Source organism: Hevea brasiliensis, chromosome 13 (genome assembly GCF_030052815.1).
Source record: "Hevea brasiliensis isolate MT/VB/25A 57/8 chromosome 13, ASM3005281v1, whole genome shotgun sequence".
NCBI lineage: Eukaryota > Viridiplantae > Streptophyta > Magnoliopsida > Malpighiales > Euphorbiaceae > Hevea > Hevea brasiliensis.
The window spans coordinates 79,972,698-80,105,430 of NC_079505.1; the positions used below are offsets into that span (position 1 = coordinate 79,972,698).

The 132,733-nt window shown below is 34.0% G+C and overlaps 8 protein-coding genes across 16 annotated transcripts; 2 read left to right on the top strand and 6 right to left on the bottom strand.

Annotated features, from left to right (window-relative positions):
- Positions 1 to 10,769: 10,769 nt before the first annotated feature.
- LOC110636246 (DNAJ protein JJJ1 homolog) lies at positions 10,770 to 13,875 on the top strand. The gene is made up of 3 exons (XM_058132394.1): positions 10,770 to 12,589; positions 13,248 to 13,306; positions 13,439 to 13,875. Exons 1-3 carry the CDS (start codon positions 10,883 to 10,885, stop codon positions 13,494 to 13,496), a joined length of 1,824 nt encoding a protein of 607 aa, XP_057988377.1. The 5' UTR covers positions 10,770 to 10,882; the 3' UTR covers positions 13,497 to 13,875.
- Positions 13,876 to 13,881: 6 nt separating this feature from the next.
- LOC110636244 (histone deacetylase 5) lies at positions 13,882 to 20,628 on the bottom strand. 3 transcript variants are annotated; one of them, XM_058132393.1, is made up of 15 exons: positions 20,351 to 20,439; positions 20,125 to 20,182; positions 19,547 to 19,748; positions 18,965 to 19,111; positions 18,682 to 18,794; positions 17,770 to 17,981; positions 16,889 to 16,953; positions 16,400 to 16,570; positions 16,184 to 16,267; positions 15,465 to 15,597; positions 15,246 to 15,367; positions 14,899 to 15,092; positions 14,576 to 14,705; positions 14,409 to 14,473; positions 13,882 to 14,302 (listed from the first exon to the last, which is right to left on the bottom strand). In XM_058132393.1, the coding sequence occupies exons 2-15, from the start codon at positions 20,145 to 20,147 to the stop codon at positions 14,140 to 14,142; spliced, it is 1,824 nt and encodes a 607-aa protein (XP_057988376.1). In that variant the 5' UTR covers positions 20,148 to 20,182; positions 20,351 to 20,439; the 3' UTR covers positions 13,882 to 14,139. The 3 variants fall into 3 exon arrangements, with proteins under 3 accessions (XP_057988376.1, XP_021641565.2, XP_057988375.1); XM_021785873.2 differs by lacking the exon at positions 20,125 to 20,182 and having other exon boundaries at positions 20,351 to 20,628; XM_058132392.1 differs by lacking the exon at positions 19,547 to 19,748 and having other exon boundaries at positions 20,351 to 20,628.
- A 654-nt stretch (positions 20,629 to 21,282) lies between these two features.
- Positions 21,283 to 36,181, bottom strand: LOC110636243 (uncharacterized). Of its 4 annotated transcripts, none has more exons than XM_058132397.1 (8): positions 36,024 to 36,181; positions 34,197 to 34,282; positions 33,210 to 33,664; positions 30,651 to 30,926; positions 25,917 to 26,040; positions 25,454 to 25,687; positions 25,256 to 25,380; positions 21,283 to 22,569 (listed from the first exon to the last, which is right to left on the bottom strand). In XM_058132397.1, exons 1-8 carry the CDS (start codon positions 36,048 to 36,050, stop codon positions 21,596 to 21,598), a joined length of 2,301 nt encoding a protein of 766 aa, XP_057988380.1. In that variant the 5' UTR covers positions 36,051 to 36,181; the 3' UTR covers positions 21,283 to 21,595. The 4 variants fall into 4 exon arrangements, with proteins under 4 accessions (XP_057988380.1, XP_057988381.1, XP_057988379.1 ...); XM_058132398.1 differs by lacking the exon at positions 36,024 to 36,181 and adding an exon at positions 35,145 to 35,361; XM_058132396.1 differs by lacking the exon at positions 36,024 to 36,181 and adding an exon at positions 34,698 to 35,093.
- Positions 36,182 to 41,891: 5,710 nt separating this feature from the next.
- Positions 41,892 to 46,494, bottom strand: LOC110636256 (PLASMODESMATA CALLOSE-BINDING PROTEIN 3). Its single transcript, XM_021785902.2, has 4 exons — positions 46,276 to 46,494; positions 45,535 to 45,771; positions 45,114 to 45,147; positions 41,892 to 42,501 (listed from the first exon to the last, which is right to left on the bottom strand). Exons 1-4 carry the CDS (start codon positions 46,325 to 46,327, stop codon positions 42,204 to 42,206), a joined length of 621 nt encoding a protein of 206 aa, XP_021641594.1. The 5' UTR covers positions 46,328 to 46,494; the 3' UTR covers positions 41,892 to 42,203.
- A 7,515-nt stretch (positions 46,495 to 54,009) lies between these two features.
- On the top strand, positions 54,010 to 97,508 carry LOC110636254 (DExH-box ATP-dependent RNA helicase DExH14). 4 transcript variants are annotated; one of them, XM_058132400.1, is made up of 49 exons: positions 54,015 to 54,258; positions 54,910 to 54,971; positions 55,062 to 55,233; positions 55,912 to 56,359; positions 56,464 to 56,529; positions 61,729 to 61,833; positions 61,942 to 62,244; positions 63,761 to 63,877; positions 64,604 to 64,663; positions 65,824 to 65,895; positions 65,996 to 66,112; positions 66,208 to 66,369; positions 66,699 to 66,764; positions 66,855 to 67,007; positions 67,093 to 67,176; positions 68,308 to 68,382; positions 68,487 to 68,618; positions 68,694 to 68,759; positions 69,271 to 69,336; positions 69,430 to 69,552; positions 70,822 to 70,971; positions 72,223 to 72,435; positions 72,757 to 72,912; positions 73,000 to 73,224; positions 73,299 to 73,400; positions 73,495 to 73,575; positions 73,690 to 73,770; positions 74,416 to 74,619; positions 74,780 to 74,896; positions 74,998 to 75,120; positions 75,583 to 75,672; positions 75,783 to 75,908; positions 76,032 to 76,094; positions 77,347 to 77,435; positions 78,770 to 78,860; positions 86,233 to 86,382; positions 86,463 to 86,654; positions 86,747 to 86,812; positions 88,130 to 88,285; positions 88,379 to 88,522; positions 90,011 to 90,078; positions 90,454 to 90,619; positions 90,710 to 90,772; positions 92,133 to 92,228; positions 92,343 to 92,510; positions 94,971 to 95,141; positions 96,165 to 96,314; positions 96,377 to 96,508; positions 97,045 to 97,508. In XM_058132400.1, exons 1-49 carry the CDS (start codon positions 54,149 to 54,151, stop codon positions 97,144 to 97,146), a joined length of 6,294 nt encoding a protein of 2,097 aa, XP_057988383.1. In that variant the 5' UTR covers positions 54,015 to 54,148; the 3' UTR covers positions 97,147 to 97,508. The 4 variants fall into 4 exon arrangements, with proteins under 4 accessions (XP_057988386.1, XP_057988384.1, XP_057988383.1 ...); XM_058132401.1 differs by lacking the exons at positions 74,780 to 74,896; positions 74,998 to 75,120 and having other exon boundaries at positions 54,014 to 54,258; XM_058132402.1 differs by lacking the exons at positions 54,015 to 54,258; positions 55,062 to 55,233 and having other exon boundaries at positions 54,911 to 54,971.
- A 1,010-nt stretch (positions 97,509 to 98,518) lies between these two features.
- LOC110636257 (flavonoid 3'-monooxygenase) lies at positions 98,519 to 100,560 on the bottom strand. Its single transcript, XM_021785903.2, has 3 exons — positions 100,073 to 100,560; positions 99,449 to 99,898; positions 98,519 to 99,367 (listed from the first exon to the last, which is right to left on the bottom strand). Exons 1-3 carry the CDS (start codon positions 100,553 to 100,555, stop codon positions 98,723 to 98,725), a joined length of 1,578 nt encoding a protein of 525 aa, XP_021641595.2. The 5' UTR covers positions 100,556 to 100,560; the 3' UTR covers positions 98,519 to 98,722.
- A 6,748-nt stretch (positions 100,561 to 107,308) lies between these two features.
- On the bottom strand, positions 107,309 to 112,007 carry LOC110636234 (chaperone protein ClpB1). The gene is made up of 7 exons (XM_021785851.2): positions 111,713 to 112,007; positions 109,750 to 110,928; positions 109,421 to 109,602; positions 108,658 to 109,280; positions 108,293 to 108,572; positions 107,977 to 108,174; positions 107,309 to 107,888 (listed from the first exon to the last, which is right to left on the bottom strand). Exons 2-7 carry the CDS (start codon positions 110,897 to 110,899, stop codon positions 107,589 to 107,591), a joined length of 2,733 nt encoding a protein of 910 aa, XP_021641543.1. The 5' UTR covers positions 110,900 to 110,928; positions 111,713 to 112,007; the 3' UTR covers positions 107,309 to 107,588.
- A 1,107-nt stretch (positions 112,008 to 113,114) lies between these two features.
- LOC110636251 (protein LEO1 homolog) lies at positions 113,115 to 119,775 on the bottom strand. The gene is made up of 11 exons (XM_021785883.2): positions 119,425 to 119,775; positions 118,467 to 118,819; positions 118,177 to 118,312; positions 117,888 to 118,070; positions 117,242 to 117,418; positions 116,636 to 116,767; positions 115,270 to 115,449; positions 115,050 to 115,181; positions 114,628 to 114,732; positions 114,292 to 114,543; positions 113,115 to 113,381 (listed from the first exon to the last, which is right to left on the bottom strand). Exons 1-11 carry the CDS (start codon positions 119,536 to 119,538, stop codon positions 113,247 to 113,249), a joined length of 1,899 nt encoding a protein of 632 aa, XP_021641575.1. The 5' UTR covers positions 119,539 to 119,775; the 3' UTR covers positions 113,115 to 113,246.
- Between the last annotated feature and the right edge of the window lie 12,958 nt (positions 119,776 to 132,733).

Below are 132,733 nucleotides of genomic sequence, written 5' to 3' on the forward strand. Positions count from 1 at the left end.
ATTTTAATCCTAGTCTTGTAACAATTTAATTTTTTTTTTCTGTTTAAATAATAATTTGGGATTTTTTAAAATTAAATATAGGGAAATAAAATAAAAACCTTAAAAATTATAATATTGAGGAGAACATGCCTAGCATGGACATAGAATTAAGATGGCCATAATCAATAAATTTTCTCTAAAAGCAGGATAGGTTCTATTCATTAAAAGATCTAACTCTATAACCAACACACATAGAATTAAGATGGCCATAATCAATAACCTGACCATCAAATTATAATTATGAGTAGGGCGGTAGCTCTTACCAAGAACATGTAGCAAGAACTACTCAGCTTATTAAAAATGGAAAAGCAACACGGAAATAACTACAAAAACAAAGATGTGCAGATTGTGGTCGCACTAAATAAAAAGAAGAGACGAGGGAAATATTTAATCAGCAAGAAACACTTAAACTCATGGACTGATACAGCGGATAAAAGAGTAATCTAACAGTGAAATAGAACATAGAGAATCATATAAATTAAAAAAAAAAAATACAATTTTTTTACAGCTAAAGAAGCAGAATTCTGGTTCTTGAAAGCAAGGAGACATAAGGGAAGAAAATGCAAAGAACTGGTCACAATGGGTTTCTGATTCCCATCCCAACCATCCTTGGTGTCATTTTCTTTTCATTTTCCCTCTTGTTTCTCGCTACTCAAAACGCTACGGATCTAACACTACCTTATCTCACCTTCCGTGCAAATAATGAGGTGAGAGACCTACCCACTTTACAAAATCACACTCAAAATAAAGTCGATTCTGTTAAACCCCGGTTTTGGAAGCAAATCACTCGATAATGGTTCAATTGGCGGTGAGGTGCCATACACCGCAAATAATCACACTCAAAATATGCAATTCTAATAAAGATCATGCATTGAAGCCAAATCAAACCACAATTTCAGCTCCAATAAGTACTCACCGCAAATCGAGTGCAAATTCATCCACGACATGCCTCACCGTGTCGCAAATCGAATCCACAATCGCCCCGAACTCGCTCTCTTCCGTGAAAGGAAATTCTGGGAAGCAAGAGAAAGGAGTTGCAGTGAAGAACGAAGCATCAAATAACACTGCTTCTCTATTAAATAAACAGAGTAATGGGTCCAAACAGAAGAATATAACTAATTCAGAGGCGTCAGGCAAGCAGGGGATCGAGAGCTTGTTGAATTGTGATTAATCAAAGACCAAAAACTGGATCGGAAGATGAAACACCCGAAACCAAATCAAGAAAAACAAACCTGACTGTTTCCAACTAAAAAAATTGTGATTTTTGCCCTAGTTTCCTTCATATATGATGAGATAACATTACATATCAACTAAAAGAAACAAAATGACCATCAAATTAAATGGCAAACCTTAAGAGCAGATCCCACTCGTGCTTCAATCCACCGAATTGAGGAGATTTGTTCTAGAGAGCAAAGAAAGCTATTTGGGTATTTGGGAGAACAAGCATCGGCAACTGAGTGATATTAGATGAGAGTTTTTTTTTTCTTAAATAAATAAATGGCAATTAGAAACTGACTAAAATCGGTTTCTAATCCAAGAGTTTTTTGAAACCGAAAATATTCGGTTTCTAAATATACATAAGTATACATAAACTTTTGAAACCGCACAAATCGGTTTCTAATTATAACAAAATAAATTAGAAACCGATAAAACTCGGTTTCTAATTCCTTTTAAAATTTTAATAAATAAAATAAATAATAGATTAATTTTGAAACCAAAATTAATCGGTTTCAAAATATAAATAGAAGAATTAGAAACCGATATGAATCAGTTTCTAATTTGATTAAATTTGAAATCGAAAATAATTGATTTCTAAATAAAATTAAATAACACTTTAATTTTTGAAACCGAAAATAATCAGTTTCTAAAATTAACTAAAGAATTAGAAACCGATGTGAATCGGTTCCTAATTTGACTTTAAATTTAATCGATTAGTTTGAAACCAAAATAATCGGTTTCTAAATATTACTGGAAATAGAAACCGATAAAAATCGGTTTCTAAGTTGACTTTAAATATATTAAATAAAATACACAATTAGATAAATTTTGAAACAGAAAAATATCGGTTTCTAAATTTCAAAAAGAAAATTAGAAACCGATAAAAATCGATTTCTATTTTGACATTAAAATTCATAAAAAAGTAGAAATAATATTAATTTTGAAACCAACAAAATCGGTTTCTAAATATACCTAATAGAAATAGAAACCGAAACAAATCGGTTTCTAAATTAACTTTAAAATTTATTAAATAAAATATACAATAAATAAATTTTGAAACTGAAAGTTATCGGTTTCTACAATAAACTAGAAATCGAAAATAATCGGTTTTTATTTTCACTTTAAAATTTAATAAATAGAATAGAAATTATATTAATTTTGAAACCGATAAAAATCGGTTTCTAAATATAAATAGAAAATATATTCATTGTGGAAACCGAATTCAATCGGTTTCTAAATTAAATTCAATGAATTAGAAACCGACGTTATTTGGTTTCTAATATGACCTAATACAATAGAACTAATTTTGAGCCTCCAAATTAGAAACAAAAATATGTCAGTTTTAGATTTCGGTTTCTAATCGGTTTCTAAACTGATGCTAATTTAGCATTTTGAAACCGATGTTTTTCTGTTTCAAATTTCGGTTTCAAATCCGTTTCTAATCGGTTTTTGATAAATTTAACTAGTTCTACTCAATTTCCGTTGCAAAAGCCGTTTTAAATTATAAACCGATATAAATCCGTTTCTAAAGTCGGTTTCTGTTCCGATATTTTCTTGTAGTGATTATTGACAGCCATAATTTTTTTATACACCGAGTGATAATGCTTTTGTGATTCTGGGAACTCACCTCTAGCATGTCCACAGATGTATTTTTTCCCTTGAATTTCTTCAATAAGGACAGTACCCCAGTGGGTGTCACTGGCATCAGTTTGGAGCGTGCGATACCCTGTACTAGGATTCTCAAGTGGTGGCAGATTTGAAGCCACTGCTTTAAGAGTCTTGACTGCCTCTGTTTGTTCTTTTCCCCAAGGAGGTGCAGTCTTCCAAAGCATCATTGAAAGTTTGCAGGTGTGAGTGGCGACATGAGGAATAAACTTTCTGATGTAATTGAAAATGCCTAGGAAATGCTGTATCTGTTTTATCGACAAGTCTTTGTCTAGGAACTTTAGCAATTCTTTTGCAATATGTAGCCCTGGTTGATACTTTACATCTTTGAATCGCATTCCAAGGAAATCAATATCAGATTGTACCAAAGAACTTTTCTTTTCAGACAGCATTATGCTATAACAGTCCACTATGGATTGAAAAGTGGTCAAAAGTGCTTTATGAGTCGTGACATCTTTTGAGAACAGAAGGATGTCATCAATATAAATGAGGGCACTGTGGAGTATGGGCTCAAATATTTTTGTCATGGCTTTTTGAAAAATATAAGGTGCTGTCTTTAGGCCAAAAGGGAGAACAATCCATTGGTATTAGCTGTGGGAATGCATAATGCAGTTTTGGGCCTATCCGTAGGTTCGATACCCAATTGCCAAAAACTAGCCTTGAGATCAAACTTTGAAAAGATGTGGGCTTCATGAAGTTGGGTAAATAGGGCTTCAGGTTTGGGTAGTGGGAATTTGTCATCTTGTAAGAAATGGTTAAGAGGCTTATAGTCAATTACGAGCCTCTTCTTGCCCCTCAATTTTTCAGATCGTTTTTCTACATTAAAGGCTTGGCAAGCCCATGGAAAAGATGTGGGTTCTATTACGCCTTGTTGAAGTAACTGTTTACATTCCTCTTAACCCAAAGCCAGATCTGCTGGATTCATTCCCGGGTGTGATGCCTTGGTGGGATTTATGTCTTCATTCAACTTAAATGGTAGATGGACAAAGAACTCCGGGTTTCTCCATAAGGGGTGATGATGATGGAACTGTGCAAGAGAATCTGCACAATACTTCAAGAGATGTTTTTTGTGTTCTTGAAATTCCATTGAGGCATCTGCTAAGGAATACAGTTTAGAAACAGAAGTGAAAGGTTGGAAGTGTCTTTTGTATTTCAATCCCTTTGGCAGAATCTTCAAATGTTTTGCTTGTTGGTACAAATCAAACCCAATCAGCAAGTCTTTATCAGGGAGATCTGATCCAATGATCTTAGTCCAAAGGATGCAGGTGGGAAAGAACTGAATACCAATGGGTTGTTTGATAATTAGGCTAGTTTTAAAAATGTTTCCATCAGCTACTTTGAAATACTCTGTGTATGGGACCCAATATTCTGGAGGGAGTATGGCTGGATTCATCATACTCTTATGGGCTCCAGTGTCAAGAAACCCAATAACATTTATGGGCCGCTCATATTTACTGAGCAGGACATGCAATAGGACCAGAGGGATAGGGATAGTTTTTGGGCTGTAGGTAGGATGAGAGGACTGGATGTTTTGAGTCAGGTAAAATGGGTAATAGGCTTTAGAGTCAGATTTTGAGCTCTCTGAGGATGGAGACTGGGTTTGGTCAAAATCAGTATCATCTTCTCCAAGGGCGAAGATAGTTTCTGAGTCAGGTTCATCTTGTTATGAAAATAAGGATTCAAGGTCATCATGCTCCAGAGAGATATGAGAAACTTTTTGAATGTACTGTAGAAGCTTAACAGCCTTATTTGGATTCTTTAGACAATTTTTTACATAATGCCCACGATTTCCACAAATATAACAGTGATCAGATGTTTTTGTGCCCATTCTTCTTTTCATGAAATATCGAACTGGCTTCTTCCCCTTTCGATGTTTGAAAGGAGGCTTGGATCCCGAAGAACCGGAATACCTTTTATAATGATCTTTCTTCCTAGACTTACATTCACAATTCTTTTCTTTGCATTTGATGGCAAGGTGGGACTTCTGGTAGACATTCTTCAGTGTCTTACTATTGTTAACAATGTCTTTGAACAATTTCTATTGCTCGCACATTTTTTCCAAATAAGCTAGTGTCATCTAGTGTATTTCTCCAATGGTTATGGCATTCATAGCCTTGCGGATGGCAGCAATGCTATGATGTAGCTCTGGTTGTAATGCTTTTGGGAGAGAAGCAATATAAGTATGCCACAGGTTTATATCATTGTAACCATTCAGTAGATAGTAGCTCTCGACCATACGCTGGTAATGCTTTTCTATGTCTGCTCTCTTTAAGGAACAACAACACATGTCAAAGAATTTTTGATGTAATAGCTTGTTATATAAAGAGGCATCTCCGAGAAATTCAGTGAAGATGGCATTGATTGCTTGCAGGATAGTTAAATGACAGAATTGAGCTTTGTGATATTCTCCAAGGGAGGCGAACCAATCTTGAAGAGTACCAATGGCTCGAGAAATAAATTCCCTGAGAACAACATGGGAATCAGCCCCTTCCCATAGCTTCTGGACATCCAGCCAGGCTTTGAATTCTACAAGGCAATCTATCCATTTGGATGGAGGTATGTCATCTAATGTGAACCATGGGCCTGAGCTGGGCTTAGACTAATGTTGGGTATTTGGAAGTCTGAAATCCAGTATTGGATCATCTTCAGGTATCTCTACATGTGGATCTTGGGCCTGGGGAGGCCCTGTAGGGCCTGTAGTGCCGCTGGTAGAATCCGTGGTCGGAGAAGGACCACTATGAGATGAGGTTGGTTGCTATGGGGGATCAGCCATGAGTAGCATTGTAACATCCATTTTTCCAGATTCACTATCATCATTGGAAAAATTATCTTCATTATGGGAAGAATCATCTTCCGAGTTAGAAGGAGCAGATATCACGTGCTGAGGTGGTGGTTCAGGATGCATCTTTTCTTTGCCCTTGTTAATTTTTCTTTTGGTGGCTTAGGATTCATCAGAAGAGAATAAACTACTAGGCTCATATTTGGAGGGTGCTGGAGGAGGTATTGGTCTATGGAATAAGGAAGATGGGTTATAAGTTGCAGGAGTAGGATCATAAGAGTAGTTGAAAGGAACAAAAGGAGAGTAGGCAGGTTCAGGTGTTACAAGGAAATGATTTTGTGATTTTGGGGCAGAGAAAGGGCTGTAAGAAGCAGGTGCTTAGGTTAGCCTGTGAAGGTCTGCTTCAACCTGAGCCAATTGTTTCTTTAGTTTTATGATCTCAGCTTCCTTTTGGGTAAACTCCATACCAAATATCCTTTGTTGTATCAAGGACTTAAGATCATTGTCAAGCTGTACAATCTTCCCCTGTAATTCTCTGTACATATTCTGGGCAAATGCCGTAAAGGAATCCACCTTTTGATCCATATGTTGAGTTTTCGTAAGAACCTGATCAATTTTAGAATCAATCCATTGTAGTGTTTTATTCTGAACCGCTGCGTTCTTTGTTTGCCAGTTTAGAACCTCTTCAGCTTGAGTGATTGGGTTTGTCTGGCCTTCAGCATCAACTTTAGTTGAGTGGATAAAGGTTCTTGTAGAGATCTTGGTTTGCTGATCCGTTTGCTGGGCTAGCGGGGGAAACTCCACTTCATAGGAGACAGGAGAAAACATCATGCATGACTGTACTAGAGGCAATGCAGGAGGTGGAGTTGGAGGAGGAGGACAACAAGGTCATCCTTCTTTTAGGATGATCTCCAGGGCAAGTTCATAAATTGGAAGAGGCTTCTTTTGCTTAGTTTGTTCATGGATGCCTATCCATGGACCATTATCAAGATAATATTCTCTGAGAATTTGAGGAGATTTGCAAGAAGCTCTGGAGCGCTTGGTAAGTTGCTTCCAAGTTGCTTCACAAATTAAATATTAGTGCCGTTGATAGGTTTTGAAACTTCCACATTGAAAAATCGTTAGTGTATAGAGTCATCTTATCACATTTGTGTATGTAGAAAAATAAATTTTCAATTAATTATTAACCAATTGTATATATTTTTTAAACTGTAAATTTTAAAAATCAATGTAAAAGAACTATTATAAAAAGTTTATATGAGATTAATATAACATTAAAGAGGTGTTTTATACAAGAATAACAAGGGATAATAATTACCCTCGTAACTTTTAACCCCTCATTTAAGTTAAATTTTTACATCATTAATATTTATGTATTTTTTAATGATTAAATGTTAATATTAGATATCTATATTAATAATTAGCATTTTTAAGGATTAAAACTTATAAGTGTAATATTTAAACTCTTTATTTTTTTAACCTTTTATCAGACTCACCACACACACACACATATATATATATGATGTGAATTTTTAATATATCAAAATAAATAAGTAAATTTTATAAATGAGTTTTATAAAATAAAAATAATATTTTATAAAATCTCTCTTTTATTATTATTTATAAGTAAATTTTATAAATGAGTTTTATAAAATAAAAAAAATATTTTATAAAATCTCTCTTTTATTATTATTTTTTTTCTCTTTCTTTCTATATATATATATATACACACATTATTACTCTTATATCATCCTCTAAAACTCTATCATTTTCTCCTTATATGCTAATACTTGTTTGTTTTCATCAGAATATGGTGGAAATTTATTAATAAACATCCTTACAGCATGATGAAAAAAACACAACATTCATGATCTAAAAAAACAAATAAATTGGCTTGAAAGAGACTCAATTTAGGACATCAGGAGGCCCAAGCCCAAAAGCCAATAAACCATAGCCTAGAATAAGTCTCTAACAAAAAATTATATTATATAATAGTGATTTTATATAAGATAATATTAATTATAAATAATAATAAATTATTATCTTATTATTGATATTTATTAATATTAATTAGCTAAATTTCTTTATTTAAAATCAAATTAGTTAACTCATACATTTTAATTTTATTAATAAATCATCATTTCATCAGAAAAAAATATATTATTTTATTATTAATAAAATGACTTTATTACCTTTTCATCTATATCTCTAGTTTTCTGATCCTATTGTTTCTCTTTGTTTTCTACTCTTCCTTGCCCTCTCATGATGTTCCCTCCCTGGCTCCCTCCCCATTTATATCTTCACTTGTTTTTCGCTTTATGCCCTCTCTCTCTCTCTCTCTCTCTCTCTCTCTATGGGAGTGTAGAAGAAACTGTTTAAATCTACGAAACCGATGAACCCATTTAAATCCAACCCAAATTTTATGATTTTTCTTTGAGTTTCATTGGTTATGGATTGAAAATTATATAAGTTATATGTGTTTAAATTTGGATATAAAATGCAGAACTCGAAAAATGTGATTTCTTGTAATAAATTTATAATTTCGGTTTTACTGATTTGCAAACTAGATATGTTGGTTTGATTTGACAATTTACAGATAATCCAACCGACTCGATGCATGAGCACCGTCCATCATCTCTCTTAGCTTTTCCATAATATTAAAATCCTTAATAAATCCATAATTCGCAAATTCAAAACTAAAATCCAAACAATCTCATTCAAAATCAAAAAATTTATAATCTGCAAATCAAAAATTAAAATCGTAACGATTCCATCCAAAATTAACAAATCCATATTAAAAAATTCAAAACTATAATCAAAATAACATTTCGTTCACATATTCTTCGATTGGCTTTCTATGGGTGTTGTGCTTCCAGTGATTTCATCATTTCCTGTCTTTCTTTACAAATTATTCATTGCTTTAGAAATGGATTGCTTTAATATGCATGCAGCTAAAGATCACAATAATGGATGAGTGCGTATATCAAGCAGGGGAGGCTTTGCAACGACACTCCCCTTATGTTCATGTTTTTATTATAACTACTTATTTTTCGCATATTCTAATCCGTCAAACCCATGAAGAATGTCGTATTCACCCACCTATATATGACGACCAACAATACGGTCACATTAATCGCAGTTAATATCCTAGACATCAAATTACTTATTTTGATAGGATAGGCTTAGGCCACCCATTTTATGAGCCACCAGTTCATGGGTTATCATTTTAAGTGTTAGGTCTCTTAATATGGAGTTAATTTTGATACCAATTGATATAAATCGTTGAGCATCACAAGTGAATGAGAATTATGTAAAAAATATCGGCTTGCAAGAGAAATATGCCTAGTGACTTGTTAACGTCACACTAAAATTATTTTTTAACGATATAAGATCAAAATTTTACTTGAATTTCAAGAAATGAAGATAAGATAAAAAAAAAAAAAGAAATTAATTTTCCTAAATTACATTTCTCAACTTTTTGACTTCAACCCAAAATATTTCAGAATTTGAAAGAAATGGTAAAATTGGAATAAAATTCAATTTGTCTATTTTAAATGTTTAATTTAATTTATTTTTAACTTTTAGTTGTATCCAATTTAGCTTAATGTGAAACTCACTCATCACTTGGTGTGTGAGTTATTTTTTTAAAATATTTTTAATGTTAATTAATTAGTTAATTAATTATTAATGTTAATTAAATAATTCTAATTAGTTAATTTTTTATATTTGACTTTTTAAAATTAAAAAGATGGAAAAATAATATTTTATATTTTAATTTTATTTGATTATAATTTTCTAATTTTAATTAAAAATATGAAAATATAAAATAATTAAATATAAATAATATTTTTAATTTAAATAATTTAAAATTAATTAAAATAATAATTTTTAATTTTAATTAATTATATGAAAATAAAAATATTTTTTATTATTTTTAAATTTAATTAAGTATAATTTTTATAATTTTTATTTTTAATTAACTATATGAAAATATAAAAACAATATTTAATAATATTAAATAATAAAAATAATATTTTTGATATTTAATTCAATTCATTATAAAAAATAAAAAAATTAAGAAATTTGTGCCTGCAAATCAATTAAGGTAGATTGGGTCAATTTAAACTTAAATCAGAACTAGAAGGAATAAATTAAACTAAAGTTAAAAATAGATTAAATTAAACATTATCAATAAGTAAAAAGGCAAATTAAAATTTATTCCAAATATAATTTGTATTAAGATACTTAATACTCTCAATTTTCTAAAAGCCTCTCTTTCTTAATTGTGAGTGATAATAGTCATTTTTCATATTTTCTTTTATGAGATAAATTGTAATTCTCTCATTTTCTAATAATATATCCAAACAATATGAAATAAATCAAATTCCTATTATTTTCTTCTCCCCTTATTTTTCTTTTTAATTTCTTTCCATTTCCCCCTGCTCAATCAAGCATCTAAACAAAGGGTTAGGTTTGAGAGGCAATGATGCAGAAGAGAAAAAGGAGAAATTGTATAGTGCATGGAGTGCATGTAAATTTAGTGCTCCTTCGCATACATAAAAATAGATTCTCCATGAAATAATGGGATGAATCTATTTTTATACCGAGTATGCGTGTATTAATGTTTTCAATAAAAGAGAGCAAATATGATGATGGGAAAGAAAAATAGCAATGGTAGTTAATAAAGATGTATATAAATTATAAATTAAGGTAAATTTGTAATTATATTTATTAATAAAAGATATTTATAATATTCTATTTTATTTTATATTTTTAATTAAAAATTTATTTTTTCGACGAAAGAGTAAATTTGTTGATAACTCAAAATATAAGAATTTATTAATTTATTATAAAAATAAAAAATTATCTAATCTTTGTTGATAGGGTACTCGCACGCATAACCAGTAAAAATAATAGACTGCTCTAAGTAATATTGATAAAAAACTATCTAATTAATTTTGATAAATTTCATACATGAAATAATTATTTAACCTATTATATATATATATATATATATATATATATATATATATATATATATATATATAATAATTAACATTTTACATTTCTTCTGTCGCCGTAACGGTGAGACTTTATTAATTAGTCTAGTAACCAAACAGATCTTTTGTTCAGCTCTTCTTCGACCCTAATTACCAAAGGCCGCAAGAACCGTCTTCTATAATGGCGTCGGAGAAGCGATGCCACTACGAGGTCCTTGGACTCTCTCGGGAGTGCACAGCAGAGGAAATTCGCTCTGCATACAAGAAACTAGCTCTCCAGCGCCACCCCGACAAGCTCATCCAATCCGGCTTGAGCCAAGCTGAAGCCACCGCTCAATTTCAGGAGCTTGCTTACGCTTACGAGGTTCTCTCCGACCCTAAGGAACGCGCCTGGTACGATTCTCACCGCTCTCAGATCCTCTTCTCCGATCCTAATTCCGCCAACTCGGTCCCTGGATCTGTCATCCCTAATTTATTTTCCTTCTTCTCTAACACGGTCTATTCGGGTTATACGGATACAGGCAAAGGGTTTTATAAGGTGTATTCGGATGTTTTTAACAAAATTTACGCGAATGAGGTCAGTTTTTGTAAGAAATTAGGATTGAGGTTGGATAGTCTGAGGGAGGCGCCGGTGATGGGGAATTTGGGGAGTCCGTATGGGCAGGTTACAGCGTTTTATAATTACTGGTTAGGGTTTTTTACGGTAATGGATTTTTGTTGGGTGGATCAATACGATGTAATGGCCGGGCCGAATCGGAAATCAAGGAGGGTGATGGAGGAAGAGAACAAGAAGTTGAGGAAAAAGGCCAGGAGGGAGTATAATGAGACGGTGAGGGGATTGGCGGAATTTGTGAAGAAGAGGGATAAAAGAGTGATTGATATGATGGTGAAGAAAAATGCGGAGTTGGAGAAAAAGAAAGAGGAGGAGAGGGAGAGGAAGAAGATGTTGGAGAGAGAGAAAATGGAGAGAGCTAGAGCATATGAGGAGCCGGAGTGGGCAAGACTGAATGAAGAGGATGTGGAGGAAGTGGAGGTGTTTGAGGAGGAAGGAAAGGGTAAGACGGGGAATGGAGGGAAAGAGTTGTATTGCGTGGTGTGTGGAAAAAAGTTTAAGAGTGAGAAGCAATGGAAGAATCATGAGCAGTCGAAGAAGCATAAGGAGAAGGTGGCTGAGTTCAGGGAGTCATTTGGGGATGATGAAGAAGAGACACTAGAAGATTTTGAGGAGGATGAACAAGGAAACAATGAAGAAATGGTTAACAATGTTGATGAGGTAGATGGGAGGTTTAGAGAGGGTTTCAGGATAAGGGAGGAAGAGAATGGGGTTGAGAATGCAGAATTGAGAGATGAGGAAGATGGGTTCTTTGATGTTGAGGACGGTGATGAGGTGGAAGGATTTGATATGGCAGATGGGAATGTTGATGATGATGAGGTTGAGGATGAGGATGGTGATGGGGAAATGAGTGTACTTGAAGCAATGGTAACTGGGCACAAGAGTAGGAAAAGTCGGGGTTCAAGGCATGTGAGTGAGAATTTTCCAATGGAAATTCGTGCCGAAGATGTGAATGAGTTGGAAGTTATGGAATATAACAACCTGAAAAGTAGGAGGAGGAGAGGCAAGAAAGAGAGGGGTAAGAATGACTACGGAGTTTCTGAGAAGGGTGATTTTGAGGAAAGAAGTCCAGATGGTGAAATTAATGGGCATGATGACAGGCAAACGAAGGAGTCCCCTTCTCATTTATTTGTAGAAGATGAGAATGCTGGTAAAGACAACGATAATGCGAGGAAGAATCATAAGAATTCATATCATCCTGTCAACAATAAAGGGGCCACAAAGAAGGAATCAAATAACAAAACGAAAAACTTGTCCAAAGGAAAGAAAGGAAAGGTATATTACTTTTTACTTAGCCTCTCTATGTCCTTGCGCAGAAGTTTTATATATGTCCATGCAGATATTAGTCCAAGATAACACTCCAAGGCTCCAGCATTATAGATGGGATAAACTTTGGTTATGCCACTGTATTTGTAGTTCGTCTGTGAATTCTCATATACTTATATCTCTTTATGGTTCAGTTTTTAGTGGTTTTTGAACAGTCTCTGTGTGTGTGGTTCCAGATACCCTGTTACATAGCTGGAGAAGGAAAAAAAAAAGGGTGGCGGGGGTTGTGTGGGGTTGCTGGGGGGGTGGGGGTTGGTTTGGGGGGGGGGGGGGGGGGGTTGCGCCGCGGGGCGTGTTGGGGCAGGCGGGGGCTGTTTGGGGGGTATGATTTAGCTTGGGAAACTGTTATATTCCATATTTGCAAGAAAGGAAATAGGAAAGGAAAATGCTATCTAGAAGGTGTTTGCTTCAGCTACCTTCTTGTTGACATTCATTGGTTTTTCCAACAGGACACAGTAATCTTTATTCACCTATCAAGATGCTAGCTAGTGATAATATTTCAATTCCAAATGTCTACAGATTCTTATCTTTAGATTGTGAACCTTGTCCTGTGTGTAATTGCGTGAATTACCTGTGTGTAATTGTGTGAACTATCTTTCTAACGCAGGCAGCAGCAAATAATTCTGGCAATGCATGTGAGAAATGTGGAGAGGAATTTGAATCAAGGTCAGCATGGTGCTTCATTCTAATTTGCTAATATGCTTTTCAATTTATTACTTTGTTTCTTCTTCTTCTCTAATTTTCAGCTCATGTTTTTTTAGAAAAAAGAAATCTCATCGTATTCATTTACCATGGCAGGAATAAATTACATAAGCATTTGACCGACACAGGTCATGCTTCACTGAAATTCAGATGATTTTTTTTATTAGTATTTTTTTTGTGCGGGTGCGTGGGGGATTGGAAGAGGAGGTGTGCTAAGAGTTCATTATAAGAAAGCAAAATAACAAGATACTTCAAGACGCACATACCAGGCAGTCTGTCAAAGGTGTGAGCTGAAATAGCTGCTGTTTTGGCAGTGCTTGTTTTTAGGTGCGAAGTTGATAAGAGTGCTGTTGCAAATTGCAACTTACATGTCAATTTTGAATGGTGACTAAAGCGTCTACAATTGAATTCTTTCCAGAATTTAAGAAATGTTACTTCTGAGAGTTGTACTGAAGTCTGTTGCATTTTTTAAAATTTATTTTAAGTAGGGGTTTGAGGTTGTATTTATAAATAAATAAATATATTTTTAATCACCATGCTTGATCACAGATTTTAGCTATACTTTCTTTCGAAAACTGCGCGATAAAGACAGTAGATGAGTAGTCTTACGTTTGTGGTTTACCAGTTTACATTTGAATTCATTGCTGCACCCTCAGTACTACCCTAACTAGAAAGTGTTACATGATGAATCAAATTGCCACAGCATCATGGTTCCTCGATTCCTGAAGATCTCTGAATGTACAACCAAAGCTACTAGGAACATTCACGAGAAGAATGTGAAAGCCAGATATGTGCAATCATAGTGGTTTAGAAGCAGCTTTTATATAGGCACTGGCTTCCTCTTCTGAAAGCTGTCCTCCTTCCACCAGGCCTTGTATTAAGGTGTTGGCATATTCGTTGCAAGGGGCACACAAGGGAAGTTTCTTCGATTTGAAGCTCTCAACATCTGAAAGTGAGCAGCTGAATAATCACAAAAATATCAAAACTGGTTAGAAAGAGAGAGATTATATATATATATATATATATATATATATATATGGAAAAGGAAAGAGCATTTTATGCATACGTAATAGTCAGTATAGGAATATCTTTCTCCTTTCCCAGGTACACTACATTATGGTACCACTGCTTCTGCATGAAAACAAAAATAGCACCCGTATATAATAAGTGAAAAAAGCTTGGAATTTATGATAATAAATCAAACAGATATGCCTCTCACAGCCCTTAACGTACCTTAAAAACCTCCAAAGAAACAGAACCTTGGTTTGTGACGGACTGTAGATCTGCCAAATCAAACGCTGGAGAATCCATCTCATTACTTGAAACATTTTCTTGAAACAAAACATCATTGAATTGTTCCAGCCTGTTAAAGATAAAAAAGGCCAAGGATCATTTGATGAATTCAGTGTTGATGAGTAAACTTCAAAGCCAGTTAGTGTCACGTTTATGTTTGGAGCTTTTTATTGTTCTATTCTACTACAGAAATGATGTTAAAAAAAATATTAAATGGAAGGCATTTTGTTTAGAAATGAGAGCAATCACAAGAAATAGCATACGTTATTTGGTACATGCACATGTAAGTGTTTTCATCAACACTACTTTCAGGATGAAGGAAAGCAACCCCTCCACTTCCCCATGTACGTGTGGATTCATGGCCAAAGAACAATCTGTGGGAGAAAGTTTTCCACAAAATCTCTTTTGGAGGGTTTTTATCCATTGAACCAGAGCATCGCTTCCCCATACCATCCACCTGCAAGCCATTTCTTAATATTACAAAAATTCCAAAAAACAATAAAGAAGAGTAATTGGCATCTTATGATTACATTAAGAGCTTAGATGTTAATAAACCTAGCCTGCCTGCCTGCCTGCCTATAGGATAACAGTTTGATAATTAGTATATTACCTGACCACCTTGAATATAGCAAAGGAACCTTCTTTTCCACATATTCAATCCAAAAGTGGCATGCCAAATATCCGTCTTTGAAAGCTCTGATCTCCAGGGAACAGACTTTGCGGCCGCTTGATCTGCTTACAGTATGGAGTTGTATAATCAAACAATATTAGAGAATAATTTTCTGAAGTTTGGCAACTTTTGACTGTTATGGTAGTGTTATTCCTTTACCATGACTATCTTCGACTTTCAGCTTTGAAAGAGGTTCAGTGATCTCCTGAACAACTGCCACCATATTATCTGACACAATATTTGGAGTTTTGTCAACCTCATCTTCAGAATCAGAGCTTGAAATCAAAAGATGCTGGAATGCAAAATTTCAATCTTAGTGCTGTATTTGTTTACAGAGAATGGCATCATATGTGAAGGACAAAAACATAGCTGAAGTTGGAGGCAAGATAAAATTAAGTCAAAATTCTTTTTCTTCAAAGCTCAGTCAACACCCATATCTAGTAACCAGTAATGTTTCCGCAATCATAGCACATTAAGCTTTGGCATTTATAAATTAAAAAAAAAAAAAAAATCATTGCCAGTGTCATTTATAACCATGCTTAACGATTTGTGGAGTACTGATAAGGTGACCAATTTTAAATCTGAGTGTGCCTGTGGATATAAATTCAAAGATTTTCAGTGGAAAAACCAATTAGAAAATTACAAGGGTAATATTCATGTAAAGCAAATCTCTCTCTCTCTCTCTCTCTCTCTCTCTCTCTCTCTCTCTCATACACAAAGAAATATATAATTCAGGGTAGGTTTAGTATTATACTTTGTTGATGTGTGTTTACTGTGTGCATGATTCCTTTTCAAATCTGTTTGCCCATAAATTGACTACTGTCACATTTTTTATGAGACAAAGACATGATTATATATCTGTAAAGAAAAGGACTCACCGGAGGAGGGGCTTTGTGACTGGTTAACTTCAAGGGTATTTCATCTGCAAGTGTAGGCCAGTAAGCACTTAATTTCTTGCGAACCTGGGAAACAGATAATGCATGACTAAGCAAAACCAAAAGTATTTTGCTATGCATTGCATATGATCAACAAGGAACCAATAACACAAAAAAGTGGACAACATAGCAAAGAATGTAAGAACAAATGTATTTTACCGCTTGTATCACACGCCATGTGGACTCAAATGGATAGGCCTCTGAAGATCCAGCAATAGGCTTGCTTTCAAGCAAAACTTCCATGCAAGCAAGGAATGAATTTGCTACGGAGTCAAGATTGTAACCCCCTTCTAATGCCAACACAATCTTACCATGGGCAAAATCCATCAACTGAAAGGAAGGGGAAAAAAGAATACATAAGAAATAAGAAAGAGTAAACATTCTGCTAATAGTTCTTGAAAGGATTAAAAGGTAAAACCGTAAAAGATGCTAAACAAGTCCAAAGTCACTGACCAACTCAACTTTAAAAGGCAACTCAAGAAAAAGGAGATCAAATAACAAAGTTGGAAATAAAATTTTCAGATCATGCCTTTTAAGCAAGATGCCACTTGTATGTTACTAATACAAGTCAACAACCCTCTGTCTCGCAGTGAAGATGACAACATTATGAGAATACCACACAAAATAAATATTCAATTGAATGCAAACCTTTTTCAACAATACTGAATATCCATATGGCGTAACACGACAACCACCAAGAGGATCACCAACAGCTGTTACAAGAATTATAACAGGAAAATTTACTCTAGTAGAAACGAATGTAAATTGTAAAATGCAATATTTCTTAACAAATAGTGTAAATTACAAGATTAGCATGTCACATGCAGATAGAGGCACCCAATGTATCCTGCAATGTGTTGCCTTGTGGAACTGGCTATTTTCAAGAGATATTGTTATTTAAAGCATCTTCAAAACATAATTGTTATTGTTATTGTTATTGTTATTGTTTTCAGGCACACATTTTAGCTTACTTTGGTGTTGTCCATTAAGTCCAGAATATTTGGAAAGAGTAACAAGTTAGATCCAAGCCCATAAATAAAAAGATAAATTTCCTCTCCTTTTCCCACTAGTTCACTGTTTCTGCAATCTTCATGTTCAGACACTATCTGGGATTAATTGCTCATTTGGGATGACTAAATTTTTGAACGAACTCCTAAAATGAGTTATGATATGAGTTACATATGTATCAACACTATTAATCCTTTTTTTTTTCAAATGAATAATAGAGTTGGTGTGAAAATTCTCAATGAAATCATTTCTTTCCCAACTGCTTGTAATAGAAGCCCTATTGCGTTGAAGTAGCTTGTTCGAATTCTTTTTGTATCATCATGATTCAACGCAAGTGGCTCCAAAATGCATATTGAGGTGAAAGTAAAAAAGTAAAACTAGGAATATGTATATTTGTGCATTAAATATATTTGCATGACCACATGCTTGACAAGGCTACTGTGTCCAATGAAATGCATACAGAGCAGAAACGAAACATCTAGGACACAGTCATAAACCTCCATAAACAGGGAGCATCAAACCTGCATCAAACCCTGCAGACACTATAATCATGTCAGGATCAAATTCCTTGGCAACAGGGATCAAGATTTGGTCCCAAACAGCAAGATAGTCTGCATCTCCGCATCTTCCATGCTCCCAAGGAACATTTATGTTGTATCCTGCACCCGGCCCTTGCCCAATCATAGTATACAAACCATCATCATTAGCAGGGTAAAAGCTCCCAAACTCATGCCTGTAGAAATTTACAATTGCTAGTTCAAATAATAATAATAATATTAAATTTACAACTCTACCAATCACCATAACTAGGAACCAGTGATCAAGTTATTCAGTATGAACTTACATTAAGAAAAAAAAAACTATGAACTCAAAGCATCCGTAAAAAGAAGAAAATAGATAATGGTTATTAAAAATACAATGTAAAAAAAGTTTAACATATTACATAATCAATAAATTGTCAAATTTCATATTCATATTTCATAATATATTACATGTTTTAAGCTTTAAAATCAAAAGCATTCCTCTAATAACACAAAATGTTAAAGCAAAAAACCATAAAACACATAATATAATTTAAAATTCTAGATGCATTGTTCAATTTTATTCATTCTGTTATCAATCTCAAAATCCTAATTTTCTAGTCATCGTGTGAATTTCAAAAGGTGAAAACAAATCAGGTAAGCTTTTCTCTTTCTCAATTTATTTTTTTTAATTTCTCGCCTTGGGGTGCCTGGTGACACCTCACTTGGAGGCTTCCCATGCGAGATGCCTAGATTTCACCTCGCCCAAGCGCCTCTTGACAACACTGATAACTGATTAAAAAAAAAAAAAAGAAAACAAAACTTAGTTTAAGGATTATATTTACAACATTTTGGGATGTAAAGAAGGTAGCCTCAAGTGACTACACAAAAGAAGTAGAATTCCAACTGTACCTGTGAACAGAGAAGAACAGAACACGAGGGTCCTTCCAAAACATCTTTTGAGTACCATTACCATGATGAACATCCCAGTCAACAATCAGAATCTTCTTAATACCCAGTTCTGGCTGTAACATAGAAATAACAGTTAATGAGATGACACTTAACTAAAAGTTAAAAACAAAAATCAAATTCAAAAAGTATTTTGCTAAATTTATATTAAGGGATGAAAATTTTAAAATTACATGCATAAACATACACACAAGAGCATATATATAAAAGAAACCAAGCTCCTTACTCTTTCATCTAATAGAAAACTCGTTGCAACAGCTACGTTATTGAATAGACAAAATCCCATTGCCTCATCATGTTCAGCATGATGCCCAGGAGGCCTAACAATAGCAGCAGCAGAATGCAATTCCCCTTTGGCTACTCTCTCAGCGACCTAGTTGAAAACACATGTATGATTAGATTTGTAAATGTGAAACAAAATTTTTACTAAAATAATTGTGATAGATCTACTATAGTAATTGTACTCCTTGACTTTATCCAGTAAAACCCGCATCATTTATAAACAATCCTGTTGAAAATTGATTTGAAAATTTGATGGAAAAAAAAAAAAGAGAAGTAAATTCACCAAGATTTCCACATGATACCCATCAACCAAGAAAGCTTTGAAATTTAAAGGCATCAAAACCCATCAAGTCCACTTATATTTTCTCATTAAATTAAATGTCTTACAGCTAACGTATCACAGTTGAAAATAATGTCAACAAAATCCCTGAAGTAATGGCATTAAGATATAGGTAGATCATCTAAAAATAGGACAGAATACTAAAAATTAAGCGCAAGTATCCATAAAGTAGCCTACGCACAATACCTCTATGACAGAACCAGCAGCAATGTAGGCAGCTTCTGATGATCCTTCATTAAAATATATGGAATTCAATTTTGCAGCAATTCTATTTCTTCGAGAATCAAATTGTTTGGAGCTTATATTTCTAATCAAATTAACATGATTCTTGGAGTGAACAGCTAGTAGATATTTATCTTCTGCTTCTTTGGCATTCAAAACAACACATCTGAAAGATTCAAAGCCACGTCTACCACATTAAACATAGCATTCAAATAAGCGGGGAGATAAAGAGGAAGGGGTTTAACTCAAAAAAAAAAAAAAAAAGAGCACAATCTAGGCACAAACAAGATCACGACACACGAACATTTGCATTTGAAATAGTTCAACTAGATTGAACTTTAAGGGATGAAATTAATCATATTTACAAATTAAGCAAAAGAGTACTAGTCAAACTGAAAAGAAGAAAAAAATCCAAATAAATGTGACCAATTACAAAATTTAATGAGAAACAGCTAACAGCTCACTACCATTTAAAGCATTTAAACACCGAAATTTTAAAAGATCCAACCTTCTAATCACAGAAATTTTAACTCACAACTCACCGATAATAATACATAACAAGCATGAAACTTCAAACAAAAAATGAGCCAAAATTCAGCTCTACAAAAAAAAAAAAGCTCAAATTACGCCACATAGGCAAAAGAAGAAATAGAGTTCACACAGCTAAAACCTAACAACTTCAACTTTCCTTCATTTTCTCAGCAGCCAAACAATCAGCAGAGTGAAAAAAGTATAACTTCGCAAGAGAAAAATTAAAGAAGATATAACCTTTGAGGAATGTTATTGGCAACGAGCTTGTTCCAAATGGTCTTGATGCGGTTGGGATTCTCAGGATGATAATCATCATCAGGAGTGTTATGCTTACACATCCGCTCATCGTACAGTAACCCCACGCGCCGTTGAATGGTCATGCTATCACCAGATTCTGACTCCTCCATGCTCTCGATCTCGAGTCGCAGTGGTCGAGGGAGAGTGGGAAACGCAACCGGAATGAAGGTACCTTCTTGCAGTGATCTTTTTTATTGGTAGAATTTTTTTTTTTTTGTCTTTTCAGCCTTTTTTTTTTTCTTTTTTCTGTTACTGGCTTTTCGATGGAGGGTTTAGGAGGGAAGATTCTTTCACGCTTTGTTTGGAGAATGTTGAAAAAAAAATGTTACCCTTTTTTTTACTGTAATTAAAAAAATAATAAAAAAATAGATTAACAATATATTTTATAAATTAATTTTTTATTTTATATTAATAAATTTAGTTTGTAGACTAAAAATTTTACATTGCTTAAATATTAAATCTGACTTAACGTATATCTTAAGTGAACACTTTTAACTCACAAGGTCCAAGTCTTTTTGAGGAGAGTAAAGGGCATATAAAGTTAAAATTTTATATCACTCAAATATCTGATGTGTTATCACTTATATACTAATTGAGCACTGTTAATTTACAAATCAGCTTTTAAGTTAAGTCAAAGGCTAAAGTGATTTTAGTTCTTGGACTACTCAAGCATTCTGTGCCCATGGGCCCAAACCTGAGAGTCTGCTAATGGTTGAGCCTTCAGTTCCTAGTTTGTTTTTTTCACCCTTTCCCAGGCATGCAGATTGCATATGCCGCACTCACCAGGTAAGGCTCCAGCATGATGAGCAAATATAGCAGAGGAAGATAACCAATTGAATGCAAATAGGATATTACAGATGCAAGCGAGGAAGTTAACCACAACAACAACTATTTCATTGCAGCTAAACAAGAACGTAGCATGATCTTACATTAGCAATTTCAACAAAGGGCATCAAAGGCTGGTTTCCCATAGTTTTGATGCTGTTAGTGCTACTTAACCTTAGTAATATTTTCATATTACCTGAACCTTCAGAACCGTCTCAATGAGCAAATTTACAAATATGTTATGTACTTTTGAACATGTCAGCAAGCAGTATTTACAAAAACATCCGGTAATTTCAGAGCCATGTCAAGAGCAAAATCTAACATACAAGTGTTAGCTGTGCATAGGAGGGCTAAGTCCGACTAAGCCTGATGAGAGGGGTAAGGACTCCTCATAGAATCCTTCTGCAATATAGGAACCAAATTACCAGGTGGGCTCTCAAAAATTGTCAATCCCAACGGATGGTCTTCAAAATGAGTGGCTAACCAATTAGCACACAAGTTTGCTTCCCTACGAACCTGAAGAATTTTGCAATCCCAATCACGCTTGATTAGATTCATGCAGCAGTCAATTAGAGCCCTATTAGGATCCAGAGTAGCGGTGGCTCTCTTCAGATACTCTTCCACCTCCACCAGGATTTTCCTAAATCCTCTATTCCAGGCTATCAGTAAGCCCTGAAATAAAGCACACAACTCTGCTCCTGAACTTGTTTGACTATGCAAGTTGAGAGTATAGCCAACAACCCATTTGCCAGATTCATTTCGTATAATTCCACTTGCTCCAGCAACGCCTGAACTTCCCTTAGACTTCCCAGCCACGTTCAACTTGACCCAATTTGTTGGGGGAGGGCTCCAGCATGCTGCTCTGTATGTTTCAACTGGTAACTTGGTACTCAATTTGCGACTGAAATTCAGTTGATCAAATCCAAATTTGTGTGCTTCAATTTTGGACTCCATTGGACGAAACTGAGAATATCCATCTCCTTTCGCCCCCCGAGGACCAAAGTTTCCCATTTGGGGTTCCTCTATATATCTGGCCTTAAATGACAGGTTTCTCAATTTACGCCTTGACAGGTCTTCTAAACCAGGGGGAATAATTTCAACCTCATCTGCAGTATCAGATAACTTCCCCGCTGAGCTTTGCAAGTGGTACAGTTCTTTTGTAACAACCATATCAACTCTCCCTAAAGCCTGTCCACCTTCCATTTCAATTTCCATATCATCTGTCTCACAGCATTCCATGCTGGCAAAATGGGGCTCCAGAGGAATTTTATGACTTTTTGCATGACGAAAAACTCCCCATAAGAACTGTTCTGTGCTTGACTTTTCAATAACACCTGTAAACAAAAAAGTTCACATCATCTCCACAAAGAAATTGAGAAAAACATGTGCAAATTACATGCATATTCAACTGTAAATACAATCATATATATATCATAAAAACAATGCCAGTAAAATTATGGTATCAGATCTAGGAAGGCAGGTGTTGAGCCAAAAAAATGTTTTTTGGGGGCCCCAAGGGATAACAATTGGTCAGACATCCAACTAAACTCTATTAGAATAGGTTAGGTAGTATATAATCAAGTTTGGAATTCGTATTTAGAAAATAATACTGGTGTTTAGTTTGAATTTTTTAATGTTGAGTACACATTACTGAATCCTATTTATATAAATAATTAATTATATATATTTATAAATTTTTTTATATATTATTTTTAAATAAATTAAATCTAAATATTTCATAGAATTATTAAATTTTAATATACAAATTATTGTTAAAAATATATTTTATATAGATTATTAATTCAAACATATAAAATTAAAGAATTATTTGAGTAATAAAAATTGAATTTGAGACTACTTGAATATTAAAAATAACAATCTGGTTCAAGTTTGGGTATAATAATTTTGCGAGCATCTTATCCATTACCAATTCTAGAGCCAATGTTATATATAAAATTAATTTGAAAATTAATTAATTATACTTATTATTTATATTTTTTGAAGGAGTCAATATTATATATCCAAAAAATGACATAATAGGGCATAATTAAGTTAGAAAATTTGTTATGAGGCATATTACAAAAATTATTAAATATATAATGAGAAACAAAGGATTCTAATATTTCACATTATCATAATAAAATAATAAAAATCATTGAGCCAATTGGTCTTTTATTTTTAAATTTATTTAATTGATTCTATAATTCACGTGGGATACATTCTTTTCAATTTGCTTTGTAAAAGGGTATGAATTTATGTTTATTAGTTTGATTTAAAAGATAATTACGTTAATTAAAATTAATAAAAATATTTTTTAGTATAAAATTTCAATTAAAAATAAATATAAAATATATTTTCTTTTTAAATATAAAGTTTAATCAATGGACTAAAAATGCCAAATGTTTACTTTAAATCGTAATTATATCTAAATCCTTTATTTATTAATTAAATAAAACTTTAATTACTATATTGTAATTTACCGTTAACTTTTCAAATTCAATATCACGCATTTGGATATAATTGTGACAAATATGAAAGATTTGGCTATTTCATACAAAATTAGAAGTTTTGTATACAACCATGATTTGACGTAAATGTTTGGCATTTTTAGTCAAATATGCCTAATTAAAATAAAATAATTTTTCATGAGTATACACACACACACACACACACACATAAATGAAGGGTTGGGGAGCCATGGCTCCCACTTGCCCCTTTCCCCTCCGCCCCTTTGGTGCCTTCCCATAATCAGATCTGCAGTGAGAAAATATAGAATAATGTTCTCTATTCTAAACTTGAATTGATTTAAGACATTTTCGTTTAACCGCTAGATATAACCGATAATTGATAACGGTTGCTTTTAGATGATTTATGTAAAATGTTTGGTAAAACTATATCTAATTATTGTTGTTCATATGTAAAATGACTAATAAAGGTATATATCATATAATTTATTTTATTATATTAAAATAAATATATCGTAAATGATATTGTAATATACATATAATTATTAAATTATTATATCATATCATTTATTTTATTATTAAAATAAACACATAATTACTTATTTATTATATTATATCTTTTATTATATTATTGAAATTGATATATAAAAATAAATAATTTAAAGAAAACGCAATTATGAAATAATACGAAAATCTCATATATATATATATATACATACATACACACACACACACACATGTTACTGAAGACATGAAAGAAACATAAAGATTATAAAAGAAAGAAAGTATAAAAATAGATAAAGTATGATGTTGGCTTTGGTTTGAAACTCTAAATCATGTTTTGTCATTATATTTGAGAGAGAATAACCCCATAAATGAGTTTGAATCATAGTCATTAAAAATATAGAGCTGATCTAAAAGGCAGCGGATAGACATCCTATCAGCTATCAGTTGCCTTTTTAATTGATTTACCAAACAAATGAATTTAGCTGTTTAGATAGCTATCAATTGTATCCAACAGTTAAACCAAATACCCCCTTAGTGTTGGATTTTCATGTTTAATCTACTCTTCCATCTATACAAAAATCAGTCATTTATAGAAATGACTAGATAAAACGAGAGCCAAAGGAAACATTCTAAGCTTTAATAAGTTTTTGTCTTTTTTAGATAGAAGAAGACCTTGGGAAAATAGAAACACAATCAGGATAAGATAGTCTCCTCTTAATGTATACAAGAAGTAAACCTAAAAATATTGCACTCTCCAATTGTTTTCTAGTGATGTTCTTTCAAAAGAACCTATAGCAGAAAACAATAAAGAAGCTATGAGAAAAGTTCTGCGACTGCAAATGATCTTGGGCTGTTACATTGATCTCTCAAATGTGTTCAAAAGATTCTTTGATAGGATGATCTTTCCATTTGCTGGGTGACCAACCTAGAAGTTAATTACAAAATAGTATGATCTATAACTACTAACTTTTACCATTTACACCATATTATAATAGCAACGGTTGATTAAATATCGACAAGAAAAAAACTCATAAATCTCATAACTCACCTTGCAAGTTTCTATGAAGCAGTTTTGATGTGAATACAATCAACTCCACATCATTAATGCAACTTCTTATTACAGAATTTTGGATTTCCATAAGCTTGAACAGACTAGCACAGTTATCTTTGGATCTACAACAAGAATTCTACAATTTAAACTACATACTTTTAAAAGAATAAGATATAAACCAAGAAAAACAGATACCTCTCAGTAATAGCTGAAGGGAGAAAATAAAGTGCAATGTCATGACAATCTGGATAATCATTCTGGAATAGATCTTCCCAAACATGATGCCGTGGAAGCAGCTCAACTTGAAGGATTGTAGGCATTGTTTGTGACAAGTTATAGGCTTTACGATTTACTATGCATGGAGGCTGAGCCTGGAACCCACCATAAAATTTACCAGGCTTGGTAGTATCAAAAAACTTGAAGCCTCCCCTTAAGAAAAGACAAGGAAATTGAGTTAGTGAAGATGTTCTTGATATCTGCCGTTTAAATTGACAGCTTACTCCAAAGTGTGTTACCACTACACAAATTGAAGAACTTTTGAGTGCATATTCAAGGAGGATGGGCTCTTTTAGTGCATGTTTAAACTTTAAACAAAGTAAACATTCTAACATGAGAAGGAACAGGTTTTATGTGTTTCCACAAAAGGAGTGGTTATTACTTCCAAGTAGCTCTCAGAGCAGGGAAATAGGAATGATGCAGGCTAAGTTTAGGCAGCAGACTTGTTGAACCTCTTACTTCAGCATCAGACTTCTTAAATTCAGCAACAGGACAAGAGTCACTGCCTGTAAAAAGGGGGGGGAAAACATTTCAGTGATTAGTAAAAAAATAAATTATGAACAGTAAAGGTCCCAATGACAAATTAATTTTCATTGCATCAGCTGATAGTCAGATACCGTCATTTTATCATGTTCACTTTAACCACTGATTGCCAAAATGGCAAATAATAAAGCAAGTAAATTTTATCAGTCTATATACTTCAAAATAACACACGACTCAGAGAAAGTCTACAGATACAGAAAACAACAGAAACTAGAACCTGAAGGCTTAAAGAGGTTAGTTTACAACAAAAGAAAGTGCCTTTCCTGAACCATATGTAGATAGAGAAGAACTTGATGGTGGAGGAATGCAAGATGCTTTCTTTGTAACATTCTTTATATCCAAATATAAGGTTTCAACTTCTTTAGCAGGTATAAGGGCATTCATTTTCTCACGAAAATGACTCTCTGTGGGAGCAGCAAGAGGAATTTCTTCTTAAAACAAAAATTAAAATTAGATGCATCACAACTGAAACAAGCTAAAAAATGCAAGACATTATCATACATGAAAAGGAAAACAAATGCATCGCAGCATCGGCTTTTTTATTCAAACACATTATGCAACTCAGTAAATTTCATCGATTGATACTCAACTCAACTAAGCCTTTATCCCAAAAATTTCATCCATTGATACCTCAAATTAAATTGTGATCATTTAAAACTCAAATGGACTCAACTCAAACTGATACGAGTGACCAAGTTAACCAATAAAGTCATATTATGAGGTACCGGAACTTAGTATTATGTTATGGTAATAAGCGGAATAGGAACTGTGAGAATATATGGGAGGAAAATGTTGTATAAACAGGACGGCATTGTAACTAATTGGGTCAGCCAAGAATTCAATAATACAAGAATTACTTCTCTCTCTATAATTCTCTCTTTCTCTCTACTTCTCATCCCTATTTCTTCTATTCTCTCATCTCCTTCCTTCTACTTCTCATCTCTATTTCTTCTTTTCTCTCAGAGCCCTTTGATCAATGGGCAACAACAAGAATGTTTCATTAATAGCAGGTCAGTGATAGTCTCCCAAATACCAGGTTTCTTTCTATTATTATCTTCCTCTTTTTTTTCTTTCCTTTCCTCTCTTTATTCTCTCTAATCCGACTATGTTCTTCTATCTCTTTCCCTAATTCTTTATCAATTTCTTCTCAATATCTTCTATTCTAGATCTGTAACCATAGAATTAGAGTTTCTTTTTCTTCTTCTTTTTCTTCTTCCTTCCTATTTGAGATTTCTTTTCCTTCTTTACCAAAAATTTCTACTCTTTCTTTCCTTTTTGTTTCTTGCTCTGTTTCTTCCTCTCGACAGAACCCTATTCTTTTCTTCATCCTTTCTTCTTGAAATTCCAAGAATTACTTGACATAAAATCTCTTCTTCCTTTAATTTTTCTATTTCTCATCCTCTTTTTATCTCTTCTTCTACTTATTTCTTTAGTTTCTCTCTAGTCCTCTTCCCAATTCTTCTTTCTTGATCCTTTAGGGTTCCAAATTTAGATAAATACTCTAGCGTTTCCCTTTCCCTTAATTCCTTCCATTTCTAGCTCTAAAACTCTATTTTAGGTTCTAGAAATAATTCTTTGGTTCAAACCCTATTCTTGAAAATCTTGACTCTTACTCACTGTTCTTTCCTTGTTCTTGTATTTTCTTACCATGGAAGAGCAATCTTGGGACAAAAGTTAAGGGATTTGGAAAAGGGCATTTGTGAACTTGTTGATAGGACATTTAAAAGATACAAGGAGAGGTTGGATAAAATATGAGAGAAGTGGGAGATATCATTTCAAGAGAAAATGGAGAAATTTGAATTAGAGGAGCAAGTGGCCATTAATGACATGGACATAGCAGAAGAGGACCATAATATAGAAAAGTTTGATGTGCGAATGTTGAACTTAGATGAAGAACAAGTGGAAATTCATGCTTCACTTGCTACTGAGGAGGAAAATTCAGAAGTGGCTTGAAGCCAAAAAGTGGGTGTTAAGGCTCATATCCTTAACCTGAATTTGGAATCAGTAAGTCATGATATTCCAGAAAAGCCATCCATTATAATTTCCATTAGTGATACGGTAGATTATATATCGTTTAAGCTAGTGAATTCAGAAGAACAATAGGGAGATATTGTTTTGATTCCTGAAAAGGTGCCAAAAATTGATCAAGTAAATTGATCAAGTTTTAATCATTTCTGGGCCTTACTTTTGCTACATATGGTCCTTTCCAAGCACATGGCATAACCTGGATGAGTCAAGGGTAATTAAGGTTGACGAAGAGGTTGATTTTAAATTTCATTGCTATAATTTAGAGTGGGTTTCCTATGAGATTGTTCTTCTCAAACAAGATGAGTATGAGAAATGGCAAAGAAACAAAATGAAATTGAAATTCTATCATGGAGGGAGAATGTATAATGGCTGATTGTAACAAAGTATGTGCAAAACATTCCAATACATCAACATTCCAATGGGAAAAGCAATCTTATTTAGATAAAATGCTTCTTGCCAATTCAATCCCAGCATTCAAGTGTAGCTCCACTATAGCATTCAAAATGCTTACATAGAAGATTTTTCTTTTATTCATGGAACCTTTTCATTCTTGAGGACAAGCATGATAAGAAGCGGGGAATGTTATGATAATAAGCGGAAAAGGAATTGTGAGAATGTATGGGAAGAAAATGTTGTATAAATAGAGTAGCATTGTAACTAATGGGTCAGCCAAGAATTCAATAATATAAAATTTACTTCTCTCACTATAATTATCTCTTTCTCTCTACTTCTCATTCCTATTTCTTCTATTCTCTCATCTCCTTCCTTCTACTTCTCATCCATATTTCTTCTTTTCTCTCATCTCCTTTCTTCTTATTATCTAAGGCAGAACCTCAACTCAGGGATTCTGTAATGTATTACTTCAGCACTATGGACTGATAATTTTAGCTTAATTAAAAAGTTTAATCCAACTACTACAATTGGGTGATGCATATATTGCAGTCCTTCAGCACATCAACGTAAAACATCCTCAACCCTACCTTCAACTGTTCTTCATAGATGACAAGCCAGTCTATAGGTATTTGGTTGTTCACCCTTCTGCTCAATCCACACTTCCAGAGTTTGAATAATCCCTTCAGTATGTGATAGGCAGTAGCAACTGTTTCAAAGTCGTCCGAGTTCAGAGTCAAGCAGATGCCTGTAACACTCACTCATTCTTTCTTCACCTCCTCTTGAGGAATCTGAGATGTTGCAGCTACCATCTCCACCACTGCTAGTTCTTTCCTCAGTTTGGGGAGGTAAAGATGGAGTTTTCTCAGAAGAGGCTAGCGAAAACATCACCAGATTTTGGGGCTTGCTAATTGTCGTCTAATTCACTCTTTTTTTCTCACGAAATCCAACCTAATAGAAATGTAGAAATAGATAATGCAAAATAAAGAAATTTGGGTCCAATGGGATTTCTTACTTTGAAGAGTCTTTGAAGGGGAAAGATGGTAGAACTCACAAGGGTGAAAGGAATGAAGCAAACATAGAAAATGAGTAAAAGTGGTGCAAATGCCTTAGCTAAGAGATACTTACAACCTCAAGTCCGATGTCTCGCATTTCAAAATTCAAAAGACGTGCCTCAAAGACCGAAAGGTAAAAAAACATTTGGGTCCTCTTGGGTGGACAATTGTTACAGGCGTGTTAGCCTAATAGATGCCAACCTTTCTCAAGATCCAGGCTCTGACACACTGTTAGGACTCTGACAATCGACACCATCCCTGTCACCAAACCTAAAAATTCGAATTTGGAGAGGACAAATGATATGAATGTCTCAAAAAATCTAAGTACTTGATTTAGTAACTTTCACTTTTGGATACTCATGTCCCCAAACCATATCTATGGTTTGGACCATGTGGATGATTTAGTTGTGATTGATTTGGGCATTTGTTTAGCTCCACAAAGCATGTCACAGCCACTCTAAGATTAGCCCAATAAGATGCTAGAGTCCTTATCAAATACAACTTTATCCATTACATAAGATTATCCTAGCCTTTTGGGATTCTGTGTCCTGCTCCTAATGGAATTCCATCAGGTGGGATTCCATCCCACGCACACTTCTAACAGCTTTAGAGGTTTCTCTAGTCCTATTTAAGGAGCTGGAATCTCCATAACCAAGTATGTTATTCTCTATTCACCATTCTAGTTTATCACGGATAACTCCCAAGTCTTTATTACTGACTTAAGCATTAGAGTGGTTGCTCAAGCCAACAATTCAGCTTATTACTCTTGTTTTGTAGATCCATACCCGTAGTAAGATACCACAACAACATTACATATCAAACCATTTTTTATTATTCCTAATAAAGTAAGTTTGCAACTTTATTGAATTTCGTTTGCAACTAGTGAAACAAACACTTAGCAAATTAAGTTAACAAATGAAACTTTTGGACAATTCAAAGTGTTAGAAGAAGACAGTCTATTTTTCTTTCTTCACATGAGAAAATGTCCCATAAAAGAATTTGCATGCATTTTTCAAGTCTATTTTGGATTTTTACAGAAAATCTCTAAGACATCTCACAGAATAAAAGTATAATGGATCATAAAAACTTTAAATCCATACCCATAATTGAAGTATCATGTGTTGATGTTGAAGATGTCCCTAGCTGTTTGTCCACAACTTCCTGTGCATTTGCATTGCAAGTGTTGACTTCTTTAGCAATCACACTACTATTGCAATCTCTTACTTCTTTGGCAAGTAAATTGGCATTGCAAGTTTTGACTTCTTCACCAGGCTTGATGGAAGTTATTTTTTGCTCTAGGCAACTACTTTCCTTCACTGGTCTAATGGTAGCCTTGCAACTATGTTCCTTCATAGGAATGGTGGTAGGCTTTTGTTCTAGGACACCACAAAGAAGAGCAAACATTAGCAATTATAAAAAAGAAGTTGATATAGCTGCTTGCAAGTGACACAAAGATATAATCCTGTATATGCTCATGCAAATAAATTAATCAAGTTATTGTTCCTCTGTGTGTGTGTGTGTGTGTGTGTGTGTGTGTGTGTGTGTGAACTGAAATTTACCATATGTAAATTTGACTCATGCATAAAAATTTAAACTCAAGTAACATCAGTGTTATTAAGGTGAAAGGCGATAGGGTATCCCATGGCCTTAGGTGAGATGTGAGGCGAGAGCTTTTTTGAAGTGAGGCGCCATAGCCTCTCTCTCTCTATATATAGATACACACACTTGACTCATGCATAAAAATTTAAACTCAAGTAACATCAGTGTTATTAAGGCGAAAGGCGATGGGGTATCCCATGGCCTTAGGTGAGATGTGAGGCGAGAGCTTTTTTGAAGTGAGGCGCCATAGCCTCTCTCTCTATATATATAGATACACACACTTTTAGGGTAATTATTACACAAAATCATTTAACTTTATGAGTGATTTAGTGATTTTATAAAAATTACTAAATATTAATTTCTTTCATAAAATTCACTGAACTTCAATTTCATTTCATAAAAGATATTGTGACCAGAAATTAAAGATTTTCAGGTTAAACTGCTGACCTGTCAACTATTTTACAAATAAAATTACCTAAATAGTGGTTGCTAGTGGGGAAGAAATGCAGAAAGGGAAGAGGTTTGACGGCAAGGAGGGTAACTGGATACGTTTTATGCATTCTATTTTCTTTTCTTTTTAAGAAACTAATAAAATAAGGTAATTTTATTTGTAAAATAGTTGACAAGTCAGGTTAACTTGAAAACTTTTAATTTTTTATAATAGTGACTTTTATGAAATTAAATTGAAGATTAGTAAGTTTTATGAAAGAAATTAAAGTTTAATGACTTTTATGAAAATGTTTATAAAGTTGAGTGACGGCTTATGATATTTACCTCACACTTTTAGCATAAAAATATCATACTTTTAACTTGTTTAATAAGCAAAAAAGCATATTAAAAAAAATATATTATTTGCAGTGCATTATATGTAATATAAGAGAGATAGAAAGCAAAAAAATAATAAGGTTATAGAAAGGAAATGAAATTTAAAGAAAGATTAATTAACTCCACTTTATTAGGGTTTAAAGCAAGTGTTTGATGAAAAAGACATTGAGAATTGTTTCATAGATAGGATTAATATAAGACAAGAAAATTTACATATATGGAAAGTTATTCTAGCTTAATCAGCTGCTATATTACAGCCAAAAATGGATAATGCCAAAAATTTATAGCTAGCCTAAATTAGTGTGATTGCCTAAGTCTTAGGAGAGGATTAAGCTATCAATTCAAACTTGAGGGAATCCTTGACTCCTTGATTGGTGGAGAGTAAATATTGTTTATAATGGTTGGAGAACTAAATTGTAGAAGAGAAAAATAACTCTCATTTATTTCAAAGTAGATTTACATACACATACATACACAGACACACACACACAATTTTCTGGTATAATTGCGCTATTCTAAACTAATTAGGAATCCTTTACTAATTAGGGATTCTTTTCTAATTAGGAATACACATATAGATATGTATTGACTTTCTATAACATAAATAAATCCTAAAAAATAAAAAAAAATAAAAATAAACCTTACTTTGAAAGAGGCACGCCTTGCCTTGCCTAGCGCCTCAGCAAGAGAGGCACTCGCCTCTTGGAACAAGGGCGCACCTCGCCCGGCACCTTTTGGTGCTTTAATGACACTAAGTAACATACCTTTTATTTTGTTTTCCTCAATTCTATTGGTGTCGAATAGTTGAATACTCAATTGAGCAAAGAAGTAAGACAAGTGTGTGAGTGACATCAAATATCAAGTCTAGCATGGTAGGAATAAAAAATTGCTATCAATAACACACCTCATCAAACAAATGTTTTCAGCTCTGCTCTTTCAAATGATATTTTATCTGAAAAATCATACAAGTGTTCAGCTAACTTTGTCCATTATTTAAGTTATTTCTCGCATTTGCTAGAGTGACAACATTGTTTTCCAGCAGATAATAGCAAAAGAGCATCCTACAACTGGCGATATGGCTAGAAATAATCAAGCCAGGATAAGACAAAACATGTATCCAATCATCGGCCTCTCAAGAGACATGAAGGTCCTACTTGAGTGAAAGAACTGGTCAACTTGCTTACTAAAGAAGACACATTACTCTCGACAATTGAAATTGCTAAAACTGTTATCACCTTTTGATATTATGGGTCCCTGTTGACCAGTTAGTGAATCGATTTGGATTCTGCCATGTCCAGGAGGCTTCATAAGACCTGAAGAGATAATTCTTGGGTTCGGGTTTAACTTTACAGGAGAGAATTTTGGAGTAACAGAAGAACTAGGTCTGTATCCCAAATTACTCTTTAAAGAAGATGTCCTTTTAGCAGCTCCCGATGATAGTCTAATTACTTCTTCAGTGGGAAGAAATTTCACTTTGCCAGTTTCTACAGGCTTTTGCCTTTTAGAATGTCTATGCCTTCCTAAATCATCATAAAATTTAGTGGATCCTCCCTGTGTCACCATATCATTGTTGACTATATTGGAGGAGTCCTGGAAATTATCCTTTCCACCACATCTGCCTTTTTCTGTTATACAGTCTTCACAAATCCAAACTTCAGGCACTTCTTGGTCAAAGACCTGCTTGCAATAACTGAAGAGGATAACTGGCATTTTTAGAATAGAAATATGGTTTCACATAATGGGCATGACAGTATATAGCAGAATCAACCAAATTTAAGATGCCTTATCATTTAAGCACCAAAAAAAAAAAGAAGATAATTGAACCAAGCTTCTCTTTTTTTTTTTCTTTTTTTTTTGTTGGGTGGGTGGGGGGGGGGGGGGTCTGTAACAAAAGAAAAATTAAAAAAAAAAAAAAAAATATATATATATATATATATATATAGAGAGAGAGAGAGAGAGAGAGAGAGAGAGAGAGAGAGACATTACAAATTTTGTCTATAAAATAAAAATAAGCAATATGTTCCAACATTTAAACATATGTAAATAACAGCAAGATCAGGACATTAATTAATAGAAAAACATTACTAAGACCACGGAGCAAATGAACCAAACCTACATATTTAATATACTTATCAGTAAGATGCTTCTCTGTTGAATATGCATGCAGGCATATATACACAAACGAACACATTAAGAAGCATTAAGGGAGGAGGTCCTCTTACACATGTTCACGGGCTACTCCACAATTAATACAAGTTACAATCAGTTCTCCATAACCAAGAGCACCACATATGTCACAAGGTTTCTCCTGTGAAGTACAAAGAACAAAAAAATATCAAATGAGAATTTCAATTCCAATACCATTGAACAAAAACAACTAATTAAAATTGGGTGAAGATGCATCAGATTACTTACTCCGTCCACTTTTATCTCATTTTGTCATTTTAGAAAATAAAGGAGTATTAATTATTTTGTTCCAATTTTTTGCTTATCTCTGCTAACACAATAACTATTTATACAATTTCTTAAATCTCATTTTAACACCTCCTCTCTCTTAATTAAGTGAAATAAAAAATCATTTCGTCAAATTAAAGAAATATTTTATTATAATTTAAATAATTTAATTGACCGGTAAAAATGGAGGGAGGAAGTATCTAACTTTGAATGGCTAACTGCCCACAGATCAGAAACATACAATGCTATCACTACAAAAGGCATTGGACCTTTAAAAAATTGTTGATGGTTTCTTTTTTTTTTTCCCCCTCCAAAAAGAAAGCAAAAGAAGGTCCCACAGGCATCTCAATTCCCATTTTTTGGGGCTTTTGATCTCTACATAACCAAAAAATTTGAGATAAATGAAACAAAATACCCAAACTTCAAATTGCTCACAAATTAGCCATACAAACATACATTCACCAGAAGATACAAAATGACACACCCAAAGCCAAAGACGCACAAAAACATAAACTAATTTCCAAATTTAAAGAAAATATTTTAATGTAAAATCAATAAATGATGCAGATTGATAATGAATGCATCGTCAGTTCAAGAGTGGGGCTGTAAAAGGACAACAACAATAACAACAATAACATTGAAAGAGAAAAAAAACAATTAGGGGCAGGGAAAGAAAATGAAGTTAGGGCTTGCTCATTGGCATTTACGATTTTTACCAGTTGGGTCTCCATTTGAGAGGATTCTTTAGTATTTTTCTTTTGTTTTATTAATTCTTTGTGCTGTGGTGGTCTTCCTGGGGAGCGAGAACCAGTGGGGAAAAACAAAGGAAGAACGTAACTGACGAGTGGAGAGCACAGAGACAGACGAAGAGATGGGTCAAAGGACGTTGAATTTTTTGTTGACCCCTCCCTTCTCTCTTTCTATGCGAGAGTTGTAACAGTAATGTTCACTGATTGGTCATCATTAATGTCTTCATCCAGTGTGGGCCTTCCTATTGTTTTTGTTTTGAGCATCGCAATGACTAGGCTTAGTGCTAACCCTTGGATTGGATTGAAATGGAGAGAAGGAATGAGGAAAGAAACAAACGAGAAAATTGAAGAGAAAAGGAGAGAAAAAAATGAAAATTTTAATTTAAAATATTTTTTTAATTAGTGAAAAATTAAAAATTATTATTAAAATATTTAAATATCTTTCAATCAAATATCATCCTATAAAATTATATTTTTCACATATTTTAATAATTTATAAAAAAAATAAAAATATTTTTTTTTTCTTCCTTTCATTTCCAAACAAAAAGGTAAAAGTTGTATACACAGCTATTGAAAAATTTGAGACCCGTGATTTCATTTCACAAAACCCACGTTCGCCCAGACCAATAACAGTGAAATGAAGCACAAACTATGAAAACGAATTCATCACCATGGAATGAGACCCATCATTTCTTTTAGCAAATCCCACGTTTGCCTAAACCAATAACAGCGAATGAAAACAAAATTCATAACCATTGAATCGCAAATTGATGATAAAAGCAAAGTGAAGTACGCTATCCAAGTATAATGTGAAAACCCCAAGCAAGTGAAGAAGTGGGTGCTTACATAATCGGCAAGGTTGTTGAACCCCATTGCTTTGTGCTTCTATCAGTCTTTCATCCAAAAATTGCTTGAACCGCACGCTATCCAAATAAGCATTACAGAGCGAATTCAGAACCGGGAAAGGGAAAGAAGGAATGCTTCTCGAGCTTTGGGCCTCCGGTGTGAAAGTTGGGCTGGTTCTATATATGTTTATTTATTTATTGATTTATTTTTACTGCTTCCTTAATTTTGAGATAGACGACTCTTCTAATTATAAATAGTAAAAGAAAACGTTAATGCGAGTTATTTCAGTTTATAAGATTCCATTTGGCGCTTCCATTAGTTGAAAATACAAGTATTTTTCGAGCTCGCACATACGTAGACGATGTGTATGTGTATGTAATTTATATGAATTAATATATTTTGATAAAATTATTATAATTTTATCAATAAATATATTATATCTCTAAATTTACATATGTATGTCTATTTTTGAAAAAAAAAAAGCTCTATTGTAACATCTTATTAAAGTTGGTGATATTTCCCCGATCCATAAAATTATTTTAAGAGTAAATATAAAAAAATTACTCTGTGATTTTTTATAATTTTTAAGCAAAATTATGAATTTAAATTTGTGCTCACCTAAACGCCATTAAAAGTTTGTTATAAATTATAATTTGATCTCTGAAATGTAAGAATATCAATAAATTAATTTTTGTATTTTTAAAATATATCTTCTTAATTTTTAAAATTTTAATAAATATATATAGTAGTCTCACCGTTTAATTTTTTATCTAATTTTAATATGAAATAATTTAGTATTCGATATTTTTTTATTAACAAAATATTCCTTAAATTTAATTTATTATTTTATTTATAATAAAATAATATTATAAATTTATAATATAAATTTTATTATAAAATGGTCAATGTATTTTATAATATTCATTATTTTAATTATAATATTATCATTTTAATTTATCAATATTCTAGGCATGTTATATATTTAAATTACAACGATTTAATTGGAAAATTTATTATTATATTATTTTATAATTAACAAAAAAAATAAAAATAATAATTTGAACAGTTTCACGTTCATATATCTTTATGTAGAAACTAATTTATAGACTTATTAAAATGTCAATGACTAAATATATAAATTTTAAAATATAAAAAATTAAAAATTAATCTATAAGTTTTATTAAATTTTAAGAGCTAAATTGTAATAAGCTATAACAGCATCGAAGTAATTTTCTCTTTTTATTAATAAATTAATTTTAAGACCCTATCTAACAAATGCGTGAAATTATAGGATAATTTTTTTCTTAATTATAATTTGATAAAAGATAAACCATTATGAACCCTATAATTTGGGGAAAAAAATCTAGAAGCACATGAAATTTACAATTTTTTAAATACTAGCCTCAAGTTATCATATGCTTTTTTTCCATTTAGAACCATTAGTTTTAAGTCCTAAAAATTAAGTGTTATATAAATTTAATATCTTCTTAAAAACCCACTCAATAATTTATTTCGTTAATTATAGATGGAATTTTTTTTTCCGGTCGAAAAAGCAATTGATATGATTTACACATAATTCATCAGCTCATTTAAGCATAATTAAAAAAGAAAAATGCAAAAATCTTACTAGAAATATTTTATTAAATTTATTTTAAATAAATAAATAGATTTTTATATAAATACTCTTTTATTTTTAAATACAGCTGCAGTAATGTTTATTTAAAAAAATAAATGCAGTAATGAGATATGGTTTATATTATGAATATTTTTTTTTAATTTAATAATATTAACATCGCTTTTTAATATTTGAGACATTTTAAATTTAAATTTAAATCAAGAAAATGCATAGATAACGTTCATACTTTTTCTCTTTTATTATTTTTTTCTTTAGCAAAAACCAACGAGAATGACACTAAACGGACAAGGCCGAAGCCACGAGTACATAAGAGCTGAATTTATCAGCAAGATGGTGGTGGAGAAAATCCTCCATCCAGATGAGCTCATTATGCCCGCTATTACGAGCTTCTTTAGCTAGCAAATGAGCCAACATATTGACAGTTCTAGGAATAAACATAGAGGGACCAAGATCAAGTTGAAAAGCTAATTGCAGCACATCAATAACACAACTGGCGTGATAAGGGGACACTCTAGGACCATGCTGGGGAGCAGTAATCGTTGTCTTGGCATCGCTCACAATCTCTAACCTGGAAAAACCCGCTTCTGCAGCAATTTGAGTGCCAGATTCGATAGCCTTAGAAGCGAGAGGTGGATTGACGCATCTGTCGTCACATTTCCATGGTGGTCACGACCGGGCACACTAGCGTCAGTATTCAACTTAAAATTTGATGCCAAATGGAAAGACCAACCTTGATGTCGTTGAACTGTCTACGGGGAAGGAGGGAAATCAGTGCCACCATTTGCATATTGCTATTCATTCCACAGCTGCATTCCCCTGGTGATAACCATGTGTACATCAAAGAAACATCATTAAAACCATCTCATTGAGAGCAGACCAAATTGCCAGGCTTTCATGATAAACAACTCGATAAACTCCCCTGGTTGGCAATAGTCATATCTTTGGCGGAATATTAAACTTCCATAAATTTTTCCAAGGCCAATGGTGCGCATAAGAATGAGGAATTATTAGGTGCACCCGGTGCACATATACCTTCTCTTACAATCATATGGGATCCATTCTTATATAATAGAGATGACTCATTTTCTGTGAAAGAGAAAATACTATTTTTTAGTACACTAGGGTGCACCTAATAATTAGCCCATAAGAAGATGCAGAAGCTTCTTGTCCTTGAATCTGTTTGTCGCGAAGCCAATGGTGTTCTGATCTCTGCACGTAAATTCAGAGGTAGATGGCGCGTAGATGTAATTAAGATACCCTCTAGCATCCTTTATTATTTTGAGTAGAATTAAAATATTATTTTTTTTATTTATATTGTTTATAGTACAAATTAGGCAAGCCGCAACACCGTACAATCAAATGTCAAATTATTTACGCTTATTATATATTTTAGTGATTTAAATTTTTTTATATATAATTGCTTTGTTATTTTTTTATTTGATATAATATTATTATAATATATTAATTTTTTATAATTAATTAAATTTAATCTCTATTATCGTGAAACTAAATTAATATGATTTTATTTTACTTTTTATATTAAAGTTGATTTTTATTTTTTTTATTTTTTTATATAAAATTGGATTATATTTTTTGTAAAAATATCCTCTTTGTTTCTATTATTTATGTAATTTATGATTTCTTTAGTTTTATCATTTATATATATTTATATAATTTAAACTTATACCACTATCTTATAGTGGTATTGGTAATGCAAATATTATGCTTTTTTATATAATATATCAAATATAATTACTTCTAAGAATATCTATCCTTAAACTTATAATTAAAAAAAATTAAGATAGTAAATTTAGAATTTATAAATAAAAAAATCTATAAATTAAATCAATATAAAATTTATTTACACTTTATTAAATTTACAAAATTTATCAGCAAATAAAATTTTGTTTGATTTAAAATTAATTAGAATGTTAGGTTAGGATGTATTTTTTTTTCCTTCTCGGATGTGGACAATTATATAATTAAAATGAAAACTTAAATAAACCTACGTGGCATAACATCTTGAAAAGTTTTAGCTTCTTTTATATATGGATAAGGAAAATTTTTGTATAAAATATAAATATATGTGATTCATATATTTAATAGACGAGTTTCGTTATATATTTTGTATTATGAATCTATGGTGGATTAGATATAGCTAAGGGCGAGTACTATTCGATTTGAACAGAATAAACCGAATCAAACCAAATTATCATAATTCAGTAATTTGACTTAGTTTTTAAAGTAATTTGGTTCGAACCAATTTTAAATTTTAAAAATTTTGATTATTTAGATTTGATTTGATTTAAAAAAAAAAAAATCGATTAAATCGAATAGAATTACTTAGTTACCTAGCTTACTACCACAGCAATCGATTGAGTCGTAGTCGGTTTTGATGATGCTCCCAGTAAACGCCGCCAGTGACCCGTAACAAATTCCGCGTAACTATGATGGCTAAATCAAGGATATGCATAAATTGACAAAGGCAAATAAAACTAGAGGTACATTGCAAGATCAACAAGCAGTATACTGTAACATTCCAAGCAGGTTATAATGGCAAAGCTGAAAGTTGAGTAACAGACATTATTTAAAAACAACCCACTCTAAATTTAATAACAATAATAAGTTCATTAATATTTAATAGATAAAAGGCTTCAACTCTAAATTTCCTGCTGCCACAACAATGAAACGAAGGGACCAATTAAGCCATGGCCAATTAATGTTACCCGCCGCACTATAAAACACCACAGAAAAAATGCCTGACCCCATGCATTTAACACAAGTGCTAAGGGGTAGCTGTGATGTAAACCAGTCTGCTTTCATACATGCTGCATAATTTCTCAAAACATCACGTCTTCCTTTTCTACTAGGTTCCCACTGCATTCTAGAATTATTCTATGGACCCTCTGCTTTGTACACAGATCGAGTTGGCTTCGCCCATGACACGATCATAGCATCCAGAGTTTTTTATTTTTTATTTATTTTTTATAAACAAATGCATAGCATCCAGAAATTGCCAGTGGAAAATAGGGTGACAATAGCAGTGCTATTAAATCAAATAGAATCAATCAGTTAAATCAGCGAATCGAACCTTTACTAATGCGATTTATAATTAACTCAAATTTAGAAAGTGATTTAGTTGAACCAGTGTGATTCAGCAATTTAAGTAGTCAATAGAACTAAAATATTTGTTTTCTAGTGTTAATGAAATGAATTAAACCCAAGACCTCATAAGATATTTTTAAAACTACAACCAATTAAACTAACTAAGATAATCACACACACACACACACACACACACACACATATATATATATATATTCTATAATAAAATAATAAATTTTAAAAAATAATATATTGATTTATTTTTTTAACATATAACTAATATTTTACACTAAAATATAATTACACATTTATAAAATTTTTTATTTATTTTAAATATATTACTAAAATTTCTATAACTTAACAAATGTTTAAATTTTTATTTTAAATTATTAAATCTAATTAATTAAATTTATTTATTTATATTAACATGTATTATATTTTATTGATTATATACATATAATTATTTTTAATGATTCATTATTGAACTGTTAATTCGCTGATTAAATTATTGAGCAAGCAACTCAATTCTTGTAATGCATCATACTAATCTCAAGGCCATGTTTAATAATAATGGGTAATAGTATTTAATTCCGATTTGACTCGTTTTCCATCAAATCAATTTTTCTTCCCGCATAAAAAAAATGAATCTCCAAAATCCAATCCAATAATAATATATTATTATTTTATTAAAAAATATTTTTAAATATTTAAATATTATAAATTTAATATATATATATATAATATTTTTAACCTATAATTATTATTTTAATAAATAAATTTATATTGTATAATAATAAATTAAAATTTTTGTAAAATAAAAAATCCATATGGTCATGCTCCCCACAGAAAAGTTCTCACCCTAACCTCGATCGAAAGGAGTAACACCAGTCCTCAACTCACGAGTTGCCATTAGAAAACTTAGAGAAGAAACGTATGCAACATGCAGAACTCAAATTTGAACTGATATTTGTCAAAATAAACATATACATCACCGGGATACAGAATTCCAGGGTTTAAGTATTTTAAGGAACTGATGAAATAGGCAGCATTAAGAACACCACAACCAGATGAAACAGCCAACTAAAAACAGCCTCACAAGGTATCGTAATCAACCAAGTTTGCAGTAGTAATTGTAACGCGGGTGCCAATCTCTCATTAGACTAATAAATTACTGCTTTTCTAGATTTAGATCTAGATGTACAGAGGGATGAAAAAATACAGAGAGTTGTCCCACCAGTGACTACAAAAACACCCAAAAGGAATAAGAAGCCCATCTTTTTGCCCCAGTAGGGGAGAAGAAACAAACAAAAACTTAGCTAGCATATTCTTAGATAAACGAACAGCATAATCACATGCATACACATGCACATTGATATCCAGTATCAATCGTGGCACCCTACCCCACCTAAGCAACAACCATCTTGCCCACTTTTGCATCTTCAACCCCACAAAAGCATCAAGCTTGAAATCAAGAGGGCTACAATAACGGAGAACCAGCTACTGTTTGGAAGTCTGAACCCACCATCACTGATGTCTGTGTTTATTCCAGCTCCTGTTGGACTTACACCGTTGCCTATGCCTCCCAAGACTCCATTGGAAGGGGTTGTAGTGTATGGAGTAGTAGTGGTTGGTGTGGTATTGGTCGGGTTAGTGGTTGAGGGCGTGGCGGTTGAGGGTGTGGTGGTTGATGGGTTTGTGGTGACTGGAGTTGGAACAGTTGTGCTAGTCCCTGCAGCACTGAAGAAAGCAAAGCAAAGCAAAGAGTCAACAAATAATCCTTAGAATCCGAACATTCCATCCCTTAGCACACCATTCTATTTTAAAATTCAATGTTTTGAAATGTTAAAAACACAATCTTAATGACATCAATCAGATTTACTACGGAGTGAATTCACCACTACAAGAACATATGTAAGTTAACATGATCAAGCACCAACCCAACCACCCAACACTGCAAGTTCTAAGTTTTGTGTTATCCAACCAATTATATCAAGTCCATCCTCGTTATAGGGGAATAGCTTCATCTGATCACACTCAGGTTGCAACGTAAGGTGCTCCTTTTTACTGGTTGGTTAATCAACTTGAAAAGACTAAGAATTATTGTAGAGTAGGAGGCCAAGGTTTCAAATCCTGACAGCTATCTTTACTTGAAAATTGAAATTACTATTAGGTATAACAAGTGAATCTTTGTTCTGGCTTCAATTGACATTTTTTTTTTTTTTGAGAAAAGAGGAGATGGCAGAGAATGAAGAAAAAGATAAACATGTTTGAAGGTTGAGAAAACACGATATGATAGGTGAATCCTGAAGTATTTTAGGATTGTATTTGTATCATGGAAATGCTTTATTAAAGCTGGATCCAAACATGAGAAATTATTCCATAGGACGAAACAAGTTCCACCTTTCCCACAATCTGTGCAGTACTATGTAGATAAATGCAGCTCGTAATTCATATAAGAGTAACTATGATTTTATTTAGTCATTTTCAGTGGAAACACAAGCAAAAGCAACATCAATTGATGCATTGCCCTTGTATAGCTGAAGAGTTGCTTGCTACAGCCGCTTTTTGGTTTGCAGTTCTGCATTCCATTAACCTTTCAAAGATTTCCTTCTCTCATTGTTTAAATCAATGAGAAATAGACAAGAGAAAAGAAGTAATGAGCCATTTTATGCAGCTTGTTACTAGCACAGTATGAAAATATATTGTTGAAGACATAACTGAAGCATATAGAGCCCAAATCACTGTTAAACTGTGTCTGGTTGTCATGAAAAAGTGGCAACCCATAAGATGGCCCATGCTGCCAATTACCATAGTTCAAGCAACATAAAATTGTGTTTTACCTAACTAAAGATTATAACACCTAGAACAGAGACTTAAGAATAATGATCCAATAAACGCAGAAACAACTTTAGGATTGTGGGACCACAGCACAGTTCTCGAGACATCCAAAATTCAAAGGATGGCTCAAATCTCTAGATCATTCATCCCAACGCTTTTGAGGTAACCATGGGCAAAAATGCCCCACAACGAAAGCGGCAGCAAACACTTCTTCAAAGCAAAAAAGTCATGCTGCCATGCTCCTCCCGCCCTCCCTTACCACTGCTTTACCTTTTTGACAAAAGACACATCCTCGAGAAATGGCATTGTAATGCCTTTTCATTTACATTTTTTAAATAAATATTTTGAAAATTTCAAATTTCATGTAAAGATCAACAATCAGAAGAGATAAAGTGTGTTAAGAAAATCTTAATATCTCGAATAATTTTAGAGGGAGCTCAAAAGGTAGTCGCATAGCATGGCTTGTAAGACCCATCATTGTCTTTACATAAGATGCCATCCTTTATATTATCCATTCTAGTAAAATTTTAACTTTATTAAAAGGCAAGGGATCCTAATTATTGCAGCATCTTTTTACGACATTGAAACTCGTCACCAGCTAGCAAGTGGCCAAATGATCAAGAAAATCATCATGCAATTGCAACACGAGTCAAAATGACAAAAATAGCTCATTTTGAATCTAGCTAAAGGTGATAGGAGAGAGAAAAGAGAAGGGTGTCATGCATTTTACCATCTAAAAGCATCATCTGAAAGAAAACAGTTGATAGAGAACCAAAATTCTGGCACAAAGCATCCCTTTCTCCTATTGATAAAAGAAAAGAACCCACCCCGCCTAAATAAAAAAATTTGCCCTCTGTAAAGCCAAAGAGCTGGAGAGAGGAATCTACACAAGCCACTATGAACAGTTCTAGGTCTCCGCCAAATTTGGCAAGCCAGACTTTGTTTACACACTAATTTCATTGGTCTAACTACCTTGAAGTAGTTCAGCCAAACTTCAATCAGCACAAAAGCAGATACCATGAACTCAATGACTTCTTTATTTCTTTACACCTTTCACATCCAATATTTTAAAATCCATGCCCTAAAAATTCTTCTTCTACATCCAATATTCTAAATTTTTAAAATGTAAGTGAGAGCCCCAGGGGGGTAAAGGGACCAAGAATAAAATGCTACCATCAAGAAATTCACTTTTCCAACAATAGTATGTTCTTCCAAGTTCAAAAAAAAAATTTATAAACTAATTGGCTGGTTTCGGGAAAGCCGACTAATTAATAGCCAGTAGCCAAGCCTGACTTGTCTAGGCACCTAGCCCTAAACAAAGAAGGGGCACCTAACCCTAAACAAAGAAGGGGTGCCCCATTTACAAGAAAAAAAAAAGGTTAAGAGCACCCCTCAATCCCTTTGCTGAAAAGTGACAGATCTGAGCTGACAGACACCACATCATTTTAATCACTAAAATTTGAAACGCAAGGAAGTAAAAGGAAGTAATAGCGGCAAGATAATCAATATACCTGACGGTCGCCGGATAAGAACAGCCACTAGAACCTACAAAATGAATCACACAAAATGGAAGGGTAAGAAAAATGGGTGCTTTGTTTTCTTTTTGTTAAATACATCAAAGTACCGTTTGGCGTTGAGTTTTTAAAAAAACAAAATAAAATAAATTATTAAGTAATTTAAAAAATTTTATTTTATCATTTTATATTAAAACACATTAAATTTATTTTTAATCAATTTTTAATTCTTTTATGAAAATATATTTAGGCAAATCACTTTTTTCAAAAAACATTATTAAATAGTTTGCAAAGATAATAAATTTAATTTTTTATATTTTTATATATTTGAAAAAAAAAATCTAAACAGCACTGCAGATTTAACAGCCAAACAGACCCTTAGAAACCGAAAAGTAAAGGGATTTAAGCAATGTCTTACTAGGATCAGCTGCGGAAACGGCAGCAGTGCCAGCAAAATCACAAGTGCCTTGAGCTTGGCCCTTCTTCTGGAAATAGCTATTAACAGCATATGAGCAATGGGCTTTGACACTATTAGGTTGGTAACATGCACCATTTGAATGGATAGGACTACAATCAGCCCCAGCTCCACAAGCATAGTCCAAAGTCTTTTGAAGGACTGCATCTGACATATCCTTGCAAACACACCATGTGCAGCCTAACCAAGAACAAGAAATAATATTAGAACCAAAAAGAGAAGTTGGGAAACAAGGAAAATAAGAAGATGAGTTTTGAAAATAAAGAATGTGAGCTACAGAAAATAAAACGAAAAGAAATATGGTCAAGAATATTAAAGAAGAAAGTGGATTTTGAAAATAAAGAAACAAATTGCCATTTTTCAGTCCCTCTAAATAGCTCACAGAGGGTAAAAACAAATCCTGTAACAAAAAAAAAAAAAAGGAGAAAGAAAGAAACCTGAAACCAGTTAATCAATATATGAGAAAAAAAAATAATGCACATAATAAATTTGTAGGGGCAAAAATAACATTTTTTAGCCAGAAAAAAGGGCAAAAGTAGTTCTTTTCACTCTTGCGCTTGAACAGAAACTATTCAAAAAATAAATAAGAAAGATTAAAAAAAGTTCTTCTGAAGCTAATATCATGACTAGTAGCTTTACTTGGGAGAGGTAAGGAAAAATTAAAAAAAAAAAAAAGGAGCTTACTAGCATGGCCAGTCATGAACAACATCAGCATTGCAAGCAGAATAACGGCCATCACTGCTCAGACAAAGGGCAAAGGAGATTAGTGATATGGAGGTTTAGAGATAGATATCAATGCTTGCCAGAAGAAGGGCTTCTTGCAGAATCACGGGAGAGAGAGAGAGAGAGAGAGAGTATGGGAGAGTGTGTGAGATGCAATGAGCCAGGCAAATGAAATGGGGGTGGCCATCTAGACAAAAATTAGTGACGCAGAAGATTGTGGGGCGAAGGTGGCCCAGTTTGGTGTCGGTTTCTGGGTGCTTTTTTTTTTTTTGTTCCTTACTATGCCTTTTACTATTCAATTCTCTACCTTTCTCCATCTTTTCTCCTCTAAGGAAATAGTTTCATGGAAAGTCGGGCTTAACCTATCTTTTTGGGACTCCGCAGGCTGTACTATTTGGTTTAAACGGGATAAAGTTAAACCATTGTGGTAAGGCAAAATTCCGTAATAATTAAATATTAAATTCAATTATTTAAAATCAATTCTTTATTTAAGTGTTATTTTTTAAGAGAGTTTTAATTTATTAATATTAAAATATTTTCAGAGATTTTAAATATCGAATCTCAATTGTAATTAATTTTATTATAAAAGAGATTATTTAAAAAAATAATTTTTAATTTAATAAATTTAATAAAAAAAATAAAATAAGTAACTCAATCAAAATTTTTTAATTTTATATAAAGTATGGGCTACCATTTTCTACTCAAAATTCAGGGGCTCAACTTCACAGTTAGGGTCAGCTTTTTGTATTCATGCTAAACCTAATTATTGTTAGAAAATTTATTTATTTATATATATATATATATATATGTAAATATAAATTAAAAAAAATTATTATTTAATTTTTATATTTTAATAAAATTAATTACTTAAAAAATATTTTTTTAATATTTAATTTATCTATTAATTTTTTTATTAATCAATATAATTAAATTATTATTTCATTCTTTTATTTTAATAAAATTAATTAATTAATTGTTATATTTTAAATAATTTATTAATTAATTTTTATAATTAGATTTTATTAATTATTTAACCTCATAATTAATTTTACATTTTAATTAACTTAATTCTCGTTTTCTAATTTCTCTCTTAGTTCATCACCATGTTTCTTCTACCCATATTCTTTTTTTCCTCATTCTCTCTCAAAAGGTTAACTAATTTTCCTAAATTTGTAAGTAATCAAAGAATATTATTTTTTGATAAAAAAGCACAAAAATAATATCTAATGAATTGGATAAAAATATTTGAACAATTAAAAAAATATGTAAATTCAATTTAGTCTTCATATCGCACAAATTTCATTTTTATTTGAAAATATATTTTTTAAAATATTGTATTTATTAAAATACAAGTTCAACTAATTAATTTTATTAAAATAATTATATAATAGTATTTTTAAAAATATATAAATAATTAATTAATTCTCTTAAAATAGAGAAACTAAATAATAGTGTAGCTAGTATTGAATAATAGAAAATTTGATGAATTATCTAAATAATTTTATGAAAATAAAATAAAATAACTAAATAATATATTTTTTAAAATACATAAATAAAATAATATATTTTTTAAAATACATAAATAAAATAATTAATTTTATTAAAATACATAAATTGTATAATAGTTTTTCCTTTCCTTTCTAATTTTTTATAACACCCTTAATTTTTAAATTAATTATTTTATGGATAGATATTAATATTTTATTTTATTTTATTTAAATTTTTAGGAAATTATTTGAAATTTTTCGAATTTTTGAAATCGGGTTTGATTTTCTGAAAATATAAAATTTTGATAATTTTTAAAAATTTATTTAAAGACCACGTGACAAAATTAAAAATATATTTAGACTATACGAATTTTTCTGAGTTTTTTGAAATTTTTCAGAATTTTTGGACCTCGTTTTTTGTCCCAGGACAGAGAAAAAATTTAATTTCAAGTATCTTGAATCGAACTGACCTAATCGAATCTGACCGGATTGGACCGGCCCTTTTTCATTTTCTTCTTCCTTTTCTGCGCTCTCTCTCTCTCTCTCTCTCTCTCTCTCTCTCTCTCTCTCTCTCTCGTTTTCTCTCTCCTCTCTCCTCTTCTCGTCGCCCCAGCCTTCCCTAGTCGCCGGCGCACCTCCATACTACTTCCTCGCAGCCAGTCGATGCTCCAGGCGGCAGGAAAATTGCCCCAAAAACTCCCTCACACGCGCATGCCGTTTCGACTTCCTGGGCTTTCCATAGACATCCGACTACCAATCGGATCGGGTCTTGTCCCAAAACACATCTACACCTCGAGAGCTTTCCATAGATACCAATAACACAAAAATTTATCGAGCGGTTTGTTTAATTTTTGCTCAGAAAATTTTAGCACATTTTCACTTTCGGGCTAGATTTCTCGAAAACCGTAAACCCTACCAAAAATCCAAAAGTACCAGAGTGCTCCACTCGTCTAGAGCTTCGCGGCAATACTCATTTCAAAATTTTCCAAAACCGTTTTTCAGTGAGTCCCGCCAGATTTAGCAGTGTTTTTTCGAGCATTAAATGAGTTTAGAAAATTTCGTAAAAATTATATACTAACCCCCATGTTATGGGCTTTGCGTAGGTAAATTCAATTCGCGAAAATTCAACGGTTGCTTGGAGTTATAATTTCGGGCCGAACAGGCACACTACTGGGAAAGTTTTAGAACCGGGCTGAGAGTATAGGCTACCCCACCATTTTCAGACATTTCGGACGCATCTCCAGGGTCGAAATTAGCATAGGTAAACCCGAACCCTTATTTTTCTTAATTATCTAGTGCTTAATTTCGATTAAAAATCTATAAAATATTCGTGGTGGGTTAGAAAAATATAATTCTTTTTGCGTTAGCTCTATAATATTGCTAAAGACTGCAAGACAAAGTTTTAGAATTTTTGAAGCTCAAATTGGTAGTTTTTGCAATAGGGGTAATTGTAGGGATTAAATTGTAATTTTTTAAATTATAGTTATTGACTGTCTGGGTGAGCCCAGGAGGGGCTATGTAATGTGATTGTATTGTAGATGTATGACTTGTGGATATAAAAATGTATTTGAACCATTTTGTAAGTTGGGTAGGTCTAGGTATAGGTGAGACTCTGTTAGATTTTCGGCACGACTTATGGTGTATTTGGTCTTTTTCAAGCTTGTCTTGAGTCAAATATATTAAATAATTACAATGAAATTTGTCAGGTGAGCCGGGACAGACTTTCTACTCCACCCAGCCACTGCAGTGACCTCAGTTTAAGTCTGTAAGTAAAATATTAATTATAATTATAATTTCAATATTATTATATGTTCAAGCATGCCCATGCATCACTTATAAATATGTATCTATGTAGTTAAATGCTAGGCACGTCTTATATTGCATTATTAATTGATGAAGTGCATGAATGTTGTTTGTGGTAATTTGGAGCCGTGTGCGTGCGTTGTTGTGTGTATGGTGTGTGGTATTGGATATGGACATGACGAGTAGACACGGCTTGAGAGACACTCGCTGGGACCCGGTCATTTGTGGATAAGTCAGGGCAGGCACGGTTTGAGAGACACTCGCTGGCCCCCGCATTTGGTTTATTAAGCGAAAGTCCAGCTTGAAAGACACTCGCTGGCAGATGTTGAATTAAGAGAGCTGCATAGGAGATCAACTCCCATTTATGTACTGTTTGAACAGTATTGAATGTGTGAGTACTTCAAATTGCCTTTTTACTATCATAATGTGATTTGTATGAAAAAATTTGATGATGTTGCATTCAATTCCTGATGATGTTGCATTCAATTCCTTATGATGCATTAACTTTAGATAGCTATAGAAATTGTGGTTAAAATTAGTATTTTACTCCCTGAATCGAACGCTCATTCCTGTTCTTCTATTTTTCCAGGCTAGAGGAGGATTACTTATTGTGACTAACCTGCTCTTCTTCTTCACAAGTCAAATAGTAATATCTAATGTATTTTATATAATTAAGGTAAATTTTAGACTCCACATGTATTAGGAGTATTTTAATTAATTTTAGTCTATAATATAATATTGTATTGAATTTGTAAGAATATTAATTGCATGCATGACTTGATTGGATGAGGGAGCTGAGTTTTCATTAGATTTTATGAAATTATGAGTATATGAAGGGTGAGCTGAGCTCCGCAATTTATTATATATTGTATTTACAGGTTTGATGAGTTAAAAAATTCCCGTTGAATGATCCATTTTGTGATCGGACTCTGTTCTCTTAAATTCTTAAAATTTGACCTCGAAGACTTTAAACTGATGCAGGTCTTAATATCGGTCCAGTCAATAAATTGGGTCGTGACATTTTTTCTCTTCATTCTAGCTCTTCATTTGCCCAGCCTAAATCAGCTAATACTAACACTTCTTCACTTCAATCTTTCTTAGGATTGTAAACTGGGCACTATTTGGTGGGCTTATAGCTGGTGTAACCTTTTTTGTTTTATCAATGAATGATATAATTTGATAAAAAAAAAATTAGCACTAGTCATTTTTGTTGATCATTGTTCGCATTCTGTAGTCAAAATGTGGATGGTATAATTCTTTTTTGTCGAAATGGAGAGGTGTCCTTAATATCACTTTATTATTATTATTATTATTATTATTATAACACAGGCATTAATTACCATACAAATCAAGACAATGCAATATGCATTTCATGAAAAAATGATGCAATGAAATACATTTTTAAATAAAAACACAATCTCATTAAAAAAATAAAAGCACAATCGTTATAATTAAATGATAGTTTAATATCAAATTTAAGGATAAATAGCATCTATAAATTTTCAACTAATATACAGGACATGATATGATATGATGGCGAATCGCAGCAGTCAAAGAGAGGGAATCACCGCCTATGATTATGGCTGACAACAAACATCTACATATACGGCCTCTGTGTTGAGCCACATGTTGGCAGTGGAGCCCACGATTCATTTCATCTGAGCTATCATCACGATGTCTTTTTCATCATCTTTGTTTTCTTCTTTTTGATTTTAGCCATCTTCTCAAGAGTGAGCATCCGATTGACCAGATCGAGTGGGATTGAATTAAAATTTTAATTAATTAAATTATTAATTAATTTTAAAAATTTTAATAAAATTAAATTAAAATTAAAAAAAAACTAAAATTAGTTAAACTGAAAAAATAAATATTTTATTTTATTAATTATTTAATAAAATATTAATAAAATATATATATTTATATTTTTTTATTTATAATAAATATAATTTAATATTAATAAAATAACCATTATAAGCAAATATTATTATAAAATTATAAAAATAATAATTATAAATAATATAATACTAATAAAATTATAATTAATATATTAAATAATTAATTTAATTAATTTAATTATCAAATTAAAAATAATTAAATTAATAATAAAAAATTAAAAATTTATTATTATCAATAAAATTTAAATAAAATTATTTTTATTTTTATTTAAATAATTAAATTTTATCGATCCGATTCCATTATAATTAAATAATTTACGTCCCTAGTTATCACCATTCAAGCCACTGCATGATTCACACTCCCAATAATTGTAAGTAATAAAAGTGTCTGGTTGATTTATGAAGAAGATGCCAAGTATTATTGGTGTACGTGCTCATGGATAATAAAATTGGTCAGATTCAGATACCAAACAGACGTAGCTAGCTTCTACTACGATATCCGACTATTCAAATAATAAAAAATAACTACACTATAAATTAAAATGATCCTCTCCATTTCATTCGTATGCAAAATCCAATCATTTTTAATTTAAAGTTTGTTAGAAATGATAAAATCAAATCCCTGCATCTAATGTTAAGAAGTATGTTATTTTAATTTACTATATATAAAATGGAAATTTTCAGATAGGCGACATCAACACTTTTGTCAGGGATATTGGTGTCCCATTTTCCCAAGATCAGCTCATTCTTTTCCTTTTGATTGGTGGGAAAGTTACAAGGAAAGTAGTAATTTCATATTGTAGTTATTCAAATGTGGATTTTGCGGCACCAGTATCATGGAGAGTCACTGCCATTTGGTAGCAGGGACGTCACTTGGCGTATAAGAATGCCACTACAGTATCATTTCTAAGGGCGAAGCAAGCGTTGGCTGATTTCACGATGCTGATTAAAGACTTGACGATGAACTTATCGACGAAGGGTTGGCCAGTTGTGTTATTCAGTGGGTTGTATGGTGGAAGTAGGAAAGCTATTGATAATTCGTTTGGTTTAATCGAAGGCTTTAACCATTGATTGGTGAATGCTAATGTAATGATAGACTCTGAATTGAATAACAACAGTGCTACTGGCGTGGATGAGGCTGAAATATCCTCACACAGCGATCGGTGCACTTGCTTCATCTTGTGCCAAGTCTTCAATTTGAAGATATTATGCCACTGAAAACTTTTCCAACGATTCCAAGGTTAGGTTTGCTCTTTATCCGCTCTTTCTTATTTGAATTCTCAAGATTGAAATTACTTTTTCAAATAAAAATATTATTTTAAATATTATTAAAAAAATATTTTATAAAAAAATATTTTATTATTTTAATATTTTTATAATTAAAATTTATTAAATTTAATTTTTAATTAATTTTTAATATTTTTTAATTAATATATTTTAAAAAAATATTTTTTTTAATAATAATTTTAATAATAATATTAAATAGGTCATTAATCAATTGTTAAATCTATTTTAATTTGTTATGTTTGTCCAGTTGTAACGTGAAAGCACAAGTTGCTTTAACACTGTAGAAGAGTTATGGGATGCTTTAGCATCTGAGGGTTTGAAAGCAAATGGAGTTTGTGCAATAAACCAAAACTTTTTGTTAGTGTCGGTAAGGGATGAAAAAATTCCTCTGCTCAACGCACGTCTAATGTAATTATTGGGTAGCAGTCCATGTCACTGCCACTTGAACACGTATGCACTCATATAATACACACACTCTAACAAAAGGATCGTAAATTATCATAATTCATTTTTAACAAGTTAAAAACGTAAAATATGACATTTCTAAAGATGCAGTGTCACTGAGACATTTTTTATAAAGTTTAAAGGTGAATTATGTGTCCGGTCATGATTATCTATGAATAAACGTATTTCAATAGATTTTTTTAATAAAATTAGTTTTAAAAATATTTTCATTTGCAACACATAATCTCTTAAATAAATAAAAAAAATTATAGAACTTGAATTAAAGGCAAGCTAAGTTGCCTTGAGATCATTTAAGCTAAAGTTGTCCTAACTTTTACAAAATATTTTATATTTTAATTTTGATTTACATCACACGTTTTTTTCTCGAATAGACTAAATAGTGAATGATGAATTCTTTCATCAGAAATATAATAAATACATGAATAATAATTTTAAAATAAGTTGATAGAGAGTTTCAGACTTTTCTTCTGAATGAATTAAAAATTTTAAAAAACGTAAATGGATAAATTAAAATTTGAAAAATTTTTATTAGAAATAATAATAAATTATTCACGCATAACATTATTTTATCTACAAAATTTAAATTTCCTAATTTTTAGGATTATGAAATGTACTAAATTGCCCGTCGGCCATGGCCATAGGCGGTTAACTTGCAAGATCAACAAAGCCCAACCCAAACAGGAGGATCCAAACAGGAAAACCATTAGTCCAACCCTTTATAAACCAGGGGTCAGACCTTTCCGTTGCTCTTCGCTTCCAAATTCTTTCGCTATAAAGTCCAGACCTGCAAAATTTGCAGAGGCGGTAGTTCGCAGTGGCGCCTGCTTCACTGTTTCCTCTCGTCTCGTCTTCTTTACGATATATTCTAGGGTTTCAGTATTAATCACGGGCGGAAAAATGCTAATGCAATTACCTCGGTTGACAAACTCTCTCAGAGATCCATTCGACGTCGATCAAGCCTATCTCCAGCGCAAGATCATCCTTCAGAAACATCTCAAGCATAGCAAGTAATAATACTTAGAGAAAGAAAAACCTTCTGTCCTTTATTATCCGTTTGGTTGGCTAGAGAACGCTGGAAAATTAGTTAAATCTGTGGTTCTAATTAGTTGAGGAAGTACGTGTTTTGGAAAAGAAACTTGCATAGGATTCTAAAAGGCTTATGAGATTGAGTTGTTATTGACGCAAGTATTTACAGCGCAGAAAATTTATTAATATCATTTTCCTGGATTCTTTTCCTGTGTTATTTAGGATTTATGTTCGTTTAATCAAATTCTCAGTTAGTGTAGGATTTTTAATTAACGATATCTGTTGACACTTCTATTCCCTTTTCCGGAGGATTTATGTGATTCTTGAACAATTTAGGATTTTTTATGGGCAGCAAGTTTCAATACTAATCATTCTCTCAAATTTGATTTCAAAGTCTTGCAGAAGTTGTAGAATTTTTTTTTCCCCAGGTTTTAGTCTATAGTGCTAATGCTGTTCTTTTTTCTCTTGCTTACCAGCTGCTTAGTGGTTATTAGTTAGTTTTTTTTTTTTCCTTAACAGTGTAGCGCTTCAATATTTGATCGAGTTCAACAATTCTTGCTCGTTTCTCCTACTAATCAATGTAAATTGCTAATTAGCTGATATTCTTTTTGAATATTTATTGGGTGATGTAGTACTGCAAATTCACTTAATGAATCGGAGCTTGCAAGGAAGATAGTTGATCGATGGGAAGAAGGTACTATACTACTATTGCATGTAGAATACCAAATCATTCTTGTGTTATTTAATGGAATGATTTTTTAGTTAATCAGAACTTGTAAAACAGCCTCAACAGAAGTGAGACAAGCTTACAAGCATTTTATTGGGGCAGTAGTGGACCTAATAGACAGAGAGGTGCCATCTGAAGAGTTCCGTGTGGTGGCACTCACTGCCTACCATCTATTTGGAGGACCAGGACCAGGAGAGGAAGATAATTATGATTCCAATATTCTCAAGAAGTATGGATTTGACATTCAGACGATTTATCATCCTTTTGATTTTGATGCATACTTGATTCAGTATTGGAGTGAAAATTTAGTTGCTGTGATATGAATTATATATGGCATTATTGAAAACTTAAAGAAGTTGAGTTAGAGTTGGCTTCTTCACTCTATGGAATGGGTTCAAATCTCCCTATAGGCTGTGCTTGGGAGAGGAAGGAAAATGGGGGGGGAGAGTGAAAATAGGAAATGTGATACACATGACAAGAAACAAACTTACAGCTCACAGATCCCGTTTTCCCTTCCTCTCATTTTCCTCCCTTTCCAAACAGAGCCATAGGGCCTTGTTGTAGGGAAAAAAAGAAGAAATTGAGATGGCATTGGGACATGAGTTCAAAGAAATTATTGAGTTGCAACAGCTTGAAATGTGTAACATTGCACATTGAGAAATTAGTTTTATGAGTGTTGATCCTATTTCTATGATATAACTTTTCATATTGACTAAACTATGTGTTTGTGGAACATAGCACATATATAGTTATGTTATGTCTCAGAATTTATGTTTGCTGATATGTTCTTTTGAATGCAGAGACTGCTTTGTGCTTTTATTGGATTTTATTTTTTTCAATAGGTAAATGGTAAGATGGTGACAAGTATTTATGAGTTGTGATTGCTGTAAGTAATGTTGAAATGCAGGTCAGAATTGCAAAAACTTACTGGTCATGCGGTTTCAGATGCTAACATCCAGAGAGTTGCCACCTTAGCACAGAGGCTTTCCAGTTTGCAACCTACCAGCCCTGAGTCTGCACTTGTCTTAGAGAGCCATGTGAATGGAAGCTGCAGTGATCTAGAATTTGGGGCTGACCTTGCTTTCCAAACTCCAGCCAGGTTTCTAGTGGATGTTACTTTGGAGGATGAGGAGGGAGAGGAAACCACTGGATCTTCTTCTTTGTTTCAGGATGGATGGCAAGATCATAATGACTGTGGCCAGAATCATTCTGCTGATGATGGTGGGAAATTCAATTTAAGTTGGTTAAGAGATGCATGTGACCAGATAGTTAGAGAAAGTACTTCGCAGCTTTCCCAAGATGATCTGGCAATGGCTATATGCCGTGTACTTGATTCAGATAAACCTGGCGAGGAGGTACCGGTTATAGTTAACATTCTCTGAATTTGTTGATGCCAACTTTGAGCATGCCTACTGTCAGAAACTATTTCTTACTTTTTATTCTTCTTTCTGTATTTAAGATAGCCAGTGACTTGTTGGATCTTGTTGGGGATAGTGCATTTGAAACTGTTCAAGACCTTATAACGGTAAGGATTTAATTAATATTATAGCTACTTGCAACTTTCTGATGTGCTATCTATCAAGTTTACTCAGCTAATGTAATCTTATTTTGCTGATCTGTAATTTGAGATGTAATTTTGAGGGATTATAACTTCACTGTTTCAGTACCTTACAAAAGGTTGTGTAATCTAGGTATTTTTCTATATCACTAAGATGTTAATACACAGATATATATATGTATACAATATTATCCTATTCTAAATGGATTAGTACTCTAATTCTACAAGGATTAGGAATCCTATCCTATAGGAGTCAATCTCATAATTGGAGTAAACTTCCTCATTAAGAAGACTTCTATAACACTCCCCCTCAAGTTGGAGCATAGATGTTAATCATGCCCAACTTGTTACAGATGTAGTCAATTGGAGCTTTTCCCGGACAAAATGACAATCAATTTTAATATACTTGGTCCGTTCATGGAACACAGGATTAGAAGCGATATGGATAACAGCTTGATTATCACACCATAACTGCACAGGCAAAGAGGTCTTAAGGCCAGCCTCATCTAATAATTGAAGTATCCATACTATTTCACACACTGATTGTGCCATAACTCTATATTCCGATTCAGCACTAGATCGCGAGACTAGGCTCTGTTTCTTACTTCTCCATGTCACTAAATTACCTCCAACAAAGACACAATATCCAGTAGTTGATCTTCTATCAGCCTTAGAACTTGCCCAATCTGTATCTGAAAAGCATTTAACGTTCAAATGCCCATGATTACTATATAATATGCCTCGCCGTGGAGCTTCATTCAAATAACACAAAATTTGTCCCAAAGCTTCCCAATGAGCAGAAGTTGGAGAAGACATAAACTGACTTACCACACTGACTGAGTATGCAATATCAGGACGAGTTATTATAAAATAGTTCAATGTACCTACCAACCTCCTGTATTTTTCTGAATTTTCAAATAGCTTACCATGCTTTGCTCCAAGTAGGAGATTCGGGGTCATTGGTGCATTGCAAGGCTTAGTACCTAATTTTTCAGTTTTTGCCAGTAGATCAAGAACATACTTCCGCTGAGACAAGAAGATACTTTTCTTACTTCTTATAACTTCAATACCTAAGAAATATTTGAGTGGGCCTAAATCTTTTGTTTGAAACTGGGTCTGAAGAAAGTGTTTAAGAGATGAAATGCCTAAAGAATCACTTCCAGTGATAACAATATCATCAACATACACAACCAGTAGAATTAGGTCAGTCGTAGACTGCCTATAAAACACTGAATGATCGCACTTACTCTTTTGCATACCAAAATCTTGTACTACTTCACTGAATCTCCCAAACCAAGCCCGAGGACTTTGTTTCAATCCATAAAGAGACTTTCAAAGTTTGCAAACTTTACCCAATTCCCCTGAGCAACAAACCTTAGTGGTTGCTCCATATATACCTCATCTTGGAGATCACCATGAAGGAAGACATTCTTTATATCTAATTGGTGCAAAGGCCGACAATGTGTAGTTGCTAGGGAGATGAACAATCGAACTGAAGTTAGTTTAGCTACCGGAGAAAAAGTATCAGAGTAATCTATTCCATATGTTTGAGCATATCCTTTGGCTACAAGACGTGCTTTTAATCTGGCTATAGAACCATCAGGATTCGTCTTTACCGAGAAAACCTATTTGTACCCAATAGCCTTTTTACCAGTGGACAAAGGCGCCAATTCCCATGTATCATTTGTATCTAAGGCCTCTATTTCCTCTTTCATAGCGACACACCAACCGGGGTGAGATAATGCCTCAATGACTGATTTAGGGATTTTTATAGAATCTAAAGAGGTAACAAAACATTGAGAAGGAGAAGACAAATAATTATAAGAAACAAAAGAAGAAATAAGGTAATTACATGTACGTTTACCTTTGCGAAGAGCAATGGGAAGATCTAAAGTAGGATCATGATCAGTGGTAGTAACTGGATCTTCTGACGACGAAGATGTGGGAGGATCTAAGTCTGGAGTCTGCAATCTCCTTGAATAAACATGAAGAATAGGGGGTCAGATTGAGACAGGGACAGAAGGAGCAGGAAGAGGAGATTGTGTTTGTTTAGTAGTGTAGACTAAAAGGTCATCATCCTCCCCCTGATTCTCATACATAGATGTTTGAGGAAATAATGGAGTAGACTAAAAAAATGTAACATCAGCATAAACAATGTAACGATTAAGAGTTGGAGAAAAACACCTGTATCCTTTTTGGAGCTGCGAATATCCAAGGAAAACACATTTAAGAGACTTTGGATCTAATTTAGAAACTTGTGGATGAACATCCCGCACAAAGCAAGTACAACCAAAGATCCAGGGTTCAACAGGAAACAATGATTTAGAGGGAAATAAAATAGTATAAGGAATGTCCCCATCAAGGACAGAAGATGGCATGCGATTGAGAAAAAAACATGCTGTAGAAATTGCATCGGCCCAAAAATGTTTAGGTACTCTCATTTGGAAAAGAAGTGCCCTAACTACCTCAAGAAGATGTCGATTTTTTCTTTCGGCAACACCATTTTGAGATGGTGTATCAACACAAGAAGACTGGTGAAGAATACCATTCTGAGTTATATAGTTCTGAAAGTGCTCAGAAAAATATTCTTTAGCATTATTACTTCTTAGCATATGTACAAAAGTATTAAACTGAGTTTTAATTTCAACACAAAAAGTATTAAAGATAGAAAATAACTCAGAACAATTCTTCATTAAATATAACCATGTAATACGAGAGTAATCATCCATAAAAGTAACAAAATATTTAAATCCAAGTTTAGAAGTAATGGAACATGGACCCCAAATATCAGAATGAACTAATTCAAAAGGGGATGAAACCCTTTTATTGACTTTAGGCACAGAAGGTAAACGATGATGCTTAGCAAACTGACATGACTCATATTTTAGTACTGACAAAGACTGGAATTGAGGATATAATTTCTTCAAGGTGGATAAAGAAGGATGGCCCAATCTACAATGAACTTCAAGAGGAGTTAAGGTACTGGAGCAAGCAATAGATCGCGGTTCACATTTATCAAGAATGTAGAGACCTCCTGACTCATGCCCTTTACCAATAATCTTTTTCGTCGTAAGATCTTGAAACAAACAATGATCAGAAAAAAAGGATATAGAACAATTTAAGTTTCGAGTGAGTTTACTAATAGATGGTAAATTAAAAGAGAAGTTAGGTAGACATAAAACAGATAACAAAGATATGGATGTGGTTGGATTCATAGTTCTAGAACTAATGACACACGAAGTAGATCCATCAGCTAATGCGACTGTGGAAGGAGTGGTAAAAGACTGAAAATAAGATAAAAGAGCAGAATTACCTGTCATATGATCTGTAGCACCAGAATCAATGACCCATTTGGATAAGGACACAAGGCATGTAGTGGATTTACCTGACTCAGCGATAGCAATGATTAAGGAGTTGGTAGGCTTTAGAGATACCTGACACTGGGAGAATTGTGCAAATTCTTTTGCAGACATTGAGATAGTTTTCTCAGAAGAGGAAGACACTGTAGAATTTTCTGTTACCATATTTGCCACCTGGGATCACTGATTTTTCCTCTGAAGATTTAAGCAGTTGCGTTTTGTGTGTCCAGGCTCATGACAATAATAACAAATGATTCCTTCTGAGTTCTAATTAGAACTAGCCTCTACATTGCGTTGATTGTTTCTGTGGTTAGTAATTCCTCCTCTATATCCTTGTTGTCCACTTATAATCTGCTAATAAGAGCATCGATAGTAGGTTGTGGAGAATAAGTACTTTCTGTATGAAGGACCGTGTAAACGTATCATGAAGGGAGGAAATGTCAGAACTAAAGAGAATCTGAGATTTAACAGTTTCATATTCTGAGGGTAAACCAGCAAGAAAACTCATAACAACCATTTGCTCACGTTGAGCTTGTTGCACCTTTACATCAGGACTGAATGGTAACAGAACATTAAGTTATTCATAAACACGTTTAAACTCCATAAAATATGTTGTAAGAGTTTTGTCTTGTTTCTCAGGTCGATAAAATGCTTTGCAAACATCATATATGTGAGAAATATTGCCTTTGCTAGAGTATAAAAATTTTAAGTACTCCATCAGTTCTTTAACATACTAACAGTGATTAATAAGGCTCATTACCTCACTATGAATTGAATTCTGAAGTTGTAAAAACAAACGGGCATCTTCTCTTAACCAAGTTTGCTTAGTATCATCATTCGGTGGATCTTTCGTGAGATGATCATTTTTATTAATGCTCCGTAAATAAATCCGAACAGTTTTGCTCCACTCCAAGTAGTTTAACCCATTAAGTTTGTTTTCAGTGATTTTAGTCATCACTTGGACTACATCAGTGATTATAGACATGGTCTCACCCTCAGCCATTGCACCTTAAAGTCCACAAATAGCCCAAGCTATCGAACACCAGTAGATCCAGTGACCCGAAAGAAGCGATTCTTCAAACACTGCCAAGAATGCAGCGCCAAATCCAAACACGGGCTGCAGGGATGGCATCAACTCATCGGGCTGATGCTGGGGAAGAATCGCCGGCCATTAGGAGTCGCCGAAAAACACCACACGCGTGGACACGCTCTGGCGCGTGGAACAGTGGCCGAAACACAAAAGTGGCGTGTGGCGGCCACTCGATTCACGTCCGGTCACCGGACTTTGAGGGACGGCCTATCGGTACCTGGGCCTCCTTCTGAGGCTGGCTGTGAGGTATTTTGATAGTCCTAGGAGGTCCTCCTAGTTTACAGTGAGCCGATGACCTCGAACAGGGAACGGGAGAAAATTTTCAACGGAAAAAAAACTTCGGAACTGGGGACTTGAGGCTTTGATATCATGTAATCTAATTGAATAAATTACTTTTGAGACACTGATGATTCTTAGAAATTGAACTTCCTTAACATTCTGAAACTAGATTAAAAACACACACACACACACACACACAGATTGAATAAATTACTTTTGAGACACTGATGATTCTTAGAAATTGAACTTCCTTAACATTCTGAAACTAGATTAAACTGAAGTGTCACTATTTTTCTTGAACTATTTTCTTTCTCTTTGTTTTTTTCACACACGCGTACACACACATGCACGCAAATACACACATGAATTGAATGTCTCAAAATTTAACAACATTTATATTTCAGGTGTTATTGTTGAGGTTTTCTTTTCCTTTTGCAGCATCGGAAGGAACTTGTTGACGCAATCCGTCATGGATGGTCAGTACTGAAATCAGATAAAATGGCATCAAGCACTCAATCACGTATGCCCAGTTATGGCACTCAGGTATTGCCAATATAGTCCTGTTCGCATGTTTGTGAGACTAAATTTCAGTCATTAGGATTTAGGAAGCCTAAATTTCACCAAGAAGTCACATCCCAGCATCTGTTGTAGGTTACCGTCCAAACAGAATCAGAAAGGCAGATTGATAAACTTCGGCGGAAGGAGGAAAAGCGAAATAGACGTGGAACAGAACATGGGGTTGATAATGACACATCAGCTGCAAGTTTTTCTTCTTTACTTCAAGCAAGTGAGAGGAAAAATCTGTTGGACGATCTGATTGGCGCTGGCCCAGGGCCCCATGCATTATCAGTAACTGCTCTTCCTCAAGGTACTGTCAGGAAACATTACAAGGGCTATGAGGAAGTTGTCATCCCTCCAACACCAACTGCACAAATGAAACCTGGAGAAAAGCTGGTAATTTATTGTGATATAAATTTATACCTATCATGATTTATCATTAATAGTTCTGTGTAATAGTTTATAAGTTTTATTGATTTTGTAAATTGACAACAATATTTATTGACATTGTGACTAAATTGACTCAGAAAATGGAAAAAAAAAAAAGAAATAGAATTGGTGGCAAAATAAGATAGTTGCTGGTTGCCTTTACTTTTATTTATTGTTTGTAGAAACAATCCATTGGTTTATCGTTAAAAAAAACATATAAATTGAAAAATTATTTTGTTCACAAGGAGGAAAAACAGTTGCATGCCAAGAATGATTCTTCTTGCCAATCAAATTGCGTTGTTTTTGTTGCTTTATTTTAGTTTTTGTTATTTTGTCCCTTTGATATCTTTCCATCCTGTTGATTTACATTATGATATTATAGCATCTAATGAGAATTAATAGTAATCCATCTTTTTGTTAATTCAAATATGAGATTGAACAGCTAAGTAATTGATTTATAGCGTGTGTGCTTGGGCTGGTTTTTAAAAGTGTATGCTTGTTATTTTCAAAGGTAGACTGTATGAAGATTTCAAACATCATTTTCCATAATCTAAGATGCTCAATAAGATTTTCACATTTTACAATGGATGGTGGAAATTTTAATGTGTCTCAATTGCTATAAATTAGACACTTGTTAGGAGAAGTATCATTGGCATATTCAAAGTTAACTGTGGAGTTGCATGATTTCATTAGATATGGACTTTGGTAAACGTTATAGTATAACTGGACATTATATCAGGGTATTATGGGTTTGTTTGATATTACTGTTGGAGTTGCTATTGAAAAAAACATCTTTGTTAGAGGGGTACTAAAAATTGATTTAGAGTTAAATTTAATACGTTTTAGTTAAAAAACTCCAAAACATCCTTTTTGAAATGATGCTTTTCAAAAGCAACATTTTGTTCTGCCAACCAAAATCCAATTGGAGCCTAAATATCAACAGTTACATATCTTATCAGCTGATATGAAATGGATTTTTAAAGGTTGATTCAACGTTTCTTGATACACCCTTGTGATTTGGAAATCACTGCAGAACACCACTGTTTAGGGTTTAATGCCTGCTATGGCTATTACAGTCTGTTTGAATAAAGGTGCAAATGGCCTGGCCTTTTTATTTTTTTAAACTCAATACAAAGTGTGCTTTCATTTAGGTTTATGTTACGATCGTCACATTCATCCCTATATATAAATTGAAAGTTTATAACCCAAACTGTTTGAAATTTTTTTTTTTATTAGACTATTATTACTTTTCTATATCAATTCTTTTTGTTGCTAGAATGGGCCTCCAAATCAGATGACAGAAGCTGCCTTTGGTTGTAGCTATGAAGACTGGGTCTTTACTATTCGTATACAATTGGATCTCTGTTTTCACTCTGTTTTTCTTTGCAGGCTGCCTTTCTGGGAATACTGCTGTTACCCAATTATTATGCTAGTTAATCTTCATTTTTTTCTTACTATATTTCTGTTCATTATGATGTGTCAGATTGAGATAAAGGAGTTAGATGATTTTGCTCAAGCTGCATTTCATGGATACAAATCATTGAACCGAATCCAGAGCCGGATATTTCAAACTGTTTATTACACTAATGAGAATATACTTGTAAGTTTATTATTCTGTGGTTGCAGCGTTTCACTGTATCTGTAAATGGTTTGAATTATGTATGGGTGGTCCATAAAATTATATGCTTTATTTGGCGAGTCACCGAGAGCTATGTGTTATTATATCAAAATTTCTTGGCTTCAAATGTGGACTGTAGTTGATGAATCCACCCTTTTTCTGTATCCATTATGTCTTCTACTTGGGTTTGCATTAACTACCTAGCAGTAGATTGGCATTTACATCTACGATAACAGCTTCAAATCTAGTCATTTGCATTTTCATTTTCTTCTATGAGCATAGCATAAAAAGTTAGAGCTTATGGGAATTTAAATTATATCAACTGACTAAGGGAAGAAAGAAGAAAAGAAAAGAAAAAATTAGCATGGAAGTGGGGACTCTGCAATTAAGAGAGAACAGCTGTGAAGACAAAAAATTCTGGGAGCCGTTACAGTTCGAAATGGTTTAGTAATAGTGAGAAAAGGAAGACATGTACAAAGATTTGCAACTGAAGTTGAAAATCCTAATGGGTTTGTTATAAATTTTGTATGGAGTTATTTTAATTATTTTTTGTGCTGGATTGTTTTTGCTCACAATGAAATTTGGCTAGATTTGATTAATTGTTGTCGAGTATGCGATGGTTTTACAGATCAACCATATGTACTTGAACTCGTAGGTAAAAGGAATGCTTTTAGCATGTCTTTAATTTTTTTTTTTATGTAATTGCAGGTTTGTGCGCCAACAGGAGCTGGCAAAACAAATATAGCTATGATTTCTATTCTGCATGAGGTATGCAATAAATGGGACTGTGTTTTGGTTCCTCTTTTGTGATGTCACTTCGCCCTTTATACAAGATGCTTTGGGTTGGAATAGAAGAACTAAACTACTAATCGTAAACCTTTATGTATTTTTTATGTGAGGCTTTAGGCTCACTGCTTAATAGTAATGGTTTATATGTAGTTGTAAAAGGCGCAAAGCACTCACAATTTTGCACAAAGGGGTCCTAAAACCTAGTCGTAAGGTGAGTGCCTTTGAGAGGTAAGAAGAAAAGAAATAAAATTTAAATGAATTTCATTAGAAACTCAAAATTACCATACATACGTAAGACTCCTTATCAATAGTCAATACTGCCTTCTTTTTGAATTTAACCAATGTGTATTTCATTTAAGATCTCTTCTAGAATTCGTAAATTCCATGGTCCAAACCAAGGACTATAAAAGAAAAAGATGAAGAATCCTTAGATTTCCTTCTTTTTCTTTTCTTTTCTCTCTTTCATTATTTGCAATTGAAAAAGTTGCAACACCTATCTAGTCCTTGTCGTCGTCCTTCTTTCTTGCTTTTAATTTAATTGGGTGTTATTACCCAACCATATATCTATAGTTTAGATCAAATAACATAAAATGTAAAAAGGATGGTTGCAGTCAAAATATATTAAAGGAACCTGGAAAACCTAAAATATTTGTTGTGCATTGGAAAATAGATTTGTGATTGGGCAATAAAGCACACACCTTGGTTAGGTCGCTCATTTGACATCATAGAGATGCTAGAACTAAAGCTTGGTGGATACAGAATGCCTATAGCAACTATGGTTTATGTTACAATCTCTATGGCACCCCTTTTACTTTCAATGCCTAATATTGTCATATGTGTTTGAAAACTCTATCAGTCTATCCATGTGTTATTTTTTATGAATTTTGAATTTTCTGACTGCAAGTTTTTGGTTGTTTAGTATAGTTTCTCTTATGGTGAATATTAAAAGTAATGGTATGTCCTATTGATGTCACCCACGGTATTGTTGATATCAATTTTCTTTCTGTTATATTAGATACATTGTTTTCAATCTTGCTTAAATAATATTAATCCATAGAAACTAGAAACTAGAGTTTGTAATGTTGCGTGTTATTACTATTTTAGGAATTTGTATTGTTAATGGATTGATTTCCTTCCAGATTGGACAGCACTTCAAGGATGGTTACTTGCACAAAGATGAATTTAAGATAGTTTATGTTGCTCCTATGAAGGTAAATCTACCCATCCATTATGGTGCTTTCACCTCCTTTATTTCCCTTTCTATGGTTTTTTGGTTTGATAATTGCATGTCTCTTGTTATGTTCTTTCCAGGCATTAGCTGCAGAGGTCACATCAACATTTAGCCATCGTTTATCTCCGCTGAATATGGTTGTGAGAGAACTTACTGGTGACATGCAGCTCTCTAAGAATGAACTTGAAGAAACTCAGGTTGCCTTTTCCCCCATTGTTATGCCTGCATATCATGAAATGGCAGCATGTGTGCTCTAACTAATGGTTTTCCTTTTTCTATTTCTCTGAATAAGATGATAGTGACAACACCTGAGAAATGGGATGTCATTACTCGTAAAAGCAGTGACATGTCACTTTCAATGCTGGTGAAGCTCTTAATTATTGATGAAGTGCATCTTTTGAACGATGATAGAGGCCCTGTGATAGAAGCACTTGTTGCTAGGACACTGCGCCAGGTAAATTCTTCTTTCTTCTTGACTCAGCATTATGGTGTAATTATCAAACATAATCATTCCAATGATTCAGGATATATTTATTTGTGTGTTGTATGATTTTGATCAATGAAGGTTTTTCTTTGATAAGATGAGATTTTGGCCATTTTTAACAATTCAACAGATGATGTGAATGGCTCAATGCATGTGCAATGACTTGCATTAGACTCAGGCCAGACGTTTTGCTAGTGGCACGCTGGCATGGTCTCTTGCAATTAAATTTTACCTAATTATGCAACTGGTTGCATAAGTAGTTCTTCACTTTTTGCACTTTCTTTTTTCTTGTATGACAGGTGGAGTCAACACAGACAATGATACGCATTGTAGGACTTTCAGCCACTTTACCCAATTATTTGGAGGTTTTTCTTTGAAACAAATGGCATTTGCTCTTTTATTTTTTTGAAGTTAAATATTCAAGTTTTGATACCTTTACTCTTGAATTTTTCCAGGTTGCTCAATTTCTTAGAGTGAATCCAGAGACAGGCCTCTTCTTCTTTGATTCTAGTTATCGTCCTGTGCCTCTTGCACAACAGTATATTGGAATTAGTGAGCAGAACTTTGCAGCTCGCAATGAGTTATTGAATGAAATTTGTTATAGGAAGGTATATGTTTCTGTTTCGACTTTTTCTTATGTGATATAAGTCTTAGATTGGCAATTTTGGGGAGTGATGATGCTTTTTGTTCTAGGTTGTTGAGTCATTGAGGCAAGGTCATCAGGCAATGGTTTTTGTTCATTCGCGAAAGGATACAGCAAAAACAGCTGAGAAACTAGTATTCTCCTTGGCACACTTCATAACTTTTGATCTTTATTTGTACTACTTACTGCTTGTAAAATGTAAATGCTTTTGATGTGTTCTGACCACTGAAAAAGAAAAAACTGGTTGACACGGAGAGAAATTAAATAACAAAGGGGAACAAAATGCACGACATAATAATACATTAACAAAGGAAAATTTTGCACAAAAATTAATCGTTGAGTTTTTGTAGAACTGACATAGTCACCAAACTAGAGAAGGGAGAGGGTCAGAGGTTCAGTTGAATAAGACTGAGGTTGAACTTAAATAAATATGTATTCATTAAATATTTTGCAAAATATGTTAAAATTAATAAAAGTATTTAAAATTTATCATTTGTATATAAGTAATTAAAAAAATATGGAACTACTACATTGTGAGTTGGCATGTGGCTTGGTACTTCCCACATCTTCCTTGTGATGCTGTAACCAAGAATTGCCACTCTTCTTAGGAGTCTGGTTTACTGCATCACAACTCACTAGTCATCTTTATTGCTTTTCTTTTAGGAGTCACCATACTGCTCTATCCATAGGGGTAGAAGCTGTTGGATTCACAAACAAATTCCCATATCCATACTCATTCCAATTGTGAATCTTTGGCTCTTGATATAACTTCCTATGGCAAGCAAGGAGGATTTTAAGACCACAGAATAAAGGGAACCATAATAACACACCAGATTTTATGCTGTTTAATCATTTGACTTATTACTATGAGCAGAGACAATACAGAAGTACTTATAGGTAACTGGAGATTGAAGAGTATGGTTGCCTCATGAACTGAAGTCCTACTAGTGCACTTGATTTTTCTAGAACTTTTATCATTTCAACTCTTCATATTTTCTAGGGTTGTGAGAGACGTATGGAATAAATGTACTCTCCTTTTAACAGTTTTATGCTCTTCTAAATTGTATTGTCAGTGTATGTTACCAGGATTACTGTCTGGAATCTTTATTTTGGTATTAAAAATATGAGGCTTGATACACTTGTGCACATGCACAATGCTACACTTGCACAAGCATATGGAGATTGTTTTGTGGGGATGGTTTTCTAGGTTGACCTTTTAGTCAGTTCTTTGCTTTCATTGTTCTTGGCATTTGCACTTTGAATAGGTTGAGATTGCTCGAAAGTATGATGATTTGGAGCTCTTTAAAAATGATGCACATCCTCAATTTTCCTTGATTAAGGTAACACGGCTCTCCTCCTTTTTTTGGGCTGGGGGCTTTACCAGAGACATTGATGGAATGAATGTTAATTGATATCAATAATTTCCCAAATTTATGCATTTCAGAAAGAGGTTGTTAAGTCTAGAAACAAGGATGTTGTTGAACTTTTTGAATTTGCTGTTGGCATTCATCACGCTGGGATGTTACGTGCTGATAGGGTTTTGACTGAGCAACTTTTCTCTGATGGACTCTTGAAGGTAGCACTCTTCCAGCTTAATGCTTCGGAAGTTGGCTCATACATTTTTCTAATATTGGGTCGTTTTCTGTTCCAGGTACTTGTTTGCACAGCAACTTTGGCATGGGGTGTAAATCTGCCTGCTCACACTGTTGTGATTAAGGTTGGTGCATAGTAGTATTAGATCTCAAATATTTTATTGGTTTAATTATTGCAGTAATTGTTTTAATGTTGTATAGACAAAGCAGAAATGAAGCTTAGTGGATTTAGTTATTAACATGTTTTACCCTATCCTAGAACTAGTTTGCTTGACATTTGCAATTCACAAATTTACCGTTAGTTCTTTTCTTCAGACTGCTTCTCCTGTGACTAAAGTAAAAAAAAGCACTCCAATGGAAGATCAAACTTTTGACTTTCTGTTGCTCCAACACCTAAAATGCAATGTGGCACAATGGAGTTTATAGCTAAGATCCTAACTGATGCAATAATAACTTTATCTAAATATCAGAGTTGAATAAAAGTAATATTAATTCTGTTGTGTCCTCAAAGTCATTTCTTGTGTGCTGATTGGTTTGAGAAACAGTATTTAAAATTGTCTTCATAAGCAGATAAGTATCTGATTGTTTCAATTTGCTGTTCTCCTTAAATTCATTCCATCTGTTGTAAACCTCCAGGGGACCCAATTGTATGATCCTAAGGCTGGTGGGTGGCGAGACCTAGGCATGCTTGATGTTATGCAGGTTGAACTCGAAATTCCTTTTAGTACATCTAAAATATCTACTTAGATTTATAGCATGGCTATTCTCACTGTTCTCACTATGTTACTATTTTAGATCTTTGGAAGGGCTGGGAGACCTCAATTTGACAAGAGTGGTGAAGGCATTATAATCACGTCTCATGACAAACTGGCCTACTATCTAAGATTGCTGACAAGTCAACTTCCCATAGAAAGTCAGGTAGTTACTATTTTTTGACTTTGGGAAATCCCAAAAGAGTGTTAGGTGTATATTTTCATCTACAGTGTTTGATTTATAAAGTAATTTTGAATGTCTTAATGTTGAATTACTAAGGGACTGGACTCTTCCCTTGTCAAGTGTGAAGACCATATATGTTTTTGAAGTTTGGATGCCTTCTCTTATTGCTAGGAATGGACAAATTATTTAGATGGCTTAATACAAATTGTGGACTATGATCTACTTGGATGCTTGAAGAGTTAGCAAACTATTTAGATGGCGTATGGGCTATGATCTACTTTGATTCTTGAAGCCTTCTCTTTGTTTTCTGCTATAAAATTGCATGTTCTGTGTAGTGAATTTATTTTCTGAATTTTTTTTATGATAGTGTGATGGCTGACATTAGATTTTTTTCATACTAAAGGTTTTGATCTCTTGATTTCTGGAAAAAATTTAGTTAATGTACTGGTGGAATTGCTTATCAATGTATTTAGGCTTTTTACTGCTCCAATATCGCTCAAATGAGTTGCAACTTATTCCTAGTGTAAAATTACTTGTAATCACAACGTAAGGTTTTTACTTATATGTTGTATATTTTTAAATCCAAGGGGCTCTCTGTTTCCTTTCAAAACAAATTAAAAATTCCAGTGGAAATACCAGAAGGGAACATCCCTTGTGCACAATAATTTTATAGCAAAGAGGTAAACTCGTAATAAGGTGATATGCAGGCTGGAATGTGAAATCTGAGTGTGGTACCTGGTTGGGCCAAATGAAACTAGGATGTAGAGCAGGGGAGAAACACAAATGATTTTTACTGTTGGTGTATTGTCTTATATTTTCTATGTTGTATTTTCTGTTATTATAAATTTGATATCTGATATGTGGGCCATGTGCGAACTTGATATTAAATTAATTTTTTTGAGGGAGAGGTCCCACCACAGTAGCTTGCTACTACGGTCTTTGCTGTCGTCTAATTGTTATTAAACTGCTTGGGCCCGGTGCATCCCACTATCAATGCAGCCCTGAATCTTTTGAAGATGTAGCCCTATACCGGGTGGAATGTAGAAAATGGGTCCACACAATTAATCCAACTAGTTTGGTATTAAGGTTTAGTTGAGTTGAGTTGCTGCTGTTATAAGTGTATTGGAATTTGATTGTTCGTTGAGTTTGTGCATTGTGCTTCTTCGCAACTTCATATGACTTACATCATGTTGTTAATAGAGGTTTCGTTTTCCCCATTTTTAATATATAATTTTTCCTTTGTGTTTGCAGTTTATTAGCTCCTTAAAAGATAATTTAAATGCAGAAGTGGCATTGGGTACTGTCACTAATGTCAAGGAAGCCTGTGCATGGCTCGGGTATACCTACCTTTTCATCAGGATGAGGCAGAATCCTTTGGCATATGGTATTGGATGGGATGAGGTATCCTATTTTTTGCTGATTAGTAGTACTTTAAGTTATTGTTATAACCTATGTAGTGATTTTTGTATTGTTCAACATTTTTCAATTGATTTGTCTCTCATATCCAACGCTCTACGCAGCATGAAGCTTGAAAACAAACACACTTAATACACAAAGAGTGAAAATAAGGAGAAAATACTTCTGCAGTATTTTTATTGATGAAAACTGAACTGAAATACATAGAGATTAGGGGTATTTATAGAGTTTTTAGACTCCCAAACCTAATAGGAAAATAGCTTTACTAAATAGGAAGTTTAGATAAACTAAAATACATTAGGAAAGTATAGATAAAGTAGGAAATTAAGCTAATCCTAGGTAGAATAGGAAAACTAAAATAAATCCTATTTAGAGTAGGGAAACTCCCTAAATTAATTCTAATTAGTTTCTGCAGCTGTATGTAATTGAAACTGGAAGTCCCGGTCAAACTAGGATTGCTGGAAGTGAAATTATCCCAAAAAAAAAAAAAATGTATCTGCACGCTGCTGGACAGAACATCACACTCCCTGGGCGTGTGGCAAGGCCTGGTACACTAGGTGGGCATGTGGTTTGATGGTTTGAAGAAACATGCCCGCACCACTAAGTCCTTAAATTTTATAAATTCAACACATTATTTATAATCTAAATGACATGTTTAGACCAAAACTCTTATTTTGGACCTCTTTTTGAAAGTTTTAGTAATAAGGATTTAAATTGCTAATTTTATAAAATATTGAATTTTGATAAAAAAAAAAAAGTTGGGGGGGGGGGGGGGAGGGGGTGGGGAACTAGATTGTATGGGGGGCTATAATGGGTAAAGTCTGGACGGCTGGGTGCAGGGAGAAGTTTATGACTGTTCTGCTGAAAGGAGTGGCTGGCTTCCCCAGAATTTAAAGTATTCCTGATATTTTGGGTTTATCGGTATTGTTTCGCTGCTATGAGGCATCCTTCCTTTCCATCAGCAATGCTATCAGGGCAACATGAAATAAATAAGAACAGTTTTGACTCCATATGTGCTATGAGCAATTCCATCCTGGAAATGCAAGTGACTTTTGCAGATCTCTTTCTTTGTAGAACTTTGAGCCTTTCCATCTGCATAGCTTGAAATATATCCTAGGTTTTTTGCCTGTTTGTCACTTGTATAATGTGATGTTGGATGGTCTTGATTCTTAAAAGCTGCTGTGGATGTATACCTTGTTTCTCTTGGATGCTTACACAAAATCTTGTATTTGTCAGGTTATTGCAGATCCTTCTTTGAGTTTAAAGCAGAGAGCTCTCATAACAGATGCTGCACGTGCACTTGACAAAGCTAAAATGATGCGTTTTGATGAGAAAAGTGGCAACTTCTACTGTACAGAGCTTGGCCGCATAGCAAGCCACTTCTATATCCAATATTCTAGTGTTGAAACTTACAATGAGATGTTGAGACGTCATATGAATGATAGTGAGGTTATTATTACAAACTTGGAATTTGCTTTGTGTTTACATCAGTTTAATTGGTGTTTTAGTTTTTAGGTTACTTTTTAGATATATTTGAGTTTTTCTAAAGAAAAAAAAAAGCATGCTATTAGGAAATAGTATGTCTAGAGAATGAGGATTGCCACAAGTGCTTTAGTGAAATATATATATATTTGTCTGTATGCTCTAGGTTCACCACATCGTGATATTTTCTCTCTGATTACTTATCACAGGGTTTCCCCCCGCAGTTTCAATTCCTCCTTCCAGCTCCTCTTATTCAATTATATTGATATTGCATTGCTGCTACTGTAGGTTATCGACATGGTTGCCCATTCTTCTGAGTTTGAGAATATTGTTGTTAGAGAGGAAGAGCAGAATGAGCTTGAGATGTTGTTGCGCATGTCATGCCCTCTTGAAGTTAGGGGTGGTCCTTCCAATAAACACGGAAAAATTTCAATTCTCATTCAGGTTTTAAACTTTTGCTAAAAATTCTATCTTCGAGAGGAAAGAAACATAGCATTTGATGTATGATCGGTTGCTTATGTAAATTTTCAGTTGTACATATCTCGCGGCTCGATTGATACATTTTCGTTGGTCTCTGATGCTGCATACATAAGTGCGAGCTTGGCTCGAATCATGCGTGCATTATTTGAAATTTGTTTGCGCAGAGGCTGGAGTGAGATGTCCTTATTCATGTTAGAATATTGCAAGGCTGTAGATCGCCAAATTTGGCCTCACCAACATCCACTTAGACAATTTGACAAGGATCTTTCAGCAGAAGTTTGTCTACTATACTTTTATTTGCTCTGTACCAGTTGTGAACATTCTTTGATTCTCTGCTTGAACTGACCCAGATAATGCGGAAGCTTGAAGAACGGGGTGCTGATTTAGATCGTCTACAGGAGATGGAGGAAAGAGATATTGGAGCACTTATTCGTTATCCCCATGGAGGGAAGGTATAGCCATTTGTAAATAATCAAGTTTGTTGTTTTATGTTGATTATTCACTTCTCCTTTCTCTAATCTTTGTTTATGTTGGGGGTAATGAAAGTTGATTAAGCAATATTTAGGGTACTTCCCGTGGATCCAGTTATCGGCAACCGTAAGTCCAATAACCAGGACTGTTTTGAAGGTAATTCATACTGAATGACTTCTTTTATTAGAAACTTGGATTTGTAGATTTCTGTATAGCTATTTAAAATTGAAATTTGGAAGTGATGTCTTATGATGGTTATTCACTTTGTAGGTGAATTTGCTCATAACTCCAGACTTCATTTGGAAAGATCGTTTTCATGGTGCTGCACAACGTTGGTGGATTCTTGTTGAGGTGCTGACTTAAAATCACATTCTTGCATGTTAGTTTTCAGGGATAGCAGCAATGGTACTCTTTCTAGCTAGATAAATTGAACCCAAAAATTGCTTCACTGAAAGCTGGCAGGAGCTTTGAGGTTAAATTCTTGTTGACTCCGACATGCATAAAAATGGGTCTCTTTAAGTGCGCTCAGATGCATTTCAATGCTCACCTGAAACATAAAATCCATGTGTCTCTGTCTATATATCCATAATTTATGCCATGTCAAATCTTTTATATAGTGTTAATTCTTTTTTTTTTCATTTATTATTATTTTTTTTTTGTAAAAAGATTGTTATCTAGGGAATGTATTGGTGATTTTATTCCATAAATGCATATTTTTGGTCATAGTGAATCTGGTGGTTTTTCATTCACTTAAGACCTTAACTTTATGGTGAAATGTGATCTCATTGATTCCTGCAGTAATAGTAGTTTTGAAATTTTAACCTTCTACTGAAGCTTTGTTGTATGATTATAGTAAAATTTCATGTGGCCACTGGTTGTGGCTTGCATTGAACTAGATCAAGCACATTGATTACTTGTTCCTAGTTGAATAATTGTTAATAATTATATGCTCATTTTACTCCATTAATTACTGGGGGCTTGACAAAATTTAAACAGGATTCTGAGAATGATCATATCTACCATTCAGAGCTTTTCACTTTGACAAAGCGCATGGCACGGGCAGATCCTCAGAAGCTCACATTTACTGTGCCAATTTTTGAACCACATCCACCACAATACTACATTCGTGCTGTTTCTGATTCTTGGTTGCATGCGGAAGCTTTCTACACTATTTCATTCCATAATCTAGCACTGCCAGAGGTACTTATGTTTTGTTTCATCATATTTTTTTTGAAGATGGTTTTGCAATGCAATGCTGTTTTTTTTCCTTCTCCCTTCCACACTTCCTCTCTCACTTTCCCTTTTCTTAGCACTTCCGAGTTTCAAATATCAGTCTCATAAAAATATATGCTCTGTTCAGGCTCGTACTATGCATACTGAACTTCTAGATCTAAAACCTCTCCCTGTGACGTCACTTGGAAACACTACATATGAAGCTTTATACAATTTTTCACATTTTAATCCTATACAAACCCAGGTGTGGTTCAATATAGTTTTTGTTGGCTTCTGTTTCATGGTTAATAGCTGTATCAAACTAATCTGCATTTATTATATGATGATTTTGTTTGGAAATTGCAGATTTTTCATGTCCTTTATCACACAGACACCAATGTTTTGTTAGGAGCTCCCACTGGTAGTGGGAAAACTATATCTGCTGAACTTGCTATGCTTCGTCTCTTCAATACTCAGCCTGATATGAAGGTTTTTTCGACCTCCTGCATGCAATGCAAAAGACTTTGAGCTTTTGTTTTGGGTTGTTCCCTGTTGGTGCCCTTAATAAGTTATTATTTACCAAAAAAAAAAAAAGAAAAATAGAGATTGATCTTAATAAAAATAGTTTTTAAAGAAACAAATGCCAATCATGAAAGGACAAGGGTTATTTTTTCTCTAGTCCATGGTATGTTGTGTTACTCGCTGGCATGAAAATCAATGTTGTCAGAGCTATAGCTCTAATATCGTAGAGAAACATAAAAAAGGAGTGAACTATTAATAGAGTATATATGAAAAGTATATGTTGTAGTTGAGTTTAATAGTGATAATTTTTTCTTAAACTTTTGGTTTGTTTCTATTGACTTGTGCTGGTGTAATCTAGTTTTTTAGGTCTAGCAAAATGTTGGCGTGTTTCGTGTCCTCAAGTCTGCTTAATCATTTATATGAACACAGGTTATTTACATAGCACCTTTGAAGGCTATTGTACGAGAGAGAATGAATGATTGGAGAAAACGTCTCGTCTCTCAGCTTGGAAAAGAGATGGTGACTAAATTCATTCATTTGATGTTTTTTTGTCATTGTTATTGCATATATATAATGTGGTTATGTCTACACAAACATATGCTCCTGGAATTAAGAGGATGTTTTATCAGGTTGAAATGACTGGAGATTATACTCCAGATTTGATGGCCCTCTTGTCAGCAGATATCATCATATCTACCCCTGAGAAGTGGGATGGTATTAGTCGTAATTGGCATACTCGAAGCTATGTGACGAAGGTGATTTATTTGATGTTTAGTCTTCATTTCCATAAAAGGAGAGACCTTTTTTAAAAAAATTATTGTTTTCCATGTACCAGCATTTTAATTTCTAGTTCTATGTGTGTGACTTTTGATCAATAGGTTGGGCTTATGATTTTGGATGAGATTCACTTATTGGGTGCTGATCGTGGACCTATCCTTGAGGTATTGGTTATTAAATGCTAAATAGCTGTAATATGTTTCCAAGTTTTCTTTAGTAGGATGGAGAATTCATTTGTCAGTTCTAGTATAAATCTCCCATGCCTGTCCTCTCCTCTCTGGTTTAAGTTGATATGGATAATTGCTAATTTCATGTGTTTGGAGGTGGGTGTAGATTTCCATTCATGTTAACGTGGCAAGCATCTCTCACTCCCCCTCCCCCTTCCCCCTCCCCCCCCTCTTTGGTTTCGAGTGATGAGAAAATTTTCCTTGCAAAGGGAAAAATGTTCTCTTGGATATTGGAAAAATAGATATCTTAAAGAATGACTAGCGGGTTGTCACTAAAGTACATGGTATCATTGTTGTTTTCTTGCAATTTCTTTGTCTATTCTTTTCACTTTGTTTGGATGGGGTGAGTGAAAGGTAATTAATGGAAGGGTAAGTAGAAGGAAGGAGAAGGAAGAGTAAGGAGAGTTAAAATAAAAATATTTTCATGTTTGGAAATGAGAGAATTAATGGAAAGGTAAACAAAAAAAAAATATATTCTTTATCTGGGAAGAGGTGAAGGATAGGTTTCAATGAGAAACTAAGGACCCAATTGGAAAGTGAAAATTAAATAATTTACAGCTCTTACCTCTCCTTTCTTACGCTCTAATGGGGTGTAAGAAAAATTGAGATTTGAGGGGTAAGGGAGGGTAAGGCTTACCTTTACTTACCCTTACCCTCCACTAACTCCCTTCTTTCCAGACAAGGGTACATAAGTTACTAACCCCTCCTTACATTTGTTTACCCCTCCTTCACCTCCAACCAAATATACTCTTTGAGAACTTATTGTTCTTTCATTTTATGTATATGTTCAAATGTGCATGATTTACAAATGTGCATGAAGGGCTAGCTTCTAATATCAATGTGCTCAGTCTTTTATCTTTGAACACCACTATAGAGGGAAATTTCATTTGCTCTGAATTTAATTTGACATATCTATGAATGATTTGTTCTAGTTAGATAGTAGATAACCAGCCAGGAGGATGTTAAATTGTTTGGGGTATAATGAAGTGGTTGGAGTAAGAAGAAACTTGTATCCAAATATCTCATCCTACACTGACTGGTTAGCTAAGGTGGATGTTAGAACAAAAGATGTATGCATATTTGCTTCTTTTGTCCCTTCAAAGCCAATAATTATTGTATCTTGTTTCCTTAAATTCCAAAATTGTTTTAGTATCTTAAAGATATTAACTGTAGAACTTTATTTCTCCAGGTTATTGTTTCAAGGATGAGATACATATCATCCCAAACAGAGCGGGCAGTACGTTTTGTAGGTCTTTCAACAGCTTTGGCAAATGCAGGGTATGTTTTTTATAGAGCAAAATTCAAGGGTCTGACATTAGCCTGTCTTGTCATTATTAATTTCTCTCTTTTTTTTTCCTAACTATTTTATATGGACAATCATGAATTTTGACTACCTGTTGACTCATACTTAGACCTTCATTCCATGAATTTTTTTTAATTTTTTTTAATGGGATATGTTACAAAAATACTTACCACTTTTGAAAAGTAAAGAAATAAATAAAAGTTAGATTTTATGGATTTCATTTTTGCTCAACTACTTCGGAACTGTTACTTTGGTTCTATTTATAAAAATGGCCCAAGTGAAACTTTCTTTGGACATAAACATTCTATATTTCGTTAGAATCCCAAAATACCCTGTGTAGCTTTTCAATAGTACAAATTCTGAATGTGTTATAGGTACTGCATATGATTCAATGTATGCTTATGCATTAAAATATGCACATTTCTAATTTGACTATAATGGAATTTAATACCATAGTAAAATACTTCAAATCAATGTTCTTTGGATTCTATTGGTCTTGAAATTGGGGCAAGTTAAATGAACTTTAGCATAACATATTATAAGTTTAGAAAATATTGCATTCATGTGCACAATTGACAATAGACTAGTTTCATTAATCCATCTTTGTGCAACAAAGCAGTTAAATGCTTCTGCCATCATACAAAAGTTAAAAATGTTAAATTAATAACGCCATATATGACTTAGAAAGTGGGAGGAAAGGAAATGTGCTGGTTTTTTAACTTTTTTAATTTAATTTCAAGTATCTTGTGCATTTGCCATGGAAATAAAATTGTATTCAAATGCATCTGCCATTGTACAAAAGTAAAAAAAATGTTAAATTAACAATGCCATATATGAGTAAGAAAAAGCCGGGGTGGCCGGGTGGGATGTGTTAGGGGAGGGGGAGAGAAAGCAAATTGTGCTGGTTTTTTTACTTTTGTAATTTAATTTCTAGTATGAAATTATATTTGTTGTAATATTATTTCAACTTATTTTCTATGATTGGTTAAGCATTTTGCTCACAAGCACTTCTTTATATATATATTTTTATCAGCTAGGTTATCCTAGTTTGTTTCTTTAATTTTCTTCTTTCGTAGGAGGTGAGTAGGTAGATATTAAGGTGGAACTTTTTGTCACGAACGGCCCCCCACCCCCTCCTCCTCCTCCTTAAAAATAAAAATAATCCTATATCTTGATCATGATGTATGGCTGTATTTATGAAGATATTTATATGATCATTTGGCAACTTCTAAGGATTGTATGGTGCTTTTGTCCGAGTATCTCCCTGTTGTACTTGTTCCCTTATGATTTTCCATTTTCCTTTTCTTAGAGATTTGTCTGATTGGTTGGGAGTTGGTGAAATTGGACTTTTCAATTTCAAGCCAAGTGTAAGGCCTGTGCCTCTGGAAGTACATATCCAGGCAAGTAGATGCAGTGTTTCTCATTTCTTATTTCTCTTAATAACAGAAATTGGCTGTTCTATTAATATGGTATTTCTTTTTTCTGTGTATGACATTCTAAATTCATGATCTAATGGCATTGTTTTATCTTCTCTTGTTAATTGTTCCTTGGTGTGTTTGTCTTTGAAGGAATGATCTAATTAAGATAGTTCCACAAGTCTGTATGAGCTTAATAAATTTATGACAATTAAAATTAATATGTAAATTTTATGTAATATATAATTTTATAAAGATTAAAGTGTCAAAACATGTTAAATGAGTTATGTTGGGTTGTGTCAAATCGTGTTAAATGGGCCGTGTCATATCGAATTAACCCAATACAATTTAATATTAATCGTGTTATGTCATATAACCCATATAATAAAATGGTCTTAATCGTGTTTAGATTTTTGATCCAATTCATTAATTTTGTCATGTTTGTGTCAACATGAACATTACACGTTAACTCGAATTGCCACCCGTAAGTAATATACCATAATTGCCACCTGTAAGTAATATACCATAATCAATCTTTTATTTGATAAAGTGACAGTTCACCTTTATGTGTTTTGCCCTTTCATGAAAAGCTAGATTAGAAGCGATATGCAATGCTATTTGATTATAGCATATCAACTTCATTTGTTTGATTTCCCCACACTTTAGTTCTTCAAGAAGTTGTTTCAACCAGATAAGACACATTTGTAAATCCATAGCTTGATATTCTGCTTCTGCAGTTGACCTAGAAACCCAGATTCTACATTTTTACTTTTCTAAGATGTTAGATTTCCTCCAATCATGACATAATATTTTGAGTTAGGTCCTCTGTATGAAAGAGAATCAGTCCAATCTACATCAGAATATTCAACAACATGTGAGTGTCCCCAGTCTTCATATAACAATCTTTGTCCTGAAGCTCCTTCGATATACCTAAGTGTCGCAAGGGTTTTTGCGGTCGCTGGACGATCTCTCACCGAAGTGGAAAAGTGAGGAGTCGCCATTTTAATTTTGAGGAAAATTAAAGAAAATTATTTTTTTAAAAATTAAAATCTACTTTGAAAACAGAGATTCTAGATTCGGGGTCCGTATACAGGTGGGGAAGGTGTTAGGCACCCCACCTCGTCCCTCAACGAGGATAAGTAGATTTAATATTGTGCTCTTTATAAATTGATAATTTAGGGGGTAGAATAATGATGTTAATCCTTTGTGCGGATAAAAAGAATATTTGATATTTCACTATTTAGGGTTGCCCAAGAACACGAGTACATGAGATGACCCTTCAGTGAATAGGTGTTGTGTAATGGATTTTTGTTGGGGGTTAATTTGAATATTGAAGTTGTGATATTTTAGTTTGGATTTAAGCTAAGAGAATTCGGGTAAGAACTCTCTCCCGATCTCTTAATGTATTCTGTTAAAATTTAAGCGGAAGATTTCGGGTAAGAACTCTCTCCCGATCTCCTAGTGTATTTAAGAATTTAAGTTGAGAACTCGGGTAAGAACTCTCTCCCGATCTTTTAATGTATTAAGAACTTAAGTTGAGAACTCGGGTAAGAACTCTCCCCCGATCTTTTAGTGTTAAGAATTTAAGTTAAGAACTCGGGTAAGAACTCTCCCCCGATCTCTTAGTGTTAAGAATTTAAGTTGAGAACTCTGGTAAGAACTCTCTCCCGATCTCTTAATGTTAAGTTGAGAACTCGGGTAAGAACTCTCCCCCGATCTCTTAGTGTTAAGAATTTAAGTTGAAAACTCGGGTAAGAACTCTCCCCCAATCTCTTAATGTATTCCGTTACAGATTAGACTGAGTTCGAGTAAGAACTCTCTCGATCTCTTAATGTGTTGCGTTAAAAATTAGATTGAGTTTGGGTGAGAATTCTCCCCCGATCTCTTAATGTGTTTATTAGAATGGCGTTTTATAAGAATTTTGAACTAAGGATTCTGGTAAAGGGTCCTTCTTGACCCTTTTTATATGGGAATGAAGTACCGAAGGTGCAAGAAACCCGTGTAAAGCTTTTCCTAGCCTACGGGACCTTATAACTAGATGGTGGTCGAAAGACCGAACTCCTTGCCGATCTTTCGCATGATCGCTTTATCAGAACTCTTTGATTTGGGACATCCGATCTCTTTTTAATCGCTCGCCCGGGATCCGAACTTATCTTAATTCCCGATCTATTGTCTTATCGACTGGGTTCGTTCCAAGGCCCGATCTCATAACTTATTTATTTGACTTAATCTTGTTTCCAACCTATCCGACCTTTGTTACACCTATCTTCTTTTATCATTTTTCATTTATTCATTCAAAAAACTCTCATGTTAAAGTACTCCTGCCTATATTCTTTAGAGTATTTACAAGACGCCTATGACTTGAATGTCTACTCTCGAAGGGAATGAAAACTAAGTGACGATAAATGGAATTTGCGAATGAGTAGAAAAAGAAGGCACATGAAATAACTTCGGGCCTAGAAAACCTATTCTGAGACTTAATGTGACTGGATATAAAAGAAACTTTAAAAGAAAACTGGAGAAAACAAACCAAAGGGTATTCAACAAAATGACAATTTAGACGCTTACCTGTGGAAAGTTGAGGAGACAGGTGAGCTGACTCCGGTATCCACAAATCTTGCAGAGGTGAAAGCTGACGGCCGAAGAACTTGAGCTTACCCGAGGTAATGAGAACAAATCGGGACGAAGTTGAGCTCGGAAAGTAATACACAAATACTAAGGCAGTGGGAATGAGGCGAAGTGAAGATGGTTTCACAGGGTGATGCACAGGAATTGAAAATGAAAATCTCAGGATTTAGAGTTCCTTTGGATGAAATACTTCAGAAAACTAGTTTCTAAACACTTTGAAAGCTCCGAATGACAAGTAGGAAGACTGAATCAAAGTCCAAAGTCTTTCCACGATAATATCACCTTCTTCTTCTCCTTCTACAGTGTTGCATGCAGGTATTTATAGGGAACGGGTGTCCAAAATGAAGGGTCGGGATCTTATTAGGGGGAGACGGAGGGCTCAGATTCAAAAGGACATAATCTAATGTCGGAGAATTAAAGAGAATCAAAATGGAGGGTCGGGATTCCGTTCAGAATATCTGTCATTTCTCCCCTCAATCCAACGGTCAAGGGTCTCTCCTTACGAAATGGATCCAAAGGCTGGGAATAAAAAATGCCGAATCTGTTGTCTGCTTTTTGATCCGATAGCTTCGGATCCATCCTTACGATTATAATCAACGGTGGAGATCGGGATGCACAGGGCTGCTTTAACCGTTTTGGCGTCTGGCGGCTAGGAGGGCGTCCTTGCAAATGAGATGTGTGGTGAGGATCTGATCATGCCTGTAATGCTTTAAGTAACTCGGATCTAACGGTGGGGGAAGCTAATTGAAGGCCATGATTGGTATTTATTCAATTCTCTGAGTTCTCTGATCTTACGGGTCATTCCTTGCTTTTCTGATCTTCCCATTATGATCATCTCCTTTTAGGGTCATTATTCTGATCTCTATTTCTTGCATCGGATCTCCTCTTATTTTCCGATCTCTTTCATTCCTGATCTTTCCCCTCTATCTAACTTGCCTTGGTTATTTTTCCGATCTCTGATAAGTGTACTCGATCTGATCCCTAGGCGAATCGCCATTCACCAATCCATAGTTTTGGAAATTTGTTCAATCCGATGATGTTAGTTGACCGATCTCATTTATCCGATTTTTTTACTATTATTCTGGAACCTTCTTGCAACGTGACAAAGAGGCCGCCCGGTCCCGCTAACCGATGCGTCACTTGGGACTTCGTGAGCATTTAATGCTCAAACGGGTATAAATAGGAAAAAGGTGAGTCATTTGTTTCCTTATGTCATTTTCAGACATTCTCGTAGCGATTTCAACACTTGCTCTCGCTTTCTAAAGTTTTCAGGTACCGATTCACACTCCGGTAAGGGTTTTGATATTATCTCGTTTAATTTTCCTTTTTATTTTGTGAAAATGAGTGGTATCGAGGGTCAGAGAGCTGCGAGCCCGCCTTCTATCAATATTTCGTGGACTTCGGAAGAAGGCGACGTGACTAGACCAGGCAAACGATCTAGCACAGCCATCATTCCGGTTACTGGTCCGACTACCAGACTGAAGCGAGTAACGTCTTCGAGAAAGGAAAAACTGCCAGTTGATGAGCTGTCGTCAGTCCTGAAAGAAACTGATCTTCAATCCATAAGTCAGGAGTACAATCTGCGGATCGACTCTTTTGAACTGATTTGTTGTCATGGCGATTTTCGGGCCGATCACTTCTTTGAAGAAGGCGATCTTATCATAGTGTACGAGGAGCAGCTGAAGGCCGGGCTTCGTTTTCCTTTGGATGGATTTTACAAGACCGTCCTAAAGTTCCACCATGTCTTGGTAGCTCAAGTGCATCTGAATTTCTGACGGACTTTAGTAACCTTTAGAGGCCTTTGCCGAGCCAAGAGACTGGAGCCCACGGTTAAGGTCTTTGTTGAGCTAAGAGATTGGAGCCCACTGTTAAGGTCTCTGCCGAGCTGCATAGGCTTTCTCGAAGAAAGGATGACGAATTTTGGTTCTTTCAGGCAAAGCCGAACTGTAGGCTTTTCACCCATCTCTCTTCTTCGCTGAAGAACTGAAAAGATCGGTTTTTCATCCTTAGGAGCAAGGATCGAAACGGTTTCGAGGGGATCCCACGTAATTGGAATTATTTGGTCCCCCAACTCCCTAAGAAGTTTGCTTTAAATAAAGACGAAGACGACATGGTGAAGGAATTAAAAACTCAGGCGGCCACCCATAAATATTCGTGCTTAGATGTAGTGATGGCTGAACTGAAATGGTGGATGATGCGCCTGATCTCCATCGAAGATTACGAGCTTTAGCTTTCTGACCTCGGTCTTGCTACTGGTACAATTCAGATCTCTAGTCTCTCAACCTTAGCGTACTTACTGACTTCTTCTTTATGCAGGTATGGTGGGTGTTGACGCTTCCAAAGAGAGCCACAAGCGAAAGAGGGAGGTCTCCTGAAAGGTACGAGCGATGAAGGAGGCCACTGCCACCGCTACTCAGACACCTCGCCAAGACTTCGTGGAAGTACCGAGCTCTCCTCCTCGACCTCAGGAGCAGCCGGTCTCGGAAGTAGAGGTCGTCGTCTCTCCACCTCCACAGATTGAATGTCCACTTCCACCGGTCTCTTCCAATGTAGAAGGGGAGTCTTCTGGCCCTATTGTTAGAACGCTCTCCCGATGAGCTCAACTCCTTATCCAATAGCTGGAAAGAAACCGTTTCACTCGAGGGAATCATGGTCTAGCTAAGGTCATGGGCGCTTCCATCTGCTTCCAAGAAGATCGGAACCGGTTGGCCGAGGAGAGTACTGACGATATCCTAACTCAAACAATGAGTTTGGGCTTGGAGGCTATTGCCAACCAATACGTGATCAGAGAAAAAGCCCATGCCTTAAGGAAGGAGATTCTTAAGGCGGTCCAGGATGCCTTAGCTGCAAAGGCTCAGCTCTCCACTGCCAATGATTACATCGTCAAACTGGAAGATCGGGTGAAACATTGCGAAGAGAGGATAGCTGAGGTGTAGCGGGAACTTGAAATCTTCCGAGCTGATCGATCTGCCGATCTCGCTCGTTTTTCTAAGGAACTTCAGACGAAGGAGGAGGAGCTCCAGGCAAAGGAGGAGGAGAGTACTACAAAAGAGACTGGGGCATATGTGAATGCCCATAACGACCTGCTGGCCGAACTAAAGAAGCGTTATCCTGAGGAGGACTTCTCCTGGATGGATAAGCTCATCCCAGAGGTCGAAGAGGACAGCGATGAGGAGCCTGAGGGTGAGGAGGGAGAGAGGAATGTAACCGGGGAGCAAGGCGGAGAAAACCCCCCTTGCTAATTGACTTGTATATATATATATATATATATATTTTTAAATGAATTGAAGTCTTTTATGTTCAGTTTCTTGATGAGATCGGAAAGCATCCAAACCAAAGTGTCTTGAGTACTTAATTGATTGAATGTAGTTGAACATTAAACCTGAGATCGACTATTAATCAAAAGATAAGAGATCGGAAAAACATTATACGCAAACATGAGATCGGACAGAGCCATGACCAAATACCGAACGGAACTTTAGAATATTAGAATTGCAAAGATTTGACACTGGCTTGAATTACAGTAGGCAAGATTGGATGGTCCGGAGACCCAATGTTGACTCGAACTCATCTGATGAAGACCAAGAGATCGGAAAACAATCTAACTTGAGCGTGAGATCGATTTGCTCCAGGGACGAGCGATCAGCAAGTTCGGAAAATAAAGTTTCAATTTTAAAAGATCCTTGCCTTCGAAGGTCGGCCAAAATATGTTGTCTACACTAAGGATGTGTATTACTGCATCCCACTTACTATGGCATGAATCTTGGAGAATTGACTCACCACACTGGAAGCAAAGGAAATATATGGTCAAGTGAATGTTAGATAATTGACTCACCTCAGTGAATCCTCCTGTTCATGAACAAGTTTGACATTTGGATCATGAAAGTATCCACAAGTTTGCAATCTAGCATACCACTTTCGTTCAATATATTTTGTGCATATTTCCTTTGCGAGACTGCAACTCTAGTACTAGATTGTGCTACTTCAATTCCAAAAAAAAAAAGAAAAAGAAAAAACAACTTCAATTCACCCAAGTTTTTGGTCTGAAAGTGACTAAAGAGGTGGTGTTTTAATTGAGTAATGCCATCATGATCACTGTTTGTTATAACAATATCATCGACATAAACCACCAAATAAATGCTCTTACCATGAGAAGTATGACAATAACGAACTGAATGATCAGCTTCACTTCGAGTCATCTCAAATTGTTGAACAACACTATTGAATCATCCAAACCATGTCCTTGGATTTGAAGAAATAAAGAAGAAGAAGGAGGAATTTGTGGAATATTTTGCTTGATTATTCCCTGGAAACATACATAACTACAGGCACAAATCTTCCTAATTAATATGACTAACTACTTCCTAATCTATTTACATATTGTTTAGTCCATAAATGCTGTGTGGCTAATTGACAATGTCCAACTACTTCAACTCTATGATTTATGTCTGCCGCTGGTAATGTATGCTTGTAAAGCCATCACATGTTTATTTATTTAGTAAATATGTGACTTTTGACTGTTTCAACTATGTAATTAACAATTATTACTTAGAACAAAAGACTTTCTTGGTCTGGGTTAATCATTCATGCACGTTATCCTTTCCCATTGTAATGCTAGTCTAATGTTGGATGGTCCAGTGATGCATTTCTTGGTTTTCTGCCTTTTCTTGTTATATGGAAGTTGATGAGTGTCCTTGTATTTCGCTTTTCATCACTGGTATCTAAACAGGGATATCCTGGGAAGTATTACTGCCCAAGGATGAATAGCATGAACAAACCAGCATACGCTGCAATATGTACCCATTCACCTATAAAGCCAGTACTCATATTTGTATCGTCTCGTCGCCAAACGAGGCTTACTGCACTTGACCTTATTCAGGTGAGATGTAGCATCATATTGGGGATATGGCTTGTTCCATGACATCTTTACCATTAAACACTGTTTTTATGTGTTTGTAGTTTGCAGCGGCAGATGAGCATCCAAGGCAATTTCTGAGTATGACAGAAGAAGCATTGCAGATGGTTCTTTCTCAGATCACTGATCAGAACCTGAGACACACCTTACAATTTGGCATTGGGTTACACCATGCAGGACTAAATGACAAAGACAGATCTCTGGTTGAGGAACTTTTTGCAAACAACAAGATCCAGGCACTTTGCTCACTTAAATGGTCTTATGTTTTTGCTTACCTAGGAAGGACATATATCTGAATATTAAATTGATTCTGTTTATTGAATCATAGGTGTTAGTGTGCACAAGCACACTTGCTTGGGGGGTGAATCTTCCTGCTCATCTGGTTATTATCAAGGTGAGCCAAGTCATGTATATCACAACTCACAAGTCTTCTGATTCTGGAGAAGTTGAAATTTTTGCATATGCTATTCATGTAAGAAAGTCTTGGGAGTGATAATAATTTGGATTTTCTTATATAGACAAGAAACAAGATAAAATCTTGCAAATCTGTGGTTATCTGACAAATCAAAGCTTAATAGAAACTTCCATAACTAATTTGGGTAGCTGTGGAAAAAGTTTCTTAAAACTAGTTTAATGGATTAAATGGCAGCAGAATAAGTTCCAAAGAAGGATAATTTTTAGGGCTGTTTTGTAGTTCTGTTTTTCATATATGCACTATAAAAGAGTACCTGACCTGTTAACAATTATTTGGAGGAAATATTGGGAACTTGAAACTAGTTGATATGGAATTGACCAGGACTTGAATGGAAGGTTTCTAGGGCTTGATGGACTGAAAATCAACGTTCAATTTGTATTAAATTGCTTGTGAACTTGAAGGAAAAATTTTAAAAATTGTGTAATTCCTTGGTCATTGCATCAAATAGAAGTCCTGTTGTCATCAGTCATCACAAATAGAATTAGATCACAACCCCAAATAACACTAAGGAAATCGTTATTTCTATTCTGTTAAAAGATGAAGCATTGAAGAATATTTGTAGAGTCAAAGTAATCTTAAACATAGAGGACTTGGATTCTGAAATAAAAAGATTTCAGTTAGTCATAAATCTTGCATGATAACCTAAATCTCCCTGAATAGAAATTATGTGTAATTGCTAAATTAAAAAAAAAATTCTAGGAAATCTAAATTGCCGAAATAAATAAATACCAATAATTCCCAAAGTTAATTTCTGTTACCTTACCTTTATCAATATTCGTGTTTAAAAATAATTCTCTCAATTTTATTTTATAATTTCAATCTTAAGTTACATTGGTAGATGTAGTTATTCCAATTGGTCTGTGAATCATTGGTGTAATGTTTCCCAAATTGTTAGTCAAGCTTGGGGGAGGTACTTTACTTTCTGCAAGGTTAGATTTAGGCCTCAAGAGTACCCACAACCAACACAAGTTTCAATAGTATAAAAACGGAGGAGAAAAATTATTTGAAGAAATAACATCGGTCACAAGTCATATATTTCATGTCTTTGACATGTGGAATAAGTGATTGGCTTCTGAGGTGCAAACTCAGAGAGACCATTACTTAAGTGTGTTGCCATGATGAGAGTTTCAGAAGTGCCTCTTAAATTCTTAAGTTCATTCTGGCATCTCTGTGTTGAATCTCTTGATCAGGAGTGCAAATAATGTTGTTTCAGCAAAACATACATTTCTTTTGCAGGGAACAGAATATTACGATGGAAAGACAAAGAGATACGTTGATTTTCCCATCACAGATATCTTGCAAATGATGGGTCGTGCAGGCCGCCCACAATATGATCAGCATGGAAAAGCTGTCATTCTTGTTCATGAACCTAAGAAGAGCTTCTATAAAAAGGTCAGATCATAACTGGCTACTTCTGAATATATTATGGTACCTTTAGCAGGTCTGTATTGGAATGTGGGAGTAACACGTGTTCTTTTGTTGCAGTTTTTGTACGAACCATTTCCTGTTGAGAGTAGTCTAAAGGAGCAGCTGCATGATCACATCAATGCAGAGATAGTTACTGGCACAATTTGCCATAAAGAGGATGCAGTGCATTACCTTACATGGACTTACTTATTCCGTAGACTGGTATTGTTTTTTATGATCATCATGATGCAATATGAAAATAAAATATGGACTCATGTAGTAGTTGGTGTTTTTAGTTTTGAATCCTTCAGGTCCTTGGTAGTTAGTAGCTAATAGTCTATTAAGGTTAAAATCTATTTTGAAGTTTTTCCAACAAGACTTTCATATCACGTGAGGAATCTGGCACAGTGATTGCTAGTCCGTTGAAGTGGGACCAATTGATGAATTATCTAGTTTTTCATTTAAGGGTTAAAAATTTTACAAGGTCTTATTATAGTTCACCTGTATTGCATTCTTGTGGTGTCTGCGTGAATTTTTTTCTCTTTTTCTTTATCATGTTAGGTCGTTTTCACACACACACATATTACTGCCTAAAGTTAACTTTTTTTATTGGGGAAACTTTTTTCATTGATATGAAGTTTGACCCTAGTTGATGCGGTAAGGAGATAAATGCCATAGAATTTTTAAAATTTTATATGACGTCTAAATCAATTTTTTTTTAATCAAGTCTTAAAACTATTGAAAGTGTTGATCTTAATTCTGAACTTAATGGTGTTAGGCTTTTTGAAATGAATGTTTCCAACTTTCCATCATAATATTAATATCCTAGCTTTTTCCTGCACACCCTCCCCCCTCCCTCCAACCCCCCCAACCAACACAACACAACACCCCCACCCCCCCCCCCCCCCCTCCACCCCAAAAACAAAAACCTCCAAAAAAAAAAGGGAAAAAAGGAATATCGCTAGGTTTAACACTAAAATTTTACACGTTTAATAATTTTAAGACTCAATCAAAGGGGAAAATGTTAAGGGTGTGCAGTTTTCAGTTATTTCAGTTATAATCGAAAAACTAAACTGAACCAAATTTCTTGTATATATATAACCTAAAAGCTAATAGCAGCCAGCCCAACCACCATTACTCTCTCTCTCTTGCTTTACTTAAAATAAGAATTTTAGTATATCGTGTTTACCTGTTTGGTTCGGTTTGCTCAACCCTAGAAAATGTTTTAGGACTTACAGATTTCATGTAGCATCTGTCACTGAAAGTAAGTAAATATTAATGTGTAATGAGTGTTAAAAACTCTGGATAGCAGCACTTTTGTTTGTTAGGATGTCATAGAATAGCCAATCTACTTGCTCTATCTCCGCTAGTGAACTTCTTTTTTTTTTTTTATTACGCATGATGTTTTTTAAGTAAATAATTTATTTTATTTGAGATATTGTAAATATGAAGCAATGCCATGTTTAAATTAGTGGAAGTATGTTGTTGGTGTTTATCTTCAATATTTTAGTGTCCAATTGTGTTGCAGGTTTTGCATTTAGTTGTCTAGGTGTGTGATTCATCAAAAGAAGATTCTTCGTATAAACAATATATGATGTGTTTTCATTATTACAAGAAGTAACATTAGGCAATCTATAAATTCTCTATCTGAACTGTCAATAATTTTTCACTCTTAACCACTAAAGTTGATATTATTGGTGTACGTTGCAGATGGTTAATCCCGCCTACTATGGTCTAGAGAATGCAGAACCTGAAACTCTGAGTTCTTATATGTCTAGGTAATAAGGGCCTGCGAGGTGATTATTTTGGCTGATTTAAACCTAAAACAGACTTAAGCAATTTTCACTTTGAAGTTGATGATCCTTTAAACAACACAATATGAATTTCAGCCCAAAAACTAATTCAACTAATGACATAATGCACCTCAAACAATAGTGCTTCAGAAAAGCTGATGTAGAAAAGAAAATAAAATGATGACCATTGCTACGATGGAAATGAAATAACTGAATGATCACTCTTTAATTGATTGTTCAATATTCACTAATTATAATCAAAAGCAGGTCATAACATGATTACCATATTTCTTTGGAAATTTTCTTGTTGCAATTTGCAATTTTCCCGGTTATAACGGTATGACAATTTATGTTCGGTAGATTAGTGCAAAACACATTTGAGGATCTGGAAGACAGTGGGTGCATCAAGATGAATGAAGACAATGTGGAGTCTATGATGTTGGGCATGATAGCATCACAGTATTACCTTAGCTACATGACTGTTTCAATGTTTGGATCAAATATAGGGCCAGATACATCTCTTGAAGTGAGTTCTTAAAAGATGAAGAGGTGGTTTTATTGTAGTAATTTTTGTGGTTATGTTGAATCTTTTTTCTCAGAATTGTATTTGTCATAGGTGTTTTTGCATATTCTATCTGGTGCTTCTGAATATGATGAACTTCCTGTGCGGCATAACGAGGTACTTTTCTTGGCTTGTCATCTTTTAGATTTTTTAGTTGAATGCTACAGGCACAGTAAGTTATAACAAAAACTTGCACTAGTACTAAGATTTGCAGATTGTGTAGTAATTCTGTGTGATAGTTTTTCCCGTGACATTTGTTGATGAATATCGTCTGTTTTTTGGATGATGTTAGGGGGAGGGCGTGTTGGGGTGCATTCCTGTATACATATGTAGCACGAAAAAATGAAAATTTAAATGGTAAACAAGTGAACCTAAAATTTGAGATATCCATCAATGCTGGCCATATATTCCGCATTTGATTATATTTGTCCCTTCCAGGATTGTTTATTATGAGTCTGCTGTTTTAGCCCTTGAATGCTACATGGCTCTGTTTTTCATATTTGAAGATAAAAGAGTGTTAACCTGCTGAGAGAGAGAGATGCTGTAATACAGTAATACATCTTCTTCAATAATTCCATGTTTTATGGAAAAGAAATCAAATGGTTTTAGCTTTGTTCATTGGCATGGATACAGGAGAAAACTAACATAAGATGTCAAAACTTAGACATAATAAAGGTTTAGGGATATTTTAATAAAGGTTCTGTAAAAAAGTGGTTTTATTTATGTTTAAAGAAAAAGACCTTGTGTTGCTGCATGGTATCTGAAATATTATTGTCGCTGCAAAGCATTACACAAGAATTCTTTTTATTTAAATTTTTGTATTGTTACTTCTTAGTTTTGTTTCTTGATGGGAACTCACCATCTGGCAGTGGCATTAGACATGTTCTCTTCTTAGATTTTGTGATTTTTGAGATGCAATATAAACAATAATTGGCAATGCTGCCTGTTTTTCGGAAACTTTGTTCAAGCAGTAATGGATCATAGCTACTGTTTTTGAAGTGCTGCCCCCCCTCCCCCCGGCCGTTTCTTTTATCTTTTTGTTTTTTGTGGTAGGGGGGAATAGGCATGGCCACGGTCCTGTTCTGTCCCGGAACCGGACCGTCTAAGCTGGAACCAAAACTGCTATGAACTGGCTGACAGTACCATCTTTGAACCGAACCAGAATAGGTTGGTCCAATCTGGTTCTGGATCAAAACTGGATTTTTCCCTTGGGGAAAAAATTTCAATCATTAGATGTAATTAAAACCAAACTGGAACTGGGACCAAGGGGGTCCCTGCAGTCTGATTCCCTTGAACCAATGAACCGGAACCGCCAATTTTGACCTGGACCAAACTAGCAGCCATGCCTGGGTGGGAAGCAGTGTGGGTGATGGCATAATTTATTTTGTGTTGCCAAAAAATTATGGGCTTGTAAAGTTTTATTTTAGAAGGCATGTATAAGCTGGTTTTCTTTAACTGGTGAATTTCCTCATCATAGGAAAATTATAATGAAGCATTGTCTCAGAGAGTTCGATATATGGTGGACAAGAATCGCTTAGATGATCCACATGTCAAAGCAAATCTGCTATTTCAGGTCAAGAGTTGTTATTTGCAGCATTTTCTAACATGGTTTATGCTTTCTTTTTTATAATAATCCTCTCTTTCCTCTTCATTTGTTATTGTCTTGTCATGTGTTTTCTGATTTCAGGCTCATTTTTCCCAGTTAGAGTTACCCATCAGTGATTATGTGACAGATTTGAAATCAGTGTTAGATCAAAGTATACGTATCATACAGGCCATGATAGATATTTGTGCCAATAGTGGGTGGCTTTTAAGCTCAATTACTTGCATGCATCTTTTGCAAATGGTCATGCAGGTATTTCTCTTTGTATTTCATGTTTATAACTAAGAATGGAGGGAATCCACCCTTGTTATTGTACATGTTTGCAAGTTCCATGATATTTACACAGCCTAAAACCTTTTGCTTGATTCAGTTTATACTAAATCAACCATTGAATTTCATGCTGTATTCATGTTGATCATGTACTTACATGTTGAAAAGAGAAATATGCTTTGTTCTGATTTAGCATGCTGCAAATGGAGTCATAGGTAGCTTATTATTGTAGGGTCAGTAATAAAGAAGAAAAAAAACAAATGATGCTTTTTACTATTATAAAAAAAAGTTTTATTTTATCAATTTGGGTAATAAACTTTAATTAGTGTTTCTACTGTATCTTGTATTTGTATTCTCTTCAATTGGGCAAGGTCTCAAGTTTGAGTCCCTTCTCCTCCACTTTGTAAACCAAAAAAAAATTATTCTGTTCAAAATTCCCAGTAATTTGTTGATGTGGTTAATGGGCAATGGCTATTTTGCCTACTTATTTTCTCCAAAAGGCTCATACCATATCAACTTCTTAATGTCGGTCCTAATAATAAATTGATGGCAATTATGAGCAGAAGACTTGCAACGGACACAATTGTGTCACTTGTTAAAGTTTATGACCTCTTGATAAAATTAAAAGCACTGGATATAATTGTAGAACTATAGAAGTGCCAAAGTTCATGACTTTTTTGTTCTTTTTGTCATTAGGCCATTATTAAATGTTATTGGCCAAAAAATAAAAAAGGAGTGCTGGCACTTGTGCTTTGTGAAAATGCATCTGTTTCTTAAGAGGATGAAAGGGGTGCTAACCTAGACTCAACTAAATGCACTTTGCTTTTAAGTGTGAAAAGATAATCATCCCTAGAGCGTTTAGTCACATTGTAATTAATATTCTTTATAGTGAACTTATAGTCAGAGTCTGGCGGATATGAGTGATTAAAAATTAAGTGTTCAGTTTAAGCAGCCAGCTTATGTGGATAACAATGTAAATGGGAATGTGCTGGATAGAAGTTCTGGAATGGGTTTAGCCAAGTGATATGTGGTGACTGGTGAGTTTATAGCCTAGATTCTGAAGGCTGGATCCAGATGTATATTTGTGTAGCCATTAAGCCTTCTGAGTTCTGAGCTCTGTATTTTAGTGCATCTTTTACACTTTCATTCTTTCCTTGTCACCTTTGTCTATTTCTTCTGTTGTTCTCTTATTTTTGCTTGCTTGTTAAGCTGATATACTGACTTTTCCTTCTCTAGTGAGAAATCATGGTAAGTAGGCTTAGGAGCTGGCTGGCTGACCACTAGCCCTGTGATATTATTTTCCATGTTATCCCACTCGAAAAATAAATACTTTGACATTAAGATGAGAGAATTCCAAAAACAAACTCAACAATGTTGTGCCAAAATTCTTGTGGAATGTGATATTGGAAAGTAATTCCCTTGCTATGCTGGGCTTAAATTTAATTCATAATGTAGAATATCATGAGGTGTGACGAAATTTTTACCCAGTTGTTACCTACCGCAACCCTCCTCCTTTATCCGGGCTTGAGACCGGCTAAGCACAAACTACTTAGGCGGAGTTAATTCATAAACTCAACTCAACTCAACTAAGCCTTTATCCCAAAAATTTGGGGTCGGCTATATGGATTCGCTTTCTCCACTCTAAACGATTTTGGGTTAAATCATAAAAAATGTGTAATGCTTCTAGGTCATATTGTACTACTCTCCTCCAAGTCTTTTTTTCTTTCTATCCTCTAACCTAATGTGCTCTACTTGTCTAACTGGAGCCTCCGTATTTCTACGCTTTACATGATCAAACCACCTCAATCTCCCTTCTCTCAACTTTTCTTCAATTGGCACCACTCCTACCTTTTCTCTAATACTCTCATTACGGACTTTATCTAGTCTAGTATGGCCACTCATAATGCATAATGCAGAATAAATAGAAAAAAAAAAATCAAATTCCTCATCTTCATCAATCCAACTATCTCTTAATATTATCTCATGAAATCTATTATACTCTGCATGTTGCTAAGAATATCAACTGCATTGTTTAGGAATTGGGTTTGCAAGCGGTCTTCTTGTCACTTTGTTCTGTGAGGGCAGTCTCTGAATGAACTGAATGAGAAAAATTAATCCTCCACATAAAGGTCCTTTTGTTTTATCTCTGGTCAATTTAACTGTTATGAACAGTTGGTTAATGAATCATTTTATAACACAAAAATGTCAGGTATCATGATTTATGAATCATGTCTTGGAGATCTCTTAATATTTACTATAGTTTTCCGAGATATTAAATTCTTCTTCAAAGTGAAAATATGAAATTTATGTACATTTTTTGCCATAAGTGAAGGTACAGGTGTGCCATATGGTAGACTTACGTTTTTTATGATTGTAGTTTTTTATTAATCTTCATTTTAGCTAATTGAAAAAAACCGTGTAATTCTTTAAATGTTTTGTCAGGGTCTGTGGTTTGAAAAAGATTCTTCCCTGTGGATGTTGCCATGCATGAATACTGATCTTTTGTCATCATTGAACAAAAAAGGAATCTCCACTGTGCAGCATCTGTTGGATCTTCCCAAGGCAACTTTGCAGGCTATGATTGGAAATTTTCCTGCTTCAAGATTGTATCAGGTATGCTTGTAGTTAAGTTATTTGTATTATGCATTTTGGGGGATAGGTGACTCATCTGCCCCTGAGCCAAAGAGAGAGGTGAAAAGCAATGATGCTTATGCTGCTTTAAGCTTCTGGGATACTTGGAACATTCATTTGGCCTCAATTCTGTGTTTGTCCCACAGTTGCAAGAAAGGGGGGATGATTAGACTGTGCACTGAACCTTTTAAGGTTTATGGATGTGGTGCACTGAATCAACTGAATATTACTGGTGCATGCTTAGAATGTCCATTAGTAGTAAGAACTGTAGCTCTGGAGAAGAGAGTTTGAGTCCTCTTGTAATTGTAAGTGATGCTGAATATGAGGGGTAAGCTTAAGCTTCTGGTGTCAATGGCTTTATTCCAATAGGTAACTACAGCAAAGTCTTCTGTAGTTATGAAAGCACTTTCTTCCGGTAGTTGGAAATCATTGCTGCTATTGTACCAGAAGCACCGAAGAACAGACATGAGCCAGTAATCAATGACCACAACCATCAAGGCGGCAAACCCCATTACCATTACAGGCCCACAAAGCAACAAGGCTTTGCAGTAGCTCATGGGGTAAGGACTTCCAGAGAAGTCCCTCATCAGTTGCCTTCCGCACAAGACAACTAGGATCATATGCTAGAAGTAAAAAAGATGTACAAGACCATTATTTTTAAAGACAAAAGATTGGACTTCTATCGAGTCATTGTTGATGGAGAGTAAACTAACTAGTTTGCCATGTAAGAAGTTAGTGGGAGCCTAACCTAGTATTCTGTTTGCTAAAAATGACCTTTGTGCAAGAGTTCAGAGTTCTAGGTGAGAAGTAAATTATTCAATTGGTTGTCTTAAAGGTGTGTCTATATTCACCTGGGCAGTTTGCTACTATGGTTAGACATCCACCAAAATTTGAAAAGAAGTATTTGCTTTTCATGATAGCCAATATGGGAAAGTAGCCATTTGAAACAAAACATAAAATTTGAAATTATCTTTCTTATTCAACTCTTATATTCTGCTTGGTCAGGATCTGCATCATTTTCCCTGCATTAAAACAAAGTTAAAACTTCAGAAGACGGACACTGATGGCAAACAGTCTCTTTCCCTGAACATCAAATTGGAGAAGACAAACTCCAGGAAAGGCACATCAAGGGCTTTTGTCCCTCGATTTCCTAAGGTAAAGTGTGCCTCTTTTCTGTTGATAGTTAGTAAAACAAGCTAACTCGTTGTATTTTGCAGGTAAAAGATGAAGCATGGTGGTTAGTTCTTGGCAACTCATCCACCTCTGAACTATATGCTCTGAAGAGAGTTTCTTTCTCTGATCACTTGGTTACTCGCATGGATATACCATCATCCTTGACCACTTTACAGGTCAAAATGCCTTCCCTTCTTTAAAGCTATGACTTTTCTTCTATATGTTTCTGTGCACTTGTCTTTTTATGTTGGGGTTGTGCATGATAAGAAAAGAACATCCTCATCCCTTTTATCCATGCCTAGCCTCTGCAAATAAAGGAGGGAGAAAGTATTTGTTGATCTAAATATATGAAGCAGAAAAATTGGAATGTTGTTGATGAAAGGAATATTTGGATAACTTCTGATGATATGTGCAGAAAACATCATGTTTTCAAGCACAAACATCAGGTTCAGAGTACTTGGAGCAGATGGTCAAGCTTAGGATCATATCCAAATCACAGTTGCCAGGACCCTGTTTAGGCAACAAAAACTTTATGAACATGCATTAGGATATTCTGAACATTTTTCTGTTATGGTGAGTCAGTGGGCAGATACAATGGCTTTTCTGTTGTGATGTTCAGAAGACGATAAATTGCATAATAAGTGTTACTTGCAACTTGTTCATAATGTCTTTTTGTTAACAAGATAGTACTCTTTATCGATTTCTTTTACAGGGGACAAAATTGATGTTAATTTCTGATTGTTACCTTGGTTTTGAACAAGAACATTGCATTGAAGAACTAGTCAAGTCTCAAGAAATGGGAACAGCCGTTTGAATTGAAGATATTTTGGGGCCAATCACGTTCATAAAATTCCAAATAAATCAGTGAGAGTTCATCATAAAAGTGAGCGTACTTCAAAGCAAATGTTCAATCTAAGCTCAGATTCATTACATTTATCTGTACCAGATCTAACTATAGAGGCCTGATTCAGATCATCTGATGACTGAGCTTCGATGTTTGTCTGAAATTGTAAATATTTGGTCCTAGACAATCCACGCATATCAGGTTACCATTTATTATTTTAGTAGTCTAAATGCAGAATTATTCATGTATGTGTAGCTGAGTCAGCCTTTTAGATGGTAGAGATTGCTATATTGAACCCTTGGAAATAATTACATGTGAATGTTGAATGCTTACTTTTTGTCATGAATTGTAGATCCTACAATGTGAAAGCCACATTCTTCTGAGAAGAAATGAAGAATGGATCAGTCCTATATTGTAATTCCGATCTATGGAGTCGTGTGTAATGGGACTTGATTTAGCTAATATGATTGTTACCGTTTGTTAGGAGCAAAGTTATATGTTCATTCAGTATAGTCCTGTTCCAGGTGGCAGCCACTGGTTAAAATATTTCAATTATGATTTATCAATGTTCTAAGTATACAATTAATGAATCACGAATGTCTCGCAAGTACCAAATAATAAATAAAATTCTCTAATTATATTATTCAAATGTTTATGCTGTTTAATGTATTTGCAATTTGTATCTTTTTATTTCCATCGAGTTCTATTAGTCATAGTATCTCTTACAAGATACTTGACACTTTTACTGAGATTGGATTAACATAGTTGAGTTGTTGTAACCAAAGAGGATAATTCAAAATTTCAATAGAATTCGAATATCGGAAGTTGTCTTTGAAATCTGGTCCGATGAAGCGTTCGAATGAACGGCAGAAATCGGGCGTGGAGTTTTCTTTCTATTAGAAAAAAAAAATATTAATTCAATGCTTAATTGAGTAATTTTAATGGCAGTTCTAGATTTTAAAATAATTATTGAAACTATTATTAATTCTTTATTATTTTTGAAGTTTTACTTTTCAATCACCTATTTTTATGTTTACAAAAATAATTTATAGTTATATTATAGTTGAAATATTTAACCAGATAACGGAATCGAGATTAAAAAATATGAAAAAAATGAATAACCAAATCCATGGAGTTAAAATGTAATATTTAATTTATAAAATAATAATTAATCAAATATAGTAGTTGAAGTTATAATTTATTTTCATATAAATAAAATTATAAATATATGTTCCTTCTTACACTATTTTTTAACATAAATCCTTACAATTTATGAAATTAAATTGTTGCAAGTGATATAATCCAACAAATAATATATAATCATTTTTGGGGATCAACTATCTAAGAAAAAGTATATATTATATACGAGAATATGATACAAATAAGCTCCCAAGCATAATTTTTTACATATGGTGTGCGAGTAGCATCATATACTCCCATTACTTTTCTTTATTAATTTAGAACTAAAATACCGACATACATCAGCGTTTTATGGGACAAATAGAACTCGATTCTATCAATAGAGAGGTGGGAGGTGTCCTAATTCCTATGCAGTATTAAAAGCAATGGAGGATAGCCTAGGCCTTGGGTGCACCATCATGGGCACAGCCCTCTGCAAGGTTAGCCCATAAGCTTCTTCCATGTTCAATTTCTCAGGGATCAACCCATCTGCCAATTCCCATTCAAATGCATGGGCTAGAGTTGCTATTAGCAAGTGAACCATCCTTAACCCCAAGTTCATTCCTGCACATATTCTGCGTCCAGCACCAAATGGTATTAGCTCAAAATCATTTCCCCTAACATCAACATTTGCCTTCTCTCCTCCTGCCAAAAACCTTTCGGGCCTAAACTTTAGCGGCTCGGCCCATACATCTGGATCACGGGCTATGGCCCATACATTCACCAGAAGAGTTGAGCCCTTGGATATGCGGTAGCCATTTATTTCACAGTCTTCTGCTGCGATGCGTGGAAGAGATAACGGTGTCGATGGGTGGAGGCGGAAGGTTTCCTTGACGACGGCCTGGAGATAGGTGAGTTGGGCTAGGTCTAATTCATTTACGAGACGGTCTCGGCCCACGACCGAGTCAAGCTCTTGTTGGACTTGGGCCAAGATATTAGGGTGGCGTATGAGTTCTGCGATTGCCCATTCTACTGTGCTTGAAGAAGTATCGGTACCTGCAGTAAACATGTTCTGCAACCAAAAGAAATAAAATTAATAATAATATTAAAAAATAATAAATAATGTTATCTTATTTTATTGCAAAGAAAGTACCAAAAGTAATGCTTTGATTTCAGTGTCGGTGAGCTTCTCTCCCTCACCGTCAGCATCCTCTTTCAAAGAAATCAACGTACTCAACATGTCTCTGTGCTTTTCGTAACCATCAGATTTAATCTTGTGCTCCTCCACAATCTCAGTCAAGAAATCATCAAATCTCTTATGGAGCTTCTTCATTTTGGCTGCTACTCCTTGTAAGTCTAGCCATTCCAAAGCAGGAACGAAGTCACCGATATTGAAAACTCCGGCCAACACCATCAACTCCACCACCATTGATTTGAATTCGTCTGCCTTTGGATCACCACCGCTGCTACCGTCGTTGAACACTCTTCTGCCTATCATCACGCGCCCAAGGGCATTGGTGGTGCACACGTTCAGCAATTGTCCTAGGTTAACTTGCGTTTGGCCCGCACTTGCTAGTACGCGTGTAAGCACTGCTACTTCTTGCTGCACGCTCAGTGTACCATTTAGGTAAAAAGTCTTAGAAATTATTGTATAAATTTCTATAAAAGTTTTTTGTCATTTTTATTAATAATAATTTTTCCTTTTTTTTGTCATTCTTATGTTAATATGGAAAAATTAAAACAATAATAATAATAATAATAATAATAATTTATTAACCTGTCTAATGTGTCTAAAATCATCCAACGCCTTGCCGGAGAAGAGGTGGACGGAGCTGATCTTCCTAAGCAGGCGCCACCGCGGACCATATGGTGCAAACACAAGGTCTTGGTAATTATAAGCAACATATTTTGCACCGGAATTCGGCGGCCGGTTTGAGAAGTTCGCGTCATGAACCTTCAAGAATTGGGCTGCGACGGAGGCAGAAGCCGCCACCACAACATCCACGAAGCCCATTCGAAGGTGCATGAGAGGCCCATAGATTCGAGCCAAGTCAGCTAAGGAGTGGTGGGGTTTAGGGCCCAAATGAGGCAAGTTTCCAAGGAGAGGCCATGGCTTTGGGCCTGGTGGAAGAGGACGGGAGGCACGGTGGAGGAAGAGTTGGCGAAGGTGGAGCAGAAAGTAAAGGAAGGTGGCGAAAGCTATAGAGTAGAAGATGAGAGTAGACATGTTAAAGTGAGTTGAAGCGATGTTAAAATTCATGAGAATGGATTATGTATATATATGTAAACAGTAAGGACAACTATTGCTATTAAAAAATTGAAAAACAACAAAAAGTAGGCGAGTAGACAACAGGTTTCAACGTGCGAGCTTGCGGTCTACGGTGGTAGCTAGACACGCGCTAGCTCAACTTCATGAGAATGGTAGCTAACTGATCAACCAACCATCGGTGACATGACTGCTTAGTACTGTTTGATTTGTAATATAAATGGTTTTAATTATTATTTTAATTATAATTATTAAGTAAATTGTAACTTTAAATTAAAATTAATCGATTTATTTTTTTAGAAAAATTAAAATTAATCGATGTATTTTTGTAGCAATTTCTTGGTACAAAGCTTTTGTTACTTATATTATATTTGCCATAGTTTATTTGCAGATGGTTTCATCACTCTCTACTAGTAATTATGAAGCTAATTTGATTGCCCAAGTTCTTCATCAGTAGGCCGGCTATAAGTAATCTACTCTTGCTTTTAGCATAAATACTCCAACTCGGGTTATAAATGAAATAGTTGCTATATTTCAGATCTCAGATACAAGGGATTATGATATTTTTCTTGGGTTATTATCCCCAATTTTTAGATCATGAAAGCAAGTTTTTTCTTATGATTCAGGATAAGATACAATCTAAAATAGCAAGTAGGAAAGAAAAACTTTTATCACAAGGCGAAAAAGAAACTCTTATATCAAAATTGTCACCCAAGCTATTCCAATATATGCTATGAGTTGTTTTCGTTTACTTGCTTTACTTTGTCAAGACATTAATTGAATGATAGTAAAATTTTGGTTGGGTCAAAATAAAGATGAAAAGAAACTATATTAGATTTCATGGAAGATAATATGTGAGCTAAGTTCAAGAGGTGGGATGGGTTTTAAAGATCTTCAGGATTTCAACAGATCGAGCTCTTTTAGCTAAACAAGGATAGGGATTGATTATAAGACCTAATTCCCTATTTGCAAGAATTATGGAAGGTAAATATTATCCCTTCTCTTTTTTAATAGAGGCTATTCAAGCTCAAATGTATCGACTGGGTGACAAAGTATCATGTGGGGAATGAGTATATTAATTAGAGAAAGGTGTTTGATGGAGGATTAGTGATGGTACTTCAGTTCTATGCAAAACTAAAAAATGGATTTCAAAAATCTTTTCTTACTCTTCCTAGCATCAAGTTGTCTCATAATCCTGATATCAACTGGATGTCCCAGTTAATGAATCCAAATAGTTGTTTTTGGAATCTTTAAGTGTTGCAGGAAAATTTCCAAGATGATGAAGTTCAAAACATTTTGGCAATTCCTTCATCTATTTTTAAAAGCAATGATCAACTCTCACAACATTATACCAAATCAGGAGCTTATACAGTCAAATCCGGGTATTATATAGTAAAAAGAATCACTCAGCATTCCTCTTCTACTATTGCGACAGGTCTAGGTCCTCTCACAGTAGCTACTAATGAGAGGTTCTGGAAACAAATTTGGAATATTACTCTACCAAGTAAATTGTCAGTTTTCCTTTGAAAATTTGTCAAAAGTTAATTGCCTTGTGGAGAATTAATTCATCAAAGAATACAACTATTCCTCCCAAATGCAAGTTCTATTGAGCAATTGAAACCCTTCCTCATCTGTTTTTCACTTGTCTCGAGAGTATTGGAGGTTTGGCTCAACTCTCCTTCTCCGTCAGATCATTGATGCTTCATAGTTCTTCATTGGATGATTACTTTTCAGAATTGATGGCTATTCTTTCATCCCATGCTGATCATACTAAACTAACACTGTTGCTTGTTCATTTATTATGGTTTATATGGAAGGCTAGAAATGCTCTAATTTTTTTATCAACAAATGTGGCCTTTTCATGACATTATTTCTAAAGCTATTGATGAATTTTTAGCAGCAAATCAAGTAGCAGTTCTGCCGTCCTCATCTTCTCACATCCAAAGTCTTAATTGGTCTCCTCCAAATTCTGATGTTGTTAAAATTAACTTCGATGCTGCTGTTGATATCCCTGTTGCCATTATAGCTCGCAATTCTTCAAGCGGTTGGTTTTGTTGAATGATAGTTGGGATTACTGATTCACTGATTCTTAAAGCAATAACTTGTAGAGAAGCTATCTTATTGGCCAAAAAAAAAAAAAGCAGTTTTCAAAGGTTATTTTTTGAGGGATATTCTAAGAATGTTATTTCATTTGCTAATGGTGGTAATGTTCTCGCTGATCTGTTGGGAATTTTTCATGATTTCTCTATCTTAATCTCTTATGTCTCTCAGTATCATTTTCCTTTTGTTAGCAGGAACTATAATCGAGCTGCCTACTCTTTAGCCCATAATATGCTCCATAAGGACTCTTTTGCTTGTAATCCTTTAGAGCAGACAAACTTTATAATTTTTTTTTACCTTCTTAAAGATTAATGAATTTCTTATACCTTAGTTGAAAAAAAAAAAAAATTTGTGTACACTCCTATAAAGACTTATATTTCGTTTATCAATAAATATCCTTTAAAATACCAGAGGAAATATTTGATGTCCAAAAATCATTTAGTTACTTGCATTATATAAAATTAATAATAACTAATGGTTATATTATTTATTATTTTATTTTAATAATATATTTTATAATTTATATTTTCATAACTATAATAAAATTTTATTAATTATTTTTTATTTTAATCGTTAATAAATAAATTGATTAATCTATCAAAACTGTAGTAGATAGTTGATGGACTATCTATTAATTATAATTTTTATCAGCTCTGAAATAAGAGTTTTTTTAATCAATAAATATCTAATTTAATTTAATTTTTTTATTTATACTATATTATCTTTTTAAAATTTATTAATGATAAAACTTTTGAGTCTCCAAATTAATTTTTTATATTAATAAGTTATTCATAATTATAAAAAATAATAGATAAATATAAAAACATTGTAGATAATAATTAAAATAGTTATAATATTCATTCTTATATAATAAAAAATATATACACATTAAAAAGATAGCTATATTTTTAATTTTCATACATGTATATAATAAATTAATAATTATATATCAATTTTAATAAAAAAATAAAAAATTAATATTTTTATTAATTATTTTATATATTAATAATAATAATTAAATATTATTTTATCAAATACTTGGAATACATAAACCATAACTCAATAGGATATAATAACTAAACTAAACAGTCCTAATTTATTCTTATATCTATATAATAATGACTCATTAATTTTCGTCGATTGTCCATCACATTCACAGGTTAGTGTGTACGCGTACCCCACTATATGACCAAATTCAACTAATTTTTTGGATGAAAATTCAATGATTTTTATCTAGAAAAAAGAGAAAAACAAAAGTCAAAAATTTAATCGAGAGAGAGAGAGAGAGAGAGAGAGATCAAATGCCACCTGTGACTCAGACTTGTCGTCCTTCATAATTTTCATCCATGGTGAAACCATACGCGTCACCATCAAACGGTGCCGGAGAATATTACAGCCACTGGACAAATCAAAAGTCTCAAAAGGGCCATGGATTGACAAAATTGTCATTGAATCAAATAAAAATCAATTAGTCTAAGGTATATGATCTCATTTTACCCTTTTTTTTTCTTATATTATATCTCTATTATTTCTTAATTTAAAATAATACCTAATACAACTCACTTGAAAATTGTATGAATTTCCCACAACAATCACATGATTTTTATTTCTTTTAAAATTAATTTTTTTTATTTATTACACTTCTAAATATAAAAATTAATTAAATTAAATTCTTATGCATTATTAATCTCCAAACATTCTGATATCAAAATGAATTTAAAATAATAATTTTATCTGACTGACTCAAAAATAGTAATAAATAATAATCACATTTTATACATTCAAAATATATTAATTTTTATAAAATGCTTAAAATAATAATCTTGACAAAATTATTATAATTTTCTAACTTTTTTTTTTCAAATCACTATAGTCAACAAAAAAAAAACTATTCAAAATATAGGATTTGAATAGTTTTATAATTTTAATTTCAAATAAATTGAAAATTTCCATTTATATATGACTAAGTCCAGTTGAGATATTTCAAAAAAAAAAAAGGACTTTATTTTTTTTTTTTTTCTAATTTCAACTCGCTATTCAAACTATTTGAACTGACTTTTTCTTAATATTCTCCACATCCCATTAATGCAGTTATCATAAATTTAGAATGAATTTAACAGTTGTTACATACGAAATTATATTTAAATTTATATACTTTTATTATTTATATATATATATTTCAATATAAATATTTAATTAAATAATTTATTTATTTATTTTTATTATTTAAGATTTTTCAATAGTAATTAGAGAAACAATTAAATTATCTAAATCATAATAAAATATTTCTTAATTTATCTAAATTACCTTTTATTTTACATAATTAAGAAATAAATGGGTAGGTATTAAGATGAGTTTTATGAATTTATATAAATAATTATTGTGTTTATTAGTAATAATAATAAAATTAAAAAAATAATTAATACTCTTTAATTTTTTAAAATAACAAATAATTATGAATAAAATAATTTTAAAAGATGACAGATAAAAGTGAATAGATAGAGTATTTAGTTTGTTATGTTCTAATTTATTTTAAAACCACTTTATCTATTTTTTAATTTTATATATTTAAATGATATAATTAATATAATTAAAGTATAAAATTTTATTTCCATTTTTAACATTTATTATATTCAGATTGTTTTATTAAAAAAAATAAATTGCTTATATTAATAAATTATTCTTAAAATTAATAAATTTTAATTCATATTAATAAATTAATTATTATTTTAAATTTACAATTTTTATTTACTGTCATATATTATTAAATTAACTTTATATGTAAATTAATCTAAAAAGTAAAAAAATTTAATGCTTTATAAAAAAACTTGCACGATATATTTTATATATTGACTTTTGTGTCAATCAATTATATTTTATATATTGTCAATTTAAAATATATATATATATATAAATATTATTTTTTATTTACTTTACTTTCATTTATATGTCTTTACTAATAAATAAGATATTAATTATTAATTCATTTAATGATAATTATTAAAATAAAAATTATTTACTTTGAATTAGCTGGTTATAGTGATTTCATTTTATGGCTAATTTTGATTAGAATATTAAACATATATTTTAATTATAATTAATTTAAAATTTATTTCTTAATTAGTTTGATTAAATTATTGCCTTACGCATATGGATGGAAATTTTTTTATATAAAATAAGCTCGTCTCATCTCATGTTGAATATAAAGTAAATTTGTCAAAATTTTTGTTTCTTTAATTATAATTCTATTTTTCTTTAAATCATGCATCATATATCATTCATTAGTTATGTTAAATTAAATATCAAGAAGTTTATTTTTTTTAATTATTTATAATTTGTTTAATTATATTATAATTAATTAAAGGCTTATCAACTAAAAAAAATCAAATTTTATTATATTTTAATAATTTTATCCAATCATTTTAATTTTGATAAAATCATTTAAATTTTGAAAAATTGTTTAAATTTTATTCAATTTTTGTAATCAAATTTTAATTTTTATTTCTCGATTTATTTATAATTACTAATATTATTACATTTATTAATTCTTTAATAATTTTATTTTAATAATTATTGAGCATGAAATTTAGTGTAGTCAATAGATATTAATTAAAATATATATATATTAATTATATTGCAAGTAATGATTAATAAAAAAAAATTTCCTTGTATATCAAATATTTATTTTATTAAATTTAATTTAAAAGGAAAAAAGAACCAACTTGATTTGATGGACTAAATCAGTGATTCTAGTTGGATCCATTTCATATTTTGGGGGGAAGGGCTTGGGAAAGTAAATTACAATTAAACATCAATAATTTCTAATAAAATTTTATCATGCTAAATAATTCTATAACAATAAATATAAATATACTAAAATAATTATTAATTAATCAATTTCCTATAATTAAAAAATAAATTAAATAACTTAAATTATATCAAAATGTTTTTAAATTTGATTAATTTTTTTTATTTCGTTTAATTAAAGGAGAAATGTAATAAAATGTGTTTTAAAAAATTATAAAAATAATTATTATATTTAATAAATATAAAGTTAAATTAGAAAAAATAAATAAATCGTATTATTAATATTTTTAAAATGAAATATTTTTTTAGATAAAATAATTTTTAAAGACTGACCTTAGAAGGAGAAAATAATAATTATTGGAGCATTAAATTAATAAGCCATTTCATACATAGCTAAATCCAACTACCTCGTTTTACCGGTCCCAAATGAATCCCAACTAACAAAATGATACCAAACTAACTATTGCTCAACTGAGAAACAAACTCTTACACCACGGAATGGAGGGTGAGAGTTTAGCGGTAGCCCTTGAAAAACGAAAATGATAAGTAATATTTTCAAGTTTGGTCACCAGTCGGTTGGGGAGGGCAGAGATCTGAATCGGATTACAGGGAGCTACTTCTTCACAGTTTTAATTTCACGATTTTAATTTTAATTTTAATTTTAATTTTAATTTGATACGAATTGAGACGAACTTTTATATACATATATATTTCAAGATACAATATAAACCAAGTTGAACTAAACCGTTGATTTTCACACCTCGTTTCCAAACTTCAGTTACTCTAATGAAAGAAGAAAGACATCGTCAGACGTTCAGCATGTTCCATCAGGGATAAAGCTTGAAGCAAGGAAAAAGAATTATATATGCTAGTTAATTAATGTTCAAATATGCTCAAAATTTACATTCAGAGTTCAAATTTGAACAAAACCAGCTGTTATTAACACTTGCTATTAAGTAGGAGAGGGAAGACAACAGTCCCCTTAGCTTTACTTGCCATGCAGCATTTCCAAGCAAAACACAAGTACAAGGAAAGGAAAAGAAGGCATCAAACACTCCACTCTTACAACTATGCAGACTACCATATCTTATTCCTCTTTTCCTATAACCCCATGTATCATTTACTCAATCATCTCTTCGTCATCGTCGACGATTTCTTCGATCTTCATCTTCTTCACTGCCTGTGCTGCATCATTCCTTGGGACACTGGGTATCTGAATTAACACTTCACCCTTCTGTCCTGTGGCTGCATTAACGAGTCCACCGTTCTTCTCCACTGTATAAACCAAGTCATTCCCCTTTGGCCCTGCATCTATGTAGACGGTTGAATTTTCATCAATTTCCTCTCTTATGAGCATTCTTGATAGCTCTGTAACCACCTTCTTTTCAAGCCATCTTCTAATTGGCCGAGCACCATAAACCTGCAACAGGAGGAGATGCTGTTACTATCTTCTCCAAGCAAATAACGTGGAAAGCATACAACTTCAGATAATGCCAATATTTACTTACAGGATCATAACTCTCGGCTAATATGTAATCCAATGCAGTATCAGTCACTGCCAACGCGATACCCCTCTCAGCAAGACGAACAGCTACATCCTTCATTTGTAACCTAGCAACTTTCCTCAATTGGTCATGAGAAAGTGGATCAAACATCACAATCTCATCAAGCCGATTTAGTAACTCAGGCCTAAATTGCTTCCTCACCTGTCACAACAACAATCAGACATAATCAATCAGTATATTGGCAAGTCAAGACTCAGCAAGAAAAAACAATTAAGAACGACATTACTAAATATATAAGAGACTAGGCAATTTAGCTTACCTCTTGCATAACACGATCTCGAGCAACTTGCATTGAACATTTGCCCATTAATCCTGACAGCAGGTGCTCTGCTCCAATGTTGGAAGTCATTATAATAACTGCATTCCTAAAGTCCACAGTACGGCCTTGGCCATCAGTCAGCCGTCCATCATCCAGAACTTGTAGGAGAGTATTAAACACAGAAAGGTGTGCTTTCTCCACTTCATCAAACAGGACAACAGTGTAAGGCCTTCGTCTCACAGCCTCTGTAAGCTGCCCACCTTCCTCATGTCCCACATACCTGGAAAATCAACACGGGTGAGCTGCTATTCTGATAACCTAATAAAACAAACAATGACAATGGAATTGAAGCACATAACACTCACCCTGGAGGAGCACCAATTAGTCGAGCAACAGAGTGTTGCTCCATATACTCGGACATGTCAATTCTCACCATCTGATTCTCATCATCAAAAAGCTGCTCAGCCAGGGCCTTTGCAAGCTCAGTTTTACCAACACCAGTTGGACCCAAGAAAAGGAATGAACCAGTTGGTTGCTGTGGCCTTCCTAAGCCAGCCCTTGACCTAAGCACAGCCTCTGCAACAGCATTAACTGCTTGGTCTTGGCCCACCACTCTCTGATGCAACCTCTCTGCAAGCCCAATTAGCCTTTCTTTCTCATTTTGGCCAAGCCTTGTAACAGGAATGCCAGTCCATCGGCTCACAACTTCAGCAATATGTTCTGGTTTAACTGTTTCTGTCAACATCAAGTTCTCATCTGTGCTTCCTTCAAGCCTAGCAATGGCAGCATCAACTTCCTCCAATGCTCCATAACGCAAATCCGCGACTCTAGCTAAATCATATCTTCTTTCTGCCTCTTGTATTGCGAACTGTATCTCCTCTTTCTTCTGCTTGAGACGCCTGATTTCATCAATCCTCTCCTTTTCTCTTTTGTATTTCATCATCAGAGGCTGAAGCTTGTCTCTCAAATCATCAAGTTCTTTCACCACCTGAAATATGTCATACAAAAAATTGGATTTGCAGAAGAAGAAAAGAGAGTAAGCAGTGACCAGGAATGGAAAAAGACAACAACCAAAAAAAAAAAAAAACACAATTATTTTCCAAGATTTGTTAGAGATGAGCCACTTACCTCAGCAAGCCGAGCTTTGCTGGCTTTGTCCTTCTCCTTCTCAAGCGCATGGAGTTCCACTTCTAGCTGGATTTTCTTCCTCTCCAGATTATCAATTTCTTCTGGCTGACTATCAAGTTGGACTCTTACATTTGCACAGGCTTCATCAACTAAATCAATTGCCTTATCAGGCAGATGACGACCTGAAAAATGAGAAAAAAACATTCATATTACCATCTAGCTGTTTGCTAGGATAATTCAAAGTAGTTTTATCAAGAAAGGAAAAAAGAAAAATGACCACCATCACATCATCACTCTAAGAATAAAACATCGTTGCAGTTAATAAATACCAGTAATATATCGACTTGACAACTGTGCTGCAACTACAAGAGCTCGATCTAGAATTCGAACACCATGATGACCCTCATACTTCTCTTTCAAACCTCGAAGAATGTTAATTGTGTCCGTAACACTAGGTTCTGCAACATAAACTTGCTGGAACCTTCTCTCAAATGCAGCATCTTTCTCTACATACTTTCTGTACTCTTCTAGTGTTGTTGCACCAATGCACCTAAGCTGACCTCTAGCAAGCATGGGCTTGAAAAGATTAGCAGCATCCATTGACCCCTCTGTTCGACCAGCTCCAAGAACAAGATGTATCTCATCGATAAATAGTATCACTTTCCCTTCAGCCTCTTCCACTTCCTTCAAGACGGCCTTCAACCGCTCCTCAAATTCTCCTCTATATTTTGCCCCAGCAACTAAGGCACCCATATCCAGTGCAATAAGCCTCACATCAGTAAGGTTATTTGGCACGTCTCCTCTCACAATCCTTTGAGCCAAGCCTTCTACCACAGCAGTTTTACCAACTCCAGGCTCACCAATAAGAACTGGGTTGTTTTTGGTTCTCCGTGATAAAATCCTTATAACTCTCCTGATCTCTTCATCTCTTCCAATGACAGGGTCAAGCTTTCCAGCTTGTTCCACAAGATCTCTCCCATAAGTCTTCAAGGCTTGAAATGTACTATCTCCAGAGGCGCTCTCTACCTTTTTCCCTTCCTTGCCTCGAAGTTTCTGAACCTCAGATTTTACTTTTGCAGCAGCTATTCCCGCTTCTTTCAACAAGTCCCCTATTTGGGAATCCTCAAGAAGACCTAAGATGATCTGATCAACAGCTAAATGGGTGTCACCTTGTGTTTTTTGTAATGCTTGGGCACGCCTTATCACTTTAATAAGACTAGTACTCGGTGGAACTTCATCAGGAGGTGGAGATTGAGATGGGAGCTTTTTCATGGCGTTATTGAACACTCTTTGTGCTGCCTGGGAAGCAGATTCACCCCCAGCATTGGAGATTGCCAGGCTAAAGATTCCACTAGATTCTGAAATCAGAGCAACAGCAAGATGAAGAGGGGTTATCTGGGCATGACCAGCACTGATTGCCAGCTCATGAGCCGAAGCAAGAGCCTCATTCGTCTTGTGGGTAAATTTTCCCGGATCCATTCCTTGGAGTTTCCACTACCTAATAAAATCTGTTACAGAAATCATTAGTAAGATACCACATTCTCAAAAACATTTCTTTTGTTTGCGCACTTAGATGAGGAAGGTAAAAGAGAAACAAAAGAAAGGAAATAAGGCGAAATTAGTCCACTAAACACTTTTCGATGGAAACACAAATTTCTAACTTAGGATTTTTTTTGTTTTAACTTCCATATACATGTAGAAATCGTTTCCTAAGAGGTATAGTTGAACAAAATTTCAAATCCCTTCCATTTCTTAATCATCCTAAAAATCAAAGGGAAATTCAAATTCCTTGTCATTTCTTTTTATATCCCTCGCACAATTTCTTTGGTTTTCTTTTCCTGATGGTGCCAAAACAATGCATAACAATCGCAAATATTGTGAAATGCAATAGTAAAATAAACAAGATTCAAAAATCAACAATCTATGGCAGAAAATAATAATTGCTCTAGCTACTACTGTTTCAGTATAAACTCATCTCCCGAACAGTGTCTAAAAGAAAAACAGAGAACATACAAGTTCGTATGAGAACAACGCACATAGCAGATGAACACAGAACCAAGAAAACGCAACCAATAAAAATGAAAAAAATAAAAATCCACAAACACAAGACAAGACACATCAATGAAGTATGCAAGAACACACAAGAAACATCAATGAACTATGCAAGAATAAACCCACAAGCAGATTCCTCTGAAATTGGAAGGAAAACCCACAAACGAGAAAGATTAAGCGACCAAAACGCATATTAGAATCCAAGAAACTCATAAAACAGAAAGATTGAGCTCTACTAACCTCAGCAACTAGAAACGAAACGAAACTGACAGCTGGAAGAAATACTTCGATTACAGACCGAGAGCGTTAGTAATATAGATAATATACAGAAGTGCCTGAAATAAAGATCTGATTTCGTCTCTTGGATTTGATTGCAGAGTGAAGGAAGAAAAAGGAGGAAGCGGGCTCTATATACGAGAGAAATGAAGACATCTGGAAGGAACTAGACACGGGCGCTAGATGCTACTAGATCCTTGTGGTTTGGTGCAAGCGGAACCTCCTCGATTTGCTCCGAATGGCCAATTAGCCACTGAATTATTGGCTTTTTCCCTTTTTTTAGTTTTTTTTTCCAATTTTTCTTTATTCCCATTGGTTTAGACAATGTGGTGCGGTGTGCCAGTACTATTGTTACAGCAATTTCAATTGATTTTGGGCAGTAATATACGTCACCTTTCGCACATGTCTCAACTCGCAAATGTAGCAAATTTTATTTTCTAAAAAAAATTGTACTGTAATCTTATATTTTGTTTTATAAATATATATTTTTCTACTTTTTAATAATATTATTATTTATATTATCACATTTTATAAAATTTACTTTTAATTAATGTGGCCTTTTCAGTAAAAAAAAAAAGTGATATTTTCAATTAAAAAGTGATTTTTGCAAAATAACAATAAGACATGTGTCAAAATTTAAATATGATTTATATTTCAATTTTATAATTTTATGTTTTATTATAATTTTTTGCAGGACGAAATTTGTAGAAAAGAAGTATTTTTATATGATATAAAGTTGTACCTCATTTTTATTATTATATTAGTGATTTAATAACTAAATGTAAAATATTTTTTATCCTAAAAAGTTGAATTTTCTTCATAAAAAAAAATTAACTTTACCGTTTGCGAATCGAAATTTAAATTAAATTAAATAATAAGGGGAAGTTTTCTACTTTACTCTTAAGTAGAGTAAGCTTGACTTTGGTCGCAATTTCCAATTGTTATATTAATGAAGCTTCCGTGGACTAGATTTAGCTTTATTAAGTGAAAACAAACTATCGATAACAATTCAAATAAAAGAAATCATAAATTTCTGCAAAATTTTTTTTAATAAAAAGCAATAACCATAAAATGATCATAATATTGACTCTGATTAATGTTTAAAATTACTTGATCACCGACCAGCGCGTACGCCGTACTTTGGTGCTGACGAGTAGGCAAAAGGCAAAACATCCACACACGAATGAATAATTTACAATATCCAAATTTAAATTTGATTGTCAGCTTGATTCTGCTTCTCACACGTGCACTTTTGAGGGCAGCACCTTCCCTTCACGAAACAAAGCAACTTTTAATTGCCTGTCTTTTCTTGTTAATTGCAATTATCCTCCGAGACCCTTTTTTTTTTAATTTAAAAATTTTAGTGTTGTCGCAATTAAACATCTCCATGGACTAATATTGAAAAAGTCAATACAAATATATATAAATTTCAAAACATTATAAACAATAATCATGGACGAAAATATAAAATTTTACTAAAATCAACTCAAGGAAGCATTCATTCCTCATCACTGTCATAAACAACTGCCATTCTTCGGTGGGTTGAAATCTTTCTTGGAGGGGATTCCTCATCTGATTCAATCCCTGCTCGTTTGTGACTGCCTCCAACCTCCTTGGACTTTTGCTTTGGCTCCTTTATAATAACAAAAAACATAAAATTGAAACTTAATGTGCTTGACACCTTAACAACAAAAACTAGCAAAATAATATGGACTCAAATCATAATAATACATTAAAAATAGCATCTTCCCTCACATCTGCCATTATAACAAAATACGAAAATGGGCTTCCAACTAAAATAATAAGCTTTTACTCTTTTTTTTTTTTTTTTTTCCTACTAAGGTTATAAGATCATTCTAGTAACTATGTCAGACACAGAATGGACCAGGCAACTATGGACATCAACTCCCAGGAAATCACCTTCTACATGTTGGGTTGATCTCATATTCACCAGGCAGCATTCAACGAGAAAAGAAACATTGCAATTTTATCTAATAAAAAGCATTACAAAATTTTCCTAGTAATTATGAAGTAAATTTATTCACCCCCAAGTAGAAGCAATACAACAGGCCAAGATAATTAAAATCGTAATTGCTGGCACGTAACACAACAGGATCCGAGAAATTCCGGAACTTGTTTTCAAGGTTTCAAGGACCCAAAAAACTCAGTTATTGCAGTTGGGAGGCCAAAAAGATGCTTTTTGGAAAATCATCACTCTAAATGCCGTTGAGAAAAAAGTATTTAGTTGTTTTGGAGTTCTTAAAGGCTAAAATATGTCTAATTCAACTTTAAACCAATTTTTAATGTCTTCTAACTAACATACGTAAGGAGGTGCTTTCAGGTCCAAAAATGTGAGGAATTGAAGTGAGAAAAGGTTTAAATTATGAAATAGTAATACTATCAAGGTATCAATTAATCAGATGTCCTTGTGCATCCAATCACAATGGTAGAACTTTCAACACTGTGAAGATGTCACTTTTCTAGAGCATTACATGCAAAAATACTGAAACAAATATAGTACAGTTATAACAAATTATGCATACCTCAGCCTCCTCTTCCTCTTCTGATGCTCCATCCACTTCTGCCTCTTCTTCATAGCGTTCTTCCTCCTCTTCTTCCTCTTCTTCATAATCCTGCTCTGGCTCCTCAGCCCTTTTCCAGGTGGGAGACCTCTCGAATTCCACCCCATCACTTTCATATTCAGACTCTTCTCTCTCACTGTCAGAGAAATTTACAGGGCGCTTTGATGATTTAACAGTGGGCAAAGATGACTTGCGTAGAATATCTTTGTGTCCCTGTTATTATTAGAGCAAAAATTAAAATGAGTAGATTTTCACCCAACTAAAAGGTAATTACACATTGACTTCAGGTTACAAGACCTTCTTAGCATTCATAATCCGTCTCTCTGCTTGAGCTTCCACTTCCAGATCTTCTTCAAAGCGGCGGCGAGAACGACGAGAGTCAAAATAATCCGGTTCATCATCCTGATTGAAAAAGGTCAAGAGATTAGATAGGATCAATTAAGTTTCTATGCAGAAGGAAAACTAATGTTGTTCCAAAAATATCAAAGAAAATATATCTTATTCTCAAAAGCATTCTAAGGTAAGTACAACAGACACATGAACATACACACACAGGAAGAAAATAAACTAAAATGGCCTCAAGGAGGTGTGAAGTGCCAGCAGCTATATTGTTCGAGCATAATATGAGAAACATAAATCAGACACACTTAAGGATAAAAACAAAACAAATGAGCAAAAAATGAGGAAGCACTATAAGCAATCTATTGGCAACTGCAAACCTCATCAAGAGCACCCTCCAAGAACCCAGGCGAGAGCTGACGCCTCCGCTCTACAGTTTGTGTATACTTTCGGCTAACCTTTTCTCTCTTCCGATTAAGAAGTACATTGGCTCTAATTGTTTGACTTTCAGCCTGCAAAACCAAAAGGACAGCATAAATTGAAAATCCGTGAACACAGCTGAGAAAATACATGTCAGTAAAGCTTTAAGCAATCTATTACCCTTTCTTTTTCCTCTTTTTCTCTCTCAGGATCAATGTCGGTGATGCAGTTCTTAACTTTATAAACCTTTCTATGCCGTGAGTCAACAAGAGCCGTCAACAGCCTGTGAGAATTTGATGTCAAAGATGATGGCATAAACCGCATCTTCCTCCGTATTCTTCCTTGTGATTGAAGAAGTGACTGAAAGCAGAAGCAAAGATTTGACATTGTTTACCAATGAAAAAAGATTTAAAATGGTCTCTCAATGAGAAGACTTGGGGAGCTGATCTAATAAATGCACTTCAAAGGGAAGGAAACTAGATTCCCCTTGTTGGTGTGGCCAAGCATAAAGGAGCTTGAAGTAAGGTCAAAAGGAAGAGAAAGAAGAGAATGGAACCAATAGCACTGAAACATGTCAAGGAAAGAAAAAGAAAAGGACTATTGTTTTCTGCATATGCATATATACTGTCAAAAAGAAGTCTGCTTCTATATTTTAATAGAAAAAGAAAGAGATTCATCTACTTTCCCAATAAGGCAAAAGCTACCTTTAAGTACTTCATAGGACATGAAGTTTCAAAAATGTGGTGCCCAAATCCAGGAGTTTCTAGCTCAAGATCGGTTCATAAAAACAGACCCAAATTCAACAGCACTTATTCTGAGTTTGGTACATAAATACAAGAGCGTGTTACATAGGACCTTCACAGCATCTCAAAGTCCAGTTTCACAATTAACACATAAGGGATTCTATATAATTAACTAAATAACTGTTGCCCAGCATCCAGCTCAAGAAAACCCTAGTTTCCAAGATTCATTGCAACTCTGGACTATAAAGGTTCCATAAGCAATTGGAGAAAAGAATACAGTGACAATGCAAATAAACTTACAAATTCCTTTCTCAGAAAATAATTTCAAATCCCCAGATTATTTCTCAATCACATTGCACACAGAATTTCCACACAATATAGTCCCAAGATCAAGGTTTTTCACTTGCAGCCATTCCCCAATCCTTTTCAATCATCACATACATATAAAAATTACGCTTGCAAAGAAAAATCCAACAGCAAATTGATGGGTCAATGGACCATCAAATTATGTCAAAGGAGTAAGAAATCAACCTAACTTATCTATGAGAAAATTTAGAAGTTTTGACAACTCATTTAGACTGAAGGAAATCAATGACATCAAAAGGTAGATGTTAAGGAAGAACAAAGTTATGCATCTTGATAGGCTGTTAAACATCTTAATGAGCCTGGCACAAAACAAAATCTTAGCAGCCACCACAATATAAATTGAGAGGGCAAGAAGAGAAAAGAAAAAGAAGACTAAAAAAGTTGAATACATCATATGCTTGAATCACATATGTAACATGTCAGACATGGGATGTCACCTTGTTATGTCTAAGAAAAAGATGTGTTTGGTCATGCTGATCATCTTGCACAGATATATCAAGAACTTCATTCCCAATTAATAACTGTAAACTGCCATCTGACCATCTCACAAACCGAGCATTGCTTTCAACCTACATATCAAAAGAAAAGGATAAAAACTTTCAAGTTGACATCAGATTAAATTAAGTATAATAAATTAAAAGCATGTTCTCACACATGTCATGCCAATTAAACTTAATTAAAATTTAAATTTGTTGGTCAGAGAATGTTTAAAAAATACAATAACAGCTACAGAAGAAACTCAGCCTGAACAGTGGAAACTCAGCTTGGTTCATTTAGACTCTAAACACCGATTTGAGGACTCTTATGTGATTTGGCTATGACAAGTAGAGAACTGAACAGTTAACAGTAATAAATGACTCTTTTGACTTATGAATAACAAAGTTCCTGAAAAAAGATAACCAATATTTTTTTTGCCATTCTTGGTGAAGGGTTAAGGAATGGAAGATTATATACCATGAAATCATTGTCTAAATTCCTTTTTTTTTTTTCTTTTAATTCACAAAACATTATTTCAAAATATATAATTCAAAGAATCTACTCACAGATTTACTGCCATCAGGATTTCTAACAGTCCGCCACCGGACAATATTATTTTCCAAGCGTATACGTGTTTTGGCTCCAGATTCATCTGTCACAAATGTTTTCTCTTCCACATATGTCTTAGGATCAAATGGATTTGGGTCAATGCCCATTATATTGGAAACCTTGATCATATTCATCTGCAAACAAGTATTACATTTCACCTCAAGTGAAAAGATGTATAGGCATGAAAACAGCTTAAGCATCACATGAACTAAAAGCACTTAGAAGTAAGAACAACAACTGCCATCAAGTATATTGATACATTAATACATATAAATATACATGTACATATACATTTAAATTTGTATAGTCATTGGTGACAAATAATAAATTGCCACAGATACAAGAATTAAACACTCTATTTGCTAATGATGCAAGTAAAATTGAATTAAATAGCATCAGTGCAACCATTCCACTTTGTAACAGAAAGATAAATAGTCAAATACAAATCCCCATCAGATCTATTGAAATCAGAAAAACCTTCTTTCAACTTATTTTTAGTATAACAGAGCATAGTACTGCAAATTATTGTAGCTTCAATCGATCAGTCAACAAAAACAACAGCTTCAGATAAAAATTTAGCAGATAGCAGAAAGATTTATATACCTTGGTCGGATCAGCTGGAGGCTGCCGAAATGGAATCTCTATCTCTAATGGGGGGCCAACTGGTTTCTCTTTAGATTTAACCTCAATGTCCTCTTCCGATTCATATCGAGCATCTTCGTCCATCAGCATATCCTCTGGTCTTAAATTCTTTTCATAGCTACCTTCCTCTTCCATTGGAGACCTCTAAGGAATGAAAATGATATGCATCATTCTAAGAGACACAAACAAGGTTGACAGACCAGAAGATTCAGAACCATTAGATAAACTGCTTTTGGTATTCAATACTCACATGTGAATCGTGCTCAATTTCATTCCTAACCACATATCCTGCCTCTTCCTCATCATCAGAATCACCAAACACATCACGAATCTCAGCAGCTGACTGTGAAATGGGATTGTGATCCTTCTCCCCATCAGGTGATTTACTGCTATGACGTCAATTTTACCATAACAATCAATGAGGTAAACTTCAAAAGTAGACAGGCATGAAACATATACTAACTTCTAGAATTATTTTTGCAAAAAGACGCACCAGTGCAAATTATTTAGCAATACCACAGACAAAGAAAAGGAAATAACCTTGGGCTTCTGGCCTGGTCAACCTCCTCATCCTCGTGGTCAGCATAATGTTGTTCCTCAGATCTCTCTGATCCACTTTCAATTATATCACGTCTCCTGCTTGTTGCCAATCTGTGACCATAGTCTTCTTTCTCTTCGCTATCCGCATCTTTAGCTTCACTCACTTCCCTCTCATCAACAACATCTACTTCTTCAGAACTTGGTTCTCTTTCACCCTCACTTTCTCCTGGATCAGGTTCTACCTCATGCATTTCATCTTCACTCTCCACTTCTATATTACCGTGCCCTTCCACTTCATCTTCACCTTCACCTTCATCTTCACCCTCATTCCTCAGACCTCCTTCAGCTTCATCCTGGGAAAAACCATCATGAAAATAAAGTTGTAAGCAGAAGCACTTTGTTGCAATTGAACACCTTATACCCCTCCCCTCCCCTCCCTCCCTATTGTTCTTCTTCTTCCTCTTTAAAATAAAATATTTACTTTAAAAATCATTTGTTTTTGACCCTAATACAAGAATCAGCATTCTCAAGCTGTAAATTCCATTAATGCAAAACCAAATAAAATGAATCGCACATTGCAAAATGATGCTTTGTTCTTATTAAACCAACTCTAAAAAATTAAGTTTATTTTTCAATTCCACTATCACATAAACAACCCTAGTGAACACAAAATCCCGCAAACCCATTTAAAAAAACACAATAGGCACCTAATAGCTCCACATTCTAATCCTCCAGCGCAATTAGGCATAAACGAAGCAAAAAATTAGATGATAAACCGACATGCATGCAAAAAATTAGATAATAAACCGACATGCATGCTTCAAATCCTGTGGAGACGAAGGAAACCCCAACTTCTAATCAACAACAGGATTCAAACCTAGCAACAAAAATGCACATGTACGTGAAAATCGAGTATGCACGTACAGGTATTCGAGCGTATAGGGATAAGGATGATTACAGAGGCGTAATTAGGGTGGGGATTCGATTCATGCTCAGAATCGATCTCTTCTTCTTCCTCAGACTGATCGCCGAACAGATTCTGCATCATCTGGTGTCTCTTCTCCTCCCCCATCTCCCCCTCCCGCTCTCTCTGCCTCTCTTCGTCTGATTAGCGGTGGTTTGGAAGAGACTGTTCAGAGGGCCAGTCTCCGTCGAAGCTCTCCGGTCGGAGGGGGCTTCTACTCGGGTTTCGTGTATGAATCAGGATCCACTGCAACAGCCGCTCCTTTGTATTAAGCTCTTAGCTTTTACGCTTTAAGCCCCATTTATATGCCACGTTGTTCTGCCGACGGTGGATTGGGGAGCCCATCCACTATTTCTGTCTATATTTACCTATATTTTTTTAAAAATTGTTCTTCAAAATTATTTATAATTTTAAGAATATTAAAAAATATTAATTAATTTTTACCTGTTTCTACTTAAATATAATAATAATTTCCATAATTTAACAAATTCATAACATCTCTTGGAGGATCATGCATAAGATGTTTACCGGCATCAATTTCTACGGTCAAATTAGCGAGCGTAAAAATTATTTATTACTTATAAATTAAATTTACATATTTAATAGATTAATAATTAAAAATATACAAAAAAACAATCTATAGAATATTCTTAATATATTTAGACAATTATTATTATTATTATAATATTATAACAAAATACTAATAATGTTAATAATATCTTATTATTTTAATGTAATGTTTATAGGAAAAAAAAAAGCAAAAAAATTGCCAAAATAGATAAACAATTTATTGTTATTATAACTTTTTTGTAGCCATATGAAAGTTTGATATCTCACTAGCATAATGTTGGTGTATGAATTAAAATTCATGTTGTCATAAAATAAAATCATCTTAAAATTGATTTATGAAAGATAATAATAATTAGTGAAATTTTAATAATCAAATAGTTAATTAATTTAAAAACTATTAAAATGACAAATACAACTCAACTCAATTAAGTTTTTATTTCAAAAATTTGGGATTGGCTATATGGATTTGCTTTCTCCACACTCTAAACGATTGTGGGTTAAATCCTCATAAATGCGTAATACTTCTAGGTTATGTTATACTACTCTCCTCCAAGTCAATTTAGGTATACCCATTTTTTTCTTTCTATCATATAACCTAAATGTGCTTTACTTGTCTAACTGGAGCTTCTGTGTGTCTACGCTGAAAGAACAGAAACGTGAAAAACACAAATTTATACTATTGAATTCAAAAATTTTCACCTAAGGTCAGATGCATCATGCTACGCTGAAAGAATAGAAGCATAAAAAATACAAATTTATACTATTGAATTCAAAAATTTTCACCTAAGGTCACATGCATCATGCAATATTTATTTTTATCTATTTGATTTCAATGATAAACAATATATTAAAACTCTTTTAATATATTTTTGGATCTGTATTTGCCATTTAAGATCTTAAAATTAATCAAAATAATTTTAGAACCCTAGATTAAATCAATAACGATTACACTAACCTCTTGATGCACTGCAGTGTATCTGCGCCTTTGAGATTTGTCTTCAGGACACCAGAAACAGGACACTAGAAACAATTTCTAGTGTTCTTAATTCAAGAGATTAATGGTTAATCTCTTTGAATTGATGAGAGTTGAAGAATAATATATGGAGAGCCTCAAAATGGCATGACAAAGAAGAGGAGTGACTGCTGGTTGTTTTTCTTTTTCATAACAACACTTATATAGCTAGGTTAACACATTAAACCCTTGCTACATGTCACCCTTTGATTAGCTCTAGGTTTAAGTAACCCAATTACATTGTGCCAAGTGTCAAACATATATTTAATATTGATTTTAATCATCTTACATGATTAATAAATATTTGGCAAGCTTATGTGTAATCTCATGTGTCACCATCTTATGGTGCCACGTGTCACACTGTGAAATGACTAAAATGTCCATGTGTCTTAATTTTGAGTTCTTAACCCAAAATAATTATTTTTCTTCTTCTAATTTATATCAAATATAAATTAATTAATTAATCTCTATTAATTAATTTCTCATTAATTAAATTCATATTTAAACACTTTAAATATAAATTTAACTTATACAATATATCCAATAATCTAGATTTGGTTTCAAGTCATGCTAGGGACTTTGCAATTTAATTGCAAACCAAACCTATTTAATTAATTAATTAAACTCTTTAATTAATTAATTAAATCATATTTAAATAGGTGATAACTTGTGTATGTGTGTGACTTACTAGGCTCATCACTAATTGGCAATGAAACATGATATCAACTCTTAATATCATCAGAACTCTTTCTTACCATAAATGATTTCTCTAAATCATTTTATGAACCTCATAGACCATGTTAACACCTAGCATAACATGCCATGGCCACCCAATTAGTAATAAGGTTTACCTTAAATGAACCTATAATCATATGTTACCATGCACTAGAATCTCTCTGTTACAAAATCTCAACTCAAGCTGGAGTCATGGTTTATGTCAAACTCCATTTGCTATGAATATTATGTTCTCTTTTAATTCCAGTTATCGATTAAAAAGATTTTCTCATCAGAAACTCTTTTCTGAATAAATTTATCTGTCCTGGCCAGAAACTTGAAACATCAAGAACAATTAAATGAACATATGATTTTATCTCTATTTACTTAGAGGAACAGATTCCATCTTGATCAACACTTACCTCCATATATAACTAGTAAGAGCCAACAGATGCCCATATACCCATACACAGTACAAGTATGAAAGCAGTATCAAACTCAAACTACCTATACAAGATAACTGTGCTATCTCAGGTCTAAATATTATATGCACTGATATGATTTATGACAAAACATTGACAAAAGTAAACTCCATGTGCTTGTCATAAGTGTCACTGGTGCGGCCTACTTATCATTTATAAATGCCTATCATATTTGTTATATGGCATGAGACTCACCATTCCATCTTATTTATATCTCATATAAATAACTTGGGAACAAATATGAATACAATCTTTATAGATAAGTCATGTCCTTATTATGAAGTATCATCGATTGTGAACTTATTTATGATACTTTGTGCTAGAAATATTGTCACTCATATTCTTAACAACTTAAAAATAATATTTCTAACAAAATATCAATAGACATTTTCTATTACACATAAATATATTATGTAAACGGAAAAGTGAAAATGCCTTTTATTAATAAAAATATGTACAAGATACATACTAAATGATATGCTCTAAGGCATACTACTAATATACGCTTCACATGACCAAACCATCTCAATCTCCCTTCTCTCAACTTATCTTCAATTTGTATAACTCCTACATTTTCTCTAATACTTTAATTACGAACTTTATCTAGTCTAGTATAGCCACTTATCTACCTTAACATTTTCATCTCTGCAACTCTTATTTTAGACGCATACGACTTTTTCAGTGCCCAGCACTTACTACCATATAATATAGCCGGTCGTATGGCTGTACAGTAAAATTTTCCTTTCAGCTTATTGGGAATTTTGCGATCACATGAAATTTCCGTGGCACGTCTCCACTTCAACCATCCGACTTTAATCATATGACTAACATCCTCCTCACGTCCTCCATCTACTTGAATGTCAGAACCTATATATTTAAAGTGATTACTTTGGGACAATATCACTCCATTCAAATTAACTTATTCCCTATCACTAGTTTGGCCTTCACTAAACTTACAATGTATGTATTCTGTCTTCGTTATACTTAAAAAATAATTTTAAAATAACAAAAAAATAATTTGAATTCATATGTGAACACTTAAGTTATTTTATGATTTTTCTTGATTATTGATTGCTAACTTATTTTTGTGATTTTCTTGAGTATTTAAAGGATTTGTTATTTATTATTAATCATGAATAATTGAAGGAGAAAAAAGTTTGGGTGAAAGATTAGGTGAAACTATCATTACCGTTTCATGGAGCTATGATTTTTCGAATCGATTTCTTTTACCCATTTTTAGAATAGTCAATAAAAAAAAAAATTAAAATTAAGACTCCATATGTTTCATTGTAAAAAATATTTCTCATATTTTTTGGTGTTTAGAAGTATTCAGAAAATTTAATTAAAGGAAAATATTTTTCTAATTAAAGAAAAATTAAGACATTTATAAAAAAAATGACTTTTATTTTTTAAAAGATGAAGTAATTTTTTACTTCATATGCTTTTAAAATTTTATTAAAATATAAATATTTTAATACATACATGAAAAAAATAAATATCATTAATTTAATATTACAATAAAATAACGAAAAATATTTTTCATAAAAAATATTTTTTATATATAAATTATTTTTTATAAAATAAATAGAATATAAATTAAATATTTAATTAATTTATAGGCTAATTGAATAAATCGACAATCCGGTTCGATATTAAAAATAATGCACTTCCCCGCCACCATACTACAATTATATCATTCATCTATCGTGCTTTGTTTCTTGTTTGTCTTTTTTATTTATTTTGAATTTTTTTATATAATTTAAATGTGTTAAGTTTAGGAAATAAATAAAATAAATAAAAAATTTAAAACATGAAACACGTAATCGTTGGAGAATAAATGAAATTTGGCGGAATATCTTATCCAAGAAAATGTTCATTCTTCAGAATAAATATTTCAGATTTTATTTTCAGAAAGTAATACCACTATAGTTATTATTTATGAATAAATATTTAAAATAAATATTTAAAATTTCATTTCTTAAATGATTATTAATTATTTTATTTAAATTTTTGTATAAAAAATATAATAATATAATATATTTATGAATAAATGCAATTAAAAAAGGGCCATATATAATTTAAAACATATGTATATATATGACAACAAATATAATAAGAAGGATGCTTAAAGATTTTCTAAAAGAAAAACTTAAAAGATTTTATGTTAAATATTATGCAAGGCTCTTTCTCTTTATTTTGAAATTTTGATTAATTTTGAAATTTTAATTATTTAATAAAAAAAGTTTAAACACTTAAGATTTGTAAGACTCGTAAAATTAATCATATTATTAAAATATAATAAATTAACGATTCTACTTAAAACAGGTAAGAAATGGCTTTGTACGTTTAATACGAATTTTTTAAATGGTCGTCGTGTTTAATGATTGATTTATAACAAATTATATATGAAAAATTTTTAAACTTCAAGGTGAAATATATAACTTTTAAAAATAAAATAAATAATATTTAATTTTAAAAATTAAAATAATTTAATTTCTATATATATATTTTAATTACATACCTCATGATGATGATGTTTTAATTTTATAAGCATTTTTTAAATCTATAATTAATATATATACACACGTTTATGTAATAATAATAATAATAATAATAATAATAATAGAGCAAAACATATAATTCCTTTTGTCTAAATCATATGGTAATGAGTGTGGACAGCGAATTCCATCATAATATCAAATTTATCCATCACCTTGCCTAAATTAGCAAATTCCAATATCGTTAGTTGGGATTCGCAAGCTATTTTTGCAACGTGGCAGATTTCAATTGCAGGACCACCTAATTCCTCAACCACTTCACTTTCTTAAATATATATATATATATATATATATATATATATATATATATATATATATATATATAGTTATTTAAATCATACTTTTTAATAAAAAAATTTAATTTAATAATTTTTAACATTTTATTTAATTTAATATAAAAATTTTAATTTCAATTTAATTTAATTTAAAAATCAAAAAATTAAACTTATTAATTTTAGATTTTAATAAAAATAAGGTAGTCTCAAAATTAAAAAATTAAATTTATTAATTTTTTATTTAAATAAAAAATAAAAAAAATAATTTTTTTGAATTAAATAGAACTTAAATCGAAACTTTTAATTTAGATAAAAAGTTAAAAATTGATTAAATTAAAAATTTTTAATAAATATAATATTTTATCTTTTTTATTCTATAAATTTTATAATGTGTCAACATATTTTTATAAAATTATTGTTTTCTTGCACCAAAAGGAACAGGAGATAAGAAGGCTGAAAAAACAGTTGGCCCAAGTTGAGGCAGACTTACATAAGCCCACAGAAGCTCCGATCTCTTACAGCCCATTCAGCCCTTTCTCTGCTCAAACAACTCCTAATCCTTTTCTTCCTACTCCTGAACCTGCTTACTCCCCTTTTGGACCCTTTAACTATTCATATGAACCACCTCCAACATATCACCCATCTCCTTTGTTCAAACCCACTCCGGCACCTGCCAGATATGAGCAAAAGAGTCCATCTTCCTCAGAAGAATCCCATCCTCCAAAAAGGAAGATTGATAAAGGAAAGGACAAAATGTATCCTGATCCTCCTCCTCAGCATATGGTGTCCATACCCTCTGAGCCAGAACCAGAAGAAGATTCTTCTAATGACTCGTCTGATGACAGTGAGGACGGACAAATGGATATCACGACACTGCTCATGGCTGATCCTCAGCCAACAACCTCCCAAACAGGTCCTTCACCAACCACAGATTCTACCAGTGGCACTACAGGCCCTACAGGGCCTCCTCAAGATCCCCATGTTGAGATCCCTGATGATGAGCCAATTCTAGACTTTGGGCTACCAGGCGCTCCACAACAGGCCAGGCCCAGTTCAGGACCATGGTTCACCTTAGATGATGTTCCCCCATCAAGGTGGAGAGATCGCCTTGCAGAATTTAAAGCTTGGCTTGATGTTCAAATGCTCCGGGAAGGTGCTGACTCCCACACTATACTCAGAGAATTCATCTCTCGAACTGTTGGCACATTGCAAGACTGGTTTTCCTCCATTGGAGAATATCAGAAAGCCCAATTTTGCCACCTGACTCCCTTACAAGCAATCAACGCTCTCTTTGCTGAGTTTCTTGGAGATGCATCCTTATACAGCAAGCAGTTAAGACAAGAGTTCTTTGATATGCGCTGCTGTTCTTTGAAAAGATCAGACATTGAGAAACACTACCAGCGCATGACTCAACGTTATTATCTGCTTAATGGTTACAATGATGTCAACCTCCGGCATACCTATATTGCCTCCCTACCAGAAGCATTGCAGCCAAAACTCCACAGAAGTATTGCTGCTACCAGGAGAGCAATGAATGCTATCACTATAGGGGAAATTCATCAAATGACTCTGGCCTGTCTTGACAAAATGTGTGAACAACAGAAGTTGTTCAAAGATATCATTGACAACAGCAAAGCTTTGAAGAATGTATGCCAGAAGTCTCACCTTGCCATCAAATGCAAGGAAAAGAACTGTGAATGCAAACCAAAGAAGAAAGCACATTACAAGAAGCATCCCTCTGGATTCAAACCTCCTTTCAAGCAAAAGAAAGGAAGAAGGTCAGTAAGATACTTCCGAAAGAAAAAGACGGGTACAAAGAAGTCTGACAAATGCTATATCTGTGGCAAACGAGGCCACTATGCCAAGAATTGCCCTAAGAACCCTAATAAGGCAGTTAAGCTGTTACAACACATACAACAGGCTTCTCACATCTCCCTGGAGCATGATGATGTCGAATCCTTGTTCTCTGAACAGGATGAGCCCGATGAAGATACAGTCTTTGCCCTCGGAATGGACACTGGAACAGAAGAAGATTACTCATTCACTTCAGAAGAATCCAGTTCAGATACTGAAGCCCATTACCCGTCTTACCTGGCCCAACATATCCAATCTTCCCAATCCACTTATGGCCCAGACACTATTCCAATTCCTTTAGTCCCGATTCATATTCTTCCCAGTAAGTATGAACGGCCCATTAGTGTTATTGGCTTCCTAGATACCGGGGCTCACAAGAGTATGATGAACCCAGCCATCTTACCCTCAGAATACTGGGTCCCTCATGAAGAATACTTTAAGGCTGCAGATGGAAATGTTTTCAAAACTAGCCTTATCACTAAGCACCCAATTGGAATCCAGTTCTTCCCCACTTGTATCCTTTGGACTAAGGTCATCGGGTCAGATCTTCCTGACAAGGATTTGCTGATAGGCTTTGACTTGTATCAACAGGCGAAGCATTTGAAGATCCTCCCCACATGATTGAAATATAAGAGAAATTTTCAGCCATTTACTTCTGTCCCAAGGTTATATTCTCTGGCTGATGCCTCAGCTGAATTCCAAGAGCACAAGGAGCTCCTTTTAAGGTCCTGTGCTGACTCCCATGCACATTTTTACCATCACCATCCCCTATGGAAAAACCCGGAATTCTTTGTCAGTCTTCCATTCAAACTCAATGAAGACATCAATCCGACAAAGGCCTCACACCCGGGAATGAATCCTACAGACTTGGCTTTAGCCCAAGAAGAGTGCAGACAGCTTCTCCAACAAGGCCTCATAGAACCCACTTCCTCCCAATGGGCCTGCCAGGCTTTTTATGTTGAAAAAAGATCGGAACGACTAAGAGGAAAGAAAAGGCTTGTCATAGATTACAAACCTCTGAATCATTTCCTACAAGATGACAAGTTCCCATTACCAAAGCCTGAAGCCTTGTTCACTCAACTACACGAAGCCCATATTTTCTCCAAGTTTGACCTTAAAGCCGGCTTTTGGCAATTGGGTATTAATCCCTCTGATAGGCCCAAGGCTGCTTTCTGCATTCCTACGGCCCAATATCAATGGACAGTCCTTCCATTCGGCCTTAAGACGGCCCCATCAGTTTTCCAAAAGGCCATGACAAGGATATTCGAGCCCATACTGCATAGTGCTCTTATTTATATAGACGATATCCTTCTCTTCTCCAAAGATGTTACAACCCATAGGGCACTCCTCTCCACATTCCAACAATTGGTGGATTCCTATGGAATTATGCTATCAGAAAAGAAGAGCTCACTGGCCCAAACTGATATCGACTTCCTTGGAATGAGATTCAAGGATGGAAAATACCAACCGGGACCTCACATTGCAGAAGAATTACTGAAGTTTCCTGATAAGGACTTGACAGTAAAACAAATACAACAGTTCCTTGGTATTATCAATTACATCAGGAAGTTTATTCCGCATGTGGCGCCACACTTGCCGGTATCAAAGATGCTTAAAAGGATTCCCACCATGGAGGAAGAAACAGACATGTGCGATCAAAAAATTAAAAGAAGTGGCTTTAAACGCCACCACTAAAAATTCGACATTGGACACCGCATCCTTCAGACTGATGCTAGTGACACCCACTGGGGTGCAGTCCTCATCGAAGAAATTCAAGGAGAAAAGCATATATGCGGACATGCTAGTGGAGAGTTCCCAGAACCTCAGAAACATTATCATTCAGTCTATAAAGAGATATTAGCTGTCAAAAATGGGATAAAGAGATTCGAATTTCATCTGATTGGCCACCACTTCACTGTGGTTATGGACAGCTCATCCTTCCCAAAGGTTCTAGACTTAAAAAACAAGTCTCTTCCTGAACCACAATTACTGAGGCTTAAGGACTGGTTCGCCAAGTATAAATTCTCAGTTCAGCATATCAAAGGAAAACACAACTTGGTTCCTGACCTCCTATCCAGGCCCAAAAACCTCCACCTGATTCAGTCTTTCTCCACACTTCCTTTAATCCTTATGGCATCATCCTCTTCCTCTCCACATACTCCTTCTCCAATGCACAATTTCCTGGTTCCTACTCCAGACAGTTTTCCTCCTGGATGCTCACCCAACCAGCCTATCACAAAGATGGCTAAGTTCGCAAGAGATCATCTGTTTCACTACCTGAGTGCAAGAAACACCCTAAGGGGATTACTCCCCTCCTCGACTGTCTTTATCCCTGACAACCCTTTCCTCACCTGTTTCAGTATCCAACCTGGCAGAGAACTCATCCTAGAAGAACTATGGCTCCTCTGGTGCATGGTTACACTCTATTCCACAGGACTGGAATTCCCGCTCATGGCCCTGTATCAGTATGTTATGAACAATACTAACAGGACTCTCCTGTCCAGGTTTCTAGAATGGTTCAAGCCCATTTCAGCATGGCGCTACAGCCTGAAACGCATCATAGACACCCATGGAATAGAAGATGGGCCCATTCTTTGCTCATTTCAACATCAGAACCTTGTTCATTTTTCACAGGCCTTTCTCTAGAAGGCCCGATGGACTCCTCTGGACCCAGAATACTGAATATGAGTGGAGGACTTACGAAGGGTCAATTATTGACAAAGATGCCATGGGACCCTTGAGAAAGCAACTAGCTGAGTACCTCTGTGAAATCAACAGCTATTATTGCCTGGTGCCTCCCCATGTGAATTGTACATCACTTGGTCCCATCCGGTCTCTCACTGATGAGCCCATTGACTGGACCCATCCCATGTGGCAAGATTCCCAGGATCCAATGGACACAGAGTCACGAGATGCCATTCAGAGTGCTGACCCACCATCTCCTGTACACCGACAGTGGCCAAAGGACTTTTTTGGAATCGACTCTGATGATTCCGACTTTGACACCCTCAATCTGTCCACTACCCCATGATAAAAGTTAAAGTTTGTCAGTTAATAATGTAATGATGTGTATCTGTCTTTATTTATGTTGTGTCGGTAGTCAGTTTCTAACCGGTTGCCTGTAATGTTAAGAGCCTCCTCGCCTATATAAGGAGTTGCTCTCTTCAGTTGTGTTCAGACTCAGTTTTCTTTCAATAATATTCTCTGAAGTTCTCTTCTATGGCTTTCTAAACTCTTCTCCTTCTCTCTGAAAATCTTTGAATGTGTATCATACTCTTATAACCAGAGATACGTATGCTCTACACTTGCCTCTTTAAGAGGATCCTGTGTATCAGAAATATCTTTGTTTTGACATTAAGGTGCGACGGTCCCATTATCACTTGTATAATGAACAAAAGGGCACAGCCAGAGAGTACCTATGGATAGGGAAGAGGCATAGCATGAGTTCATTCTATGAGTGGTAAGGGCTCCCGGCTTATCTTGGTATCAGAGCCTGGTTATGTTTGTATTATACATACTTCACTGGTGAGTAGGGGAGAACTTTTCCAACTCTGGTATTTTCTCTTAATCTTTGTATCTCTGTTTTCTGCCATCTTCTCTTACCTTGGTATATCGGCTGGAAACCAGTAACTGCTTAATTCCTTCCTAGAAGGTAGAGCGATCTCTGGCCACAACGCCACGTACCAAATATGGCTTGCCAAACACCTAACCCTGTTTCTGAAACTCATATCCAAACCCCTTCTCCCTCTGAGATTGTTAACCTCACCTCTTCTCTTTCTTTCTCTTCACCACTTCGAAGAACACTATCCTCCAGAATTGATAATCTCGTAGAAATATCCACTTTACCTGAAGATGCTCAGGTTGGAGAATCTCTCCTTCCTCTTCTCAGTCCATACAACATCTACAGACGATCTGGATCTTTAACCAGATCTATCAGATCTCTCATTTCATCTAGAAGATCTTTGTCAAAAGAATATGTTCAGGCCTCCAGGATGGATCAATGCTCTCTCCAGAGTTCATCTGCTGAACAATATGTGACTTTAGAAATCCCTCCTCAACTCATTCCTAGATGGAGACAAGAAGGGTTTTCTCATCTCCACTTTGGAGCTGTTCGACTTATCCTCAGTCTACATGGGAGACGAGGGCTTCCAGTTACAGCCAGAGTGTCTCTCCTTGATACACGGTTCTTGCAGTATGAACATGCGGTTATAGGAACCTGCCTCACCACCTTACATGCTGGAAGTGTGGTGCTGACATTCTTCCCAAACTATAATCTCTCGCTAAGAGATCCACATCTTAGCACTGCCCTTAAAGTTCAGGTTCAACTTACTGGCGCCACTCAGGTGACATCTTCGATGATGGCCACCTTACACCATCAAATTATCTACAGATTACAGGATCACGCTGTAGATCTCTCACAGCCATCTGTTTCCAATGATGCTCTGCTTGTATTGGCTGATACTGAGACCACCCCAACAATTGTCCAGATACCTAGGCAACTGCCTAGAAATGAGCTTGAACAGCTCATTCCAAAGGATTGGTTAACCAATTACGAAAGGCTTCATTCGACCTCTCAGCCTATCCAGATCACAGAGTCTTCTTTCAGAAGAAACCCTGATGGCAAGGTGAGACTTCTGGCATACATTCTTCAAAGCTTTGCTGTTGTCAATGATATCTTTGAACAACTTCTGTTGTTCACACATTCTGTTGTTCATACTGATACAGGGCCAGGAGCGGGAATTCTAGTCCTGTGGAATAGAGTGTAACCATGCACCAGAGGAGCCATAGTTCTTCTAGAATGGTTCAAGCCCATTTCAGCATGGCGCTACAGCCTGAAACGCATCATAGAAACCCATGGAATAGAAGACAGGCCCATTGCTGCTCAGCCCAACATCAGAACCTTGTTCATTTTTCACAGGCCTTTCTCTAGAAGGCCCGATGGACTCCTCTGGACCCAGAATACTGAATATGAGTGGAGGACTTACGAAGGGTCAATTATTGACAAAGATGCCATGGGACCCTTAAGAAAGCAACTAGCTGAGTACCTCTGTGAAATCAACAACTATTATTGCCCGGTGCCTCCCCATGTGAATTGTACATCACTTGGTCCCATCCGGTCTCTCACTGATGAGCCCATTGACTGGACCCATCCCATGTGGCAAGATTCCCAGGATCCAATGGACACAGAGTCACGAGATGCCATTCAGAATGCTGACCCACCATTTCCTGTACACCGACAGTGGCCAAAGGACTTTTTTGGAATCGACTCTGATGATTCCGACTTTGACACCCTCAATCTGTCCACTACCCCATGATAAAAGTTAAAGTTTGTCAGTCAATAATGTAATGATGTGTATCTGTCTTTATTTATGTTGTGTCGGTAGCCAGTTTCTAACCGGTTGCCTGTAATGTTAAGAGCCTCCTCGCCTATATAAGGAGTTGCTCTCTTCAGTTGTGTTCAGACTCAGTTTTCTTTCAATAATATTCTCTGAAGTTCTCTTCTATGGCTTTCTAAACTCTTCTCCTTCTCTCTGAAAATCTTTGAATATGATATAAGTATATAATATTTTTATATATAATAATAAATATTATTTTAAACTAATAATATTATATCTTTATCTTAAAATTAAATAATTCAATTAAATATTATTAATTTAAAAATAATGTCTTATTATATTAATTTGCACAAATATTATATTTTTATATATTAAAAACTATAATTTTATTTTTGATAATTTAATATGTTCGTATACAGTGATTATTTCATAAAATAAAATAATGAAATATGTAAAATTTAAGAGATTATTATTTTTGTCATATTGATATAATTTAGGTATA

Coding starts and splice junctions, on each gene's coding strand:
- LOC110636244 (XM_021785873.2), bottom strand. CDS start 20,520: ATGGAGGAGTCAGAATCTGGTGATAGCATGACCATTCAACGGCGCGTG. Junction 15,598..16,183: donor GTCACAAAGCCCCTCCTCCG/GTGAGTCCTTTT, acceptor TTTGCATTCCAG/CATCTTTTGATTTCAAGCTC. Junction 15,368..15,464: donor GAAAGTCGAAGATAGTCATG/GTAAAGGAATAA, acceptor TACTGTAAGCAG/ATCAAGCGGCCGCAAAGTCT.
- LOC110636234 (XM_021785851.2), bottom strand. CDS start 110,899: ATGGATCCGGGAAAATTTACCCACAAGACGAATGAGGCTCTTGCTTCG. Junction 108,175..108,292: donor GAGATCGTGTTATGCAAGAG/GTAAGCTAAATT, acceptor TTGTTGTGACAG/GTGAGGAAGCAATTTAGGCC. Junction 107,889..107,976: donor TAGCCGAGAGTTATGATCCT/GTAAGTAAATAT, acceptor CTCCTGTTGCAG/GTTTATGGTGCTCGGCCAAT.
- LOC110636257 (XM_021785903.2), bottom strand. CDS start 100,555: ATGAATTTTAACATCGCTTCAACTCACTTTAACATGTCTACTCTCATC. Junction 99,899..100,072: donor ATTTTAGACACATTAGACAG/GTTAATAAATTA, acceptor CTGAGCGTGCAG/CAAGAAGTAGCAGTGCTTAC. Junction 99,368..99,448: donor AAATCAAAGCATTACTTTTG/GTACTTTCTTTG, acceptor TTTTGGTTGCAG/AACATGTTTACTGCAGGTAC.
- LOC110636246 (XM_058132394.1), top strand. CDS start 10,883: ATGGCGTCGGAGAAGCGATGCCACTACGAGGTCCTTGGACTCTCTCGG. Junction 12,590..13,247: donor CCAAAGGAAAGAAAGGAAAG/GTATATTACTTT, acceptor TTTCTAACGCAG/GCAGCAGCAAATAATTCTGG. Junction 13,307..13,438: donor GGAGAGGAATTTGAATCAAG/GTCAGCATGGTG, acceptor TTACCATGGCAG/GAATAAATTACATAAGCATT.
- LOC110636254 (XM_058132400.1), top strand. CDS start 54,149: ATGCTAATGCAATTACCTCGGTTGACAAACTCTCTCAGAGATCCATTC. Junction 73,576..73,689: donor TAACCAGGACTGTTTTGAAG/GTAATTCATACT, acceptor TTCACTTTGTAG/GTGAATTTGCTCATAACTCC. Junction 73,771..74,415: donor GTTGGTGGATTCTTGTTGAG/GTGCTGACTTAA, acceptor AAATTTAAACAG/GATTCTGAGAATGATCATAT.
- LOC110636256 (XM_021785902.2), bottom strand. CDS start 46,327: ATGGCCGTTATTCTGCTTGCAATGCTGATGTTGTTCATGACTGGCCAT. Junction 45,772..46,275: donor GTTCATGACTGGCCATGCTA/GTAAGCTCCTTT, acceptor GTTCTTGGTTAG/GCTGCACATGGTGTGTTTGC. Junction 42,502..45,113: donor TCTTATCCGGCGACCGTCAG/GTATATTGATTA, acceptor TGCTTTCTTCAG/TGCTGCAGGGACTAGCACAA.
- LOC110636243 (XM_058132396.1), bottom strand. CDS start 34,784: ATGGGAATTGAGATGCCTGTGGGACCTTCTTTTGCTTTCTTTTTGGAG. Junction 33,665..34,196: donor GGAGTAGCCCGTGAACATGT/GTAAGAGGACCT, acceptor TATCCTCTTCAG/TTATTGCAAGCAGGTCTTTG. Junction 30,927..33,209: donor GGGACCCATAATATCAAAAG/GTGATAACAGTT, acceptor GTGGTGTCCTAG/AACAAAAGCCTACCACCATT.
- LOC110636251 (XM_021785883.2), bottom strand. CDS start 119,538: ATGGGGGAGGAGAAGAGACACCAGATGATGCAGAATCTGTTCGGCGAT. Junction 118,820..119,424: donor CCCACCCTAATTACGCCTCT/GTAATCATCCTT, acceptor GGTTTTTCCCAG/GATGAAGCTGAAGGAGGTCT. Junction 114,544..114,627: donor GGATTATGAATGCTAAGAAG/GTCTTGTAACCT, acceptor TAATAATAACAG/GGACACAAAGATATTCTACG.